At 36.0% G+C, this 144,179-nt stretch overlaps 1 protein-coding gene, 1 non-coding gene and 1 pseudogene across 5 annotated transcripts; all 3 read left to right on the top strand.

The window, feature by feature from the left end:
* Nucleotides 1–32,770: 32,770 nt before the first annotated feature.
* Nucleotides 32,771–127,595, top strand: Epc1 (enhancer of polycomb homolog 1). Of its 4 annotated transcripts, none has more exons than XM_046448229.2 (15): nucleotides 32,771–33,050; nucleotides 100,134–100,293; nucleotides 106,884–107,029; nucleotides 108,825–109,031; nucleotides 109,376–109,524; nucleotides 110,792–110,951; nucleotides 112,974–113,147; nucleotides 113,236–113,325; nucleotides 113,406–113,554; nucleotides 114,557–114,909; nucleotides 122,636–122,754; nucleotides 122,835–122,903; nucleotides 123,714–123,855; nucleotides 123,962–124,325; nucleotides 126,199–127,595. In XM_046448229.2, the coding sequence occupies exons 1-15, from the start codon at nucleotides 33,048–33,050 to the stop codon at nucleotides 126,269–126,271; spliced, it is 2,358 nt and encodes a 785-aa protein (XP_046304185.1). In that variant the 5' UTR covers nucleotides 32,771–33,047; the 3' UTR covers nucleotides 126,272–127,595. The 4 variants fall into 4 exon arrangements, with proteins under 4 accessions (XP_046304185.1, XP_046304186.1, XP_046304183.1 ...); XM_046448227.2 differs by lacking the exon at nucleotides 32,771–33,050 and adding an exon at nucleotides 61,488–61,958; XM_046448228.2 differs by lacking the exons at nucleotides 32,771–33,050; nucleotides 122,835–122,903 and adding an exon at nucleotides 61,491–61,958.
* LOC124095126 (phosphopantothenate--cysteine ligase-like) lies at nucleotides 107,036–108,818 on the top strand (annotated as a pseudogene).
* A 2,260-nt stretch (nucleotides 127,596–129,855) lies between the features above and the next one.
* On the top strand, nucleotides 129,856–129,962 carry LOC124095232 (U6 spliceosomal RNA). The gene has a single exon (XR_006852439.1). It is a non-coding gene; the product is annotated as a U6 spliceosomal RNA (small nuclear RNA).
* Nucleotides 129,963–144,179: the final 14,217 nt, after the last annotated feature.

Below are 144,179 nucleotides of genomic sequence, written 5' to 3'. Positions count from 1 at the left end.
AGGAAATACAATATCAATAAGGGTAGAGAAGTCTGGAACAATACCAGAAACCAATTTGACCTAATGGACACACTTCATCCAATAATACAAAAATGCATGTCTTTTTCAAGTTCACATGGACCACTTACCAGGATGGATCATATTCCATGCCGCATAACAAGTGTCAGTACATTTATAAGGGTTCAAGCCATACAAAGTTGTTTTCATACTTTAAATACATGATATTAGCAAATAGTAACATAAAGATACCTGGGGCACGGGGGATATGTGAGGGAGGTGGAGAACTGAAACGGGTCTTGAAAAAAATCAAAAGGGAAAATATATTTTGAGTTGAATGAAATCAACAATATACAAAATTTTGTGAAATGCAAGCAAACCAGGAAAAAAACAGTACTAAATGCCTATATTAGAAAAGGAGATCTTAAATCAATGATTTCAATTTCTATCATTAAAAAAAACAAAAAAAATCCAATATTAAAAATTAATAGAGAGAAATGACAATAATCAGACAGAAAGCAATGATCTAACAAACCAACATATAGTGAAAATTAATAAACCCAGAAGCTGGTTCTTTGAGGGGACAATAAAAATGAACGATTATTTAGCCATACTGATCAGAAAGAGAGAAGACACAATTTACTAAAATTAAAAATGAGAGATGAAAATATGCCCTTTTTATATAAGTAAAAAGATGATTTGGAGCTATTCTCTAAAAAAGAAAAAGAAGAAGAAGAAGGAGAAGGAGGAAGAGGAGGAGGAGGAGGAGGAGAGGAGACATCAATACAGACTTCAGAGAAAATAAAAGAATCATAAGGAAATTGTATAATCATTTTTATGTCCATAAATTCAACAGTTTGTATGGAGTAGATAAATTCTTGAAAAACACAAACTACCAAACCTCATTCAAGAAGACATCTTAAAAATAAATAATACCAATTTTTTTCAACCTTATCTAGAAAACTTTGGACTCCTTCTTTCAGGCAGCATTTCTCTTTTACCAAAATCAAGTAAGAAAAGTGAAGATGGTAAAATGAAGCAAACCTCTGTGGTCCAGCCATCTGACCTCTGGGACCCAGGTAGGTGCCCAGGAAACCAAGCATGTCACTTGGACCATGGAAAGGCTCCTTATCACACAGGAAGAACATTTTCCTGACATTAAGGTGCATTTATATTCATCTCAATACAAAATGCTGAGCATGGCAGGTATCTCTATGTTGTCTTCTAGAATAGGTAGTCCTGCTTAAAGACTGCTTTATCCAGCCACTGTCCCAGTTGAAATGTAGATATTTTGCTACACATTACCTCCAAGGTTTGGAATGGAAAAGGCTGCTTTTTCTTTTGCTCCACCTTTCATATTCAACACAGAGAGCAGCCCTTAGGGTGCAATTATCCTGCTGACCTGTTCAAGAAGAAAAAAGCAACAAACAGGTGGCTTCTGCTGCAATTTGATTAATTATCAAGAAACTGTTTTGCAAGCTGAAGGCTGATGTTTACTTTGAAACAGATGCTTAGGTCATAGTGTTTGTGCATTCTTTGCCTTTTGTTCCAAACAAGAAGACTAAATAAATGGCAAGTACAGATGACTTCAGGGTTTTGTTTGTTTGTTTGTTTGTTTTTTAATCTCTTCCAGTTTGGGCCACTATTATAATAAGCACATTTGAGACTGCAGTAGTAAATTACAAGTATTGTTGTAATTTGAAGAAAAAGATGTTGGGGCTGGGGTTGTGGCTCAGCAGTAGAGCACTCTCCCAGCAAGTGCAAGGCCCTGGGTTCGATCCTCAGCACCACATAAAAATAAATAAATAAAATAAAGGTATTGTGTCTAACTACAACTAAAAAATAAATATTTTTTTAAAAAGAAAAGAAAGATGTTAAAAAGTTACATATATCTGTAAATTTTGGTTCATCTTGAGGCATAGATTTATTTGACATAAACAAAGGTCCAATTTTGTAGTTAACCCTTGATATGGTAAAGAAGCAGAAAGAGAAGATCCCCAGATTGATTTCATATCTGAATAGACCATCAGAGTTTCTTGTTAGAGTCTGTAAACAAGTCAAGATGGCGCCTGGCATTTTGCAGAGGGAGTGGTTTGTGAAGTAACGCCAGCGAGCCATTAAGTGTGGAGATTCCTTATTGGTTGACTGCTGTATCTAGTTTATGTTAAGATAAGCTGTGTGGAATGTATATATACCCCTCTTGTCCTACAATAAAGGGCTCCCACTCCTGCTGTATCAATCTACACAAGTTGCTCGTCACCTCCCTGGTTAGTTTGCTGCAGCCGCACTGCGGCAGTTTCTGTTCAAATACACATTTTTACATGGGCAAATATATATATATATATTTTTTTTTTTTTTTTTTTTTTTTTTTTTTTGGATGAAAGGAGGAATTTTTCTCCTGGAGAAGGAAATCTGTTGTTGAATTTTTCAAAATTTTTTTTTTACTATTTTTAACTTTTTTTCATTCTACAGAAGGATCCGATTATGCAGCAGCTAACCCTGTGAAAGCATGCTTACCTTTAGTTGAAAGAATGATAAAAGCAATCAACACAGTTTGAGTTCACTGATGGAACCCTATACACCTCCCTAAGATGAGAGGCTGTGGTGTTACATTTTAGTCATCTTTTTTTGTGGAGTCATATGGCATATAAGACATTGTTGTCCATGTGGCCAAGGCTGGAAGACAAGTAGTATGAGTGGGTTTTTAGTTAAAAAGATGTGATGGACCCTATAGTACAATCTGCCTTCAAATTCAGACAGAGATAACTGGAAGGAAAAACATGAGAAGTTTCCATGTAACTTCTTTCTCCTAAGAAACAGAAATGTCTTATGTTGCTCCATCTGACTTTTTGGAATCTTATAAAACATAGTTCCACTTTTTTTTTTTTTAATAAAAACATAACTCTTTCTATCAACCAAGATGGTTACTTGGAACAATGTTCCCAATCCTGTGGTTGGGTCATAGCAAATTTAGAAGAAATTCAGGATCTTAAAAGAAAGAAAGAGGTTTTGGGGGGTTTTTGTTTGTTTGTTTTTATTTTTGCTACTAGGGATTGAGCCTGGGGTGCTTAACCACTAAGCCACATCTCCAGCCCTTCTAATTTTTTTTTTTGAGGTTGGGTCTTACTAAGTTGGTTAGGGCTTTCCTTAATTACTGAGGCTCACTAATTTGCTGAGGCTGGCCTCAAACTTGCAATCCTCCTGCCTCAGCCTCATGAGTCCCTCAGATTAAAACACATGAACGAACGACTAAATCTGTCCTTTTTTTTTTTCTTTAACAATTACATTATATGATGAACAAATTGTAGTGGAACACTGTCCTTGCTTCCAAATAAACAGAAGACCATTGTATGAGATGTCATGCCTTTCCTAAGCAGCATGAAACTTTTGTTTATGATGTTTAGTAGAGAAATAATTTTAAACTTATTAGATGAAATTAAGAACAGATAGTATTAAATCATCCCTGTTTTCTGGAATTTTTCCCCAGGGCCATGGGTTCTATGATGCTGGGAATATAGAGCAGATTTACCAAAAATTAAGAGTGAAAGAAATGGCCAAAAATGGGAAATACTTAGCATTCTTATGATTAGATTAATGAGCCACTATGATTTGGAATAAAAGAGGCTTTTTCTAAAAAAAAAAAGATATTATGATGAAATAAACTTACATATTAATATTTCTCATGAATTTATGTGCAAACATACTAAACAAATTGTAGCAAATTAGATCAATGTTATATTTAGAAGGATAATTTATCATGAAGAAAAAGATTGTCCCACAAATGCAAAATTTGTTTAACATTCAAAAATCAATTAATGATTATATAATTTAAAATAGCCAGAAGAGAGGACTTCAAAAGGTTCTCATGACACAGGAATGATAAATGTTTTAGATAATGTATAACTTAAGTATCCTTAAGCAATCAATACACAGTGAAAAAATGTACCAAGACATCACATTTACCCCACAAAGATAGGCAATTATTTTCTATCAATAAAAAAAGGTCAGCCTTGGGGCTGGGATTGTGGCTCAGTGGTAGAGAGCTTGCCTTGCAAGTATGAGGCACTGGGTTTGATTCTCAGCACCACATGAAAAAAATAAAAACAGAACAAAGGTATTGTGCCCATCTTTAAAAAAAAAAAAAAAAAAAAGTCAGCCCTGAGAATTCTTTGTCCTTTTCCCCAACAATATCTCAAACCTGTGAATGAGGCCAGAAGTTGTTTTTAAAAGAGAAAAAAAATTAACTCCAAAATTAAAAATAAAACCATAATGGTATGTCGTGAGATTAATAAGTTTACTTAAACTGACCCAATAGTCAGTCACATAGACTAAGACTTTCTTCCACTGTCCCCACTTGAAAAGTAGCTGTGGAGAAGCTGAGAGATGTGAGGGAAACTGGTGGGTACTTCCAGAAGCTGCAAAGCAGAGAAGGAGTGCTAACAAGTGGTTCAGGAAGACCAGATCGAGCACAACCGAGAAATATGCACATACGTTATATACACTTCAAAAGCTTGACTACAGCCAGCTCCTCGTCTGATATTTTATTTTATTTCTATGTAGGCAGCAACCATCTTTCTCACTTCAGATTTGCCTGCCTTCTGAGCTGGAAAGTGAAACTATCCTTGAGATTGTGCTTGAGGAAGGAGAAGGCGAGGGAAGAGGGGAATCTAATTTCTAACTTCCCGTAGGAATTGTGAACTGGACATTTGCTAATTGATTTAACTAATTCCTATTCAAATTATAATTATCTGACTCCTCAATAAAGGATAATATTCCTTGTTGAGAAGTCAATTAATGTGATTCATCATACTAAATAAAGAAAAACATATCATATTAATCAATGTAGAAAAGAATTGAACAAAATGTTTTTAAAAAAAGAAGAAGAAAATGTCTTGGCAAGATAGTAATAAAATGGAACTTTTCTTAACCTAATACAAGCTGTCAATAAGAAATCTACTCTTACATTCTAAAATACCATTTACAAGAACATCATGAATATGTTCTAGTGATAAATCTAACAAAACGTGTGCTAGTCCAATACACGGAAAACCACATTAGCTGAGATAAATTAAAGAAGACCTCTTAAAAATAGACAGATACATTCCATTTATGGATGAGAGACTCACTATGGTTAAGATGCCCATGATCAAAAAGTTGATGTATTGGCTTAATGCAATATCAATTGAAATTCAAGAAGGATCTTTTGTGGGAGCAATATGCTGATGCTAAAATTCATATGGAAATACAAGAATTTAGAATAGCCAGAAAATTTTCGAAAAAGAAGAACAAAGTTGAAGAATTCCCACTACCTGACTTCAGAACTTCCTGTAAAGCTATACTAATCATGAAAGTGTGACAATGGTCCAAAACCGGATAGATCAATGAAACAGCAGAATCTAAAAATGAACCCATATATACAGGGGCAATTGATTTTTAACAGTTTTGAAAACAAATCTGTAGACAGAAGTCTTACAAACTGTCTTATCAAAATGGCATTCATATGCCCATGTAACTTTGTCCACGCCCCCATCATATAAAAATAACTCCAAGTGGATAAAATATTTAATGTAAAACCTAAAACTATAAGCATGGAATAACATCTATGTAACCTTGGGTTATGTAAAGATTTTGTAGACACTACACCAAAACCATAATCCATAAAGTAAAAATATTGGTCAACCGGACTCATCAAAATTTAGTCCTCCTTCTCTTGGGTAGATAGTATTTTAAAAGATGAAAAGAGGCACAGAACAAGAGAAAATATTTGCAAGTCATGTGCCTGATAAGGGTATATATCCAGAAGACATAAAAACTCTCAAAACACAATAATAAAAACCAGATAATCTACCAAAAAAATGAGCAAAAGATTTGAACGTTAAGTGTCCTCAAAGCCTTTACACAACATCGTAGGTCATTAAGGAAATGCCAACTAAAACCAAAATGAGATACCACTACATTTAGAAGATCTCAAATCAAAAAGACTATACCAAGTGTGGTTGTGGATGCAGAATAACTGGAACATTCATATATTGCCGGTGGAGAAATAAAATGGTTAAACTAGTTCTTGGCAGTTTCTTAAAAAGTTAAATATGCATATCGTATGATCCAGCCATTCTACTCCTAGGTATATACCCAAGAGAATTGGAAGCATATGTTCATGCAAAGACATATACATGAATATTCATAGTAACTTAATTTCCAAATGCTGTGTGAAATAAATCAGACTAAAAATAGCACATACTGTAGAATCCAATTTATATAAAATTCTAGAAAATGGAAGCCAATATATAGTTACAGAAAGCAGATTAGTTATTGCCCAGAATAGGGGGGAAGCAGGAAGGAGAGAAAGAATACTCCAAAGGGGCACAGAATACTTTTGGGGTGATCCATGTGTGTATATACGTGTGTGTGTATTGGAGTGTGTGTGTGAGCGTGTTTATGTGTATATTAAAATTTACTTACAAATCATGGGGCTCAGTGGTAGAATACTTGCCTTCAGACATGAGGCCCTGGGTCTGTTCCCCAAGATCAAAAAAATAATAATAACAATAGTGTAAAATTATATACTTTAGGGAAAGTTATTATATTTCAATTATGCCTCAATAAATGTGTTTTTAAAAATGAGTAAAAACAAAATCCATGAGCATTATTAAAAATCCAAGTAAAAAACAATTTTTTTTGTTGATAATGCTAGTTACTCCTGAGGAATATATAATTAGTAGAGTCCTGGCCCTTAATCATGTATTACAACCAAAATATTTACAAGGAAGCATGTATTGGGTATCAAACACAAATACTAATAATTAACTTTCATTGGAGTTAACTATATGTTATAGTTAAAACTATACATATACACATAGATTTAAGATATGGATAGATATAAACATTCCTGCATAACAGAGAAATTACAAGGACATTCATTCCCATTTTAGAGTTCACTACAGTTCTTTTAAGTAAAGATTTTTCCCATGTATTCAAATTCTATAACCATAAAGAAATTTGCAAACATTTCAGAAATCTACCTCTCAAATAAATAAATAAATTCATCACCTTGTAAATATCATTATATACAGCAAAGCTTTTAAATCAGAGAAAGTTCCCTGAAATAGGTAAGCTTTAGCTGAATTTTTAAAGACTATTAAGACTAGAATGTAGAGGAGGACTTGGATAAATTATTCCAGATGAATAAAATGGAAAGCAAAGATACAATAGAGAGTTTGGCTTGAAGGCCATCAATTTAAAAATTTGTTTAAATAAGTTATTTTTTAAAACTTGCACACCTTACTTGGAGAAGCCATGGCTAAGAATCATTGGATCTATTTCCACAAGAAATGTTGACCACCATTTGAGGAATTCACACTATAGGGTATTGATTTAACATTGGAGCACCATCTTATAAGCTTCACTTTCCTGTACTCCCTCTTACCGGAACTCTCCCCACCCCCATTAGTGACCTACCCCATGGTACCATAACCCTAAGCCAATCCAGAAGGACACGATCCCTTGACTTGGAAAGCTTCATGGTGCCATTGACCTAAGCCAATCCCATGCTCTTCCCCCACCTACCTCGCTCTGATGCAAGCACCCCCAGCCTATCCCACAGTGCCACAACTACAATTCCAAACCCTGCCCCACAAAAGCTGAATGCCTGAATACCTCCAGCGCCTCTCTTCACTCTGTAGAGGGATGGCCTTTACTTGTCAACTTTGACAAATAAACCTTTGTATGGATCTCTGCCTGCTCTCCATCCTTCATTTCTCCCTTGCCCATCTCTCTCTTCCTCACTTTGCTTTCACACCCCAGCATCTCCCCCTCTGCCTGGCTCTTTCTCTCCCAGGGGCCTCACCTCCACCCCAGGGGCATTTCCTCCTGACGCTGAAGGAGAAAAGAAAAATGTCCAAGAGCTGACCAAGGGGAGAGTGGTAGTTGCACTACGTTTAATCTGGGAAAGTATTTCCTTCTAGCCACCAAGATGGCCTTCTGCCCACGTTCAAGGGGTCTGCTCGGGGAAGTTCACAGTGCATCTGCATTCAGTGAAGGTCTTGGAGGAGACCCAAATCACCACATTCGGCAGAGTTCCAGGAACTCCGAGAGGATGTACGTTCCAAACAGAGAGAAAGAACACAGAAATCAAGGCTTGAAGTGGAGCCCAGAAAGGAATCTAGTAACAGGAGGCATGAGTGGGGAAAATGAGCATTTTAAATTCAAGTTGCTTGGGAATTGTCAGAAACAAGATAGTCTACATGGTTAAAGTTTGTGAAGTGAGCTTTTTACAGCATTCCTTTTTGTTCATTAAATATTTGACTGTGACTCCGAACAAGAGTGCTGACGGAGTTTTGCCTATGGAGGAGAACCCTGGCTGATTCAGGGTAATACATAGTCCCATGTGTATATATACCAAAGTGGAATATTCAGAAGGAACATAATATTACCAACTAGAGGCTGCTTTCTAAGCACATATGTCACTTTAAAGTTACCACAATAACAATATGCAGCAATAAGGGACATCATTATTTTTCAACATGTGGTGAAATGAAAAATGAAAAGAAAGCTCATCTTTAAAAAGTGAAGTCCACCAGGGAAATTCCAATACACTGCAATACGGATGTACCTTGAGGACATTATTCTAAGGGAAATAAGGCAGCCATAAAAAAGATAAATTTTGTGTGATTCCACTAAAATAAGGTATCTAGAGACAGAAAGTAAAATGGTGGTTACCAGGACCAGATGGGAAGAGGGGTTGGGGCATTGTTTAATGATCCGGAGCTTCAGTTTTGCCAGTTAGAAAATTTCTAAAGAGTAACTACATAGCAATGTGAATAAACTTAATGCCAAAATACACACTTTAAATTTGCTAAATTGTAAATTTTATGTTACATTATCTTATCATTTTTTTAAAAAAAATTCTATAGAGGGGATGGGGAGTAAGTTTGTAAAGTAACCACACTAATCTGAAAAGCAGTTGCAGAAAGACTAAAGCAAACTTGAAAATCTGTGAGACTGGGGGTGTAGCCGAGCAGTAGCTCACCCTGTTATATTCTTTTATGTGTGTTATTGTTTCAAATTCTCAAAGTAACCCTGAACATAGATACTCTTTTCCTGACTTTTAAAATGAGAAAATTTAGGGGCAGAGAGGACAGCTATGTAGCCTGAGTTCTCACAGTTGATCAACACAGAGGGAAACAACTGATTGCCTCTTTCTAGAAAATAAGAGATGCTTACAATGAAAGTTTGGAGCATTAAGGGAATAAGAGAGGAAAGATCTTCTGCCCTCCCTATTTTCACTTTTCTTTCTAACTTAACTGAATGCTGAAAAGAAATATAAAAACTAAGTCTAGCATTTATGGAGAAAATTGCAGGAAAAAAAAAAAAAACTTTGTTCCTTCATCAGCATAGGATTTAAGAACCTGACCAAAAAAGAATCTCCTGAAAATGGTGTCATGAGCCTGAACATGGAAAAAATTAGCCTCCATCAAGGAAAAAAAAATGATTAAGGTTGGCAGCCAGGCTTCACTTACATATGTTTGAATTTTCTTTTAATACGGAGTGTTTTAGACAGAATGCCAGATTAAATTGATTTCTGCCACTTAATAAATACTTTTTATATAATTTAACCAAGAAAATTGCATCAGTCAAGGACACAGGGGGAAATGGATAAAATGGTCAAACTGAAGAATTTGTAGAACATTTAATAAAGGGCTCTTTTTGACTGTGTAAGCAGGGTAGAAGGAAACCATCAAGGATAGGTTAGTTCCTGGGGGCTAGTGACCCCAGGGCTTAACCACTCCAAAATAATAACAAAGGGAGTGAGCTACTAAAACTCAGAAAGAGGACTGCCTGATACTGTGGCTTTGGGCCATGGAATGAAGCCAGTTTCCAGTGACCCAGCAGGATGAGAGCCCAGAAACTGAATCTCCCAACCCTGGTCTCCTTTCTTTCTCTTTCCAGTCTCCCATCAGTGCTCCCCATAGACCAATTCCTACTTCAAGGTTCCTAAGGCACAGAGCAAGGTGGAAAAGAGTGGAGAGTGAATCTAACAGGGCAAACAGAAAGTGTCCAGTTATAGAGACTGGCTAAAATTTAACAGGTCATATGTAAAAATAATTTTAAGAATCAATTAACACCTGAAGCAAATCCTCTATTTTTTTTTATAAAAATATATTAGACCTAGGCAGGTGGCACACATCTGTAATCCCAGTGACTTGGGAGGCTGAGGCAGGAGGATCACAAGTTCCAAACCAGCCTTAGCAACTTTAGTGTCCCAAAATAAAAACTAAAAGGGGCTGGGAATGTAGCTAGGTGGTAGAACACCCCTGGGTTCTATCTGCATTACAGCAAATTTAAAAAAGAAAGAAAGAAGGAAAGCAAAAGATACTGCTAAATGTTGAGAAATGTTGTATTGGTCAGGTTTTGCTGTAATAATGCTGCATCACAAAGTTGATCCCCAGTTGATCTAAAATGTTCACTCTTAAACTCTGCTTAGGATACACTTAACTAATCTGAGTGTAGCCTCAATCTGAAGGATAGGTTCATGTGAGCTTCACATTCTAGAATTCAGGTTAAATGATCACTGATTACTTTGAGCGTGCATTTGATAGGAGCACAAGGGGAAACACAGAACCCATAACATTTTGAAAACCTCTACCCGAAATTGGCATGCTCTCACTTCCACCCTATTCCAATGGGCCAAGGGAAGCCCTTTGACCAAGCTTATTTATCAATGGAGTAGAAAAGTCAACAGAGGGAGAGGGTATTAGAATAAATATTTTCTTTCTTTTTTTTTTTAGAATAAATATTTTCTGAACAATTATTTACCTATTAATCTTAGTAAAACTGCTTCTGGAAATAAATTTTACATAGAAGCACCCAATTATTGTCACTACAAGCAGATTTTACCTCATTAACTATTTTTATGTATACATTTTTTTTCTTAATAGATCTGCCTATTATTATATGTCTTTGGCCAATCACATTTATCATTCACTAAAACGGAGGTTAGCACTGTCAACAGAAATATCAACCTGGACACTCATAGTTTTCTTCACATTCTGTTCTTTTGCCTCTCCAAATTACCCGGTGTAGAACAGGATCTAGCACCTAAAAAGCACTACAAGATTATATGTTGTCATCACTCAGTATTTCCACAATATTGCATCGTCTTTTCTAAATCATTAGCAGAAGAGATCAATTTTTAAAACATATTGATGATTTTCCAAGATTTTTATGTTCAATGTTTTCTCACTGCACATCTACAGTTAAAGTGTTTTTGCTCTACTAATTGATGCAAGAGAAAAATCACACACAAAAAAAAATCTTAGAAAGGATTTAAGCAATTACTAAACTTCTTACCTTGTTTAGGAATTCTTCTGCAGTGTGCCTGACAAAGGGTTGTCTCACCTCTGTAGATAGCTCTGGTGGCAGACACTAACCATGGAAGAGAGTCTCTTTGGGAGGCTCTGTTTGATGGATTATTACAATCTGCTGTTTTGGGTTTTTTTCCCCAGTTGATCTAAAATGTTCTCTTCTGTTCCCTCTAATTGTTCTTAGGAATTTTCTTGAGAGTAATCGAATGGACTTCCCCTTCTGGGTGAAAGGTGCTCAGTATTTTTACAGCAGTCAGAATGTGCGTGACCCTTCCTGATCCTGCATTCTAGACTTTGTCCCAGGGCTCTCAAAGAGCCCATAATTCAAGGAAGCAGAGCTGGGTGGTCTTTCTAGTTATAAAATGTTTCCTGGAAAAAAAAATGAAGTTTAAGGTGAATTTAAAGAAAAACAAGTGTCCCGGATTGATGGAGGAGTGGGGGGAGGAGTGGGGGGAGGGCTGGGGGGAGGGCCCGGGGCAGACTCCTGAGCTCGCAGCAGCGTATGATCTAGAAAGCTGGAGACAGGTAGCAGTTCACTAACAGGCATCTCCTTCCTAGGCACATGCTTCAGGCTACAGCTGCCAAGCTCCCCTTCCCGTTAGGCAGCTCACCTGCTGGTGACCAAGTTCTCACCAGGGGGATGCGAGCATAGGTGTTGGCCACCACTTCTGAGCTTCTGTCCCACGGATTCCAACCAGATCAGGCTGTGACCCGGCCACAGCAATGCAGATGGCAGCAAGATCGCAGGCGTTGGAGCCACAGTTTGAGAGGAGGCTCAGTCCCTTGGGAGTGTCCAGCTTTCCTTGAAAGAGTCAGTTGCTCATACACACCCCACCCCACCCCCTTGCCCGCCACCACAATTTTTGTGTGACTTGTCTTTCAGCAGCATGGAACAAGAGTTGTGTTTTGTGTTGGTTTTGTTTGCTTTAAAGGGCAGAATGGGTGGAATTGGTCAGTGATGACAGGTTGCAAGAAAGTATAATCGGGTCTGGAGAGTAAATTCCAGAGAGGTGTATGTGTCCCATTTATGAAAAATTTTTTAGAAGTATGTATATGTATAAATATATTTATATGTAAATCTAAGAATACAAAAAAAAAGTGCATTAGGCCATATACAAACCTGTGAACAGGGTGGAGGTAGAGAGTTTTGTACAAGAAGAGAAACAGGAACAGGGGAGATCAGTGAGATATATTTTTGAAAAAGAAGAACACTAAAAATCAACATTGCCCATGAGAGACAAAGACTGGACTTGGCTAAATTGGTTGCATAGGGGCTCAAAGTTGTTATATTTTAAAAATAAAAGGAATGTGACCTTATTTTGTAGCCACAGGCTTGTGAGGTCTGGAAATATCCATGTTATAAAATGAACCTATGATTTAAAGCCTATGTACCAACTGGGGTAGGGGGAATGACGGTAAGTCCTCTATGGCAGAAAGCAATGACAGGTTGTCTCGAGCTATTCTAGAGGACACCATAGCAGTGTCTGATCCTTAAGAACAAGGAAAGGAAATGCTAACCAAAGCAGCTTTGATCAGAGCTGCTTTTTGGAACAAAGCGGGTAGCCTATAGTAACTTCACTTTCTGACTAAAGACTTCTCCACCTCAGGTACTACACTTGTAATAATACGATGCATATGAACACTTTACTTATCATTTGTATGATAACAAATGATGAAGCTGAGCCTTGAGAAATTTCAGCAACTCTCCTGAGATCACCCTCTCTGAATTTGGGCCTGTTATATAATTTCAGAGCCTGTGTTCTTCTCTCTATAGCATGATACGTCTATACTAGGAATGTGAGATTCACGTCTTGCATTTGTCCTGACAATGACATCTGTCTCATGCTCTATGGTAGTGCCGCCTACATTTTATCTCGCTTTGTCTTAATTCAATGGGTCTCTGAGTTTCTTGCTCCAATTTAGAGATTCTTAATTAAATCTTTTTTTCAGGTTCTGTGAACCTACATAATCTAGTCACACTCCATCTCTCTTGACCTCCTTTCTTTTCTCACTCCATTCCAGCCAATCTGGCCTGCTGGTTGTTTCTCAAAAATGACAATCATGCTCCTCTCCTGCCCCAGGGCCTTTGCACATGCTTGTTCCTCTGCCTGGGATATTCTTCCATCAGCTATCTACTGCCTTTGTTTTCCTCTTTCACAGTGAACCCTTTCCAGACCAACTTATTTAAAATTGCAATCTCCATAGATGATCTGACTTTCTAACCTTCTACCTGTTTCATTTTCCTCTGTGCCAAACATTATTTAATGTTTTATATTTATTTATTTTATATGATTCCACCTGAAAGGAATTTAAACTTTACAGAGCAATAATTTTCTCCTTGTTTGTTAGTATGTTCCAAGTACCTAAAATAAGTAGCTGAAATACAGTAAGTTCTCAGTGTTTACCTGTGGAACAAATGGAAAAATACACTGCTATTCTCCTTCCCAATCTTTTAGATCTGATGTTAATCGTTCATAAGTCTTTTAATTCCAGTTGTGCATCTCATTCTACTATTCCTATAACTTCTAGAGATTGAAAATGGAGGAGAGGGGTTGCAGGCGAAAAAAGTGATTCATTAACATTGTTGAAGAAAGTGTTATTGTATAAATTTAAAATATAAATTTAACCTACGCTCAAACCCACACAAAAATGAATAGCTAATATATATAGCATATTTTTAAGTGGTGCAAAGCCACAGAAAATTGAATTTTGTCTTGTCACTAGAGGAGCACTATATAATGTCTGTATTGTAAAAATAAATCAAACAAATTTACAAGAAGGTAGATTTTAATAGACAAGTTTTGGGGATGTAGTTCTGTTAGAGCTTAGAGTGCCTGCCTAGTTTGCATGAGACCCTCAGTTCAACCTCCACTACCACACATCACATATGTATACACACACACACACACATTTTAGTAGACAAATGGGCAATGTGTGAATGGCCAATATAGATAATGGGTATACAATTTGTAAACAAATACAGAAGAACTCTTCAAGTTAACAGAAAATGTAAGTGAAAGCAATAATATGGTGTTATTGTTTTGACAACTACGTAACAATATGTATAATGGTCATAAAAATGTTAAATGAAAAAGTCAAAATTGAGCATTATATCTCATGTTTATGAATACACGGGCAGACATGAACAGGAAGAGAACTTACAAGTTGAATATAATTTGATCTGCTAGGTTTGTTTGCATATTAAAATTTAAAGTTCACTTTATTGTCATCCCTACCTTGAATCTTAGTATTTTGACATCGGAGATCAACACTCACCTGACCAGTTTTGGTTTTGTTGGTGTTGGTGTAAACTGAGAAACATTATTTTTTGTGTGTGTCTGTCACACGATGTTTTTAAAATTTTTTTTTAGTTGTAGATGAACCCAGGGCCTCACACATGGGAGGCAAACGCTCTACCACTGAGCTACAACCTCAGCCCATACACACAATATTTTTTTCCCAAGGCATTAAGCTTTACAATTTTGAAAAGCAGAATAGCACTGAATAATGCTAGCTATTGCTAGTTAATTATTTCTCTTTCTCCTTCTCTCTCTCTCCTTCAGTATTCAGCTTGAAGTCCTCTTGATCAGGTTGAGTCTCTTTCCAAACATCCTTTCAACCTTACCAGGAAGCACAGGTCACTTATCAGGACTCCACCATTTTTAAATTATAGAAAATGTTCAGGGAATCAAAATCTGATCTCCAACACCACCTTGGAGGCTGTCTAACCACAGAACACAACCAGGTAAGTCACCGTTTCTCCCAGTAGCAGAGCAGACTGTTAAGAGGTGGGATCTGGAACTAAACCACCAACTCTAGGGGGCAGGCAATGGAAGAACAGCCCTCACCCTAAATGCCAGGAAATTGAGTCAAAATATTAATTGAACACTGTCCTGTTCTAGGTATTATACTAAGCCTAGAACCAGAGTAGTAAATAAGACAAGTTATTGCTTTCAGAAGCTTCAAGGCAAAGACAAACATCAAATAATAACAAGTGCTGCTAAGAACCCAGCGTCCCGCGGGAGTTGACCGCCTGGCGAGCCTGTATTCTGATGACACGGTCAAAGTCAGCAGATCACAGGGCTGTTCAGCCAGGCCTGTGGGATGGGTGGCAACACTGGCCACAGGGAACACAGAGCAGGCCTTAGGTGCACACTCAGGTGTGCAGGGACTCTTCATCCAAGTACTCTGCCCCTGCACTACCTCTAGTGCAGGGGATACTAAGAGTAAGACAGCATGCCACATCCGTAGGGGAGGGGCAGGAGATATGCCATGTTCTACAATTGCAAATGTTTCAGCATCACTAGACCCTAGAGTGGTTGAAGTTAGAGAGGCAAACTGGGACTAGAACTTGAAAACAAGTACATGCCACATGGTGGGCATGAGCCAGTAATGCCTGATGTCTGTGAAGAGCTTCTCTCGCCCCTTTCTACCAGACCTGAGCCTCAGCAAGCAGCCCAAACCCACACTCAGAAGGACTTATAACCATTTTAACCTTTGTCTTTATATTTCAGTGTTCTAACAAGAATAACCCTCGATATCCTTCCCTCCCTCCCTCTCTCTCTCTCTTTCTCTCTCTCTCTCTTTCCCTGCCTTTTAAGTTCAAACTCCAATAATAACATCTTTTCTATTGAATAAACATCTTAATATTTATTAACCTTCTCCCCCACCATGTTGAAAGGGAATGACAATATGATAAATACAGGGAGGAAAGGAGGAAGAAATGCAAATAGTTTCATCTTAAGGCTGCTTGAACGTACATTTTAAAAAACTAAGAGCTTAATCAGAGGCAAGAGTTCCATCCTGCTACCACATGCCAGGTAGGAAAAGAAACGGAGGGTCTGGTCAGTATTCAGCTGTGTATGCCTCTTGCAGTACCTCAGACTTTCTGTTCAGTAACAGGCAGGCGCTGAGTCCTGTAGAGGTGTTTCCATGGACTCTGGTTGGGGATGAGCATACTGCTGGCCAGTGTGACAGAGGCACCCCATTTGTGTGCCACAGTTTTATTTCTCCAGTTCACACTCCCAGGCTCATCCAGGATCAGCCATTTTGCCAGGATAGCTGTGTTAAAAAGAGCCCCTTCCACAGTGCCCAACTAACTACTGCTTCCCCACGGAAGCATTTATATTCAAATTTCAGACACTTAGGGAACAAATATAAAGGCAAAAATATAATAAATGAGTTATCAGGACTTCTTTCCTCTAGAAAAGTTCTGGTACTCTTTTTTTTTTTTTTAGTTGTCAATGAAGATTCATTCATTCATTCATTCATTCATTCATATGTGGTGCTGAGAATTGAACCCAGTGCCTCATACATGCTAGGCAAGTGCTCCATTCAACAGAATTTCAAAACATGAATAATATTCTTCACTGTCTCTTAGGGACGTCTTAGCAAACTCTAATGATAATGTGAATCCCTCTTTAGATAGCAACCTATTCTTTATATAAGTCCATTATCTATGTGGTACTAAACTTCCTCAACAACATTGCATCCAAGATAAACTTTAGAAATACTCCAGTCCCAAAGCCAGTGTTTTGGACCAACTCTCTCTAAACACGGGATTAAAATGACTCCCAACTGTCCACTAACAGAACAGATAAATAAGTTGTGGGATATCCAAAGGTTAAATACTATACAAAACAATGAGTGTGAATGCAACATGAATGAATCTCATGAACAGAATGTTAACACATCCAAATATGGACAAAACCAATGTGTAAGAAGTCAGAGCAGTAGATACCTCAATTGGAAGAGGGCACAAAGGAGATTTCTAGTATTCTGATACTATTCTGTCTTTTGACCTGGATCCTATACATTTTGGAAAATTTCATCAAGCTGTACACTTGTGATTTGCACAATTTTTGAGACAGGGTCTTGCCATTTTGTCTAGGCTAGTTTCAAACTTGGGATCCTCCTGCTTCAGCGCCCTGACTAGCTGGCACTATAGGTACAGACCACCATACCCACTTTGATTTAAATATGCACTTTCTGTGGTAGTCAGTTTTCCATTAGTGCAATAAATATCTAAAATAAATAAACCTTAAACGAAAAAGGGTTTGTTTTGGCTCACAGTTTTATAGGTTTTAGTCCATGGTCAGTTGACCCCAGTGTCTCTGGGGCTATAGCAAGACATCACATCACAGTGGGAAATCATGGTAGAGGAAGCCCATTCAACTCATGACCTGAATGAAAGAGAGAGGAAAGGGCAGGGTCCCACGATCCCCTTTAAGGTCATACCCCCAATGACATAAGACTTCCCACTAAGACCCATCTCTTAAAGTTTCCACCAACTCCCAATAGCACCATTCTCAGGGACAAGTCTTTGGAGCCTTATGACTTTTACATGGGTCTTACAGGGGAAATTCTGGATCCAAATTATAGCAGTATTAATTAGGTTAAATAAGTATGCCTCAAAAGATTTCTCAAATGAAAGTACCATTGATTCTTAAGGATATCCAGAAATTTTCAGGTTATAAAAAAAAAATACGTTCACAAGGTCACTTTTCAACATACTCAGTGAAGGGCCGAATTCTGCATATCGCCTGGCCACAGCTGTAGTTTGTTCCTCTTTCCCAATTCCAGCTTACCCCAGCTAGCCTTAACTCTGTGTCTTTGAACCAGCTGTCTCCTAGACCATGCAGGCACCATCCTGTGGCTAGAGAAGTTTTGGAGATGAGGGAGCACCCTTCCTTATACCAATATTTCAGAGAAAGCTGACTCTTACCCGGTAGAACTTGCTAATATGTGATTGAGAGCCTACTCATCATCAAAGCACCTTTAAGACCTGAAAATATTGGTGTCTAATCATGATGTATAGACACCTCCAGAAGGAAGGAAGATTCAGCCATCCTCTTTGAAAATTTTTAATTTAAGCCAGAGGCTCTGGAGGCTGAGGAAGGAACTTGGCTAGTTTAAGGCCAACCTCAGTAATTTAGGGAGGACCCACGCAATTTAGAAAGATACTTTCTCAAAATATAAAAGGGCTGGGGATGTGGCTTAGTAAGTAAGCTTTCCTGGGTTCACTCCTTAGTACCAAATCTGAAATCTTAGTTTAAGATTAAACTCAATCATGCAGAATTGCTAAGGTTTTATTCCATCTTTTCATCTAAAGGATCAGATCTTTTTGAAAGCCCCATGACCTAGAAATTCTGACCCTTCACAATAATGTCAGCCTATAACAACTGGTTATATGGTACCTCGTACAACTGGTTAAATTGGCAAGGGAAAACTGTGGTGCTTTGAAAAGAGAAAGAAGAGAAATAAAATTTATTCATCTCTTCTTTCCCCATAAGATTTTTTAAAATGTTAATCACATACAAGTTTTTAAACCCTCATTTGGTTTCCTAGGGAATAATTTAATTCTAAGGTAATAAACACTTAGCTATTTCCTAGATCCATATTTAACAAAGGTATACAGCTACTTGAATATATTCATGTAGCATTTCTCTGTAATAGAGTTCAAGGTTGCTGGGCATCATGCTACACATCTATAGCCCCAGCTACTCAGGAAGTTGAAGCAGGAAGATCACAAGTTTAAGCCAACCTGGGAACTTATCAAGACCCTCTCTCAAAATAAATTTTTTTAAAAAAAGGCTATTTACACCTCATGTCTTCCTCAACTGATTTAAAGAAACATTCTTTTTTCCCATTTCTAATATTGTCATCTTTGGAGCTTTTCACTTTTACCTATATAAACACTTCTTATTCTCAGCCCAGTTAATTGATTATTATATTATAATATCTAATCATTTATTTTCATTTTTGCTGCATATATTTCTTCTAAAATAAACCACAACTTGCCTCATGCCTAAACCAAGCTAGGTTCTTTCATCATTGGCAGCTGAACCATTGATACAATGTCTCTGGCAATCATTCTTGGGTCATTTATAGTCTCCAGTTACTTCCTGAAATTGGGACAGGAGATCTCTCCTCTTTTCCTTACAGATAATGGACTATAATGAAAGTACAAAATAGTTTTAAGGCATTCCCAATGGGAAACTTATGGCACAGAAATTTATGTTGTTTGCACACTGCTCTTGTGTTTGGAAAGACTTTAATAGATTCATCTTATCATTGTATTTGGCCTTAATATTATCTTCAATTAATAGTGACCCTGTCTTTCTATTATTGTAGCAGTAAAATAAAATCTCCCTTTAAAATAATATATTTAAAGAAAAATTGTCATTAAAGAAAATTTAAGTAAATAATAGTGAAGATATCGTGAGGAAGTGATAAAAATTCTGATAATCAAATGACAAAATTTGAAAAGCATCACTATTTGGGAAAGACTAAAGACTGGTGTAAATCAGCAACAAGAAAATTGAAATTCAAGAGTCATTGATTCTGCTCTCTGGTATTTATGGATACTTTTCCTGTGCTTTGGTTATGGTTCAGACATTGGGTGTCCCCCAAATGCTCCCGTGTTGATGCAGGAATGTTTGGAGGTGAAAATACTGGATTGCAAGAGCGGTAACCTAATCAGTCCATCCTAGTTTGTGCTAGGTAGTAACTTTAAACAGGTAGAACATGGCTGGAGAAAGTGGGTCACTGGGGGCTGCCCTGGAAGGGTTTATTTTCCCTGCCACTCCTTCCCCTTTCTTTCTACTTCCTGCCCACTAGGAGCTAAGTAGTTTTCCTTTTCTACTGCCTTTCTGACATGGTGCTCCACCTTTCCCAGGTCCATAGCAATGGAGTCAGCCCACTATGAAATGAACCTCTGAAACCATGAGCCCAAATCAGTTTTTCCTCTTCTAAGCTATTCTTGTCAGGGGTTTTGGTCTAGTAAAGAAAAGATGACTAACAAATACAGCCTCTTAAACACAGGAGATCACAATGGCAAGGGCCAAACCCACGCTTTCTTCTCTCCTTCACTCCAGTCAGTAGCTCACTTCACCTCCCCCTCCACTGACTAGCCGTTGAAAGAGGAATCCTATCCCAGGGCTGGACTAGCCAGGGACTATGCTGACAGAAGCAATCTGAGCTTCCAGTCTTGTAAATACCATAAAACTGAACCAAACAAAGAAACAGACAAGCTGGCCAGGAATAGAGAGAATGGTAAAGTTTGCTCTTGGCAAAGTGAAGAGGAAAAGCTCATTTGGTGGATGGGGATTCCTGGGGCATGGGAAATACAAAGATCTGGCCCTCGAGGCTTAATAATAGGGCAGAATTTAGAAGAAGAAATTCATACTTTTGCTTAAGAACCATTGTTTAAACCAGAAATTGGAACAATATTGTAATGACCTTCATCTGAAAATGAGGACAGAATAACTGACCTAACCAACACTAATTTATGTGCAGATTGCATGATAGAACATACATAAAACACCAAGTCACACTAGGTACTCGATAATGTACATGAAGCAGATTATAAGGATTTGAAACAATGAAAAAGTACACATAAAATTTCAGACACCAGGGAAATTATAAATTAGAGTAGAAAAATAAGACCAGAAAAGAAAAGTCTAATGTGAATATCCAGGCCAATAAGTCCTACACAAGTACTAATGTGTACTAAAGTATAAAATTAGCTCTGGGCTTCCTGGCAACTTAAAAGGAATGTGGAAAATATTCAGTAACAAAATATTCATTCATTCTCCATGAGGGAAAAAAATACTAAATGCTCTTGGCAAATATATGGTTTTGAGGGCATATCATTTCAACTGTTTAAGCTTTAATCACCCCACCTTTATACTGGCTTTCAGGGTAGATGTTGGAGTTTAAATGGAATAATGAATATGAAAATATATCTCATAAACTTACTGTGCTATGTAAATGTTACTTAATATTCTATATATCCTTAATTTACACAATAGAGCAGTCTTCTCAAATTTATGGGTATTTGTATAAATTACTGAGCTACATTATTTTACCATTAAAATACTGAGCATGCCAAGGCTGTGTATTTTGGACCTGGAATATATCCCCAAGTTCCACGTGTTAAAAACTTGATCCCCAGGATGGTGCTTTTGGGCAATAATGGAATCATTAAGAGGTGGGGACTAGTGAGAGGCCTTTGTGTCACTGGGAGCATGCCCTTGAAGGGGAATGGAACTCCAGTCCTCTCCTTTTCTATTATTTTTTTATGCTTCCTGGCCACAAAGAAAGTGGTCTTGCTCCACCATGATGTGCTAATCATAGGCTCAAAAACATCAACCAATCATGGATAAAACCTCTTAAACTGAGCCAAAACAAATATTTTCTCCTTACGAGTTGATTATCTCCCATATTTATTGCAGTGATAGAAAGCTAACTCACCAGCACTATTCTAATAATTAACGTATTCAACTATTACCCTCAATAGGTACTATCATCTTCATTCTGATGAAGAAATGGGAAACAAAGAGCTTAGGTAATATTCCCAAGATCACTCAGCTAAGAGCTGGAGGAGCTAACATTGATATCCAGGAAATGTAGCCCTGTGCCCATGCTCTTTAACCATCCCTGTGAACACATTCAACCAGGTATAAACTTCTTATGCTTATAGTACTTGCATAGCTATGAAAAATGCAAATCTATAAATTGGAATTAAGCCTAGCAATAAAACCAATAAATTTCTATTAAAAGCACTAATTTTATGTGGCATACAATATTGTTGCTTCATCAGTAATTATAGCATGAATCGGATACAGTTACAGTCAGGTTACTACCAGATACTATGAGAGGATAATTTCCCACCACTTTTTTCCACTTAAATTGTTGTAAACTATTTGTTCATACAGCTTGTTGTGATATTATGTGGCCTCTGCTTAGGATAAATGGGTCATTTACATATTAGGTCTCTGATTCTTTTCTCATTGGATCTCTGATTAAAGTAGAAATGCACTGTGCTAACTCAATTAGAAACACAAACACAAGCCTAAAATCTCCTGGGGGCTCTTGCTTATTCAGAGGTCATCTAGATGATTAAGGATACACTTATATTGTTTTTTAAATTAGTATTAAAATGAAAATATAAATTCTCACATAAAGCTCACAGACACCATATCTCTAGTTTGAGAAATCCACCACAATATAGTCCTACAAAGGGAATAACCAGATAACCTCTCTTTAAAAAATGTTTTTTTGCAGTGCTGATGACAGTACCCAGGGCTTCATACATGCTTGGCAAGCAATCTACCAATGAGCTATAATCCCAGTCATCTCTCTGAAATGTAATAGGCAATGCTTTCCCAATCTATTGCCAAAGAGGAAGTACTAGAGCTCTCTGCTCCTGCTAGTGACAGCAAAAAGACTCCAGGTACTGTCTGTGCTCCCTCAAGGTTCTCTCCATTCTTACCATGTCACCCAGGGTTCTTTGGTAATCTTGAGATAGGGAGTCTAGCTAGTCTGTGTCCTATTTTGATACTGACCACTGGGGAAAGAAGAACATTGGGAGGGAATTTGGCTATAATAAATCTGTTCTGATGGTACCAAGTATCACATGCTAGTCCAAAAACCCTCAGAATGGCAGGATGGTCTTTCTAAGGAGTTCTTTGGCCAACAGCTAAGTCCCAGCTCCCACCTCTTAAAGGTTGCCGCTCTCAGTGAACAATTAGTTCAGCCCTATGCATCAACTTCCCAGCGTGAAATTTGGCCTGTTTCCCTGTAAATACCCCCTAAATTATGGTTTGCAAATTGAGGTTTGATGTATTTGTTTTACAAATTTGTACAACAGACACAGAAAAAAAAAACTATATTTTAAGACTTCAGTGATGACACTGAATATATTGCAACAAAGAGACCAAAGTGTCCAGCATTTTAGCTTAAAATGAACCACCGTTGACACAGATCTTGTTAGCAGTTCTGAGAGTGAAGTCTGGACCCTAAAATAGAGTGAAGCTAACTCATTTTCAGGATGACCAAAACCTGATCAGGGCCTCATTAACAATGTACCCTAACTCCTAGATAAGCAATCTCTTAAAGAACCCTCAACAAGGATCAATAGTGTCCATTGGCATTTACTGTTGCTAGCCAAAAGTAATAAGAAGTAAATGGTGGCAAGACAAAAATTAAGTTTGGTAATATTTAAAAATCATCAAGTAATATGGAAAAGTATCCACAACGTCTATAGACTTGTTATTAAAAAGTGGATTGAAGGGAACCAGATTTCATGATATTCCCTGTATGTTAAGTCACTGATTTCCCTGATTTTTAAAACCCATTGTCCCAGGAAAGGTATTGAAATGTTTGAGGGTTTTTTGTTAGTTTTGTTTTGTTTTGCAGTGCAAGTTCTGAACCCAAGTATCATGCAGGATAGGCAAGCACTGTAATGCTGAGCTACACCACTAGCCTGGTATAATTATTAAGAATGCCATTTTCACTCTTGAAAATATCCTGGATTTTACTGTAAATTATCTGATGTCATTAAATGTGGCACCACCCCTGTTCCACCTGTTTTTTCTGATACTTTATCTCCGTCATTCATTAGGAATTCCATATCTGCATTTTTACCCATTATGTATCTTTCCCTATGTGCCAAGTGTTTCATGCTCCAGATTATTCAACATTCACCCCTGTGTCACTCCATTTATTCAGCTCAGATGACCTTGGAAGCCAGAAAGCAAACTTATTATTCCACTTAAAGTTGTCTATATGTGTGCTAAGATTTTACAAATATTTTGAAACTGCAGAGTGGGACAGTTTTATAATGCCACTTGCAAAATATCTGCCCTTTATCAAAGTTGAGTGCAATTGTGTTAATTATGTAATCACTCCTGTCTGAGTTATTTTTGTGGCTGCTATTATATATACTTGTTCAGTTACATAATAGGGATTGCTGACTTGGCACCCTTTATTCTGAAAGTTTGCCAACCCAAAATAAGTACAGGAAAAAATATTAGAAAGAGATCCAGAATAATGCAATTACAAATAATTAGTATACTCTTTATTGCATATTTCCTTATTATCCAAATATCTGGTGATGAGTTTATTTCACTGTAAGTATCTGGAAAAATGAATATAATAGAAGAGAATAATATGTAAAAAAAAAAGTAAGTCATTTAGACTCGGGAACTGCTTCCCTATTACTAGCTAACCTTACTGGCAATATAAAGGCCATGCTTTCCAGTGTGTGGCCCTGTAAGCTGTTAACCTAGCCAGACAGGAAAGCCTTAAAAAAACCACAGTTCTGTTAGGTATGCTGCTTCTCTGCACCACGTACTCTGAGCACCAAAATTTTGATTGCAATTGTCAGTTGAGGGCTGTTCAGTCTCAAAATCTAGGTTAAAACAATGCTGAAAGTGTTCTTTTAGTGCAATACAGTACAATAACAATAGGGTTTGTTAAGAATAACTGACTAAATATTAAGAGCACAATAGACCACCTGTGTAGATTCTGACATCAACATCAATCTCATCTCCCTTCTCCCACTGAGGAATTATAAGAACCCTTAGCTAAATAGAGCAAAGGAAATTATTTATGATTTGATCCTATTAAACTCTTTTGCCTTTGTCATCCTAGGCCTGAATCACTTGCTGACTATCTTTTTGTTCCAATAATGATTTGCATTCAGTAACAGTAAACCATCTTTCTTGTATGGAAGCTTTCATGATACCTTACAGAAAAATTTTCAGTTTCCTTTTCTGTAATTGTTTAAGGCTCATAATTTAAGCAAGGGTCTTTACCAACAGTAGCTCTTCTAACTCCTCTTACTTCATAAATCCATGCAATGATAAAATTTCAAGGTAAGGTTTGTCAATTTTTTGCAGTTTTAATAGGTGCATTATAGTTGTACATGATGATGGGACTTTTTGTTGCATATCCCATCACGTGCACACAATCCTCCCACCCCTAACCCCAAATCCCTTTCCTATGCAGATCTCTCCTTGATTTTCATAAAGTCCACCCCCCCACCTTTCTTTCCCTTTTTCCTCTCCAGCTTCCTCATATAAGGGAAAACATAGGACACTTGACCTCTTAAGTTTTATTTATTTCATTTAATATAATGATCTTTAGTTCCATCCATTTTCCTGCAAATGATATAATTTCAGTTTTCTTTATGACTAAATAAAACTCCATTGTGTATATCTTGTGTATTTTTTTTATCCATCGATCCATTGATGGATACCTAGGCTGGTTCTATAGCTTGGCTCTTGGGAATTGTGCTGCTGTAAACATGTGTGCAAGTATCACTGTAATATGATGACTTTAATTCTTCAGGATAAATGCCAAGGAAAGGTTTAGTTGAGGCATATGGTGGTTCTATTCCTAGACTTTTGAGGAAACTCCATACTGATTTCCATAGCAGTTGTACTATTTTACAGTTCCACCAACAGTGTAACAATGTTCTTTTTCTCCACTTCCTCTCCAGTATTTATTATTATTTGTATTATTTTTTTTAATTTTTACTCCTTTTAGTTAAACATGACAGTAGAGTACAATTTGATTTATCTACACAAACATGGAGCACATCTTATTAGGATCTCAATCTTGTGGTTTTACTTGGTGTAGAGATTCACTGTGGTGTATTCATATATGTATATATGAAAGGTATGTCAGACTCATTCCACTGTCTTTCCTATTCTTGTGCCCTCTCACTTCCCTTCATTCCACTTTGTCTAATGCACTGAACTTTATTCTTCCCCTCCCCCACCCTTTTGTGTGTTAGCATCCGCATATGAGACAGAACATTCGACCTTTGGTTTTGGGGGATTAGTTTATTTTGCTTAGCATAGTAATCACTAGATCCATCCATGTTTCCAGAAAATGTCATAAAAATCATTCTTTTTTATAGCTAATTAATCATCCATTGTTTATATGTATTCTTGAAGACTTCCATTCTGACTGGTGTGAGATGAAATCTCAGTGAAGTTTTGGTTCGCTTTTCCCTAATTGCTAAAGATGTTGAACATTTTAAAATATACTTGTTGGCTCTTTGTATTTCTTCTTTTGAGACATGTCTATTTAATTTATTTTCCCATTTATTCATTGGATTATTTGAATTTTTTGGTGTAAAGTTTTTTGAGTTCTTCAAATATTCTAAATATTAATCCTCTGTCAGAAGAATAGCTAGCAAAGATTTTCTACCGTTCCATAGGTGAAGAGAGAACCTGTATTGAGAAAGTTGTTGCCTTTAATCTGGAATGTTGACCCTATATTTTCTTCTAGAAGTTGCAGAGTTTCTGGTCTAATTCCTAGGTTTTTGATTCATTTTGAGTTGATTTCTGTGCAGGTGAGAGACAAGAGTCTAGTTTTTTTTTTTTTTTTTAACATATGAATAACCAGTTTCCCTAGCACCATTTATTTAAAAGACTATCTTTTAGGTGGAAGCAGCAAGAGGAAGGAGTTCTATGTAGTCTTGATTTGTTTTATACAAAGAGAATAGACTGCTTATTGAGTACTAGGTGCAGAATTCTCCCTTGTGTTTTTACTGATACTGTCTGTCTAGTACTTCAGGAAAACACCAACCTAGAGTTTTGCTGCTTTAATCACTGGACATCCACTAGTTTCACAACAGATCAGTTACCACACAGCCTAGAATTCCAATAAACCAGACCAGTGTGACTAACTTGAGTGACAGCTGAGGTCACCCAAGATATAGGATTCCTACAGTGACGTAGATGACTGCTGCCAAGGAAGGCACATGGATAGTGTAAAATAAGAACATAAGGAGAAGAACATGGAGAGGGAGCACAGTAATGTAACATGCATTTCTAGTCCAGTGAGTGGCAGCTACAGGATTACAGGGAAACACAAAAATACAGAAGCGCCACATTTTTTGTGGAAAAAGTGGGTAGTCATCCTAGGTTCTGTACATAACAGAGCACTTAGAAGAAAGAGAATTTAGAATATTTTTAAAAAGAATTCTTTTACAATGTCTTTGTTCAAATTATCAAATCCTATCATTCTCTGTGTATATTTAGATAGCTTTAAGAGATAATGTATTTACAATAAAGTGCAATAATCTTTATGTTCATAAATAATCTTTATGTTTAATAATCTTTATTTACAATAAAGTAAATAATAAAGTGCAATCATCTATGTTCAGTTCAATAATTCTCACATATGATATGTGTATATCATGACATATATTTACATATACACATATGAAACCACAACCCAGATCAAGACCCAGAAGATTTTGTGTGTGTGTGTGAAATTCTTTTTTTTTTTATTTGTCAATGGGCCTTTATTTTATTTATTTATATGTGGTGCTAAGAGTCAAAGTGCTCCACCACTGAGCTACAACCCCAGCCCCCCAGAAGATTTCTTATTTCCAATAAGGTTCCCCCATTCCCCTTCTAAGTCTAATACTACTCAGCAATTAAAATGTAGCAGACTGAGGTGGGAGTGTAGTTTAGAGGTAGAGTGTTTTCCTAGCATTTTTGCAAGGCCTTTGGTTCAATCCTCAGTATTGCCAAGAAAAAGGGGGGAAAAAAGATAGTTCCTAATTTTTACAGAGAAAATAAAGATTTACTCACACTGATTTTATTAGGAATTACTTTTAGCTATGAAGAATAGACGCCACTGGGCTGGGGTGTAGCTCACTGGTAGAGCGCCTGCCTTGCACGTGTGAGGCATTGGGTTCAATCCTCAGTACCACATAAAAATAAACAAAGTAAAATATAAGGAAAAAAAAAAAAAGAACAGACTCCATAAGAGAATGTGTTAAACAAATTAGTCGTTTTTCTTTACTCTCATGTAAGAAAAACCTAGAGGTGAGCCATGGCAGGCTGTCAGGGATGCTCCACATTTTTGCTTCTCCCCTTAGCCATGAACTCTCCCCTGGGTTGTCACAGTATAGCACCTGGCTCCACCCAGGTGTAGGATCCCTGCCCTCTGAGAGCCGGAAGAAAGGTGAGGAAAGAAAGGCAGGGCCTGATGAGTCAGCCCTCCCTAATGCAGGCTTGGAAGTCCCACCAAATGATTCGTGCTCCATCTCACTGGTTAAAATTGTGTCATATGACACAGTTTTGGGTGGTGAAACTAAAATAAAATGGACAAGAAAGAAAGGGAGGAAGGATATTGGTTAGTCAGCAGGCAGTCTTGGCCACACCAATGATCACAAACTGCTCCATGAATGACCTTTCTTGGAAATGCCACCTTGCTTGGAATGTATCAACCTTACAATGAATAAATGCAATCTAAACCCATCCCACAACAGATAATGAGTTCAGTAAAAAAAAAAAAAAAAAAAATACACTGACCATCTCTGATAAAGACACTAAAACATTTAGAAAATAATGAAATATTAAAGTATAACTTTTTATTCTTAAGAAGGAAAATATGGGGAAAGTAATAAAGGGTAAAATTAATAGGACTTGCCTAAGACCGTGGAAAATTTAACAATACATAATTCCTTAGGGCCCACAAGTAAAAAGTTGGCCATTTCTAAATTGTAATTGTTCAGAATCATCGGGATTATGAACTTTGATTTAAGCTAAGAATATTTTTTTTTCTAGAATCATCTGAATGGAACTAAAATCTACAGATCCACAATCCCTTATCCACAATTATGAATACCAAAAATCTTTAAAAACTGAAAGTGTTTTGGCAAGTTTCAGTAGTCTGTTTAGTGGCAAAAGCCTACTTGAATTGATAGAGGTGGGGCAATTATAAACTTTAATATAATTGGTCATATGTATTTCAAAGCAAAAACATTAATAAATTTGATTGTGGAGTCTGTATACTATTACTTTTTAAAAAATAAAAAAAAAAATTTGATTAAAAATATTACATTTTATACATGATGAACAAAGTTCAACATTTTAAAGGTAGAATTTAACATAATTAATTGGAGTAAAAACTTTTTTTTGCTCTTTAGAAAAAAGTTGTTCTGAACTACAAATATCTTCTCTCACTTCACAATTCTGTGAGATTAAAGATCTTCTGAACTAAACTAATTTGTTCACAATTTGATGTATTTGGAGATTCCTGTTACTATCAAAGTTCATTTGTGGAATATATGTCATTGATTTGACCTAAATTTCAATTTTTTTCTATCTTAAATCTAAGAAACTGAACATGTTGTTTCTGCCCATGTACACACAGAATTTGGTTTGCTAAAAGCCAGATACCAAATTGAAAAAGGGAGGAAAAAGCTTTTATTACAATTATGTTAAATTCTAGTTTTAATAATATCTTACATCATTTATAAAAATTTTGAGCTTTGTTCAACATGTCAAAAATATAAGAATTTTTAATTAAAATATACCAAAATCAGCACTATTAAACGGAAGCAGAAAATTGAGGCAAATAGCTGTCTGAATTCCTCCTTTTCTTTTCTCTAGTAATATAGATGGTCTTTGAGATTTGTTTCTCATCCATAGTTTTTATGAACTGAGTCATAACAGTTGGCTATGTGGGAGAAATGTGGATTTTGAAAATCCAAAACTCTGTGATGTCACTCTGTAAATTAAAAAATCAGCATTGATTTTTTTTTCTCTCTCTCTTTCTCTACTTTGCCACAGTTTCCCTGGACATTATCATCAGGAAAACCTTTGAAATCTCCAATTCTAATGTTTTACTCTATAATTCACTTGCTCAGATAGGGGCTCCTTTCTGTGGCTTGCAATCCTTTTCACAGTCTCACTCCTATCTACATTTCTGCCTTCATCTGATGCAATTTTCCTTTTTTTCTTGACATGCTGTGGCCACATTGGCCTCATTTCTTTTCCTGGACAAAGCCAATCTCCACCTGCCTCAGGGCCTTAACACACATTGCAAATTTTTCCCAGTCTCGTGTTTATCAGGTATTTTTCAAGTTCGGTTCTTTTACACGCTTAGAGTTAAGTATTCGTGTCACCTGCTTAGAGGCAACTTCCTTACCTTCTTATTTAGAATTTCTCTCCTTGATATATTCTAAAATTGCCCTGTTTCCTTAGTAGTACTCAGCATAATTTTTCAATTATACTTGCTATTTGTCTCCCCTCTAGATTATAAATTCCATGAGGAAGGAGATAAATCATCTGCTTGTTCATTAGAATATATGTAGCACCAAGCCCTATGTATGCATGGTACAATACTAAGTTTTGAAGAACTGTGTGAATAAATGACACAAAATCATTTCTCCTGTGTCTTTCTATGATAGTTTTTCTAAAACATTTCACTCTACATTGTATCTTTTCAAAAACAAAAAAAAAATTTAAATAAAATCAAATCATGTGTATCATAAATATGGTCTCAAAAACGTCAAAGAAATTATCCCATAGGAAAGTATATCATTAGAAATATACATATTGTGGGGCTGGGGTTATGGCTCAGCGGAAGAGCGCTTACCTTGCACATGAAAGGCCCTGGGTTCTATCCTCAGCACCCCATAAAAATAAATAAATAAATAATATAAAGTTATTTTTTAAAAAAGAAATATACATATTGCTCAAAGTGTACAGGATGATCTAATCTGTGGATAATAAAAGTATGTATAAATATATGAATATATGTATCTAGATGTTTTGCTTACTATTACTGTTCATCAAATATAACTGAATCCAAGTCTACTTGTGTTATCTACCTTGGTTGACAGCAGATCAAGCACAGAAGATAGAGCCAGAAAGGGGGTGAGTTCTCATTCTGACGTGGCTTGGGCCCCATGGCTGTGGGTGACATCTCTCTAAATACAAACTGATTTCTACTTTCTGGTTTACCATGGATGGGCCCTGTTTATTATAGTCATTCTACAATTAATAACATGCCCCCCTTTCACTCTCAAAGTATCCTGTTGAACATGATAAATTGTGTAAATTATATAGCCACCCCGGCTTTAAGAATGCTACTTACCAATTAAATGCTAGGCAGGAATATCAGACAAATTGTGTGTGTGTGGGGTGGGGAGAGGGGCGGGCAGAAAAGTCCTGAAGAATGAAACCCCCTCTTTTTTTTTTTCTCAAGTCTTTGGTATTTTTTTTTTTGTTTTGTTTTGTTTGACATCAGGGATTGAACCCAGGGGCACCTAACCACTGAGTCACATCCCCAGCCCTTTTTCCTTTCCTTCTTTCTTTCTCTCTCTCTCTCTCTCTTTTTTTTTTTTTTTTTTTTTTTTTTGGTAATAGAGCTTGAATTCAGAGGTACTGGACCCCTGAGCCACATCCCCAGCACTATTTTGTTTTATTTAGAGACAGGGTCTCACTGAGTTGCTTAATGCCTTGCCTTATCTGAGGCTGGCTTTGAACTCACGATCCTCCTGCCTCAGCCTCCCTGGCTGCTGGGATTACTGGCATGCACCCCCACTTCCTGGACCTTTTTCATTTTGAGACATGGTCAAGTCTGTGCTCATTAGAAATTTGGTTGGCAAAAAAGTTTATGCAGAATGTGTTCAATTAATACACATATGCAGTACTTGACACATTTTGATATTTTCTGACTTTTGTGACTTTACATTTACAATCAATCATAATGTTGTATTCGTTTAACATTAATTTCTTTTAGACTTTGCCTTTATTTAAAAGGCCAGTTGCAGCCTCCAAATACCTGACTCTGCTCACGACCAGAGACACAGCATCAAATTTCCCAGCCCACTTAATTTGAAAGCCTGCCAAGATAGGTGAAAGACCTTATAAATATGTAAAGCAGGAAGTTCAAATTACAGTCAAGTAAATCTCTAGTGATTGATCTTCTTTTCAAAACAATAAAAAAAATAAAAAGGAAAAGAAAAAGAAACTAATAAAAAGCAGCAAACCCCCCTACCAAAGATTTGCCCCGAGTTCAGAGTCGACAATGTACTTTTAGTACTGTATTTATTTTGGAATTTTACCACTTCCTGGAGGCCGGGAGGAGGCACAGTGGGAGGATCCAAAAAAACTCAGTACCACAGCCATTTTGTTTGTAAGGCAGAGTGGTAGAATTCTGTCAGCCAGAAAAGGTTTTTGAAACACAAATTATAAGCGCGGGGAGAGAGGGAGTATGCCTATTGTTTCTAATTTAACCATTAAAGTCATTATGTTTATTTACTTTTTGTACAAATGGTAACTATTATGGCTTACAAATCTTTTTTTTTTTTTTTCCAAATTATTAAAGCTCTCAGGAAGGAGCTGAAGGAGTGATGAATTTGGTGCGAGGATGACTGGCCTCTTTACATACCTGGGTGTCCAATCAAACCTATTTTGATGGGAAGAGTTGCTAAATGGCCATGTTTGTATCCAGATTATACATTTTTTTTTTTTAAATGATCCAACAATTTGCTTAAGACCAACTATTCTTTTCCATCCAAACCCACATTACAATCCAGACGAGAGTGTTCCTGGAGATGTGCAGAGGAGGGCATTTTCCTGAGCTAACAGGCAGTCATGGGGGCTATTGTTTTGCAGTGTCACTTAATAGCGAGCTTCGACTTTTGTCATTCGGGTGGCTGTGCTTTTAAAAGCCCAGTGTAAAATGGCACACACACTGCATTTTTTTCCGAGCTGCAGGAGGCGGGGGCCGCGGGGGATAGTGCAGACTGTAGGGACACTGCCCTCCCAGCCAATCAGCGCGCGCCTGCTTGCCATCGCAAAGTTGTTAACCCCAGAGTCTTCTGGCTGCCGCTGCCTCCTCGGCTTTTAATCTTCTGTGGATATTTCTTCGATTTTTCCCAAACGCCCACAGATCCTGGGGGAAGCCACCCCATTCAGCCACCGACCATGGAAGAAAGTCTGACTTTTTATTTACCAAATATTTTAAAGATGTTTGAAGATCCATATGCTGCCTGGAAGCTGTTTTTTCTAGAGACCCAAGTCTCCTGCCTATATTGTTACAATTTTTTTTCAAGAACTGGTTTCTTCTTTGCCTCCACTAATGGTAAGTTTGTAATTTTAAACATTTCTGGGATTAAATCTTTGAAGGAGCCACCAGATAAAAAGGATTTTCATTGTGTTTCTTCTCCCCAAACCAATCTTTGTATTTTTCTTTAGCTTTGATCTCTGCACGTTCTACCTAATCTTGTGTGGTTAATTTTTACCAAAAGAAAAAAAATAGTTTTTTTTTTATTGTTAAAGCTAAATATGTATAATGGAAATTATACTTTAATTGCTGTGAACTATAGGGGAACTCAAATATTTCAAAATGGACTTGTTTTGTGCCAGCAATGTTGGTAATGCCAAATATGTGCATATCCTCTTTATAAAAATTATGTATTACCTAATTTGTCCAGAACTATATTATCAGCAGGCAAACTGTGGATGTAGTTTAAAAAAAAATAGGCCTATTTTGGTTCTCCTGATGGATTACTTGAATGCAAACTACAGAAAAGCTGCCCTTGGTTTAATGAAGGTGGAGATTGACATAACCGGGTTTATATTAAGTTATGGCTGTTACTAAATAGTGGATCTTTTATTTGCTGATCAGATCGAAACTTGTAGTCTATGATGTTATTTCTTGGAAGCTCTTCATTAGGAAATCTTTGGAAATCTATCTTGTTTTCTTCCAAAAAAGGTACATTTGGGAGACATTTTGTGATTTGGGGCATTTTTCTAATTTTTTTTTTTTTTCTTTTTGCACACGGTGGGAGATCTTTTTTGTTTTGCATTGATCTGTGTTGGTGGCGCTGTAGTGCTCCTTAACAATTTATGTCAGTTTCACTAAAAGAAAAAAGGAAGGAAAAAAAGAGGTGGGGCAAGATTTTATCTATTATCTTATCCCTTTATTTTCTTAAAGAAAGTTCAGTTTGGTCAGTGGATCTATTTGGTTATGTTATTTAAATGTTTTCTGTGAACTGTGAACTAGGGTGAGAGCAGACATGTCGTCACAACCAGTCCAGGGGACATGAGGGACGGCATGCAGTTTGCAGTTGTGTTTTATCTGATCTTATTGATTATCTCTATATCAGCTTCTTCAATAATAAACTGTCAGTTTATCCTCTCTCCCCTCAGGAACATTTTTATATTTTCCTTGTATTATAAAATTATACGTGTCTTTTCATGTAACAGAATGTTTGAGTTTTAGTTCCCTGAACATTGTAAAAGTTGAATTTCGTTTTGAACCGAGGAATTTCTCAAATAACTATTCTGAGTCTCTCCTGAGGATTTTCTAGCAGTTTGCCATGTAATAATGCTGACATTGTTGCTTATTTGCTTGATTTTGAAATGATACTTCAATTGAATTTACGTAAACCCTTGTTTTAAAAAGAGCAAATGTTTTGGAGTGATTTTTTTAAAGGATATGTGCACAACGATTTTTAACTTTAAAAATATTCCTGTTCCCATGTCTAAATTCAGGATAATATCTTTTCCATCTTTGTTCTTATTGGGAGTTATCTCATTAGAAAAATGTGGCACTTAGGCCCAAAGCCTCCCAAGAACAAAAATCTGTTACAGTATGACATAGATTTTACTGGTCTCAGTAAACATTTTAGTTGTTTATGAAGATAGTAAGTATGTCCTTAGTTCAAAAAGAAAGTGGGGGAATACGTGATTATACCTTGAACCATATTATTTTGCCAAATAAAATAAAAACAACTGAAATAGTACTCTAGATCACCTTCTCCATATGACTGAACAGATTATTTCTTCAAAGAATGCAAATTTGAGGAACTAAATGGCTTTATTCATATTTGAAACAGTATACATGCTCTTCTCATTATTTAATCATTTAACAGTTTGAAGTAAAAGTATGTTTAAAAGACTAGAAATAGTATTTCTTATCATCTGTGTACCTCTTTCCTTGAACTTCAAAAATAATTATGTTATGCCTCTATTTTGTTTATACTCTGCTATAAAGATTTGAAAATGTTCCCTGTTACATTTTATCTCTTTATAGAATGTAAATGCCACTTCAAGACCGGTTTTTGAAAATTATAGATTCTTGATAGGATGAAATATTTCAGGTGTAAATATATTATCTAACCTGGTTAAGCTGGAGAGTTTAGTTCCCTGAAGTTGATCTACTGAATAAAATATACTTTCCTACACATTTATTGCTAAAATACTCTGTTATTCAGAATGGTCATGTTTTTTCATTTTATTTAATCTCTGAAAACTAAAAATGCTTACATGAGGCAGCCCCCCTTTTAAAAAACAAACTGATACCATGAAGTCCATATGCTCTTTGTTCTCCTACATCATTGACTATTACATCATTGATTATGAAGTAACCATTATAGTGAAACCTTCACTTTAAAAAATCAACCATAGTTATATATATTAAAGATAATCTTCATATGTGACTTTTACATCACTATGCAAGTAAGGAGGCTTAAATCTAGAAGGCAAAAACAATGCATTATTTTATATTATTCTCCATTTTAAAATCCACCTGTGCTTCATTTTAGCTCTTGATTCTTTGGAACATTAATTCTTTTTTTTTAATTGGTAACATTTAGATAGACATTTAGTCCATGAGTTTAGTGTGATTTTGATTAGAATTATAATAACCAATTGCATTTTTAGTCATTAAAAAACCCCTTTATTAATTAAATTGAGTCTATAGAGAACCAACTCAATCTTTCAGTAGCAGTTGCTAGACCATGGATAATAAAAAATATATATATTTTAAAAAATCCTCAAATGTCATTTTGGTCAACAAGTATTCACTTATTTATTTCTTGTACAACGTTTTATCAGTCATAGTAGCAAGTAGCAGAATTGACTATATTGAAATGTCATGTCATTTTTTTCATCCTGCCCAACCCTCTGCTGGAGGGAGGGGTTGATGAGGAGTGGAGTGGCCAAAAAACAGGTTGCAGAAAGAAAAAAGAAATGACGCCAAAGAATTTTGAAATCGAATTCTAATCAATAAACCTCAGAAAAATGAACTTCAAATTAGGTAGCTTGGTCAGTAATAAAAAATAAACTGAAAATTATATTAAGACTTAACGTAATGAACAATATAATTTCCTATTTTATATACCTATATTCATGAGTATTGCTAAATATTAAGGAAATTTCAGGTTAGCCAGACCTATTAGGTAACAGGTAATGGTGGGATGAGGTAACAAAGAAAAAAACACTTAAGAGACATTAAGATGATTTAACACAAAATGCTGAAAATGTGAGCCAGGCAGGACTGATCTAATCTTACCTTGGCATGAACTTTTTCAGTAGAAGGAAAAATAAAAAATTTTACCCTTTCAAAAACAAGTTAAATACAGATCCGAAATTGTATTTGCTTTCCATTTTATTCATTTCTTGTGTGTATTTCCCACTTCTCTGCTCTTTCCTGGACACATTGTTGTTTTCCATAAGACTATGCAGATATCCTAGAATCCCCAGCCTGGTTTTGCAAAGGAAGAGGAAAATAACATACAAAATGGTGTTTGTGCTATGATTTTCTTGTTGATCTTTCCAAAATGATTCTCAAAGGGAGAATCTAAAGGGAAAGTTAAGCAAAGATGATGATTTCATTCTGAGAAAAATAAAAACATGCTTTATACTTTATTTGTTCGACATTTATCTTTATTTGGGTGTTTGTTCTAGATCTACTCCTCCCCCTACCTATTGTGTGATGTTTTAAGATGCTGGGTTACAAGATTAAGGGAAAAAAAGAGAGAAGGGTCCCTGCCCACAGGCAGTTCATAACCCAGTATGGTTCAAAGTTCTAAAGATACTTTAAATCTAAGGGCTTAGATGTGTTGGGCTCCCATAAAGGAATAAAGGCCAGATAAGATTTCTATAGAGGAAAGATTGTTTTAAATTTAAATTTGTTTACATAGGGTTTCACCAGTGTCCTTCCATTGAAGGACCTAATTTGTGCACCTAATAGTCACAAACTGGGTTGGGGAGGGGAGAGTTCTCATGTTTAATTCACAGTCCAAATAGACACTACATAAATAAATGGTCACCTAATGCAAATTGCTATTGCAAAATGAATATTGGCTTATTGGAAAAATTTCGAGGATCACTCTGGCAGTAGGAGTTTGGGGCATATCTCTCTGAGGTCCATTTGATGAACATTATTTAATTTTTATTTATTTATTTATTTATTTATTTATGTACTGGCACTCAAACCCAGAACCTTGTATATGCTAAGGATATGCTCTACCAGTGAACTATACCCTCAGTCCTTTCTTTGATGTTCATTTTGTTCAGCTTGCCATACAATAAGCATCAAAGTAAATATAAACTATGAAGATAAAACAGGGAAATACAATTAGTATTGAAAGATTATATTAGAAATAAAATATTTTTATTTTGAAATATTCTGTAATAATTTGTAATTATATATACATAACAGAAACTTTTAAGATGAATTTTTAAGAAGTAATTTATTAAATCAATAGACATTTAACTAATGGTTAATTAGTTCAGCATATCAGGTATGGAGCAGGAAATCAAGACCATTATTTCTATAAAGAAGAATTGAAGGAGAAGAAACTATTTTTTAAGGATTCTATATGTGTGATTTAAGATGACTTCAGGAATAAAGTCCCAGGTTGTTATGTGTTATATGTTTAGTTTGTTTTCATACTAACATAAAATTCATTGATAGTTGATATAAAAAGTAAAGACATTTTTTATTTAAACTAAAGTAGTAATTAGGAGGCAAGCCAGTTCTAGATTTATCTTAGTAGCTCAACAATTATGAAGTTCCTCATTAGATTCCATTATTTAACATCATGTCAGTGATATCTTTCCTCATAGTCACAAAATGGCTGCTGCAAATCCAGGCATCATATAGTTATATTGTAATTTTAGAAATGAGGAGTTTCTCTTATTCATCTCTTTTTAAGGGAAGAACTCTTTTCCAAAAACCCTACAACATAATGGTGTTTTAGAACTCATTGACCAGATTCATAGGACATGCTCAAATCTAAACCAATCACCGTAAGGAAAATGAAATTACCATGATTGGTTTGGCTAAGGAAGAACACTTGGAAAGGTGGAACACCTGCTGGATATCTAATGTTCAATATGGTTAGCTCTTATTTACTTTGTATAAACTTTAACAGCTTTGTATAAACATTCTTGCCTGATGAAACATTAAGATGTATTTTCATAGTGATCAGACTAGTCACAGGTTGGGTAATGTAAAAAGCAACAAAACAACAACATTTAATTAGAGCTTACTATGTTTTAGTCTGTGGTCTAAATGCCACCTCTATTTGTTTCTTAAATTCTCACACACAGGAAAAGGGATAGGACAATTATTCCCATTTTACAGATAAGGGAACAGAGACTGGCACAACTGAGCCTTGGCCCACGTTACATAGTAGATGAAAAACCTGGTGTTTGAACCTGGGAAGTCTGAGGTCAGATCTTGTATTCTTACCTCCTCTTCTCACTGTCACATGAGGTACTTACAAATTTGTATTTTGTAAATTGATGCATTTTAAATGCGCCATATGATATTACTTCTAAATCCTCCAGTGAATTTATTCATTATTTTATAAATCTAATAATCTTTTCATAGAATGAGTAATGGTCCTCCTGGTTTATCTGTGTTTGCATCTGAAATTTTGCAGGTTGAGTTGACTTAAGTATACATGTACTTCATCTCATCTGTTCAGGAACAACTCAGGAAATTCAGAAGCTAGATTTTTACAAATTATAAATTTCTGAAATTAAATGCAAAAGTATCTAACAGGTTCGTCAAATCCTTGTTGAAGTAGGTTAAATTCATGATTCATAACATTAGATCCAAATAGAATATTGACTTGCACTTCATAATTTATAAGGCCAATTTTGTGTTTCAGTCTTTATCAACTTTGGGATTTGCAGGAGCTTTTCCCTCTGGGCATTCTTGGGGGTCTTACTACACTCTAGATCAGTGGATCTCAAATTTTAGCGTGCATGGGAATTGCCTGGAGACCTTATTAAAACACAGGTTGCTGAGCCCCTGGTCCTAGAGTTCCTGGTTCAGAACGTCTGTGGGGACAGGTGAGAATTTGCATTTTTAAGAGTTGCATAGGCCATTGTGCATATTGCTGCAAATCATATCATGTTAAGTGAAATAGGCCTAACTCAGAAAGACAAATTTTATGTTTTCTCTCATGTGTAGAATTTAGGGAATAATGATTTTAAAAGGACATAAAAGTAGAAGGGGAACTAATGAGGAAGGGTAATGGGGGCATAAATATGATCAAAGTACATTTTATGCACTATGTAAATATCACACAGAAAGCCATAATTTTTTTTGCAATTAATTTGCACCAATAATTGATAATAAATAGTGTTTTTAAAAATTATTTATTTATTTTTGCATTACAATTCTTAATACATCATTATACCATAATTTATCATTTAAGTGAAGTTCACAGATACTGCTAGTCCAAGGCCCGCTCTTGGAGAATATATAGCTCTAGAGAATCAGATGGTATCTGCCATGATAAATATGTTTCAGTATTCATACCACATTTGAGATTTATTTGCCAACAATTCATGTAAGTTTGTGTTTTTAACTTAAAAAAAAAAAGCAATGGCCGGTGGGATTCTGAACCATTTTGGGTCTGGAATGCTGCCTGGTTCTAGAAGCTTTATTTATTTATTTATTTTGTATAACTGGGGATTGAACCCAGGACTTTGTACATGCGAGGCAAGTACTCTACAGTCCCCAGCCCTAGAGACTTTTTCTTGGCCTCGTAAAGTCTTTTAAGTTGAAAAAATGAAAATTATAAAGCAATCCATAATTTACAAGTTATTTTTAAAAGTAAGTAAACATATGATTTAGTTTTGCTAAATAGAAGCTCCATCTGAAAAGCACTTCTGTATCTGAGTCATTTGCTGTTTTTTTTTTTCCCTCGAGATTTTATCCCACCAACTACTGATGTCCCACATTCATCAACAGGACATGGCTCTGATGAGACTGAGGAAGGGAGGCTGCCATGCCCATGACCTATATTTAGCTTTGAAACATGGGCCACTGCCACAGCCCACTGGAAACTCTCCATCTTTCAAGACAGATCACAACCCTCAATTGAAAAACACTAGAATATGCCAAGGAGTGAAGAGGGCTCTTTCCAAGAGTGTAATTGCTTCTCTGCTCCATTATTAACCTGTGAGACTTAAATATTTTTAGTTCTGAAGGGCCTTTGCTCATTCTTCAGTAAATAAGTTGTCAACATGAATGAGGGAAAACCCAGCAAATTCACTGTTCTTATGTTTCTCTAGAAGCCAATACAAGCTTCAAGCTATATTTCCACACTACTGGAGTTCTTGTCAAGAAACTGGTATGTACCCCAAAGAGGCATGAGTAGCAAGTTTGGGCTGGTGCAGTCTGCACCTATTTAATAACAAAAGAATCAGTCAGCACCTATTTAATAATAGACTCATATAAAGTGGCCTAAAATTCCAAAACTTTTGTTTTCCAGTGCGTAGCCACTTGCCACATGTGGCTGTATGTTTTTATATTTGAATTCATTTAAAATTTAGAGTTCAGTTTCTCAGTCTCACTCACTACCTTTCACCAGGCTGGTGGCTACCATACTGAACAGCACAGGATTATGTGTCTGTGATTGCAGAAAGTTCTATTGGGTAGCATTCACCTAGAATGGCCCTGGGTCCTTCTGAAGGTGGTAGGCTCACATTCTTGCACCAGTGGTTCTCATCTCTGCCTGTGTATATGTATGAATTTATTCATGTTTTTGTGGTGCTGGAACTCAGACCCACAGCCTAATGCATGATAGGCAAACACTCTACTACTGACCACACCCGCTCCTTCTGCCTGCACATGTTGAGAGCCACAGTTTAGTGTGTGTGGGGGGGTGAGGTTCTTTGCCTCACCTCTGTTGGCCCCCAAATTTTAGACCATCACAAGCAGAAGGGAGGAGGATGCAAAATGCCACGGCACCAAGCCAAATGACGGCTCTTTTTGGAAAAATTGCACCACCGATGACACCATCAGCAAAGATACCCCAGCACTACCACAATTCGCTGTACCAACAGATAGTTCACAATGCATGCAAGTGATACATAGTCCAGGCAAGTTCTGCAAACAGTTCAAAGCAGAGAAATCTATTAATATGTCCATTTCCTCTCAAAGTAAATCGACTCCTTGATTGAGCATCGCTTGCTGAGTTATTATTCATTGATGCATCAGTTTATACAGTTTGTTGTGATAGCTATCGCAGAAGCTGTAGTTTGGTTTTATCTTTGTCTTCACCGGCACTGGGATGAAGATAGGAATTCTGGCAATGATGGCTAAAAAAAATTATGTAACATTCCAGCAGGCACTAAAAGAAAGCAATTTTCTAAACAATTTACATTATCCTGAACAGAATTATTAAATATAATGAAAAGGAAAGGTAAAAGTAAACAAACAGATCTGTTAACCTCCTTTTTTGTTCACATATTAAAACAATCCTCAACAGCTATTTACCCAATTTAAATTAAACCATTTAAATCACGTGAATAAAAAAAAAAATTCGGATCCATTTTTTCATGAGCACTCCTCATATATATGGACATATGCACATACAGACATACAACACAAAACAGAAGTGTGCACACATAACATACAACACATAAGACAATAGTAAAGGCCTTGTAGCTTTACACAGGTGAAATCTCCATTGCAATGTTTAAAAACTCCACAGTCTGATCAGAAAAACATTAACCTAGGTCTGTATGAGCTCAAAAAATAAAATAGAACTTCGTGATGTGGGAAAAGGCAATAATAAAATAGATGTTGAAAAAAAGCATCCTGGTTACCACCTAGGTTTGATTCTTCTTTTGATATTCCATCCTTCTTCCTGTAACTTGCATAATGGGTCTGAAGGTATTCCCACAAGCAAGCCCCAAGGTTTCTTAAATTTGAAATAGGCCTTAGTGGTGTTCATTATTCATTAGCCTCCGGGTGTGGGAGAATCACTGTTGCAGATGTAAGAATAGCCAAACTGGAGTTCTGAATATGAGCTGTTATGGATTTGAGCCAAATCATCTTCTTTTTGGTCTGTAGAAATCGCTTTAGTTAATCTCTCTGGAATCCAAATCGGCTGCTGTTCTCCCTGTGGAAACACACAAACAGACCCCCTACTCCAGACAATCACTGGGTCAGGACCTTTCCATTGTCCTGTTAGAATATCCTTCCAAAGTACCTTGGGCTTATGTACATTTTTTGGACACATATGCCTTTCTGCAGCACTAAGCCCTGATGAATCCAAATTTTAAAAGTTTAGAGTAAAAAGAGTTATTTTAAGTTTATCTTTGGGGGATATATACCCCTTTCCAATTCCCTCTTTTTGCTTTAATAATTACATTTTAATAGTTTGATGAGCTCTTTCAACTATGTAAGTAAAACATTAACTGATTTTTCTTCAGGGATGATGTTCCAAAATATCCTATATGCATCCTTTTAATTTTTTGATGTGGTTTTAAACCAATTTTCTTTTAGTTTAACGTTTTCTAAATTGGCTCTTGTCTATAAATTTTAACACCCTCATCCAAGACTTCTAATTTCTGCACCACCAGAAATTAAAGTTGATGGGCTTTTTGGAAAAATTACTAATAATCTTCTTGTTCTTCTATTTTATCCAATATTTGACTTTAAACTTCTCTCTTCTACCTTTTTCTATCTTGAATGTCTGTATCTAATAGTTGTCTCAGCTTTTTGTATTTTTTATCTGAAATACCTTTATTTGACATTTTTAACCATTTTTTTATCTTGTTTCTATCTTCTAGTTTTCTTCCAAGGTTTGTACATTCACCCTTAGTTGCTTTTTTTTCTCCTAGTTTTTTTTTTTTTTTTTGCTTCTTATTTTGTGGGTTTAAAATTTTTGTCTTTCTACATCTTTTCTATCTTCCTACATCTTCTCTATCTTTTTTTTACCTTTCTGTACTTCTGTCTTTAAAATTTTCCACTTCAAATTTTTAATCTTCTTTATCCAAATTGCTTTTATCCTATTATCTTCTCATTTTTATGGGTTTTTTTTTTTAAAGTAATGCTTTTAAGATTAACTAGGCTTCGAATGACGCAATCTTTCCTCCGCCATGAAGGCATCTTAACCACCTTCAATTTAACCTTTTAAAGCCTTTTGCAACTTACTTAGACATTTTACAACTTTTTACTTTACCACACAAAGATTATTTCATCTAGAAACATTTCTTTTTTTTAGCCTTTCATATTAAAATATATTTCCACATCTTGAATCTTTTTATATCTCTTTTTTAGCCATTAACCCTTTTTAAAAATTCACATTCTGAAACAACCCTTATAAAATTTCTGAATTTAGACAAATTACTCCACTTTAATAAGATGAAATATTTTTATGTTTTTTATGGTACTATAATACTATAATTGAAACCCAACTGAAACTTCTTATACTCTTTGTATATAAATTACACCTGATAGAATCTTAACTCTTAGTAACCTTGTTTCAGCAAAGACACAGACACAAAGCAATATTAAACTTTTTTTTCCATTTACCAATTTATGAAAACACACATAATGTTTAAATATATTACCTTATGTAACTTAATAAGTAAAGAGTACTTGATTTTATATTTAGTGGTTGATGTTTCAACACTTTAGCTTTGTAAATTAATCAGATGTCTGTAAAAACCAAGATCTTAGACAAGTATAGTAAACAGAACTAGCCATCTCTTTCTTGTTGAAGAAAAATCCTTCTACAGGATACCATGATGGTTCCATTGTGATATATTCAACAACTCCTCTTTAAAAAGCCATGGGCTACATTTTTGTATTGTATCAACATATGCCCTAACTGTTCTTGGTCTTACTGGGGTGCCTCCTTCCTCTAACAATTTCTCTTCCTCAGGGGCGAACAACTTCAAACTTTGAGTCAACCATTTTTCCGAGTTTGCCTGAGAAAGTTCTAGGGACAGGCAACTTGAAATAAAAACAAGAATACATTGTTTTTTGAAATGGTCACCCATTCTTTCGCTCTCCTTCAGGGGCGAGCAATTTTACTTACCTCTAAGCTTCAGGCGTTCCCCGTATGGGCCACCAAATGCCGCAGTCTGGCTGGGCACAAAATAACCAAGCTGCCACAAAGCCTTGTACGTTCAAACAGCAACTCTTTATTCCTGAACTCTCACCGGCACTCTACACACACTTCCCAGGAACACACTCCCTCCATCGGGCTCCGCGCCAATTCTCCTGGAACCCCAAGAGAACTCCAGGGGAACTCCAAAGTAGCTGGAGCTGAGGCAGCAGGATCCGCCCTAATCCCCAGAGCTGCCCTATTCCCGGAGCAGGGTCACCTTTCAACCATTCCCTCTAGCAAAATGCCAGGCGTCATTCTGACTAAACTGTGGCTCTCAACATGCACATAGAATCACCCAGAAACTTAAAAACAAAATGCCTGTGCTCCACCCCAAGAGATTCTGATATAAGTGGTCTGGATGGTTCTTGGCATAAGTATTTTTAAAACGCTGTCCTTGAAATTCTAATCTGCAGCTAGAGCTAAGAGTAGCTAAATGATACAATAGATTAATGACAATTGAAGCTAAGTATTAGTACAAATTTGGGGAAAGAGGGTCAGTAGACTAGTGCTTCTATTTCTCATCCCCATCTTTCAAAAGCTGCAATTCATCTCCTAGGAAGTGAGTGAGGTTCAAACCTAAATAGAGAATAACTGGCTGGGCACAGTGTGGCACATACCTGTAATCCCAGAAGCTCAGGAGGCTGACATAGGAGGATCCCAAGTTCAAGGACAGCCTCAGCAATTTAGCAAGGACCTAAGCAATTTTGTGAGACACTGTCTCAAATTAAAAAATAAAATTTGGGCCGGAGTTGTGGCTCAGTGGCCGGAGTTGTGGCTCAGTGACACTGAGTTCAATCCCCGGCACCACATAAAAATAAACAAATAAAATAAAGGTATTGAAGGTATTGTGTCCATCTACAACTAAAAAAAAAAAAAAATTAAAAAATAATAATAAAAAATAAAAGGTCTGGAGATGTAGCTCAATGTAAATTGCCCCTGGGTTAAATCTCTAGTACCCACCCGCCCTCAAAGAGAGAGAGAGAGAATATAACTGGACAATCAAAACCAGTTGGTAGAGTGAAGCAATAAAAGAAATGCCTAATAATGAAAGAAAAACAATCCTATAACTTCTGTTTGATTATAAGTTATTTGATGCCCCCTACAGTGAGTTTTGAGCTGGGGATATAGCTCAGTTGATAGATTGCTTGCCTCACACGCACAACCTCCAGCACCACAAAAAAAAAAAAATGAGTCTTATATATTGAAGGACTACTCTAAAGTTAATTTGAGGTTTTTTGTTTTGTGTGGTGCTGGGGATCGAATCCAGGGCTTTGTGCATGCAAGACAGGCACTCTACCAACTGAGCTATATCCCTATCCCTAATTTGAGTTTTCGAAGAAATAATATAATTTAAAAAAATTTTTCATATTCAAAGGCATTGTATTTTTAAATTTAGTGTCTGACTCTTGCCATATTTCTAAATCTTGCAAGTTTTAGAAGCCATAGTCTTTTAAATAATAATGTGGTCTCATTGATAGCATTACTTAATAAAACACTTCCCAACTTTTTATACTGAATTCATAAATTTACTTTATACAGTTGCCTTCTTTGGTACTTAGGAAAATTTTTCAAGAAATTAAGAAAATTTTACATATCTAAGAAATTTAACTTGTACACATGATGATGATTCCTGGGTTCTCTTTAATGTTCCAATATCATGCATAAACTTAATTAGAAGGTCTACTTAAAAGTCTCATAGGCTGACCTCTGACTCCACTCAATCAAGTGTTCTTAAACAGTACAGTTACTTACGTTTGCTTTAAAAAGTATTTACTGTGCTTTCTACTGTACATTTCAAATCCTGCTGAAATTAAAGTATACTTACATGTTAGGAAAACAGTTTTGTCCTCTCAAACAATTTGGGTGCTCCCTCCCCAAAGTGAATTTTTTGGTGTGCCTTCTCATCTTAATAAGCAACCAGGTCCTTGTCTCAGATACTGCTGAGATGTGCTGAGACTTATTTTTATTCATTGTATTTTTTGTTTAAAAGGTATTCTCAAGGTCTATTTGACTTAAATATTAAGTCGTACCTTTACCTATTTTCAAGTCAGGTTAGAATCAACATTCAGCCACACAGGTGAGTAGAGTAAATAACAAATATCTGGATTTTTCACTTTTTAATCTTTTAGAATATGTAACTTTTTTTTTAAAGTTTAAATGTGAAGAACTTTGAACTTGGCAAAACGCTGTATTCCTTCCCATTTGGTCTTGTGGGAAGATCAGCTCTTAAAGATGCTAGATGGCCTCTGATCTCCCTCTTGGCCTTGTGTGACTATGTGGTCACAATTTTGAAGCTTCCTCTGTTGGAGAAAGTTTTTTAGCTTCTAGAAACTAAAAAACAGAAGTCCCTCCATACACACTCCCATTGGAGACATTATGAGGACACTTCAGGTTCACAGCTTTGGAACAACTTCCTTGTTCTCCTCTTTACTCCTTGTATAACTTTGGGCCGGTTACTTAATTGTCAAGACCCTCAGTTTCCAAAAAAAGGTGATATTACTTACCTCACATGACTATTTTGAGAATATAGTAAGTTAATATATTTCAACATATGCTTTAAATTAATTTTTTCATAGATACTCCTGACTTCAGAAATCACAATACACCTTATACAGTGTGAAATAGGTTAGCTTTCTGACACTATAACAAATACCTGAGATAATTAACTTACAAAGAGAAAAGGTTTGTTTGGGCTAACAGTTTTGGAGATTCTAGTTGATGATTAGGTGGACCCATTGCTTTTAGGCTTCTGGTGGAGGTGCTGATGGCATTGGCAGGGAGCACATAGCAGAGCAAAGCTGCTTACCTATGGCCAGGAAGCAAAACAGAATGAAGAAAGGGCTAGAGTTCCACAATCCCTCTCTAGGGCATGCCCCTAGTGTCCTTAGAGCACCTACTAGGTCCCACCTCTTGAAGACTCTACCACCTCCCAATAGTGCCAGGCTGGGGAGCAAAGCTTTAACGCATGAACCTCAGTGGCCACTTAAGATTCAAACTATAGCACATGGCAATTAAAAGATCACCCCAGGCCTGGGGATGGAGGTTGGGGTAGAGTACTTGCCTAGCTAGCATTAATGACACATGGGTTTAATCCTAGTACCATCCAAAAAAAAAAAAAAAAAATCAGCCATTCAGGTATATGCATTTTGTAGTATTAAAGAGGTTTCCTAGACTGGTTCATTCTTTTCTCCATTTATTGACTCTATTAAAAGTCAATAACTCAGATAACCTTTCTTTATTATCTCCTTTTCACTCGTTAAAAAAAAAAATCTTTATTGAACTTATACCACATAAAAACAAAACATGCTGAGCCTTAAAGGATTCATTAAAGTGAACAGAGAAGAGGAGGTTTTGGGAAGGAGGATAACTTTCATAGAGGAGGCAAATTTTGACTGGAGCCTTGGAGGATGGGTGGACTTTCCACATATAGGACTTCAGAAAAGATATCCCAAGTAGAGAAAGCAGCGTGAGAAAAGGCGAGGAGGGGAAAACAGGAGACATTTGGAGACAGCTGGCACTCCAGTGTGAGCAGAGTAAGCAGGGATGTGAACCAGAACGGGGAGGGTTTGGAATCTCAAGTCAGGGAATCTGGAAGTCACTCAGCATTCCTAGAACAAGAGCTCAAACGCTTGGGCTACCTGGCCAGAAAATTCTGGAAGGACAACTAGGAAGGAACTGCCTCTTTCTGATATTTATCTGTCAACCCATTGGCCTCTTAGAGGAAAACTCCTGCGTTCTGAATCTCTGGCCAGGTAGGTTTTGATGGGGAGAATAAAGAAGTAGAAAAGTTAAGTTTAGGACAACTTTCTGTAAGTGTGGACATTGGACAGCAGGGGGCAGCACGAGGGCACCAAAAACTTCAAACAGTGTAAATTTGCTTCTGTAACATTTCTTGACAACTATTTGTTTACATTTATAAAGCAGCTTATATTAATAACAGTATTTTTTCCCAAAAAAATGAATATAAATTAATAGAGAAAATAAAAATAACAGCTACACTGTTATTAGATTAACTAGTGGCAGAAGGCTTTGCTATTTATTTGAAAGAATAGAAATAGTTGTGTATTTATTATTTTCTTTCAAACGAACAGGAATTCAGAGTTCAATACAAAAGCCTACATTTCTATGGAAAACATAGCTTTATATGATTCTGAAATTTGGCATTTCTTAAAAGTACACTTGATCAGCTATATTATGTTAAAGGGACTAGTGAAAAAATGGGGAACTCTTTAAAATAAAATTGTAGTTAAATACTGAATTAGAATTTCAATTTACACTTTATTTGACATGGAAAATTCATGGAATTTAAAATTTAGGGATTGTGATTATGAAATCCTTTGGACTTTCAAATGAAAAAAAAATATTAGTTTCTAAATTCAAAGCTAGCTACACTACATTTAATCAGATTTTTTTTTTCTGGTAAAATTCACCTCCCCCTAAACTTTGTTTAGGTGTTTGAATGCTTAGTGATATTAAAAGTGGAAAACCAGAAGTTTTCACATAGATTTTTATTTAAGCTCTAGAACTGCCCATTGTAAACGCTACATTAAACCCACTTGAAATCTCACTCTTCCTGTCTCCCTCTCTTTCCCTCTCTTTCATTTTCACTCTTTCCCTCTCGCTCGCTCTCTCTCAGAAAATGTCATCATACAGCTTCATACTCTGCACCATTAGGAAAAAAAAATATCTATTTGGCTTCATGATTCTCTCAGTGACCATCATACATGTTCTGCAGTTTGTGATCAGTGTGATTGGCCTTTGTGTGCTGGTCTCTGTTACCGTGTTTCACTTTATAGAAAGACTTCCATCTGTGTATATTGATACACTTCATACTTGTCACTCTAACGAGGAAATAAACTGATGACTATTCCATGATTATTGAATATTGACTCAATTATTAATCTGAAAATATTGATCTGAAACAATAAGTTTTTTTTGTTGTTGTTGTTGTTTTTAAGACATGACAGTGGATTGTATTTTGGCAGAATATACATACAAAAAGTATAACTTATTCTGTTAGGTTCCCACTCTTGTGGTTGTCCATCATGTGGATCAGTTTTTGACTTGAGCTAGTTAACATGAAAATGAGTTCTTCAGTATCATCAAAAGAGATGAAAATAAATTACTCTGTAAATTTGTGAAACATTTTATTTTAATAACTATATTGATAATTTTGAGAATATAGAGATATCAAATTATACCTTTCAGACCACGGTATACAAAGAGCATGCTCCCTGTTTGTGTTTATGGGAACTAAGTTTATTAAGGTCAATAACATCTTTTTCTTTTGTATGATTCATAATATGATTCTTGCACAGAGGTGAGAGCTAATAAACAAAAGAAGGTTAGGAAAACTTATAAAAGCATGTGAAACATAATCAAATTTTTAAAATTTAGATTTAAATGGACTCTTCATATGTCTGTCACATGTTTTAAATTACTAAATTGGTTAAAGTGTTACTATTGTTGTTGTTGCTTTTTGGCATTTTTCCTCAGTGCCTAAACAATACTATGGTGTTGATTATTTTCTAAATTTATTATATGGACATTCCCTGTATGTTTCCAGGGAGAATATCACACTAATTGAAGATATTTTATTTCTAAACAATTATTTTGATCATTTTGACTTCAGCCTTTATTTTGAAGTTTGGCTCTTTCTTGTTTTCCAGTTTTAATGATCTATTTACAAGCTACATGGATTTCTCAGACCACAATTGACCATACTTAGGGTAAACCTACTTACTAACCGTCCTTTAAGGGCCTTTTGGTGGGGTGGGGTTGAGGGGTATAGCTTACTGGTAAAGTGGGTACTTAGTTGTAGAACCCCCCAAAAGAATCTTTCAAGTGTTAAGTGTTACTAATTACCAATGGATCATTATCTCTTTGACTCAGGCATTGAAATTACACTCCCTAGGACATATCTCCCAAGATTTTATTTGCTCTTAAGTGTTCCCTATACTACGTAAATGTATATAGTTAGGAAATACTAAAGGCATAGTTTCTTTAGAAATCATATATTTCAAAGTAAATGATTTTTTCCTCAGTTTTTTACATTTAAAAAACTTCATTTATCTCCATTTTTTTTTCTACCAACTGGGGGAAAATAAATATAACAATAAAGTTGTAGAATTGAGGGGCTGGGAGTGTGTAACTCAGTGATAGAGCACTTGGCCTAGCATGTGTGAAGCACTAGGTTTAATCCTCAGCACCACATAAAAATAAATAAAAATAAAATGAAGGTATTGTCTCCATCTACAACTTAAAAAAAATTAAAGTTGCAGAGTTGAAAAGAGTTGGAAAGCAGCAAGTTTTAGTCTTTTTTTTTTTTTTCTAAATTGAAGAGATGGAGGCCAAGATTAAGATAATGCAGTTGGTTGGTGATAGATCCAGGATAGGAACCTTCATCTTTTAAAATTAAAAGATGCTTGTGAATTACTCTTTCACATAGGTAAGTTAGCCCAGCATAGATTTTTTTTTAGATCATTGATGACTTTATTATAAAATCATCACATATCACATGACTTAGAAAGCTTTCTGCTTTTTAAAAATTATCTTTAAAACCAACATGAGGAGGAAATACCTAAAACTAGACACTATAAAATTGTTTTTATTCCTACTGAGAATTGGTAGAATTTTAAGAAAGATCATTATACAAAGCCTAGCTCAAAATTAATGCGGAAGAGCCATTGTTTTTTGAGCAGACCACGAAGAATGTTTAGTTTATTTGCAAAAGCACAGATATCAGAACAACTCAAAAAAAAAAAAAAAAAAAAGGCAAAGGGAGTTTTGTTAAGATAGAGGAGAAACTAGATGTGGGAAGAACACATGTAAAGCCTGGTGTGAAGAAGGGAGTGCAGATGTGTGTGTGCACTGAGACTTTTCTGAATGGAAGCGATTTGAGAAATTAGTAAAGAAGGGACACTTGCTAGGGATGTAGCTTAGTTGTAGAGAGCTTGCTTAGCCTATGAGACCCTGGGTTCCCTTCCTAGCACCAAGATTAAAGAGTGAGGGAAGGAAAAAGAGAAAAAAGAGAAAGAGAGGAGAGCAGAGGAGGGGAGGAAGGAAGGGGCAAAGAACACTTTGTAAATTTAGAATATTAGTTTTTGTTTTGAAGGTTTGAGTTTTAAATGTTTTCTTCAAGGGAAAGAAGGACTGAACAGCCAATGTAAACCCAGTTTGGCATGTATGTTAACATGAAGGTACTTAGGAACTGGTTTAGCTGTCTTCCACCCTTCTCTCCTTAATCTTTAAGAAAAATATTCAGCTTTGGAGGGATTAATAATAATAATGATTTATAATACTTACTGAAATCTTACTATGACAGATACTGCCGATATCTTAAAAGACCTGATATATTTAATGAGATAATATGTGTAAAGCACCTACTCCAAAGTAATATCTCAGTAAGTTCGGTTATATGATGATTTATCTCTACTCCAAATTATACCTGGAAATAATATTATCTCCTTGTTACAGGGGAGGAAGCTAAAACTCAGAGATGCTAAGAATTTTCTTCAAATTTACAGTGGTAGAAGGGAGTTGAGATTCACACCCATAGCATATTTTACTTCAGAGCCAAACTTTTAGCTACTACATTACACTATATCTTTTGGCCATTTATTTTCTTAAGACTGCTGCATATCATCTGCTAGCAACATTTACTGCTGCTTTAGAAATGGGAGACATTGTCAGCAGAGAAAATTCAGAAAGAAAATGTTTTTATTTATTTTTCTGTTCTACAGTCAGTGATAAAGGCTTCTTGTTGAAACATTTTTATTAGTAAAAAATTATAATTCTGGTAAATTTATTCCAAAATAAGGCAAATTTTTCACAGATTCCCTGACCTTTACACTGTACAGAACATTCTCTGAAGTATATTAAAGAAATGTGGCAAAATGCATCAAAAGGAATGAAAAACATGACTATTAAAAAGTAAATAAAATGAATGAATTTTGGTTTTGTCTCAGAGATACCTATGTAAGGAAATGTGTGGAGGGCCCTACTCTAGCAATCAAATCTTCTTTGATGTACTACATGAGTGGAACAGGGGCATGGATTTTGTTTCAGTGTGTTATTTTGGAGGATGTGTGACCTTCCCTACCTCTGTAGTGAAACTGAAATAAACTATTCTTCCTTAGTAATGGCCCTTTGGAAATTCCAAAGATTTTCCACCATTATATCTCCTCTGTTCTTCCATAAGGCCTGAGAGGAAAGAGAACAAGGGTTCTTTACATAGTATATAGTTAAGGCCCAGAAAGTGAACCATTTCTATAGGGTCATACTGCTGGTAAAGGGTAGATGTCAGATTGGGATCCAGATCTTCAAAGTTGGAAGCCAGTGTTCCACGCAGTACCTCTTACCACTCTCGCTACACTGTGTGGCTGCTTTGAATGCAAATTGTTACTTAACATCTGACTGTTTTTATTCAAAGCACTCACCCTGAGGCAAACAATAGCAACCTGGGCCAAGAGGCCCTAAACTCCTGGGGAGCTTGCTTGACCAGATCTGGAGATGGAGCAGAGCAGTCATTGAACGCCCATTTGATGATAATAATCATTTGCTAATGAAGTGAAAAGAGGCAATAGAGTTCCTTGTGGATGTAAACATACAGATGTTACAAAACTAAATGGAAATCAAAATATTTTGAAGATGAATAATATATTTTTATGTTAGTTTTATAAAATCTTTCAGGTCCTTGGTTTCATTTGAGGATTTCTCTTTTTCCTTAGCTAAAAGTTTTTGAAGCATTTACAAACAATATTATGCTTTATACCCTACATACATAAAAAAAAAAAAAAAAGAAATGCTCAAGACTAGGGATGTAGCTGAGTGGTAGGACATTTCTCTTGCATGCATGGGATCCAGGGCTCAGTTCCTAGAGCTATAAGAAAAACAAAAACAAGTAGCAAAAAATAAAGCTCAGAAAACAAAAGTGATCTGTTGAAAGGAATAAAGTACAAATAACATTAAGAAATAGCTTGTTTTTATTGAGCATGACTTTTTAAATCAGGCCCTTTCATGCTCTATGCATTAATTATTTCATTGAGTCCTTGTAACAACTTAGCAGATTCTTACCATTCTTAAGAATGGGGAAACTACAGCTCCAAGAACTTTAATTAGAGTCAAAACATCTTTAATCAAAGTTCAACATGTTCTTTTCATTAGAGAAATTTTGGGAATGAAATAAGGTTAAATATTTTTAGATAATTTGGTGTTAACAGGAAATATATTGCCAAGGTTTAGCAATCTGCTCAATGCTAGGTGCCCCTCAGAATTCAGTTCAGTTTTATATTTAAATGTCTCTTTCACATTGTTTTTTTAGCAGGGTAAAAATCTTAATGGCAATAAATATAGTACTCTACATTTGTTAAATCTTTAGACTTCTTCAAGTTTTAGATAAACAACTTGATTAGAAAAATCTTCTGTTTTCTTAAATTCTTTTGACTAGAATTTCCCAAAATGTGCTCTTATAGAATGAAAAGTATTAATTAATGATCCATATAAAGGGGCTCCATTTTTAAATAAATTTGAAAAAATAATGTGCTAAGCATCAGTAAATGGCAGGACTTCTCTGAGCCAATACCTATCTTCATGAGCTTATACTTATCTTAAGAAAAAAGATATCATAGGCAGTATTTCCCTAACTTATTAGATTGATTGATTAGTTGACTGATTGATGTAGTGTGGGAGATCAAACCCAGGGCCTTGTATCTGCTGGACAAGCACTCTACCACCAACCTACATCCCCAGTCTTTACTAGTTTTATATATTACTCTTTATATAATTCCCATTTCAGTGTTATATGAAATATACTTATGGGAAATGCTAAATGAATATCAGGAAGAAATACTCATTTTTAAAACCTAGGTTTTTGCCAGTTACTCAGATGGATAATAAAATTGTCAATCTTTATTTGTATAGATTTGACACAATCATTATTCAAAGAACAGGTAAAACACGTGTCTTAAACCATGAAAATTTAAATCATTTTTATTTTTAAAATTATATCAAAATTATATGTGTGGTTTATAATAAAAGTCACTATTCCTTAAGAGAACAATGTGTAAGTAAATTATGGTACATACACAGGAGAATATCTGTCAAAAAAATATTCTTAGGGCTGGGGTTGTGGCTCAGTGGTAGAGCACTCGCCTAGCATGCATGAGGCACTGGGTTTGATCCTCAGCACCACATAAAGATAAAAAATAAAGATATTTTGTCCACCTAAAACTAAAAAATAAATGTTTAAAAAATATTCTTAGAAGAATATTTAATTAGATAGGAACATTGTCAAATGATATTGAGAAGTAAAGGCCACAAAACAGAATATATGGTATTTATTCTGGTATTATAAAATAAGCACATTTTAAAAAAGCAAAAATAAAAGTTAAGAAAGCCAGAAAACACTGACAGAAATGAAAATATCAAAATGTAAACCCAATGAATGAATCAGTTAAAACCAAAATGTATCATCACATCCAAACACAGTCTTCTTGTTTTGGTTTTTGGCTTTATGAGTTTCATGTTTGGGAACTTTCATTCAGAAGAAATGTTAAGACCTGAATGAGGCTCATACCTTTGTCAGTAACTCAGAGACACAACAGCGGTCTTTGGTGCATTAGCTTATGCAGCTATAAATATACAAGTATGTTTTACTGTATCACCAGGATGATGGAGAGACTCATGAATTACTGAAATGTATTCTCATTTAATGTGGGAGGTGCTGATGAGAGTAGCCACTCTGCCTCCCCAGCTGGGTCCTGAAGCTAAACTGATCTTTAGCCTCAAGGTAGTCTTACTTCTCTAAGCAAGCATCTACAGAATTACCATGGGAGGTTACTGAAAATCACTTCAAATTTGTACTTGACATTGATGTGCCAGGTAAACGATTGACTCCTCCAGTTCGCCTCTGGACGCTTCAATCTATCTTCTGCCCTATGTAATCTATCTTACATCCTATGTAAATGTTGCTTGCTATGATCTTCAAGGACCTCATTCTTTTTGCTTCTCCTTGTTGGTCCTTGAAATGCTGACCTCCCTTGGCTTGTGTCCAGGCTTCCGCAGCCTCTTTTCTCTCCGCTGTCTCCAGGATGTGAGAGCTCACTGGGCTCTGTTCTCCATGCCCTCCTCCTCTCACTGCTTGAGTCATTTTCACACCTATAATCTCACTCCATGGTTTGAAGTGATCACTTTCTCTTCCCTGCTCTGCAAGGAAGAACCAGATTGGGAGTGCTCAACTAAGCAGTGGATACAGTGTTACTCAAAGGATCAGTGAAAATAAACACAGTGAGAGGAAACATTTTATTTCACCAATACTGGCTTATTTGATGGTAAGAAAGATAATTCTGTGTCCCAAGTTTCTTTGCCCCAAGCAAAGCTAGAAATAATTTCCTTCCTTGGGACATAGAAGCAATAGTTCAGTATAATCTTTCCATCAATCTTCCTTTGTCTGCCACCCATTGATAAATTTGACTTAAATCTTTTAACTTAAAGTTTTGTTATTACCAGGTTTTTTTTTCTTGTTCCTAAATTTCATTCCTTCACCCCTTATGTACCATTTATACAATATAGGTTCATATATGTATGTCTTAGTAAAACTAATGTTCAAGTAGCATGTTCCATCTACTCACAATGACTAGGCATCTAAAGGTTATTCTGTGATTTGCTTTCTTCTCATCTTCTCTCCCTTCCTGCCTTCCTCCCATCCTCCCTCTGTTTTTATCCTTTTGCTCCTCAGAACCTTTTACATGCATTTGATCTATATCCAGCAGTGCCAGTCAGTGGTTTAATGGGTTAACAGTAATTTCATATAATTCAATTTTAAAAGCACACTATCAAATATTTTAAAAATATGTATGGTTTAATTCTTAAATTTCTAATTTTTCTAAGATGGACTTTTGTTCTTCTGGCAAATTATTGTGATGTATGACATTAAGAGACAACAAAATAATTTCTGCATTATTAGCTACCCATTATTATTGTTCAAGGTCAAGTTCCCAGTGGGTTTCTAATTATTCTGCCCACCACTCTTCAATTGTATCTGGTTGTACCCTCATTAAAATGCCATCACTTCAGGGGTCTCAATTATCTACCTGCATGATGAGGAAAAGAACAGATGATTTATAAGGATTAAAGGAGTCAAGTCTTAAAAATAGTCAAACTTAGCCAATTACCCTTTGGGATTGGAAGGTTATTCTAAATTTTGGCAAAATCCTTACTGTCCTCAGAGTAAATTTTCTTCAACTTTAGGGTTTACATCACACAATGAGATGTACTATACATCACTCTCTCTCTCTTTTTTAATTCCAATATTGCTGAAACCATTTTATAGATTTTTAAAAATTCATTCTCAAAGTTTAAGTCATATATTTCTTTCTCTTTTCCCGCTTTCATTTATTTATTGTTTGGTTAATATTTATATTGAAGATGAAGTTAAACTGAAATAACTTTGAATCCTTGCCCATTATTCTTTTAAGTTAGAGACAGATTGTTTTAACATATATATTGAATTATTATATTTTATATCAAATGTCATTCCTAAATATCATGTACACTAATCCATCTATAAATCACAGTGTAAAGAAATCAGTATCAGTTGTGCAAATACTGTTTTTGTTAAATATATTGCCATGCAAATTGTAATATTTTGTTAGATGAAAAAAAAATACAATAAAGGGCTCCCAGTTTCCTAGCTGTTATGTTGCAAGAATTATTTACTGTCATTTCTTTATGTAACTTATTATGAATATAAAAAATATAGAAAAAAATGATTACTTTGAGTGAAATGTACTAATTAGTATTACTACTTTTTGACCAGTGCTTTCAATTCTAGCATTCTACCACTTTTTATTGATGAGATTGTTCTGTAGTCATGTTTTAAAGACATTAATTTCACATTTTCCCAATTAAATATAAACACAGTATATTCCTCTGTGAGCTTGAAGGTATCATGTCTTATTGTTTCTCTGAGGTTGCATAATTCTGAATAAACATTGAGTAAATATTTCTTGAATGCTTAAAGGAATGAGGAACCTAGATTCCAGCTACCAAAACCGGTATTATGGTTTTTAATCTTGTAGTCTCATCAAAGGAAACTTAACTCTGAGCAACCCTATCTATTCTTGCCCTCATTCCTTCTTGCCTTATAGGAAAAGGGTCCTAAAGTTAATCCATTAAAATGGTTTTTTTGCTTTTACTACAAACATGCCCACATCACTTCCACCTTCAAAAACCACAAAGAATTTGACCCAGATAACCACCCTTTGTCTGTCACCATCTCTCTGTACTCCCTTCTTTGACAAGCCCTCAAAATCTCTCTCTCTTCTCATGTTATGTTCGGTCTTCTGACTTCACTTTAATCAGGTTTCTTAGGCTCCCTCTGGATTCTCAACTCAGCAATGCCCTTCCTCAGTTTCCTGAATATAGGCAGATCACACAACCTCTCTAAACCCAACAAGACATACATAATTGGGCTGGCATCAAAATAAATGAAATAAGGCAAAGTCCTTCTGCATCTCCTAGCATGTAGTAAGTGCTCAAGGAATAGTAGGTATTACTCTTACTGATCGAAAATTTAGTAATCAGATATCAGCGATGAGAAAGTTTCTTGTAGGTTTGGGACTTATTTTGAATTCATCTAATTGTTCCCTTGTTCTTCAGATTAGGGAATTAGAGCCCAGGCAAATTAAATAGTATTTCATTAAAGAGGTAATACCTGGGTTGGATTTTGAAGGATAATAACAGTAGCTTACATCTACTGAGTACTCACTGTGGGCAGGAACCATTCTAAATGCCTCTCATGGATTGTTTTATTTAATCTTCAAGACATTCCTGTAAAATAGGAGTTCAGTAGCTAGAAGTAGATGTGTTATAGTCTACTATAACAGAGGAGAGAAAAGAAAGAATAAAAATCTGGAAGCAGGGAAGATGTGTTGATTTCTGAAGATGTTGATGAGATGAACTGAACATCTAAAGACTTAAGCAATAAAGAGAGATGATGTTGGAGAGAGTAAGGCAAAATTATAGGAGGACTTTAATTTGAATTTGGCTTTACTGATAGGAAAAAAATAAATAACAGTTATAATATATGCTTGGGGAAGGGGAGATACTGAATAAAAGTAGGGTTTTAGGTATATTTGGTGACATGCACTATGAAGCCCTGCTAAGGGCTGTGTACTGTGTTCTTCATATAAAAACAAATCACATTTCATTAGGATAACATGGTACATAATTATTATTACCATTAAGACTTATGTCTCTACTTTCTAATCCTACTCTGTCCACTCAAATTCTTACCTGTTTCATCATACAACAGGATTTTTGTTGGAGTATCCTACTGAACTCTGGCCATCTAAACTTCCCTATCCTCAGCACCACCTGGCAGTTGCTCCTCCCTCCAGCTGGAACATACAATTGTGTTTTCTCACATGAATACCTTTTCTCCTACCATTTCATTCCTGTTACTAGCTGGAATCTTTGCCATCTTTCAGAACCAAATTCCATGCTACCTTCTCTATGATGTCTGATCAACTCAGCTGGAACTTCCAGAGCACTGCATTTCACTACATTGCTTGTCATTTGATTAACTGGCTATCCATTTACCAGTACCTTATTTGTGTCCCCTGCAATGACAGTACTGTGTACCTCGCTGATTATACGATTGTGACATGAACTGAAACTGTTTAAACATTGCAAATCCCTTTTTATGTGTGTTTCCCTTTGAGGAAAGGTTAGTATATTTGGGGGTTAACCCTAGTATACATTCTTGCAGCATTGAGAATATTAAGTCACTATTGTTGGGACACTTAGAAAAAAGGGAACTTTAAGTTGGAAATAGAAAGGAAAGTTAAAAATAGGGCAGGATTAACTATTTTTTTCAAGGAATGTTTGGGTTATATAAAGAAAGTTGAAGAAAATTAAATATGAACCTTTATAGCTATACTCCTGCCCTTTAGGATGGAAAGACGTGTACTGGATATAGGACAGACTTGGGGCTCAAGCCTCTGGGTCCTTGGGAACTCAGAAGGAACTAGGAATAGGAAATCTAGAGCAATGAGTAGCTAGGTAGAAATTTAAGGGGAAAGAGAATGTCCCTTTGATAGTGTATGATCTGCAAAAGATCTACTGAATTTGTAAGCAAATCTGTGAACTTACCACAGAGGATGATTTGAGAATTTCTAGAAAACAAGGAATTTATTTGTAGAGTGTCCATTATTAACAATTGTTCAAAAGTTATGTTTTCCCACAAATACCTTTTCTTCTACCATTTCATTCCCATTACTAGCTGGATTCTTAGCCATCTTTCAGAATCAAACGTGGAAACGGTTTTCTGCATGCTGTTGTTATTTTAGTGAAGTTTAAAAAAAAATCACTTCCTTGGTTTACTCATGACTTAAGACCCTGTTTTGTCCTATAAAATCCAAGTTCCTCAATCATAAATTCCACTACTAGGATTTTCAGGAATCTAATATTGTAGGCTGGGGAGGACTGTTATTATATTGTTATAATCAGCCAGTATTTTCAGAATGGTTAAATCTGGCTAAATAGGTGTCATATTCCACAGTAAAGCTGGGCTATTCGTAAGGTTCCCAGAATGTGACATGCGCTCTCTGCTCTGAGGTCCATGCTACTGTCCTTGCCTAAGATATCTTTCTTCCCTTCATATTTTGCTACGTTAACCCATACTTATCCCACATAATTTGACTGAGATATCATCTCCTCCAAAAAGCCTTCCCTGAATACTTCATTAGAGTCACTTCCCTGGGTTGGACGCCACTCCAGTCTATTCATCAAAATGCCCCTCTGCTTGTGGCATTTAGAATTCACCTGTATTGCTCCACACTGTGTGAGCTCCTCCAGGAGTCCTTTGGTTGACAAGTCAGCAGCAACACACTAAGAAGTCTATAAGGACTCTATAAATGTTTGCTCATTGAGTGAATAAATAAATGCATGGTCTCCATATAGGAAAGGCAGGTTTAAGCTCCTCTGCCTCATAGAGGTGAGTTTTCAATATTGGAATTTTAAAATAATCTTGGAGAACAGCAATCTACCTCTTTGTCATCTCCCCACCTGGTGAAGTGTAGTAAAGTATGCTAGAATTTCCCCAAGTGTGCTGTTATAGCACACTTGGTAATAAAGGTGATAATTAATGGCATCTAGAAACCAACCTGGAAGATAGCAGTTTGTCTGTATGACCTAAGCTAATAACACCTCATATAAAAAACAGTATTTAACGATTATTCTTACTACGTAGCCCCTAGCAGGAAAAGCAGACAATTTTTTTTTCTGGGTGAACATTTGAAATTTTGCTGCCAAACTTATTAAACCCACTAGAAGGAGATCTCTGGATACCCATTTTCATGTGTAATATGAACCAAATAAATGTTAGTAATCTATCATATCATTTAATCTCTCCTAATAATTCAGCCTTTCTTTTGTGGGGAGTGGGGGGATTGGCGAGTGCATTACAGGTTTTATATGATTAAATTTTATCAAGCTGTTCAGAGAACAGATGACAAGTGTGAATCCGTGGCCAGGTCGAAACAGCATTTGCTTCCAATATAAACACCAAGTAGATATAAAGAACTCGGTCTAGAATTGAAGGCCTTGCTTCAAATGTTTTCTCTAAAGATTACATCGTATCCTTTGCATCAGTTACAATAAAATAGTATACACGAATAGTTAAAATGTAAAACTGGAGGGGAAAAAATTACTTTGGATCGGAATAGAATAGCATTTATAATGAGCGGGGTGGGTGGGAACCTGACCAATGATCAAATATCATGGATACTTAAATGATACTTTGAAATGATCCAAAGTTTCATGACATAGAAATAATTGCTGCTAAAAAGTTTACCCAGAGTAACGTTTTGCCCCTGATTTCGTTTGCATTTTTATTTTAAAGTCCTAAATTGCCGCGATCAGTAGGATGTGGGCAGCGCCTCCGGAGCGCCCCTCGGACGCCCGGCGACCGCGGCCTCGACCCCTCGAAGCACCAGGCAGGGATGACACCGGTGCCCGAGCCCGGGACTCCGGGGCAAAAGCACCGCCGAACAGCTCTCCCCCGCTGCCGTTCGACAAGCCGGCGTGCGGGTGCAGACAGTTTTCCGGCACCTTCGCCCGTCAGAAAACGGCGCTGGGAGGGAGCGAGCGAGAGCGAGCAGCTGGAGCGCTGGAGGGCGAGCAGTCCCCGCCGGCCGGCTCCCGGCGTCCGAGCGCCCGCCAGCGCCGCTGCCCCCTAGGCCTGCCGCCGCCCCCCGGCCGGCGGAGGGCGGGGGCCGCGGCAGCCCGGCGCGGGGAGCTAGGTGGCGGGCGCCGGGGGTTGGCGGGACGCGCGCTCCGTGCCGGCGCCGGCCTCGAGCCCGCGCTCCCCCCCCTCCGCGTGCCCGCGCCGCTGCGCGATGCAGTGTGGGGAATGGCTGGGGTTGGCTGAAGAGCGCACAGTGGAGTTTTAATGTCCGCCATGTTGGCCATGGCGTATTGAAGAGAGCGAGCGAGAGAGGAGCGGAGCGGCACAGCCTCCCACCCTCCCGGCTGGTGTTAGTGCCCGGACGGCGGGTTTTGTGCTCCGCCCCTCAAGTCCCCGGCAGCGGTAGGCGAGTGGGGACCGAACCCCCGGTTCTCCATGATCCCGCTGGCCGGGGCCGTTTCCCCAGAGCGGAGAGGTATCTGCTGCGCCTGAGATGAGTAAACTGTCGTTTCGGGCGCGGGCGCTAGACGCCTCGAAGCCGCTGCCGGTTTTCCGCTGTGAGGATCTGCCCGACCTGCACGAATACGCCTCGATAAACCGGGCCGTGCCGCAGATGCCCACCGGAATGGAGAAGGAAGAGGAGTCGGTACGTGTTAACTCCCCTGTCCGACCCACCGCCAGGCCCCGCTCCTCTGCTGCCTGCGGCGGCGGCGGAGCACCAGACCCACACAAAATGGCCGCCATCTTCTCTTCGCCGCCGACTCTCGGTCGCCGGCCGGGCCTTTACCCTGCCTTCCCCGGCCTAGACCCCCGGCCGTCGCGGCCCGGCGGGCCCTCCTCGAAGGCCACCCGCCGACCCCGGTCACTTGTACCCGGGCCCCGCGGAGTTCGGGGGCCCGAAAGGCACAAAGGGGTCACGTGACAAGGCTGCCGGCAGCCATTTTGTGGTCTCAGTTCTTGGGTTGGGCCTTGTGCATCCGGAGAGGGGAACAGGCTGGGTGGCGGTGGGGGTGCGGCGAGCCGGGAGCCGCGGACCCGCCTGCAGCTTTTCCGCGGGCCGCTGGGCGGCGCTCTAGGGCCATCGCGGCCTCCGCGCCGCCGCCGGCGCCGAGGAGCGCAGGTTCTGCGCACAGGCGGGGAGTTTCACTTCCAGGAGGCCTGGACAGCGTGCCGGGCTCAGTGCAACCCCACGTGGAGCCTCCGAGGGCCGGGCCAGGCGGACTGCAGGCATTTGAGGCTGGTGTCCTCCTCTCCCTGCAATGAAATGTCGGGATGCTCCGTGTTTGCCCATACGACTTAACATTCATAGAAAACTTACTATTTGCAGTATCCTCTTTCTGGAACGTGTGCATGCATCCCCTGTGCCAGTTAGTCGGAGGATAGTAAACGACTATCCCTGACTTTTTCTTTGATCCTGAAAAATGTGTTGCAGATTTGTTTGGACTACGTGGCTCTTCCAAAGCCCTGCAACTTTATTATTCATTTATCTGTAAAATAAATTTAATTTCGCCTGCTTTCAGGTCTCTCAAAGGGAGGGAAAGGTCTGATTTAAGTAAATGTCAAAGACCAAAGAGGGTCCTTTTTAATTCATAACGGGACTTAAGTGAATTCCTTCAGAGATCTTAACATTGAGATGTCTAAATTGGGTGGGTTTTAATATTTAAATGATTTATAGCTAATTGACAGTCATTGCTGTGGCTTTACCTTGTTGTGGAAGTTGGGTTCAGACACAAGGATAATAGAATCTTCCTCTCATTTCCCCCAGATCCTTGACAGTATAACTTGATGACTTCTAATTCTAAGGAATTGCATACCTTGGTTTTCAGGTACAGCCATTTAAACAGGGTGCAGTGTATTGACAGTTCAAGGAAGTCAAGGATTCGCGTGGACTTGTGTGCTACAAATTTGTTGTGGAAAATTGTACTGTAATACTTCTATTGGTATTGTAAGAATTTTTAATGTAGAAACTATGCTCTGTAATGTTGTCTTTGAAAATAAAACTCTTTAAACTCTTTGGGTTGGTTAACCTTTTAAAATAAAATAGTTGTGACAGTCGAATGTTACTTTTTGAGAGTAGCATCCAACTTTACAGATAAGTTAAGTGTATGTAGTAGTTGAGATTGTCTAGTGTAGTACTGACTTTCAGCACATCACCTATGAGAATCGTACCTTTTATTTTTACTTGTATGATCTTAGAGTAGAATGGTGCCATTTGTTTATTTTTAAATAAGTGATTTGTTTTTTTTTTTTTTAATTAAAGTACTTGTGACTGCAGAATCTTGTCTTTTGGTTTTATTTTTGTTTCTCTTTATAATTTTAACAGATAATAACTTTCAAGTTAGGAGTTGGTGTTACCCTGCCCTGGAAATTAATTTGTAGTTCTTGTTTTGCAGCCAAGGAATGGGAGAACCTGATTAAAGCAAGACGGCAATACAGAATGCTTTAGAACTTTAGTTAAGTCTTGCTTCTATGAATATTTTGGACAGTCCCAAGAGCTACAACCTAAAATGAGAGCAGAGTTAAACTGAAGTATCATGCATGTTAAATTTTGCAGGTAATTTTTGCTCACTGAAGTACAGTAGCTATCACTAGGTCATAGCATGTGGATCCCCTATTTTTGATGGACATAGGGATTTTTTCTTCTTTCATGCTGCCTTTTTCCATCACCTGTTTTAAAAGTTTTCACTTCACAACCAACCAACCAAAACTGTATGATCAGTGAAGCTGAATAAGTACTAAACTTAATACAAGAATGTAAAAAGTTCCTGGTAATCCTGTGGTTGCATGTCCTTAGTGGTAGGTCATATAAATCACAATTTTGAAAGAAGCATGTTATGCATTGTTGAAAATATATAGTAAACATAAAGGTAATTGAATTCTAAGTAAACCTTAGAAAAAACAAAACTGTACATAGTTTGCTGGAAGTACTTCTTATTTAAAGAGGAAAAGTTAATTAAAACAGACTTCTGTTTTTGACATATTGATTATGCCTTCTATTAGCTCCCCATAGTCTAGAACCTGAATTGACTGGCTAGCTTAGCAAAAGTACATATTCTTATTTTGGGGGCAGATTTAGATGAGGATAGTTTTTTTTTTTTTTTTTTTAATATTTATTTATTTTGTTTTAGGTGGACATAGTATCTTTATTTTTTTTTATGTGGTGCTGAGAATCGAACCCAGTGCCTCACGTATGCTAGGCGAGCACGCTACCACTTGAGCCACATCCCCAGCTCCGAGGATAGTTTTTTACATACCACTTTATTAATAAAAAGCATTTAATGATTGGAATACATCTGCAAAATTGTCATGTGAAATATACCTAATAATTATTATATTTGTGGTAAATTTAGTACAAATCTTTAACATATGAAAAGAATTTAATAACATACTCGCATTTAGCTTATTTTAATCAAAGCTGACAACACTGGTCTAAATAGTCATGCTTGTTAATTTTAAAGAAAACAGTTTTAAGTAAAATCCCTCATCCATCTTCCCTGCCCCTGGTCTTTTGGAAATGAAAAACATTACTCAACTTTAGAACTTAGTTATTTTATTATTGTAGTAGAATTGAAAAATAATATATAAATATAATCGATTGAAAAATAATATATAAATATAATCGATTGAAGGACTTATCTGGATCCTGATGTTAGGGAGCAAATATTTAAATTCATTCAATGAAGTAAGTTGCAAGTTGGTAATGCAAAAGATAACTTGATGAAAACCTGGTATTAATGAATTACAGATATAAATTTTAAATGATTGAGAAACAGTGGACCATCATCACCTCTATGAAATAAATGAGTCCCTTTGAGTATTGAACAAAAAGTTAAGTTGGAGGCAGATGTCCCATTATAATTTATCATTTCTAACTTCATAAAGTCAATTTTATTATCTTTATGCTATTTATTGCCACAGTTTTACATTTATTTGAAACGATGTACATTACCAAAAAGATTAGTCCTATGAGATTTTGTTTTGTTTTGCTTTGTTTTTTGGTACTGGTACTTGAATCCAGAGGAGCGTTACCAATGAGATACATCCCCAACCCATTTCATTTTTTATTTTGAGACAGGTTCTCACGAAGTTGCTTAGGGCCTAAGTTGCTGAGGCTGGTCTTGAACTTGCCTTCCTCCTGCCTTAACCACCTGAGTCACTAGGAGCACAGATGTGCACAACTATGCCCAGCTTCAGATTTTTTAAATTGACTTACGTTGATTAAAATTGGAGTTTTAAGTTAAATCCTCCATTTTGGTAATACCACTTTGGGATACATCTTAAAAAGTTCTTTTTAAAGTGTTGTTTAACAAGTTGGAGTGACTTATCCTCCATATAACATTTTTCATGGGGTTGTATTGGTGTATGTTTCCATTTGTGAGGAATAGAGACTTATGATATTTGATGTATTTGGGATGTGAAGTATGATATCAACCAATTCAGAAGCAGGGTCTAGCTATCATACTGTGACAGCTTATCTTTATAAGGTTCTACCTGGACAAGATAGTCTTACACTCCTACCTTTTGTCTCCTTCATTATTGGCCCAGTATACAGTGTTATTGAGTCCAAGTTAAAGACTTTATTATAAAGTTGATAGGAGGTTTCTTTTTGTTTTGCTTTAATGAGGGCTAAAGTGGCAATGTGCACATATTCCGAAATTTTTTAAATTTTTATGAGTTTAATAGAAGTTTCATAGAAGCAAGTTTCATAGAAGCAAGTTTAAATCGCTTTAAGTGATAAGCTTGAAAGTTTGATTTCTGATTTTTTAAATAAATCTTTTTGTTTTTAACCTTTAATATTCTAAACCGCAGTTTTTAGCTCTTCCATCTGGAGCTATAAAGATCAGTCCAGATTTCTCTGTTCTGTCCACTCTCTTGGAAGTGAAGAGAAATATCTGAAATCTCAGTTATATTAGAAGGAAAGTTTAACAAAGAACCTACAGATAGTTTGGATTAGAAAGGAATTGAGAGTATTTAGGATTTTTGCTTTAAAGAATAAACAATCCAGATAAAGCCAAAGATAACAGAAATGACAATCTGATTTCAACTTTTTACTTGTCTAAGACATTTTTGAGTAGAAGTTCCTAGGTTCTGAGGGTTATGGGGACAATAGTTCTGGAAGTTGGTGGATTCGCACAAAGTGCATATAAAATTTTGTGATGTATTTTTCTAGAGGGAACGTTCATACTTGTCCCTCAAGTAAATAGTAATGGGCCAGGTCAGAAAGCTCAAGAGTTAAGATAGTCTGTCCTGGAGTTCTTTTGGTTTTGTCCAATCTGATAGTAACTAGAAACAGGATAATTGAAATATTTTAAAAAGTGTAGGCAACCCAGGAAGACACTGAAGACTTAACTATAAAAGGGACCTCTTGAGAATCTAAGTGTCTAGGTACCTAAAGTATTAGTATTAACTTCCATTTCAGTATATAATTTAATATTTCAAATTATTTAGGCTTTGTTTTCTTAGCAATAATAAAAACTAATGGGGTTATGTATTTAAAGGTGTTTTGTGGGTGCTTCATGATCACTAGAGGAATTTTTACTTAATTTTCTTTCACCTCAATAAAATTTAAAAGCATTATTTATTATACAGAGTAGTAAGCAAAGGATAAAAAGCTGTGTTTAAAGGTTCATGATTGTGGGGCAGAATTAAATAGTCTACCAACCAATCTTATTATTTTATTAAACACAGACTGGGCTTGTGTTTTACGTTTTTAATTTTACTATGTCCTGATATTTAAGTAGTAAACAGATACAGAAGTCATAAAGACACACATATGACAGTGTTTTTTAAGTACTTACTAAGAGTTCAAGAGTCCTGTTTGTATATATTAAATGTGGATCCTGACTACATTTATTACTCAATTCCTTGGAAAATTAAGGGAATTTAATTGTCAACATCATTTTAAAGGGAACAATAATATGGAATAATTGTATAGTTTGTGATTCTACCTTTTAGAAATAGAGAACCCATAAGGTAATGATAATTTTATATTGTACTTCTGGAATAAAATGAATTGTGAGGGACTGGGAATGTAGCTCAGTGGTAAGAGTGCTTGCCTAGCATGCATACAAGGCCTGGGTTAAGTCCCCAGTATTGAAAGGAAAAAAAAAAAGTTTCTAAATACAAAAGTGGTACGAAAACATGAAATATTTTAAAGACAGAACTACAAATTTTAGGGAACTCAATAAGAACTCAATGTTTTAAACAATTTGATAGTAGTGCTTAATGTGTTTATAAATTGTTGATCGAGTTTCCTAACTTAAAACCAATGATTTCTATAGACATTGTCTTTTGAGTTATTACAGTATTTTAAACTTAGTGGACATCCAACTTTAAATGCATTTAATAAATTTCATCCACCAGCCCTACTGTTGTAGATAGATGAAAAACAAATTTGGTGACCTTAATAAGTCTTTGACACATTATCTGCATCTTAGCTTTGGTGAATGCAGAAATGATGAGTTATTTTGAAGACATAATGAAGGTTATCTTTTAAATGTTTGGTGTTTGATTCAGCTGGGCGTTTTGGCACACACTGTAACCCCAGCAATTCCAGAGGCTGCAGCAGGAAGATCTCCAGTTCAAGGCCAGCTCCGGCAATTGAGCAAGACCCTGTCTCAGATTTAAAAAGAAAATTGGTTCGATTTTGATGCATTCTTCCATAGCTTGCTGAATTTTGCAATGAATTTAAAAAATTTTTTTGTTTCATTTGTTTGCAACAAATTATCAAAGCAAATTATTTTAATTGAATTCCCTTCAGCATTAGCAAGTACCAGCTGAATAAATAACATGTGGCCTTAGAGTAAATCCAGGGACAAAGATAACCCAAAGTTTCAACTGTCATATGGATGACATATAGTTGTTTTACATTATAGCTATATTATATATGTAAAAGAAAAAACTCTTTAATTTAAGCAATTACTAATTGAAAAAAAACATCAAACTGGGATTTATGAGACATATGTCCTAGTCTAACCTCTCATGCTGTGTAGGTATACATACATGTTTCCTCAAACCCAAATTTTCTTCATTCAAAAATGAAGAAATGGTTTTATTTCTATTGTGTTGATATTGTCTTTTCAAATGTGTGTTACGTGCTTACAAAATAAGTCTTTAAATCTTCAGTGACTTCCCTTGCATGTTATATGAACATAATTTACAAAGAAGTAAAGATAGTCTAGGTGCATGGGTAATTGGTTCCAATTTAGTCTTTGGAAGCTCTGGGATTTACAAGTGGATGCTATAGCAGTATTGTAAAGATTTTGAGTTTAGAGATGGAACTCTGTAGTGATGGTTACAGATTGATGGTTTACCTGTAAGATAATAGTGTGTGGAGGTGAAGTAAAATATAAATATAGCTAGTTGAAGACTAAAACAAAAATTTCATCATTATTCTAATAACTGAGTGGAGAGATTTGAGTGAGGTACGTTGTGTAAGAAACACATAAATACATTTTTTATTGATTCTTGTAGCAAATGTTTATTGCTTATTTGCTATGAGCCAGATACTGTTAAAAGCCCTGTGGATACAACAGTGAATAAACAGGGATTGTTTCATGGATTTTACATTATAGACTCTGGGCTCAGAAGGTAGAAATTTTTTTAATCTACTTTGTTAACTGATGTTTTCAGCACCTGAAATAACGCCTGGTACATAGTAAGTGTTCAATATTTGTTTAGTTGAATAACTGAATTCTAATGGAAGAATGTAGACCAAAAAGGAAAAAAAAAAAAAAAAGATAAAGAAATGGATAAAAGTATGTGGCAGCAGAACAAGAAGTACATAATTTCAGATAGATGAAAGAGGAGGATTTATTTTGCATTGGTGGTAAAGGCACATTTGACCTGAGACTCTAATGTTGGGAATAAGCCCAACATTAATACCTATTAACATCTGGATGGAGAAAGTTCTAGGCAGAGAGCCTGAAGTAGGAACAAAAGGAAGTCCAAAGGAGTAGAGCAAAGTGAGGAAGGGGATGGTTATTATGCCATGAGGACCCACAGGCATTCAGGGGATACCAATCAGATAAGGAATTGTAGGCTACCATAACAAGCTTACATTGCTTGGAAATGAAGTAAGCCATTAGTTTGAGGTAAAGGAGTGACAGGTTCTAACATTTTTTAAAAGATCACTCTACCATGTGGGAAATGAGTCATATTAGATAAGAATGATGGCCTTAAGAAGGGTGGTAAAGGTACAAATTAAGAGAATTAGATAGTTTGAGATCCTTTTGATGGTACAACCAACAGAACTTGCTGATGGATTTGGATATACTGATGTGTTCAGAGATGGAGAGAAAGAATCAAGGATGAATCTCTGAGATTTAACTTGAGCAAATTAAATGAAAATTAGAGGAGGGATGGTATACAAAGGGTGGAAGAATCTAGTTTGAAGACTTTTACTTGTTCAAATGTAACTCGAGTTGTGAGAATGGTGTACATTAGAGCAATTTGTGCTCAAGTGTATGATTTGGAAGTCGTTAACGTATGGTTGGTAATTTACGCTGTGCTCAGGTAGAGGAGGAAAATGAGGCTAAAAGTGTCTCAAGAAAGAAGGACATTGGTTAGCCGTGTCCACTGAGAAGATGAGTACTGGAAAGTGGTTGTTTAATTTGATATGCCATTGGCCTGTAACAGTGGAATGGTGGAAATTTCCCTCAGTCTGGCTGATGGCTGATCTGAGCCTATGTGGAAACTTAACAGGTCTCTGAAAGGGAGAAAGGAGTGGTGGGGTTGGGGAGGACAGTTCTGACAGGTCACAGGGCTGGAAATGTTACATCCCCGCTTTCCAGAATGGAAAGGGTTGTTATTACACAGAGCATCAAATGAGAGTCCTCAGAAGGGTTATTCTCTGAGTAGTAGAGTCAAATTAATGCTAAACTAAATACTTCTGGACTTCTCTTAATAAAGATTGAACAGGAAACTCAACACAATCTAAATTTCAAACAACTTGTGTCCCAGAACAAATACCAAAACTGTTTGAAGGAATAAAGATTCTACAGTTTAAAAGAGTTTGGCCTTCAGTCAAAATTATCAGGCATGCAAAAGAAGCAGAAGAATACGACCCATAATTAGAAAAAAATGAATCAACCAAAAAAAAAAATGCCTAGCAATAAGCCTTATAACAGAATTAGTAAATTAAAATGTTAAAGGGTTAAAAAGAATGTACTATAACTAGTGTAAAAGAACAGAACTAGTATAATAGAACCATTTAAAAGGATGAAATAATTCCATCCCCTCTCTGATTCAAGGACTTTGTTCTAATAACTATTTCCTGTCTCTCCTGGATCAGTCTTATGGAGGGATCTAATTAGGGAAGAAATACTTTTTTCCCCTCTTGAAAAGAAGGAAGTTTTATGAGAAAAAAAATGCACAGTAGTTTGGTGGAGTTGGTAATGAGAGGACAGAATGGTTTATCCTATGATTCTACTTCTCTATGAAGTAGGAGGTGAGGTCATCACCTGAGAGTGAGAAAGGAACCTTAAGAGAGAGGAAGGTAGGTGTGGGAAAGCTAACTTATTAGAGAAAGGAGTAGAATTGATGAATTTGTTGAAGGTGTAGTATTTGTGATTATTTAGAAATCAGACCAGTCAGCTTATTTGGGCAGTTGAATGGAGATCAGGAGTTCAACTTGATTTCCAGCACAAAGTAGGGTTCATCTAGGGTTGAGCAAGTACAAAGGAGGAATCCAAGGATGAAGACAAAAGTATTTATGAGGTAGATTATTGTGATGGACCATGGAATCTAAACTGGGTAAGCAGGGAAAGAAGGCATCATGGAGATAATGAGTAGTAGAAGATTGACGTAGGACTTTCAGGATTAGAAGGCTCAGGGGAGTCATTCCTTAGAGTAAGGGTGTTAGAATAAGCTAGACAAGTCAGGAGGGTGGGTGGTGGTTACATGCTTGAGTTAAGATTTCAGAGGTGGTAATAGTTATTAGTGAAGGCAAGATTTAGAGTATAACACAGGAGTGGTGGCAGAGATGGAATAGAAGAGATCAATGTGGGTGTGAAGGTCATGATATTAGATGATTATTCAAATGGATATTATTGTAAAGAATGGATACCAGGGGGGCTGGAGTGTTAGCTCAATGGTAGAGTGCTTGCCTAGCATGTGCAAGGCACTGGGTTCAATCCTCAGCACCATATAAAAATAAATAAAGGCATTGTCCATATACAACTTTAAAAAAATAAAAAGATACCAGAAGTGTGGGGTTTGAGAATATGGTGAGCTAGTGACTGTGACCAAGAGACTGCATATGACAACTTGGGAAAAAAGTGATGGTATTGGTTTATAAGGGGTTATAATTTTTTTTTCCAATGACAATGGAAGAAATTATATAGAACCAGCAGTGGGAAGCAAGGAAGATGAATGCTTGACCCATCTGTTAGTTTGGAGGATATAGGAAGAAAAAAGCTATGAGGAGACTCATAGTGTTTGTGGGAGACTACCAGCCTTTAGGTAGAGTAAAAAGATGGGAAAATATTGAAAGCAGTGATGTTTCTGTTTCACAGAACAGAGTGTAAGAGTTTGGGAGTGGGGAAGAGTAAAAGATAGAGATCAGATTGGTGATAAGAGCCAGGGCAATCCTGTTACATCTCAGAATGGTAATGAATATGAAGAATGAACTCTGAGCTGTAAGAAATAATCCTGTAGCTTGAGATGGTGTGAAATTCTGAAGGGAGGGCAGGTCCACTGGGGAGAAACTGGTGGTCCTTTGAACTCTAGGGAATATCTGCCCTGCTGCTCAGTTGATTAAATATTGTTACAAAAATGAATTTGTGTATAGCACACCTATTTTACCGCTTGGGAAATGGATTTAAAGGTTGTTTGGAACACCAGAGACCTTTGCTTATTTCTCTACAGTGGTTCTTATTGAGAGCTATATACTGTTCTTCCACTCTGGAAACATTCTGGAAATTTGTGAGGGCACTTTTGATTTTCATAAGTATTGAAGGATGTCAGTGGCAAGTAGCAGGAAAGGGCTTATAGTTATACATGTCCCACTGTGCAAAAAACAGTTCCACAAAAGGAAAAATTGCCAGTGTGACTTCTCACTGTCCCGCAAAATATTCCAGTAGATGAAATTCCATTTATAAATTAATTGAGTCTAAGACCTAATTTCATTTTTACATATGATTTTTTTTAGGTTGTACATGCACTAAAATTTTCAGGAATGCATCTAGTACATAGTAAGAGAATAATGTACTTTTTTTGTTCAGAACTTCGCAGGAGTTATTTCATCAACAACACCACCATTTGTGATGTTTAAATAGCCATAGTACATATCTGTAAAACATGTTATTTTTAGCTGTTAAGTTCCCAGTGAATTCTCTTGTAAGCATCTGTGAGAACCTCATTTTGTCTTCTTGGGTCGCCCAAGAATTTAAATTAAAATACATATTATGTTACTTTCCCATTTTTTTCCTTCTCTATTTGATAAGTAGGTCCTTGAATTTATTATTTGAACAATGCTTGTATAGGTAGGATAATGAAGGATTTGAAAAGAGTGAGCAAATGGAGTCTGAAAGGTCTGAGAATAGCTGCTTTATTGGGTTCAAAACATGAGCTATGGAGTTAGGCTCCGTTAAAATTCTGGTTGTGCTACTTACCATAAGTAAAAAAAGTATGGTGCTCATGTTGTAAGTGCTCAGATCTTTTAAACTTATTTTAATTTTGCTTTTAATCCTTAAAGGATTGAACTTTATTGGTAGGTTGGTAGGTTCTTTTGGTACTGGGGATTGAACCCAGGGGAGCTTAACTACTGAGCCACATCCCCAGCCCTATTTATTTATTTGGAGCAGGATTTTGCTAAGTTGCTTAGGGCCTTGCTAAGTTGCTGAGGCTGGCTTTGAACTTGCGAAATTCCTGCCTCAGCTTCCTGAGCCATTGGGATTACAGGTGTGCACCATCACACCCAGCTTAAACTGTTTTTTTTTTTTTTTTTTTTTTTTTTTAATATTTTACTTTTTAGTTGTAGTTGGACACAATACCTTTATTTTATTTATTTTTATGTGGTGCTGAAGATCGAACCCAGGGTCTCGCACGTGCTAGGTGAGTGCTCTACCGCTGAGCCACAACCCCAGCCCCTGGAACTGTTTTTTAAAAAGGTTAAATTTCAACACATTTTCATCATAACATGATATTGACTATAGAGTGTCTGAATATGAGTAGATACTGATTTTTGTATCCTAGTTTTATTTATCATTTAGTGGGATATAAGGTATCTAAAAACATGGCCTTATATGGACAAGAGAGTTGGTTCATATGGATTGTTTTCTCAGATATACACTTGGTTTCCAGTGGGATGCATAGGATATAGAAAATGTTTTGAAGACTGTTAGCTGCAGGTGTGTATGTGTCGTGTATGGGGTGGGGGGCGTTCTACACCTTTTAGTAAGGGCTGAACATTTGAGTAAGGGATGTACGTTTGTGTAATTTTTAAGTTTTTGAGTTTGCTCTGCCGCTTAATATATTTAAATCTAAGAATTCCTATTCAAGTGTTAGAATACCCTCTTAAGAAGGTTTATCATTGCTTATTTTGTTTTCCTATTTTTAGTTTTCACAACTCCAACCCCTTCCAATTTTTCAGGATGATCTTTCTGAAATAAATTTAGTTGTTACGTTGATATATGAAATCCTTAAATTGTTTATTTTTTTCTCATAGGTTAAAATACAGAAACTCCTTAATAGGATTTACTGGGCCCTGCATGATGTGGTTTCTGTCTCCATTTTCAGTGTTTTCCCTTTTTTCTGTGTAAGCCTGTTTTAGTTATTAGCTCTACATAACATTATCCCCAAATTTAGTAGCTAAACCAGCAAATACTGTTTCACGGTTTCTGAAAGCTAGGAATCTGAGTGACTTATCTTTGTGATACTGGCCCAGAGTCTTTCACTCTTGCCTAGGGTTGCAGTCTTCTAAAGGCTTAACTGGGTTTGGAGAAGGCGCTTCCAGGTTCATTCACTTGGTGCAAGCCTCAATTCCTTGTTGGCCAAAGTCCTCTGTTCATCATTACATGGGCTTTTCCACTGGTTGTCATGATGTCCTTATATCACGGCAGCTGGCTTCCTCCAGAACAACAGATCCAAAAAAAAAAAAAAAGAGGAAAAACAGACAAATAAGTTCCTTGGTTGAGTCTCAGTTCCTAGGAATAATTCATGCATAGCTCTCAGCTTTGCCTTTTGGGCTTTTGGTTCTGACTTCTGACACCCCCCCTTAGCCCCCCCCAAAAAAAAAAGTATCACATGTTTGCAACTGAGTGCTTTTCTTAACTTGCTTCTGTCCCAAATTTGGGGCTCATTTTTATTTTCTGCTGGCTCTTGTTTTTTGAGTTCAGTATACTATAATTCTTCTAAAATTTTTGTTCATTTTCTGTGAATTTTTAGAGGTCTATCCATTAGTTGAAACCATATGTATAAATTCTTTTACTTGTGTCTTTTACTAAGCTTTGCTGAGAGAACACTCTTAAACTTCCCCAACCCCCTATTATTTGGTTAAGAGAATCTGTGAAGCAGGCTGTTTGTCTAACAGTACTGTGAGGCGCCCTTTTTTTTTTTTTTTTTAATCTTTCTGAGGTCTTAAAAAAATTTAACAGTTGCAGCTGGTCATGGTGGCACAAGCCTGTAATCCTGGCAGCTCCGGAGGATTGCAGCTTCAAAGCCAGCCTTAGCAACTCATAAAGGCCCCAAGAACTTAGCAAGATCCTGTCTGAAAATAAAAAATAAAAAAGGGCTGTGGATGTGGTCTAGTGGCTAAATGCCCCTGGATTCAGTCCCTAGAACCAAAAACAAAACAAAAAGATTGTACAGTTACTCCCTTGACTTAGTTTATGCACGGTGTTTTTGGGGCCTTGGATTTTATCTTGACTCAGGGTCAATTTCTAAATTTTAGCATATTTTGTAGTCTAGAGAGACTGTAAATTTTCCTTAAGAGTTCTTTTTTTTTTTTTAATTTTTTTTTTTTTAAGTTATTGGCGGACACAACATCTTTGTTTGTATGTGGTGCTGAGGATCGAACCCGGGCCGCACGCATGCCAGGGGAGCGTGCTACCGCTTGAGCCACATCCCCAGCCCTTTAAGAGTTCTTGATTTAGCTTATTTTCATTTTTCACTGTATATAGCAGAAAAAACAAGGCAGCACTTGTAATTGTGGTTGAAAATTCTCCTTAGTCACCCAGTTCATTAGGTAAAGTTTCCACTTTTCACATAACTTAATGGTATCAGTGTTATTAAATTAAATCCCATTCCTAACGGGATTTGCCTTCCTCCAATTCACTTTCTATCCCTACCTCAGCCATATGGAACACCATGAGGTTTTATTAGGAGCTTCTTCATCAATGCCCATCGTTCTGGTTCCAAGGCCATTCTCATATTTTAGTTTTTGTTATGGTTCCAAGGCCATTCTCATATTTTAGTTTTTGTTATGACGATGGGGACTCACTATCAACATATGTACAGTTACACAACTATCCAAAATTTAGCATCTCAAAACAACTGTATTCTCAGTTTTTGAGGATCAGCAATTCAGGAGCAGCTTATTATTGGATAGCTCTGGCGTAGGTTCAGAAATGCTCTTCAGGGTTGCCAACCCTGCTTCTACATTCTCCTTTCAGGCTTACTCTCAATGTTGGCTGGAGGCTTCTGTTCTCATCACACAGGCCTCACAACATCTGGCTTTCCCAAGAGCAAGTGATGGAAGAAAGGAGTAAGAGCATGCCCAAGACAAAAGCTGCAATCTTTATAACCTAATCTTTGAAGAGACATACCTTCGCTTCTGCCTTAGGCTATTCATCATGGCCCAACCAATGGTACAGCGCATAGGGAAACTACCTGAAAGTATGAATATCAAAAGGCATTTGTCACTGGGTACTGCCTTGGAGACTGGCTACCACAGACCCTGTCAGTGAACTGAACTATTGCTATACTTGATGTTTTTGTTGTTGTTGTTGAGCATGCTCTTTCTCATCTCTGTCTTTGCTTACACTGTCCCTCTTTACCCCTGTTGCTTTTTCTTTTTCCTTTTTTATATTCACTCAGCAAGCCGCTTTACTGTCAACTCTTCCCAAGCCCCATTACAGCTCCTGAACTTTAGAAAACAAGTTGATTTTTATGGTTATTATATAAGCCCTTTGGAAATAAAAGCATGCTCTTTCTTAAAAGTTTAATATTGTAGTGACACAAATGTTTCTGTAAACATCAGGCATTTAGTGATGACTGTGTCTTCTAAAATGGTAATCAAATACCTGTTTTGTTTATCCTTGAGTTTTTGGAGTGAAGCTAATGAAATAGGATTTAAACCATGTCTTATGGGAAGGAAATGAGTTGGTATTAATAAACTAGAATTTTTAGCCATTGAAAATTTCATGACCTTTTCCCAAAAGTACCTGTTGAATATTGTGTTAATGTATGAGATGACTCATACATGAAATATTTGTAAACTTAAATTTTCAAATTATAATGCTGACTTTCCCTATGTACTGTGGGGTCTACAAACATATCTTTTCCTTCAGGCGGTTTATAATTCAGATGGCAAATAAAGACTGTCTGAGGTTTTTTGTTTTGTTTTTTAACTGTTGTAAAGATCAAAAATATTTATTTTCACTTTGAATAGTTTGTATGTTACCACTTAGTCTAATAAAAATGTGTAAGCCAACTACTAATAATTAGTGCCTGAAAAGTAATCTTTTTTTTTAACCATTTAAATATAAGTACAATAAATCAGGTAAAATAAAAATCAGTTATATTACTCTTAATTTGTTTTCTATGTTAATGTTCTTTTTCTCTGATCTGACAGGTTTGAAAATGAAAATTTTGGTTGCAGTTACCTTATTACCTTCTTTGAAGTTTCATTTTCATCTATCATAGTGGCACATGAGAATTCTGTATAAATTTTCCTTTTGTAAATTTTTTCTTTGAAATACAATTCCTCTAAAATATAAGGTTTGTTTTCTTAATTTTCTGTGTGCCAGGGAATTTTATAGAATTAACTCTCTAAATATATATAGTCCTTGATTCATTTGTCTTGGATTTTTCTGTACACTAATACTAATGTAAAATATCCATGAATATTTTTTTATTTTTTGATATCAGGGATTGAATCCTGGGGTGCTTAGACCTTTGAGCCACATCCCTACCCCATTTTATTTTGAGACAGGGGTCTCACTAAATTCCTGGGATTGACCTTGAATTTGCAATCCTCCTGACTCAGCCTCACAAAGTATTTGGGATTACAGGCATCATATGCCACCATGCCCAGCTAAATCCATGGAGTTTTATTTCATCTTTTGCTTGAACTTTTATGCTGTGATTTGTACAGTAGACATGACTTCAGAAATTCCTTATAATTTTTGTAGTGCTGAAATAAACAGTTTTCACTAAGCCTTATCAATTGGGAAATAATGGAATGTAATCTAATGTTTATTAAAAGAAATGGCATAAAACAAGATGACCACTCATTCTTAATATACATATGTCTTCTAAAAGGCTTGCTGGGGCTAGGTGGTAGTAGTACACACTTTTAATCCCAATAATTGAGGAGAGTGAAGCAGGAGGATTATAAATTTCTATGCATTGAAGCATTGCTCCCCTATAGGTTATGTTATTAATGAATCTCCCAGGAATCCTTCATTTCCCAGCATTAGATCACTTAGTTGTCCATTCATTATGAAAACTGGGCAACTTATATTCTCTCTGAAAAAGTAAAAAAGGTTGGGAATGTAGTTTAGTGGTAGAGCAACCTTGTGTTTAATCTCCAGTGCCACAAAAAATAAAAGTAAAAGGATTGCTGGGGTTTTTGATTTCTTTTTTCTTTCTTTCTTTTTTTTTTAATATATGAGGGGATTGAACTCAGGGGCACTCAACCACTGAGCCATATCTCCAGCCCTGTTTGTATTTTATTTAGAGACAGTCTCACTGAGTTGATTAGCACCTTGCTTTTGATGAGGTTGGCTTGAACTCATGATTCTCTTGCCTCAGCCTCCCAAGCCACTAGGATTACAGGCATGCACTATCTTGCCTCGCCTGCTGGGGCTTTTTAGAGATGTTGTGATAAAAATTCTGTTCATAATGTATTCAGATTTACTGTATATCCCAGTGAAAAAGAAAACTAGGATGAAATTTTAGATAGGCTGGTAAAAGTTTAAAATAAATAAAAGTTAAAATTGCAGTATAATGGTATTTTTATTTGCTATGTATTTCATGTTATTATCTCCATTACTACTTTGCTAATTTGAGGTACTATCATCTCTTGCCTAAATTTTAAATAATCCTTGCAAGAATGCAGCTGCTACCTCCCCAGTATTAACACAACCAGTGGTCCTTTGAAAACAAATCTATTGTGTCATTCTTGCTAAAACCTTTTCCCTTTGTTTTCAAGTGGGAAGTATACTGGGCTTTCTGTGATCTGTCCTCTGCCTGTTTCCCTCCCTACCTCTTTTTATTTCCTCCAAAGCCTTCAAGTTTCCTTCAGCCTTAGGATCAATTCTTATTTATTTTTGTGTATTAAAAACTGATCCCCTGAGTTAATTTAGTAATCTCCCAGGAGTCCTTCAGATCCTAGCTCAGGATCACTCCTTTAGTTGTCCATTATTAGTTGTCTATTGTAGATTCTCGTAATCTAATCTTTCATAGAATTTAGTGTTGTAAATTTCATTTTTTTTTAGGTGGTTGTTTGATTATAGTCTTTTACTGTAGAACTCTAAGCTCCAAGTATTCTAGCATTGAAATTAAATGCCTCTCTTACCAAATGAATGACTGGATTGGCCTATTGTCAATTTGTTCACCTAACTCAGTGCTGTCTTTAGAGATTAAGAGCATTATTCCTATTGTAATTTAGGATTACATGAAGATAATGATTCTGTCATGTGGTTACTGTGTGATTGGACAACTCTCTTAATCACTTAGCCTTCCTTTTATATCACTTACCCTCATTTTTATCACTTAACAGAGGGAATTTGAACTAGGCAATCTGTAACCTTGCCTCTGGCTTGAATGTTCAGTGGGTTTAAGGGTTTCCTTGAATGTGTTGGAAAGGTCAGACTGTAAACGTATAATCCCCCAATCTTAGTAACTCTGTGGCAGATGTATTTCTGGTACTACATTCCCCTTTAGGTTGACTTGGGGGTTGGGTTCTGTTCTACATGGTCTCACCCCCGCCAGGATTCATATTGACAGGGCAGCCTCCATCCTGAACATTGCCATAGTAGAGGAAAGACAGTCCTGGTAAATCTCCTATCATGTGTCAGCTATTAAAATGCTCTGGTCTTGGGGCTGGAGTTGTAGCTCAGCAGTAGAGCATTTGCCTCATACATGTGAGCCACTGGGTTCAATTCCTAGCACCAGATATAAATAAGCAAATAAAATAAAGATCTGTCAACAACTAAAAAATATTTTTTAAAAAATGCTCTGGTCAGAATTTCACTAGAAAAAGTTCCACCTAATTGTAGAGGTACCAAGAGGTACAGTCCTAGTATATGACGAAAAGGCAGAAACAAAAATACTTGGCAAACAATACTAATGACATATCTGTCTTTCTGGTCGACCAAAGACTTGGCTTACCCTTCTCATAAACAAAATACACTCCTCTCCTCCCCGGTGAAATCAACTCAAAATCTCAATTATGACAGCATCAAACTTGAAGTCTCAGGATTTCCAGGTGATACATATTATTCTGTATATCAGATCTGGATGTGTTGCCTTTTGATCCAGAAATCTATGAATGAAAATATTATCTACAACTCCTCTACCCCAGTATACACTGGAATATTAGGAATAGGATAACTACAATAAATACTTTCATCTGTATAAAGGAAGATTGAGAGATGCATTGATCGATAACAATTCAAAAGGCCACCAAGCTGCCATTACAAGGGCCCCCACCCCTGGGTATGGGGAATATTCTTGTTTAGGCATTAAGTCTGCCCTCCTGGAGAGGCTACCCAGTCCCAGTGTGTTTGGGGGGGGGGGCTGGGGGGCACTATTGGTAGTAATATCTAGATCTTCCTTTTTCCATCATCTCTGAGCCTAATCTGAAGTAGACTGTGGAAAATGTGCCCTTTTGGGAAGCTAAAACACTTTATAACCTGCTTCTTGCCTATAAAAAATTGGAGACAGGGCTGGGGATGTGGCTCAAGCGGTAGCGCGCTCGCCTGGCATGCGTGCGGCCTGGGTTCGATCCTCAGCACCACATACAAACAAAGATGTTGTGTCCGCCAATAACTAAAAAATAAATATTAAAATTCTCTCTCTCTCACACTCTTTAAAAAGTTGGGGACATAAACATACTATTTAAATCAATCAAGATTTTGGTGTTTGGTTTGTTCGTTGGCAGCATAGCTTAGACTTCTAATGTGCTAATGATTCAGCTCAGTGTGCTAGTATTGTTTTGTCTTTTCTCCTAATGCTGTTACTGTGAACCCACTGAACTTTTGCTGGAAGAGCTAGGTGCTTAGTGTCTGTGTCTCTGTCCTCCCTTTCTTGTAATATCAAACTCAGAACACCAATTCATCATTTTAATGTTCAGGTTTTTTTTTTTGTTTTTTTTTTTACCTCCTTCCCTAGGGCTACAGATTTTTAAAAGTTATAATAACTGACTTTTACCAAATAATTTGCACTGCATGGCGTGGTTTGCTATCCTTCTTAGCTTCTGAAAGGGTTCCTTGTGTCCTGATCTTCAAACCAATGGCCTATATTTTAGTTATTCATTTTTTAGTTTGTTTTCTTGTTATGAAAGTACCCCACTTCTGAATACTAATTTTTATTTATTAGCCGAAGCCAGATTATGCTGGGATAAAAAATAGACTCAAAGTCTTCAGTGGGGTATTATTAATATCAGAAGTTTTTTTTCTTGTTCATGTCACATTTGGGTTCATCATCATGGGTCAGCTGGGGAACCAGGCTTATACCACAGTTAACATCTCCAAAGTGATGACTCATAATTTTGAGGGCTTTGAAAGATTTCACATCTTTCACCAGCAATTAAATTCTATGGTCCACATGTAATATGGGTCACTTTGATTTAATTCATTGACCAGAATCAGTCTTATAGCTTCACCAAACCACAGGCGAGCCAGAAAGTAGAATTGTTCCAGAAATATTTGAATGCACTTTCAGTATTCATCTTTGTGTATTGGGGTAGGAAAGATGAGATGTTGTAGATTTTATGCTATAATTCCTTGCATTTTTGGCTGTGTCTAACTGTCCTCTTGTTTTTAGAGAGCCTTTGTGAAGAGAAATTAGAAGTGTATCTTTTCTTTTTCTTTTGTACTGGGGAATGAACCCAGAGGTGCTTTATACACTGAGTTATATACCCAGCAATTTTCATTATTTATTATTTAGAGACACGGTCTCTAAATTGCTGAGGCTGGTCTCAAACTTGTGATCCTCCTGTCTCAGTCTCCCAAGTCACAGGAATTGCATGTATCTACCAGTGCACCCGACTCTCAGCAGTATATTTTAAGTAGGCCATGTATTATCTGTTTATGTTTTTAATCTCTTCTGTCCTATATAATGTATTCTGACCGTGATTTGATTAGGTTTTAATATAAGTTTCAATAACCATTTCCTTACTAGCAGGCATGCTGGGTTGATAAATATCACACTGAAATAAACTCCTAATTCAGTACTGGTGTTGTAACTACAGTCCTCTGCTACCATTTATTATTGGAAAATTCATTTGCCCTCAAAGAGTTAAAAAAGAAAATTGGCACTGTCTGCCACAAGTTGTTTCTTTGAGATGAAATCAGATGTGATTACTTGTTTCTTGTTTAGACCTGAAGATTCATTCTGACCAAATTTAAGGTAGCTCCTAAGATGATTCAGACTTAACATGATTTCCTTAATATTTTTGTGAGAAACTTGTCTTAAATATTATCTGGAAATCTTTATTTATTTGAGGTAGTTCATCTCTTTTTTCCCATACCCAGGGAAGGAATTTTTGTGATGTCTGTATGAATCTAAGGACCTTTGCAAGAAGAAATGTAATTGCCCTTTTATGGCTTTAAATACCAACTAAAGAGATAGTGATTTAAATGTATTAGGACTAGATCTGCAACTACTGTAGGTATGTTGTTCAAGTTTTGCAAACATTCACCTCTTCCTCTCCTGATTGAAATCATTACGTATTTTGTTCTGTTTCCTTGGGGAAGAGGTTCAGGATTTATTTTAGAAGCAAAGTTTCTAAATGTTTCTGAGTTATCTCATCCATTTGGGATGACTTGTAGGGTATAACAACACTGACATGAATTGCTGATATTAACTTCCAACTTGATCAGGAAAGATTCGAGGACAAGACCTCCTGATGGTTTTTATGCATTTTTTTTCTCTTTTTGTTTTATGTTTTAAAGTGAGTAGAAAGAGCTCATTCTCATGTAAAACCTAATGTGACTACTGTAGTCTCTAAATAACCTGGATTTGTCTCATAAAATTCTTAAATTCTGTAGTGGGATTTGATAATTTTTAGAGGTTGACAGTTATTTTATTCAGTGATAGTCTGCTAATAAAAAGTTCTTAAATTTATTATATGTTTTGTACATATATAATTATATATAAATTTCAAGTATATTAGTTCTTCAAATATTAGGTATTGTGCTGAGCTGTATGTATATTTCTTATCTCATTCTGTCCTTACAATGACAATTAACTGTACATAATTAGTAAATGGCAGAATTGGGATTCCAATGCAGGTTTCTGATCAGAGTGTGTGATGTTACATAGGATACTTTTATATGCCTTTCTGTTTTATAGAGCATTCAAATATAGTATCAGAAACCTTTCTGTGCATCATGTTTATATTTTTAAAAAAGAATTTATGTTACCAAATAATATTAAGCAAATTAGAATAATTTGAAATTATGATTTGAAAACAAATCATCTACTGTGTTAATTAGTAGAAGAGAGGATGAGTTTGAGCAAATGAAGAAACATAATTGAATAACAAAGTTTTTGAGAATATCAGAGCCCATTTTATGATCACTATATAAAGATATACTTCTATTACAAATACCCCAGGGTTTCATGGTTTTATTGAAACCAGGAAACTTAATGAAAGTTAAGAAAGGAAAAAAAATTATGTAAGGTTATTTTCAGTTGTATTCTGAATTTAATAAGTATGCTGTGTGAACTACCACTTTTTCCTATATTACAGTTTTCCACTCGTCTTAAACCTGCACTAATCTTAGCATTCATACAAACCTTAATGGTTTGGTTTTAGTTGGATAAAACAAAGTATGTAATAAAATAATTGTTACAATAGCTAAATCATGCTTGTACCATTGATTGGAAAACAAAATAGATAAATTTGGGGGTTTTTGTTTGTTTGTTTTTTGGGTTTTTGATAGAACAGGGCACGTTCAAATTTAGTCTATTTTGACACTGTATTTCAACTTAGTTTATCACATAAGTCCTTACATATAACTGGACTGGCTTTCTTGTGACATAATTTTCCCAGTGTTGTCCTTCATATCCAGCATGCCTGGACTTTACCAGCAGTTGAGCCTTATGAGTTCTAATCAAGTAGAAGTACTCCAAAGAGAATCCTGACATGAGTTAGCAAATCCACTCTTTTTTCCATAAGTTGACTATAGCTTCCCAGTGGTCCTTGTACCATGATACTGTTGATCACCTCTTCAGCTGTTTAAAGTCCTTTTTGCTTCTCTCTTAGTATTCTGTACCAACCAGAACTCAGCCCTAGATGGGGAAAGCAAAAGAAGACAAGAAGGAGGAATTAAACCACAGTAGAAAGACCATGGGGTTCTGGAGTCAGACCTCAAACCAAATCCTACTTCTACCACCTCGGGCAAGTGACTTAATCTTACTGAGCTCCACTTTCCCTTACTAAATATATTCAGGGTGAAGATTAAGTATTTTAATGTAGGGTTAAATATAATGATAAAATTTTTAACTAATAAATGGCATTTCTTTTACATAAGAATCAGGTAGTAAATATTTTAGGCCTTACGGTCTCTGTCAGAACTACTCAATTTTAGCTCTTTCTGGCATAGAGCAAAAGCAGTTGTGGAAATATTTAAGCAATTGAACATAGCTATGCTCCTGTAAAATTATTTACAAAAACAGATAATAGGCTGGATTTGAACCCCAGGGTATAGTTCGCCAACCTCCAATTTAAATTCTTGCCCATAAAAGTTATTTGCAGTGTGAGTCAAAACAGACCCCCCTTTTGAAAAAACTGTAAAATATGTCATTATGAGTTCAACAGTATAAGGGGTCACAAGGTTGTGTTTCTCAAAATTGATAAAAGTCTGTGGAAGAGAATGCTTACCATAATTTTTACTCCTCTAAATTAAAAACTGGAACTCATGAAACATTTAAAAATATCACACAGTGATCTAATAAATGGTTAAGAAATATGATTTTTGTGTGTGAGAGCATGTGTGCTGGGTTGCCGCAGTCTGGCTGGGCACAATCAGGAGCCACTTGTCAAAAGAAACTAACTTTATTTTTAGAACCACACACGACAAAGAAAATAGTCTCTCAGGAAAAACCCTCAGAGCCTCAACTGCCACCACCGGCTTTCCCCAAGCCTCTCTCTCCCCCACAAGCTTCTCCCCACCTCCCACAATCCTCCTGCTCTTGAGGCCGATTGGCTGGGTCACGTGGGCGGAGCCAAAAAAGTCCCCCAATGAGCAGCTCCGTGGTCTGAAAGGGCAGGGAAACAGTCCAATGAGCATCACCACAGAGGAGCCAATCAGCTAGATGTTGCTGGGGCCGAGGAGCCAATCAGCTAGATGTTGCTGGGGCTGCTGTGAGCCAATCATCAGCCGGCAGCTGGAAGTTTGCTGGCAGCTGGAAGTTTGCTGGGGCCCCTCAGGCTGTGGCTCTCAACATCTCCCCCTCTCTGTTTAAACAACAAGCCTGTGGCTTAGGGACCGTGCCTGTTAGGCAGTCCAATTCAACATATGGTCCTTACCCGTCATCGGATGAACTGACCTCTAGGCGTCAGCCTCCTGTCTTAGGTTGGTACCACTGCAATTGGATCATACCCGTCACTGACTACCGGTCCAGCATACAGCCATACTTGTGGATAGGCCTTTGCACCTGTGGGGGGGTGAGGTTCTTTGCCTCACCTCTGTTGGCCCCCAAATTTTAGACCATCACTAGTAGAGGAGGATGCAAAATGCCATGACATTAAGCCAATTGAGGGCTCCTTTGAAAAATTGTACCACCGGTGACATCATCAGCAAAAATACCCCAACACTACCGTAAGTCGCTGCACCAACAGATAGTTCACAATGCATACAGGTGAGCTCACAATGTGTCCAGGCAAGTTCTGCAAGCAGTTCAGTGATGGCTATTGTAGAAGCTGTAGATTGGTTTTATCTTTCACTTCACCAGCACTGGGATGAAGATAGGAATTCTGGCAATAATGGCTAAAGAAAAAATTATGTAACATTCCAGAAGGCACTAAAAGAAAACAATTTTCTTAACAATTTACATTGTCTTCACCGGCACTGGGATGAAGATAGGAATTCTGGCAATAATGGCTAAAGAAAAAATTATGTAACACTACAGAAGGCACTAAAAGAAAACAATTTTCTTAACAATTTACATTGTCTTCACCGGCACTGGGATGAAGATAGGAATTCTGGCAATAATGGCTAAAGAAAAAATTATGTAACATTACAGAAGGCACTAAAAGAAAACAATTTTCTTAACAATTTACATTGTCTTTAAGAGAATTATTAAATATAATGAAAAGGAAAGGTGAAAGTAAACAAACAGATCTGTTAACCTTCTTTTTTGTTTACATATTAAAACAATCCTCAACAGTTGTTTACCCAATTTAAATTAAACCATATAAATCACGTGAAAAAAAAAATATTTGGATCCATTTTATCATGAGCGCTCATCATATATGATATATGGACATACGTACATTCAAACATATAACACAAAACACAAGTGTGCACACATAATATAATACATACAACACATAACATTATAGTAAAGGCCTTATAACTTTTTACAGGTGAAATCTCCATTGCAATGCTTAAAAACTCTATAGTCAAAAAATAGAACTGATCAGCAAAACATTAACCTAGGTCTGTATGAGCTCAAAAAACAAAATAGAACTTCATGATATGGCAAAGGGCAATAATAAAATAGATATTGAAAAAAGCATCCTGGTTCTGTTGCAGATGTAAGAATAGCCAAACTGGAGTTTTGGATATCAGTTGTTATGGATTTGAGCCAAATCATCTTCTTTTTGGTCTGTAGAAATCGCTTTAGTTAATCTTTCTGGAATCCAGATCGGCTGCTGTTCTCCCTGTGGAAACACATAAACAGACCCCCGACTCCAGACAATCACTGGGTGAGGACCTTGGTTAATCTCTCTGGAATCCAAATTGGCTGCTGTTCTCCCTGTGGAAACACACAAACAGACCCCCGACTCCAGACAATTACTGGGTCAGGACCTTTCCATTGTCCTGTTAGAATATCCTTCCAAAGTACCTTGGGCTTATGTACATTTTTTGGACACATATGCCTTTCCGCAGCACTAAGTCCTGATGAATCCAAATTTAAAAAGTTTAGAGTAAAAAGGGTTATTTTAAGTTTATCTTTGGGGAATATATACCCCTTCCCAATTCCTTCTTTTTGCTTTAATAAGTACATTTTAATAGTTTGATGAGCTCTTTCAACTATGCCTTGTCCCTGTGGATTGTATGGGATTCCTGTTATATGAGTAATGCCAAATGTTGAGCAAAATTGTTTAAAAGAGGTAGAAGTATAACCAGGGGCATTATCTGTTTTTAACTGTTTTGGAACACCCACAGTGGCAAAATTTTGTAAGCAATGAGCTATAACATCTTTAGTTTTTTCTCCGGCATGAAGGGAGCCCATCAAAAATCCAGAAGAAGTATCAACTGTAACATGCAAATATTTTAATTTTCCAAATTCTGGCAAGTGTGTGACGTCCATCTGCCAAATATGGTTAGGTATCAATCCTCTAGGATTGACTCCAAGATTAACTTGTGGTAAAAAGGTCACACAATTTTGACATTGTTTTATTATTTGTCTAGCTTGTTCCTTAGTTATTTTAAAACGCTTTTGTAAAGTATTAGCATTGACATGGAACTTTTTATGAAAATTTATAGCTTCTTCTAGTGTAGAGAAAATATGTATGTCATGTGTAGTTTTATCTGCTAAATCATTGCCCAAACTAAGGGCTCCAGGCAATCCTGTATGTGCCCTGATATGTCCTATAAAGAATGGATCTTTTCTGTCCCAGATTAGACTTTGTATAGTGGAAAGCAAAGAGAAAACAGTAGAAGAAGGGGAAATCCTACCAGCATCTTCAAGAGATACTATAGCATTAACTACATACTGACTATCAGAAAATAAATTAAATACAGAATCTTTAAACATCACAAAAGCTTGTAAAACTGCATTAAGCTCTACCTTTTGAGCTGATTGTTTGGGTACTAAAAATGTAAAAGTTTGATCAGGGGTAACTACTGCTGCTGTACCATTATTTGACCCATCAGTGAATATATTTGGAGCATTCATGATAGGTGTTTTTCTTGTCATTTTTGGAAAAATTACAGGATGCAATGACCAAAAAGACAATAAAGGATTAGATGGTAAGTGGTTATCAAATGAAACATTAGATTTGCACATGATTATTGCCCAAGTATTTAACTCATTAGCTAACTCATCAATTTGATTCATAGTATATGGAGTAATAATTTTATTGGGAGAAATTCCAAACACTCCCTTTGCTGCTTTTATTCCTTTGAGTATTAATTGTCCTACAGCCTCAGGATACCTAGTAAGAATAGTGTTAGGAGAATAAGATAAATGTATCCATAATAATGGACCTTCTTGCCAAAATACTCCTGTAGGAATATTTTTTGTTGGTAGTACAATAAATAATAAAGGCAAACTTATATCAATTCTATCCAAATGCATATTTTCCATATATGTTTCAATGATTTTTAATGCCTTTCTTGATTCAGGCGTTAACATTCGGGGTGAATTTGGATCTGATGGACCTTTTAGGATATCAAATAAAGGTCCCAACTCTCCTGTTGGTATACCTAAATAAGGCCTTATCCAATTTATGTCTCCTAATAACTTTTGAAAGTCATTAAGTGATTTGAGTTGATCTACTCGTATTTGAATTTTTGGTGGACGGACCATGGTTGAGGATAATAGAACTCCTAAATAATTAATTGGAAAATTTAATTGTACTTTATCTATTGCTATCTCTAGATTATAATTTTTTAATAAGTTTGTAAGTGTGGCATAACATTCTAGCAATGTGTTTTTATCTTTGTGTGCTAATAATACATCATCCATATAGTGAAATATTTGTAGTTCAGGATTTTGATTTCTAAGTGGCTGGATTACTTTGTTAACATAAATTTGACACATAGTTGGGCTGTTAGCCATCCCTTGAGGGAGTACTTTCCATTCATATCTCTGATCAGGACCTTCATGATTCAGTGCAGGGATAGTAAATGCAAAACGTGGACTATCCTCAGGATGAATTGGAATTGAAAAAAAACAATCTTTAATATCTATAACTAAAACATACCAGGTTTTTGGCAAAGCAGACAACTGAGGAATCCCTGATTGAGCAGGTCCCATAATAACCATCTCATTATTAATGGCTCTTAAATCTTGCAATAATCTCCATTTACCAGATTTCTTTTTGATGACAAAAATGGGAGTATTATGGGGAGATACAGAAGGTTGTATATGTCCTTCTGCTAATTGTTGTTTGACCAGGTCATGGGCTGCTTGTATCTTTTCTTTAGTCAGGGGCCACTGAGGAACCCATACTGGTCTTTCTGATTTCCAAGTAATTTTTATTGTCTCAGTGGCCCTTTCTGAAAATCCAACCCATGTCTGTCTGTTCCTTGATCTATTTGTATTGGTGCTGCTATACCTTGTTCTTGTTTTTCTAATCTTTTTCCTTTCCTAAAACCTTGTCTAGTCATAATAGTGGGTGCATTTTGGTTGATGTTATTTGTTAATGTCAAACCTAATTGATCTAGGACATCTCGTCCCCATAAATTTACGGGAAGATGATCCAATACATATGGCTGTATAGTTCCTTCACATCCTTCAGGATCCTTCCAATCTAATACCATTGCACTTCTATGGGGATTAGTCGCCACTCCTAGGCCTCGAAGCGTTTGAGTGGCTTGTTGTAATGGCCAATGTTTTGGCCATTCTTGACGAGAGATGATGCTAAGGTCTGCACCTGTATCCAGTAGCCCATTAAATTCATGTCCTTGAATATTTAGTTTTAGCATGGGGCGAGAATCTAAATTTAAAGAAAGCATAGCCCAATCTACACCTGTGGAGCCTAATCCCTTGGAACCTCTTTCTACAGTACGACTGGAAAATTTATCATGTAGGCTGGGTATTATTAGTAACTGTGCTATTCTATCTCCTGGTGAAATTACTGATATACCCTTTGGAGAACTGGCTATAATTTTTATTTCACCTTCATAATCGGGATCAATTACCCCAGGACTTATCATAAGTCCTTTTAGAGTAGAAGAGCTGCGTCCCAATAATAAGCCTACTGTTCCTTTGGGAAGAGGTCCTTTCACCCCTGTGGGAATGATTTGAACTCCCATCTCTGGAGTTAGTACTGCTCTGGCGGAGGCGCAGATGTCCAACCCTGCGCTCCCTCTGGTTTGTCTGATGAGGGATCTGATGGACAATGTGTCCTGGGCACTACCCTGATGGGGTTGCTGGGTTCCTCCAGTGCTCTGTATATTTGTGGTTTTGGGCCCCGGAGCATTGGGCCCCCCTGTCCGTTTTTTGGCAATGGAGCCCGATGCCTTTCTCCACGATATTGTGGATAAACACCTGGTCCTTGTTCGTTTTTTGATAATGGAGTACCCTCTATGGTGGTTTGAGAACGGCATTCATTAGCCCAATGTCTCCCTCTACGGCATCGTGGGCAAATACCTGGTATTCTACTCCTTTGATACCTAGTTTTGTTAAACCCTCCTCCAATGGGGCAATTCCTTTTAAAATGTCCTGTTTGTTCACAATTGTAGCATGTTCTTGGCCTGGCATCTAAAGCCTGTTTTACTGCAGCTGCCACAATTTGCCCTTGTTCATTAATGTCTCTGGCATCTAAAGCCTGTTTTACTGCAGCTGCCACGACTTGCTCTTGTTCATTAATGTCTCTACATAATTTAATATATGTGTTTAAATCTTCATGTTTCCATGGTCTAATGATATCTCTGCACCAACGATTCGCTTGCTCATAAGCCAGGTGTTTTAGTAATGGCATTGCTTGTTCTGTATTCCCAAAAACTCTGGTAGCTGTTTGAATAAGCCTATCTACAAATTCAGCATAAGGTTCATTAGCTCCTTGTATTACCTTAGATAATTGACCTTGTAAACCTCCATGTCCTTGTAAAGTCTTCCATGCCTTAATTGCATCTGCAGCAATTTGTGCGTATACGCCAGGATCATATGCAATTTGTTGCTGCTGATCCTCATAAGGTCCCTTTCCTAACAACATATCTAGATTTCTCTGAGGATAACCAGAGAAATGGGTATTGAACCTGGAAGCTCTTTACCATTGAGCTATAGCCCCCAGACCTTTTCTTTTTATTTGGAGACAGGTTCTCACCAATTTCCCAAGGCTGGCCTTGAACTCATAATTCTCCTGCCTCAGCCTAGTGAATTTTGGTGTAATGTAAAATATATGAGGATTGTTCTATAAAGAAATTATTCAGTGTTGAGAGCCACAGCCCAGTCAGAATGATGCCTGGCATTTGCCAGATGGAATGGTTGAAAGGTGACAATTGTGTTGTTTATCCCTGTATTTGTGCATTTGCCAAAATTGTTTAAGCACAGAAATTCCCATATAACCTAATGTCTCTGAAACTACTGTTCAGAAGATGCTGTTCTGAAACTATCTAGTTTAGATAGGGTCAGAAATATTCACTGATATGAAGATCATGCAGTTATTTGGAAACAATTATTTAAAAAGTACTTGTATTTCTTACCTGTGGAATCTATTGTTTTTTTTTTTCTTTTTGCTCTTGGCTCGTGAAAAAAGAAACTTGTTTTTGTGGTTTTTTTTTTTTTTTCAATTTCAGAAAATTTTAAAGAAAAGGAATACTATACAGAACACTGAACACCCTTTACCAAGATACACCTATTTTGAACTCTTTTCCCCGTTTGCTTTATTGCTCTCTTTCCCTTCTTCTTCCTTCCTGCCTTCCCCACCCCAATTTGGTCCCCTCTCACATACACTCATTCTTTTTCTCTCTTCCTTTGTGTGTGTCACACACACACACACACACACACACACACCCTTTTTTTTTTTAAACCATTTGAGAGTACATAACCTAAAGGGTTGCTGCCTATATCGTATCATCATGGCCTGTACCTGTAAATATTTATTTCAAGGGATGGTTAGTCTTTTTATCATGTGTATTAAAGAATACATTTTTTTAATAGAGTGTGATTCTGTGTTAGCTTTGACTTGGCCATATTCTTAAAATAGAAAAATGACAAATTATAGCTCTGCCAGGACTACATTTGTTCTAACCCAGAGAATATGTTTTTAAGTGTCTGAAGGACTCTGCCACAGGAATCTTGATAGCACCAGCCAAGATATCTTACACAAAGTATTGTTCAATTTTTTTCAGTATAGTTACTGTTTTCCCCTTACAACAAATAAGCAATCTATGGTCAGTCTATGTGTTTTGAGATTTAAAATAGGAAACCTGTTAAGAGCTCTTGCTCTGGAGTAATGCTTAGGTTTAAATCCAGCTAACGTTAAGAACCTGGGCAAGTTTACTAATTTGTGAAATGTGGTTGATAGTTGCTATATCTTAAGGTTGCTATGAACTTTAAATGAAAAAATGAAATAAGGTATGTGATACTCAGATCTGGCATATAATAAATGGTCGGTATTGTTAGCTATTACTATTTTAGTTCTGGGAATATGGATAATAGACTTAACAAACTCTGCGGGTTCGCAAATCAAAGCTGACAGAGAATTCACAAAATCATTTCCTCCAAGTTGATTAATATTTGCCCAAGGTGATTGACTTTCCTTTAAAAAAAAAAAATCTTGTTATTAAACTTGGTCTGTCTTGTCTTTTCTTTCTATACCTGTTATTCCTGCCCTTCCTGAAATGTGTGAGGCATGTAGTTTGGGAGTATGAAATCACTATCACCGAATTTTTTTCTGGATTCTGACTTGGCTTAATTTTTTACTTCATAAAGAGTTCAACTGAATACGAATGTAGATGTTTTTAAACTCACCTCTGCTTCTGTGTTACCACTGTGATAGTACTCCATAATAGTTGAATATTTTTTAAAAGAAGGGTATGTACTTGAGTCAAATTATAAAGAATAGAGAAGGGTGTAGATTAAATTAAAGACAGGGAGTACACAGGTGGGGTTTTGAAGTTTAGGGTAGAAAGTGGTAAAGTATTTACTAGAAGAATGAGATAGAGATAGATCATAAAGGGCCCTGTTTGTTGTGCCAAGAAAGCTTGAATTTCAACAGGAAAGCAATAGAGAGCCAGGGATTAAGTATGAGGGTAATGTGTTCAAACTGTTTTAGAAAGATAGCAGTAGCTATAAAGATAGCTGTAGAGGGTAGTAGCTATAGAGGGAGGCCTACTTGGGAGGCCCAGAAGTCAGTCACATGAGGATTACAACAATAACAACAAAACAGCTTTTTGGGCCTTTTTAAAGTTGATTTTTAAATTTAATTTTAGGGAAACATTCCATTTGGATTGTAACTTTTCCAAAAATAAAATGAGACTATTATTTTACTCTCTTTTTCTTGACTAGCCAAATATCAAATGAGCATGTAGGTGCTTAATAAGCACAGCACAAACAACCCTCTAGAGGGATGTAAGGACTATAAAAAGGGTCATAAGAAGGCAAGAATCAAAATTAAACTTAATTTTGCTTAGGGCTGTTCTGGAATGTGCTACTTAGTAACTAATAAGTCCTGATTATTTCACAAAGAAAGTAGCAAATTGAAAAATAGGTTACCCTAAAATGAAATTTTAAAACTGGACTGTTTTAGGTCTGGGGTTGTAGCTCAGTGGAAGAGCACTTGCCTGGTACATGAGGCACTGGGTTCAATCCTCAGCACCACATAAAAATAAATAAAATAAAGATATTGTGTCAATCTACAACTAAAAATTAAAACTGAACTATTTTATCTGTACCTTAGCAAAGTTCTTCCTTTATTATTTCATATTCTAAAAAATAATTTCAGAATATTGGGCTTTCAGTGGGAGGATAGATAGCAATATTAGAGGTTTTCTTATCATTTATTTCTTGTGGAAAATAATATTAAATTGCTATAATTGCCAAGTGTTCTGTCTATTCAGCTATTTTGACTGTTCACCCTGAGTTTTTTCAGTGTAAAAGCAAAGTATTTTTATTTATTTGTTTCAAGCTCCTGACTTCATGAATTTTATACTGTGATGAAAGGAAACTGATTATAAATGAAAAACCAAGTGGTCTATAAGGAGGTGATAGGTCCTATAGAGGAAAATAAAGCAGGATAATGGAACAGGGTGTTCTGGGATTGAGAGGATCCTTTCTTTTTTCTTTTTCTTTTCTTTTTTTTTTTTTTTTTTTAAGACTTTATTATAAAAATTGTCAGATGTTCAGTAAAGTTTCAGGAATTTTGTAGTGACCTCCCACACATACTACTCCACTATCTAGATTCTACTATTATTAACATTTTATTATGTTTGTCCTATCACCCATCTCTCCATCTCTCAGTTTATCTTATTTTTAAAATGCATTTTCAAGTAATTGCAAACATCAGCTCAAGTTTCCCTAAGTACTACATATGCATATCATCAAGAAGAGTTTAGTATTTGTTTACCGATTTTACCCTTTTTGAGGTCAGCAATTAAATTCACAAATAGTATATGTTAGCTGAATTTTAGCAAAATCATATATTTGTATAATCCAGACCCCCATCAAGATACAGAACATTATCATTATTCCAGAAAACTCCTTCATTCCACTTTTTAGTCATTTCCATCTCTGTTCCCCAGAGGCATCTACTATTATGAATTATTTCCACCATAGATTAATTTGGGTGTTTTAGAACATCACATAAATGGACTTAAGTATATACTTTTGTGTGCAACTATTTGTACACATTGTAATTTAAAAAAAAAATTAGGTGTTGCATGTATAAGTAGTTTGTTCCTCTTATTGATGGAGGACTCTTGACTATCCCATTGATGGACATTTGAATGTGTGCAGTTTGAGGCTATTTTGAATAAAACTTTATACATCCTTACCCCCAGATATTTTTGTGAGCTTGTGTTTTCATTTCTCTTGGGTAAATGCTTAAGAATAAAATTGTTGGGATATATGGATTATATATGTTTGGTTTTATAAAATCTGCTTTGTCTTTTTCTCATTGACAGTGTATTGTGTTCTAGTTATTCCAAATCCTCACTGTCATTTGATATTGTCGGCCTTTTCTGTTTTAACCATTCTAGTGAGTGTATAGTGGAAGGATTTTAAAAGACTGACTTTTGACCAAAAAGTTTAAGGGAAAAGCTATTTCTTTCACAGTTGACAAACAGCAAGGATTCCTGTATGAATAGAGCAGAGTGAGTGAAGAGCAGAATAGTAAAGGAACACAGGGAGATAGCAATGAAAAGGGAATTGTAAATCATGTGGAACCTTAAGGACTTTGGCATTTATTCTGAGTGAAATGGGAAATAATTGGAAGATTCTGAGTAAAGGAATGACATGATCTAACTTGTAATTAACAGAACTAATCTAACTAGAGAAAGGGACTAATTAGGAGGTTATTATAATGAGCCAGGCAAGAGTTCATTATATAGATGAAGAACAACTAGGGAGCACTTGCCAAAACAATGTTCCTTTCCTGAATAGAGTTAATGTTTTAGTTCTTGGAAATATCATTTGAAAACAACCCAGAAGAGAAAATGATTCAGCTCAGACCTCTTCATTGTTAGCAGTGGAGTCTAGCTCAATATGTACAAACAATCAGATTTAAACCTCTTAAATCTTAAATAGCTTTTTTAATGGAATTAGTCATCACTTATTATTTATGCACAAGGATTATATTATTACTGCTTGTAATAAGCTGTTTTTAACTTGGTGACTAAAAAAAGGTCTAAATGTCTAATTGTCATAATGGCTATGTTAAAGTCGTTATTCACTTTAAAAATTTAACAAATTAGTATAATTGTTTTGGAAACTGTGTTATAATCTTGAATAGCTCATTTTAGTTTTGTAATATTTAATACTGAACAAGTAGAAATGACTTTTTTATGTGCTTTTATTTAGGTTGGTCCTTCTTATCTTTCTTTAGTGATGTTTTATAAGATATTAAGCACTGGCAATAAGCCAAAATATTATACTAGATGCTGAGTAGATTACAAAGATATTCTTATTTAGTCCTCAAATATTTACATTAAGAGAATACATTTTTGAAGGAAAAGATAGAAGAGTTAGACATAACTTCTAATTTTAAAAAGCTCACATTTTAGAGATCAGTGAATAATTATCACAATCTTTTAAGTATAAAATACATTACTGTAGCAGCACGAATCAGGGAGAGATCCTACCTCAGATAATTTTAAGATTGACTTGGAAGAAGAGTAGGAATTAACCCATGGTGGGTGAAAGCAAGAATGATGTTTTAGGATTTCCCAAATATTAGTGATAACGCCTCTTTAAAGCCAGTTAATAACTCTTTTGCAATTACTACTCCTGCCTTTAATAGACCATAAAAAGCTACCTGAAAAGGCAGTGTGGTTTCCTGGGGTAAGCAAAAATAACAGAGGGGAATAAAAGAAAAAAGAAAAAGGTATAAGAAAAACTACATTTATTATGCACATAATAAAAATACATGGCAGGTAATTTGCTGGGGTTGGAGTAAGATAAGGAATCTAAATCTAAAATGCATACTTGGTTCTTTGCCTCTAAAGCCTAAATTGCCATTGCATTAGGCAGACTGAAGGAACAAAAGTGAGTATGTTTGGTCAGCTCCATAGTAGCAAGGTTCATGGAGATTGACAGTGTGCCTCTGAACTTCTCAAGGTCATTGCTTAGTCATTTCTGATGTGCTTTTTATTTTTTTAAATTATAGGCTTTTAAAAAATTTGTTAAATCATAAATTGTTTCTCTAATTCCATTCTTAAAGTTTGTATGTTAAAGAATTCCTTAAATGATTTTATTTGCTTTGTTCTGTAAAATCAGGCTGGTTTGAGAGATTATACTTGTTATTTTATGAAAAATTGAAGTTGATCATAGTATCTTGGTAATTAACTCTGGAAGTACAGCTGAACCTAATTACTGAAAATATTGTATAATATAAAGAAACTACCCCTAAGTTATCATAAACTAATAAATGTTTTTCAAACCGCTCTTCCCTTTTCTTAAAACAATTTTTTACCTAATTCTTATTCCCACAAACGTTAGCCTGCATGTCATGTTCTTCACTAGTGAAAGGTATACCAGTCCCAAATCTATTTCCTATAGATTTTCCTATTTCCATAATGCATTATTCTTTTCCTTCGTAGCACTTTAATTTTTACACTTTACCTCCCTACTGCAGTGTAAACATGTAAGGCATATTTATTTTACTTACCATGTGTCCCCAGTCACCAAGTTAGCACACTGAATAAACATATACTGTTAATTAATAAACAAAGTTAAGCCCAGATGTTCTGTTTTATATCTCTAGCTTTCTTTCTATACCATCACTTCTTAACTGTATTATAAAAGTTTTGTATGAGCTATTAATGAATAATTCTTTTTAGAAAAGTTGTTCTGTTTTCATGGATATAGACTACTAAAACCTTTATTAGACTATCTGTTGATAATTTGAAATGAGTATCCCAGGGAACAAAGTTTGGGGATGCTAGCCTATTCAGAGCAGAAAATAGATTGCTTTAAAACTTTCACTGATAGGTACTATGTTCAAGGAACTTCTGAACTTTTTATAACTGTACTTTAGAGTTGTGTCATCTTAGGTATTTGATCAAGGCATTCAGTAAATAATTGAGTATAGAGCATATATTCTAATTGATTTGTTACTTGGCTTTGTAATTTACATCTCCCTGCTCAAAGCAAAAGCAATCCCGTTTTTCACTTAAAATTGAATGCTATTTCATGGAAATAAATGTATATAGATTTAGATTTTTGAAATACTTTCTTTACCTGAAAAGCTACACATACAACGAATGTAAAGTATATCATTTAGAAATTATCATTTAGAAAATCATTTAGTGTAATAAATTCATATTTTTATGTGTAAAAAAAAAAAAAGTAGTGCAAGAATCTTTTAGAAAATATGAGAAATAAAAGTATGAAAGAGTAAGTTTCAAAAGTGTGCCACCCAGAGGTACACTGTTAATCTTTTGGTATTATACTTTGAAATTATATGTGTATGTATGCATGTATATTTATGTGGGTGTACATACACCCGTGCATGCATCATTTAAGCACCATGCTCTGTTCTGGCACCATTTCAGAATAGTGATATTATAGCAGAAAGCAAAATAGACAAAAATTTCTGCTTTCATGATGCTTAGATTGGAAGTAAGGGAACAGGTAGGTGATGACAGTAAACACACCAACTATACAGCATATTATAAGATTAAGTGCAATGAAAAAAATAAAGCAAAGAAGGGAATAAAAGTTAAAAAGTTGATTAGTTTATGTATGTATATGCTTTTAGACCTTTTTCTACATATTAGATATGTTCAATTGTGTCTTTAAAATATTAAATTTCCTTAACATACAATTTTCAGATTAGCCCTTTTACTCTATTATCAATGTCATTAAATATTGTACTTCTTAATGTGTATGTGTGTGAGGAAATCCTTTACATGACCCCTAAGAGTGCATGATCTGGCACATAAACCCCATGTACATGCAGTTGTCAACTATCCCACCTCACTATTCTCCAGGTACCCTGATATATTTGGTCTCCTCCCTTTCTCATAAACTTAGTACTTTGGGAGGAAATAAATATAAATTGTATAGGGTAATAGTTACCCCAGTTGTTGAGACTTTTAAAAAATAGAATAACTTAACCATTTTTGCTGTGTATTATATACATCTAGGACCCTTAGAATTAGAACCCTCTTCTTTGTTTTTTCATTGTAAATTTTCTCAAATTTTTATAAAAGTTAACAATACAATGAACATCTCCATACTACCCACCTAGATTCTACAATGGTTAATATTTTGCAGTTTTTTTCATCTATGAATCCTGAATGTTTTATGGAACTGTAGAAAGTATGTTGTATACATTATGACATCTTTCCACTATATACCATATATAAAGGGGAAGTATTTTCTTGACTGTTGAAGATATGAGCAAGTTATTTATGTGAGATGTACTATACAACATAAAACACATATAAGATTTTTAAAGCATTGAGTATTCACTGTAATATTGATAAGCAAAAGTTTTATTTCATAGTTGTGAAAAATGGATATAAACGTAAATAAGTGATTTTTTACAGAATATTATTCATACGCAATGTCATAAATGATAACTAAACCTATGTAAAACTTTTATTTCATTAATAGGGGAAAGATAGCCATCATCTACCAGGTATTGGGTACTTATTATATCTTAGGCATTTTTTCTTAACCACAATCCCATATGGTAGGCATATAATGTACATTTACAGATAATAAAACTATCCTGGGAGATAATAATTTTTCACAAGTCCCAAAGTCATTGACCTAGTAGACTGTGGAACCATTTTTTGAATCCAGGGTATTATTTACAGAAGTCATGTTCTTAACTACATAAAAATAAAAACACTATTACTCTTTAATAGGATCATACATATATTCATACACATATATTTTCGAAGAATATATGCATTCTTAACTGGGACTACCTAAGAAGACTGAAACTTTTCATACTGTTGGAATGTTTTTCACTAGTGATACATTTATGTAATACACAGGTACCTATAATTGTTTAATAAAGTATATGCCAAAATTCAGTGTTGATAACTGGGTGAGAACAATATTTTTATGGCAGCTGGTACTAGTATCAAACTAATAAAACCTTCCTGGATGGTAACAACCAAAATTTAAGCATCTGTTATACTAAATATTTTACTCACATTTATCTTACTTAAAATCTCCAACCAACTCTGTAGATTGCATTTATCTCTTACTGGAGGAAACAGTTTTAGAAGACTAAAGCTTCTTGCCAGGAGTCAGTTTGTTTCAGTGTTGGAGTTAGATTCTAATCCATGCGGCCTGAGTCTAGGTCTAGGGCACAATTCTGCTGCTGTCCAGGAAAGGCTCTGGTAGTTGATAGGAAAGACAAATGACCAGGATTTTAATCTGTGTCAATTTCATAAACTAAAAATGGAGAAGATAATAATTTCTACCCGTCTTTGTAAAGATTCTATCAGTTGATTTGTTTAAAAGAAAATTCTAGATTTACAAAGTACTGTATGAATAGATTTGAATCAATAAAATAATTTTTATACACAGTTTGCTTTCTTCATGTAGTAAGTTCAGATATTTTCTTTCATCTCAGTTTTAGTAAACTTAAAATCTTTATAACTCCATTTGGTGTAGTACCTTTTAAGTAAAGGTGCAGAAAAACTGAGGAGTCAAGTGTTTGTAGCAAAATCTTCTCATTTCTACTTAAAATGTTTACACCATTAGTTGTATTGTTAACACCATGCTTTCAAGACCTACTACTAAAATATAGCTGTTTTAAAAACAAATGAGCAAAAACCTCTGCATGACTATATTTTCTATTTGCTGCTCCTTAAATACATAAACTTACATTATTTCCCCCTCTTTTTAGGAACATCATCTTCAGCGGGCTATTTCAGCACAGCAGGTATATGGCGAGAAGAGGGATAACATGGTTATACCAGTTCCAGAGGCAGAGAGTAATATTGCTTACTATGAATCTATATATCCTGGGGAATTTAAGATGCCAAAGCAGCTCATTCACATACAGCGTAAGTAGTTACTTTTTTTAATGATTGTTATTTTTTCATATTTATATAACCTCACAGATACCTGCTGACTAACATCAACTTGAGAGTTATTAGACCACATTTTCTCCTTCTAAAATGGTTTTTGAGATATCTGACCAAAAATTATTAGCATTTTTCATCATAGACTTTCAGTTTTATTCCACTATGGGATCTTAGGCTGCTTTAGACAAATAGGATAAAGAATATGCCTCAGAATGGAAATAGTTTTCTTTCTTTTCAGAATTAATAATATTAAAAGTATTAACTCTTAAGTCAAATTTAGCAAATTTTTCCTGTAAAGAATCAGATAAAAAAATATTTTAGACTTGGGGTATCATTCATTCTCTGGCACAACTATTCTGCTATTGTAGTATCAAAGCAGCTGTAGAGAATACATAAACAAATCAACATGTCTGTGTTTTGATAAAACTTTATTCATAAAAATAGGTGGCAGGCCAGAGTAGGCCTATGGGCCATAGTTTGCTAAGCCCTGGTGTGTTTTTTTCTGCTAGCAGAGTGATATGCTAGTTTTTAAAACTTTAATGTTCTACTTGGGAATTTGTTTCACTTGGTATTGTTAGTTTTTTTCCAGTAGAAATGGTCCTTTAATATCTACCATATTTGGTGATAATGAACAGAGTTTGTAGCCTTAGTATTAATATGTCTTAATATATTACTATATCTTTATTTTTAGGGTTTTTTATTTTTATTTTTTCTAATCCATGTAAGCACATTGAGAACCAGTTTTAACTAATTCTTAACTCATTAGCTAGTTTTCTGCTTCTTTTAACCCTTTCCCTATATGATTCATTTTTTTCTGTCCCAGATTATAAACACTGATTTCACAGTTTTTAAATATAAAAGCCAAAAGTGTAGTCCATTTTGGCTTTTATATATTGACATTCTGATATTTTTTTAACTTGTGATTTTTTTTTTCATCATTAACTCTTTGGCCTAATAGTATTCATTTCCTTTAAAAGAAGAATTTCTCCAATTCACTAGGGGTTTCTTTATAGTAAACCACAAGCAGTTTGTTTTAGTTGTACACTCTTGTTTAATTACATTTAAGACATAGACACAGGGTCTGGCATGTACCTGTAGTCCCAGATACTCAGGAGGACGAAGAAGGAGGTAACTTGAGCCCAGGAATTCACAGCTTGAGTAACACAGTGAGACCCTGTTTCATAACAGATCACAACAACAAAATGAAAAAAGAGACAACATATTAAATTCTGACTGTATAATTATGAATTATCTTGGGAGTCTTTTAGAGCTCCCCTGCTTTTTTCCTTAGTTGCATGCCTTTAATTTCTTTTCTTGTCTTATTATAATGGCAGGCACTTTAGTACTATGTGAGTAATGAGAGTGATGAGAGCTAAAAAATAAGAGTGGCAAGATAACTAATATCTTTGCCTCATTTCTACTATTAGAAGGGAATAATTCAATGTCATTAATAAATATGAAGTTAGCTCTAGTTTTTTCTTTTTAAAAAATTTGTTCTAATCAGTTATACATGATAGTAGAATGTATTTTGACACATTCGTTATACACAAATGGAGCACAACTTCTCATTCCTCTGGCTGTACATGGTACAGAGAGCTGTAGGGTTTATTTATTTATTTATTTTTATGTGATGCTGCGGTTTGAACCCAGTGCCTCATACGTGCTAGACAAGTGCTCTATCACTGAGCCACAACCCCAGACCCTGTAGATTTTTTTCATGTGGTTTCTTATGAGGTTGAAGTTCCCCCTAGTTCTCATACTGAGAATTTTTATCATGAATGGATGTTGAATTTTTTCTGCATGCTCTTTTAGCAACAATTGATATCCTGTGGTTTTTTCTTTTTCTTCTTCCTCAGCCTGTTAATATGGTAGGTTACACTTATTGATTTTCAAATATTGGACTACACTTCCATATTTGGAATATATCATTTTTATGATTTTTTTTTAGTTGTAGATGGACATAATACTTTTATTTATTTTTATGTGGTGCTGAGGATTGAACCTAGTGCCTCACACGTACAAGGCAAGCAGCGCTCTACCACTGAGCCACAATCCCAGCCCCTCAGACATTTTTTCTCATACATTGGATAGAATTTTTGCTAACCAAGGATTTTTGCATCTCAGTTTATGAAAGGTCTCAGTATCTATCTTGTCTGGTTTCAGTATCAGTAATACTGGCATCATAGATGGACCTGGAAAGTGTTCTTTCTCTTTTGTTTTCTAGAAGAAATTGAATAAAAATGATGTTAATTTTTAAAAATTGGTATTAGTTTTTGTTTTTTTAATTTTTAGTTGTAGATAGATATAATGCCCTTTTTTGGTTTATTTTTATGTGATGCCGAGGATCAAACCAGTGCCCCACACGAGCTAGGCAAGCCTTCTGCCACTGAGGCTACAACCCCAGCCCTGTATTAGTTTTTAATATACTAAAATAAGGAAAAGCTATAGTGCAAATTTTTACAAAGGTAAAATTAAATACAGGCTGCTAGGTGATCTAGTAAGTTGTTCTTGAATTCTTTAGGAATTCTATAATTATATGTATAGTGTATATGTATAATTCTTTAGGAACTTTACCTAAACAAATGAACTGGTTCATTTCAAGTACCCCAATTTCCAGTTTGCTCCTAAACTAATGTTATGCAAGCTTGGAGTTTTTAAATAGATAATTTGTATTCCCTGAAAAGACTATGATTAAATATGTTTGGGAATTTGCATATTTTGTTCCCCTCCCCCAACACCCAGAGTCATATGCATATTAGTGCTGTTTTATAGGCTCTTACAGTCTTGAGATATTCAATTTATTTAACTTTTAATCCATCATTTTTCAGATCTCTTTATTACATGTTATGTATCAACATTTCATCAAACATTAGTTGGCAAATTTTACCCCTATTATTGACTTTACCAATAATGTTTGCATCAAAACTGGTGTGAGAAATTCCTCCTCAGCGTCAGGGATTATATTCTGTCCCTAATCCATATTTTGTGCTATTTTTTGAACCCAGATATCCTTTCACTATTTGTGTCTTGCATTTTCAGAATGCTATTTAGAGTTATGGACATATCCACCCAATGTACTCTTAGTTTGACCCATGAAAGGCACTGTTAATAGACATTCATATCATTGCACCTCTATTATTAGACTCTAAATATAGTAACTCCTCCTTATTTATAAAGTTTCAGTTACTCATGATCACCCATGATCTGAAAATATTGAGTGGGAAATTCCAGAAATAAACAATTCATGAGTTTTAAATTATAGTTCATCCTTCCTGAGACATAAAGTGTTCCTTTTTCTAACGTATCCACACTGTGTATACTACCCCTTCATTAGCCATTCATAGGTAACTAGGTTATCAAAACAGGTGTCACAGCATCTGTGCTTTTGTTCAAGTAACCTTAATTTTATTTGATAAAAGCCCCAAAGGACAAAAGCAGTGATGCCAAAGAGAAGATATAAAGTCCTTCCTTTAAGTGAAAAGGTGAAAGTTCTCAACTTAAAAAAAAATCACATGCTGTGGTTGCTAAAATGTATGATAAGAATGAATGTCCTGTCTGCAAAATTATGAAGAAGGAAGAAGAAATTCATACTAGCTTTGCTATTGCATCTCACACTGCAAAAGTTAGGGCCACAGTACTTGATAAGTACTTAGTTAAGTTGGAAAAGACATTAATTATATGTTTTTTTTACTGTCCAAGGTTTTAGGCATCCCCTAGGGGCCATCGTCCACATTTTATTTCCTCATAAAAATATCTAACCGATTTTTATGTATTTTGTGTTCTTTTCCCTTAGACTTATATAAAAGATTTACATCTGTGAATCACATCTAATACTGGTTGGTTTTGCTTTTGCTTTGTGGTTTTAGGGATTGAATGAGGAACTAGTAGGTACATGCTAGCCAAGGACTCTACCATTAAGCCACAACACCCTCAGCATGTTGTTGTTGTTGTTGTTTTTAATTATACATAAATCTGGGTTTATCGGTATTTTAAAGAGTCATTTCTATTATTTAACAACAACTGACTAGGTAGGTCTCATTTTAATTGACAGAACCTAATTAGGTTTTTATCATCCCTTTCTTTTCATTAACGAGTCCAGAAAGTCTACAGCAATACTATTTCTAAGGCAATGGTAAATATTGCTGCATCTTTATCAGCTCAGGTTGAGCTGTAGTTGGAAGCTGCAGGTTCACCTAACGCTAAATTATACATTAATATCATCCTAAAGTAAATTTTTTTATGAGAACTTTGTATAGTCTAAAGTAGATCTTTACATGTTAGCTTTGCTATAGGATTTTAATATTCTCTAACAAGTAGCGTCGTGTTTATTATTTTAGAAAATCCTCTTACAAAGGTAAGAGGACTTTGTCATATCCTTTCAATGGAAAAGACATTGAGCTCCCTGATAGATGTGATAGAAATCTTACTTTCTAGTCTTGCTTCAGTTGCCTGATATGTTGAATGTGATTTGTCATTGATAATACAATTTATACCAGAAGTATGTTGTTGTTGTTTGATGTAAAAATAAAGGTGATACTAAATAAGCTTTTTCAGTTTTCATGAATAGTTAAATTTTGTGATTGTGATTTGATCTAAAGAAAAGTAAATTTTATGTGGAGGATACCAAAGTATATTGTATAGATGAGATCCTAAAAATATTCAAAATACAAATGTTGGAAGGCAGAACATTGGTAGTTAGTCTCTGTGAATTTGGCTTTCTGGAATATCTGAATTAGCCCTCTTTAGTAGAACTTTTCATAATGACAGACATAATCTTTGGTGTTTAGTACAGAATATCCACTAGGCACATTAGATATTTAGCACTAAATTTTACATAATTAATACAAATGCAATTAGCTACATATAGCTTAGGGTTACCATATGGGACAACACAGATCAGAATTAATTTGGTTAGGAACAAAAAGAATCAAGTGTTTTTAATCTAACAGTTTCAGTCTCCTTAAAGATTTCCAAAAGCGTGTTTATGTATAGTTGCAAACAAAATGAAATTATGGAAAATCATTCAGAGAGACTAATATCTAGAGATTTTTATAGGGTCTGAATATCTACTTACTTAAATCAGGAATGTTAAGTAAGTGGTATAGGTCAAAGCAGAAAATAAAATAGTTTAATAGTACATTTAATTCTTCATGTATATACTGGATTCCTCTGGGTCAGTTACTATGTTAAGCTTGAAGCATGATGGCTGGTATTTGGTAGCCAAATATTTTCCTCTTAATCTATCACAGACTTTACTAATGGATGACTGGTTTTTCATAACATTAGAATACTATTAATTTTCAAGCAGAGATGACATACAAGAGGAAATATGTTACTTTATTTCCACTTGGAGATGTGGAGATAAAAAGAACACATATGCTTCCCCTTAAAAGAGATCATGGGGAGGTACATGCTTAACAAGTAGATTATAAAGTATATACAGAAAATGGTATGATAGAAAGAAAGTAATCTGGAGCAGATTTTTTTAACCTGCGTGCCATAACTTTTAGGTACATGTCTGAATTGCCTGTAATTTATATAACATAGTGTACACTTTTATACAACCTATTTTTCTGGCATGAGGCTTCCTAGTTTCTACTAAGGAAAGTTAGGAATCACTTATTGGGTGAGGGACAGTCAAGAAAGGATTCCAAAGGAGTGATATTTGACTGAATGTTAAAAACATTAAATAGGCATTGGCGTATTTTGTGGGTAGTCAGAAAACAGCTAATAGCACACTCTATGAAATATATAAAGTTTAACATTGCTGGTTCATAAAGTACAGATGACATTAGAGAGACTAGGTAAAAAGATCCTCATACCATTTTAGTGTATGAGTATTTAGACTCTAAGGGAGAAGGAATTAACCAAGAGAAGGGCAGGAAATATTTTTATATCAAACTATTTAATATTTTTGCTTATATCAATAACAACCTAGCTTAATTTGGATAAATAATTGAATGGCAAGTGATTCTTGATGACAGATCTGTGAAATAAACCTCACATTTCCATTGTCATGATAGTGATTCTCAAGGAGAATAAATCTCCTTGGCAGGAATGCACTCACTGACAGCTGTCACTGTTATTGGTAGTGGGTTTTAACACTTCATCTTTAACTACCAGTCCCTAAGCTTTTGGTAAAGTAGTTTAATGATCTGTAAGATAGTACTTAAAAATAATGACATAAGGACCTTATCATTTTATATTATGGTAAACTATATGAAATTGCTAATATGTGATTTTTGAGCTACAAAAATGGCATTTCCACATGGTTCCACCAGACACATTTAATAATCCTTTGATGTTTTTAGTAAAGGACTTCTAGTTTATTTGCTTTTAGAGTGGGTGGAGGGTATCCTATTCATTGTCTTTTATCATTTTTATCTATTTGTAGTAAAGATGAATATGAATAATATATCTGTGAACTTAGATTGTTTGTGGCTCTGAAGCAAAATCTAAAAATCTTTTTTCCTTAGAAAATCCAGGTCTTGCTTTTATCCAGACATCTGTGAGAAGTTTTTGTTGATGAATTCACACAGCAAATGATTGTTTACGGTTTCTTATGTCAGCTTTTAGTTTGGATGCTGAACAGCCTGATTATGATTTGGATTCTGAAGATGAAGTATTTGTGAATAAATTAAAAAAGAAAATGGACATCTGTCCATTGCAATTTGAGGAAATGATTGACCGTCTAGAAAAAGGCAGTGGTCAGCAGGTACAATTCCATTTTCATATAATGTATGTATGTACTGTGTAAATGCCTATGTTTTATTGAAATTGCGTGATCCTGAAGGGAGCTAAGGGAGCAGGCTTTGATGTTTAAAAAGTACGAATTCAGGGGCGTGCGCAGGGAACTCCGGCACTGATGGAGGAAATGGACCTCGTCTCCGAGTTCCCCCAGCCTTGGGGTGCTGCTCGCTCTGCCGCGGTTATGGCTCGCTTCGCGGCCGGGCTAGGCGCACAGGGCCGGTGGGTGGTGTTGGTCACGTCAGGCGCCACCAAGGTCCCTCTAGAAGCGCAGCCAGTGCGCTTTCTGGACAACTTCAGCATCGCAGCGGCTCGGTGCAATTTCGGCCAAGGCCTTCCTGGCTGCAGGCTACGGGGTCCTGTTCTTGTACCGCGCTCGTTCCTCTTTCCTCTTTGCCCACCGCTTCCCACTTCAGACCTGGCTGTAGGTCCTGCGGCCTTCTGGCCCAACTAAGTCGGGCGTGCTGAGCCTGGAGGCCGAGGAGAATGCACTCCTGGGCTTCGCTGTGGCTTTGAGGAGCTACCAAGAAGCAGCGGCTGCCGGCACCTTCCTGTCTGTAGAGTTCTCCACTTTGGCAGACTATTTGCATCTGCTGAAGGCTGCTACCCAAGCGCTCAGTCCACTAGGGCCTTCTGCGATGTTTTACCTAGCTGCGGCCCTGTCAGATTTCTATGTTCCTGTCTCTGAAATGCCTGAACACAAGATCCAGTCATCTGGGGACCCACTGCAGATAACAATGAAGATGGTGCCAAAAATGCTTTATTCTTTGGTTAAAGATTGGACTCCCAAAGCCTTTATAATTTCCTTTAAGTTGGAGACCGACCCCTCTATCGTAATTAATCGTGCTCGGAATGCTTTGGAAGTTTATCAACATCAACTGGTGGTGGCTAATATCCTTGAGTCAATACATTCCTTTGTTATTATTGTTACCAAAGACTCAGAAACCAAGTTATTGCTATCAGAGGAAGATGTAGAAAAAGGTATAGAGATAGAAAAGAAGATAGTGGATAATCTTCAGTCTCGACATACAGCTTTTATATGTGACAAAAACTGAACTAAAAAAGTTTTATAGGATCAAAAATTGTTCAGTGGACCAGGGCTCTTATAAATGGAAAGAACAAAGAAAATAAAGGGAAGGTAAAAGTTGTGGTGTGCAGGCAATATGGGCTGGCTTTTTAAAGTGTGAAATCACTAATGTAATTTGGGAATTATATATTCTGCAAAATGTACATCAAAAGTAGCTGAACGCTGAATATCCACCTACTTCATACTGTAGAAGGGGGATTATGGTTGCATAAGTGGTCATGCTTTCAAGATCAAGTATTTGAGTGCCTACTCTGTGCCAGGCCCTGTGCTGAGCTATGAGGATTAAAATGATGAATAAATATGTTTTGCTGGGGAAATGGACATATAAAAAATTAAGTGCAATAAAATGTGTGCCCACAAACCAAAAAAAAAAGTATGAATTCATATCTCATCTCTGCCTATTATTAACCTGTATAATCTTGAGCAATATCTTTAAATTTCTCTGTGGCTCAGTTTCCTTGTCCATAATGTGGATGATAAATTTCATTGTATTATTGTGAAAATTAGATAAAATAATGAGTGTGCTTAGAGCACCTAGCTAAGTGTATAAGGTACAATATGTAAGTTTGCTATTGTATAATACTGTTGTAGTTTTGATTATTGTCATTTAAATTGAGAAATAACAATTTTGAACCCTATATATTATATGAAAATGACACAGTGTTTTTATATTTAGCCAGTCAGTCTGCAGGAAGCCAAACTACTGCTAAAAGAAGATGATGAACTAATTAGAGAAGTTTATGAATACTGGATTAAAAAGAGAAAAAACTGTCGAGGGCCATCTCTTATCCCATCAGTAAAACAAGAAAAGCGAGATGGTTCCAGCACAAATGATCCTTATGTGGCTTTTAGAAGACGCACTGAAAAAATGCAGACTCGAAAAGTAAGTGACTTTGGATTTTTTTTTTTCTTTAAATCTGTAAAAATTATTTATAGTAATTAATCTCAATTCTTTGATTTAATTTTTGTTAAATGTGTCTCTTTACAATTATAATGAAAGATATAATTGAAAATAAGTTGACCTTAAGATTTACTGTAGAGCTGGTACTGGTATATTTTAATGTTAATACTCTTAAAAATCTTATACAAAATTGATTTCCTGGTGATCCATACTCTCTTCTCTTAACCCTTCAAATGTATACATTCTTAAGTATCAGTAACTTGGCTCACAGTGCTACTAATTAGGAGTGCTTATTGACATTAAACAAGCAACTTTAATATTTGCAGAATCGCAAAAATGATGAAGCCTCTTATGAAAAAATGCTTAAGCTGCGTCGAGATCTAAGTCGGGCTGTTACTATTCTAGAAATGATAAAAAGAAGAGAAAAGAGTAAAAGGGAGCTATTGCACTTAACACTGGAAATTATGGAAAAGAGGTAAAGTATATTTTAATAGTATTAGGAAGTATGGTAGCAGTAGCATTTTGGTATATTGAGTTAATTTATTTCCTGAGCAATTATCTGTAATTACAGAATATATACTTTTAATAATAGAAACTGTTTAAATGTGTGATGTGATACTAAGCTTGTATAATTTTACATGTATTCCTGTCTTTATTTTCTTTAAAAGTGACTGGGCTCACTAACTGTGAAATGTATCAGATATTTCTTTCCATTTTGAAATCTCTTTCATTTGTTCTTACTTGTTGTGTATAGGGCTTTGAGAGAGAGAACATTTTTGTATTTTGTTTTGTTCACTTGATAGTACTAATTATTTATATGTATGTATACACACACTTTTTAAATAATTGGGTTTTGTTTGTTTTTGTGGTACTGGGGATTGAACCCAGAGCCTTGTGCATGCTAGACAAGTACTTTACCAACTGAGCTATTTCCCCAGCCCATTAAATAATTGGTGGTTTTAATAAAAAAAGTAAAGAAAAGAAGGGGGAATGGTAGTGAGGTACACAACAAAAACTTCAAGTCTGACTGCCATATTTCTCAGTAAGAAAATCACTGTTTAATTTTTCTGAAAGAAATCACAAGAAATTTGGGTTTTAGTACAGACAGTTACAATTAGTAGGAAATTTCTCAACACCATTTTATGCATTAATTTCTACTTTTCCACCAATCTTTCACCAAAATTGTTAAGGCAAGATTCCAAGTATTCTTTTTTCCCAGTGTCATTATGTGTCAAGAAAAAGCTATGAGACAAAAAAGTAGAAGGAAGAAACAAAAGGATTATTTAATCTTTAATTTTAATAGACATTCAGCAAATAGTTCAGGTTTAACTAGACTTAATTACCTTATGTCCAATTGATGTTTATAATTATATTTCAGTTATAAAATAGTCATAAGGATTTATACTTTCAAAAGTAACTTTTTTAAACTTTATTTTCCTCCCAGCTTTATTTAGGTATAATTGACAAGTAAAGATTGTACATTTTTGTATGTTGATCAGAAGGTATGAAGTTGTGGTCATAAAATGAATAAGTTTTGAAGACCTAATGTACAGAATAGTTAATAACAATGTATTGTATTCTTGAAATTTGCTTCAAGGAAATCAGACCCCCCTACATACTGTGAGGTGATAGATATGTTAATTAGCTTCATCATAGTAATCATTTCACAGTATGTATATTTATCAAAACATCACATGCTCTTTGTATATCATCGTTTTAAACTTCGTTTTTTATCATTTCAGGTATAATTTGGGTGACTACAATGGAGAGATCATGTCTGAGGTTATGGCACAGAGACAGCCAATGAAACCTACTTATGCCATCCCCATCATCCCTATTACTAATAGCAGTCAGTTTAAACATCAGGAAGTAATGGATGTGAAGGAGTTTAAAGTTAATAAGGTGATTAAACTTTTTTGTGATAATAGTATCAGATAATGGGATGATATTTTATCATTAGAATGAGAATAAAAAGTAAAAACACAGCTGGGCACACTGGTGCAAACCTGTAATCCCAGCACCTCAGGAGGCTGAGCCAGGAGGATCAGGAGTTCAAAGCCAGCCTCAACAAAAGCAAGGCACTAAGCAATTGAATGAGACCCTCTCTCTCAATAAATTAGGGTTGCGGATGTGGCTTACAGTCTAGTGCCCCTGAATTCAATCCCCATACCCCCCCACCTCCCGCCCTCCCAAAAAAGTAAAAGCACATAAAAAAGACCCTACCATGAAGTATGCTGCTTATTAAAAAAGCAGAAATTTGTAATTAAAACTTTATTTTGGTTATTTCCTTATAAAGGTAGAGTTTATTACTATATCTGATAAAAGGAGTATTTTACTAGTAGTAGGATTATCAGGTATTGAAGTAATACAAATGAAATATGAAGGGTTAGGGAGAAATAAGTGAAATTTATCTTTTGTGAACACATCTATATGTAAGCAAAATAAAAAGTATAAATAGTAATTCAGGTGTATCTCTTTAATAGTTTGTAATATAGATAGTACATCTAGAAAGTAAGGGTTATACAAGAATTTTTCCTTTTACTTATATAAAGATATGATCCATGGACATTAAAATTTTATACTTAATCTAAATTTTATGTTCCACTTTTATAATTTAACTATGCCTTTAAAATTGAATGGCTATTTTCCTACTTTTAGTATTTTAAATCTATGGTTCCCCTATCTGACTCTCCTGTGTGGTTTTCCCCTACCTGAATCCAGTGTTAGTTACCCTTCAGTTATATTTCCAGATTAAACTCTTATTTAATTCTGATATTACTTTTCTCTCTATGTGCCAGAAATATGAGCCCTCACACTTGCAGGTACTTTAAATTCCTCTAAATTAAGACAGAATTCTTAAAGGGACTGTTTCATTATATTGATCATTTTATTTTATGGTGTTTGGATCCCAAATTTTATTGAGTAAGATCAAGCTTTTTAATTATGTTTTAAAGAAAAATGGTAGCTAATAATGTAGCCATTACAGGAGACCATTTATAATAACTTTTGAATAATGTTTTGCTGTGCAATTAGCTTTCAATTCAAGTCTTTCTTCTCAGTACAACAGTAGAAATTGTAGAAAGATACTTTATAATTGAATAGTTAACTTTTCCCGGTAAACTATAATACCATAAATTACATAAGAATGAATATGAATTCTTAATATGTTTACATACCATAATTTTTGCCATGACCTTTTTCTTCTTAACAAATATGTTTGCCTCTAATTCTTCCTTACCTGTTGCCTACATGTCAAATTCATACTTATCCTAACTTTTGCCATCATCTAACATACATATTTCTAACACGCACTGTGTTCTGTCAACTTAGTCTTGCCTCTGTTTTATCCTGGTGTTTCCCTTATTTAATGATTTTTATATCTGTGTCTTCTGGCACTGCTCAAAATCTAACACTCCAGAAAGACTTGTTATTGTTTAGGTAGCAAGTCCTTACTATTTATGTTTATTACTCTTCAACATTATAATTTTATTTACTACCTTCTTGACAGTTATCTGTAGTTTGCTTTGTGTTTGAGTAAAGTTATTTTTATTATTATTTTTCCTATATTGATTTGTTATTGTTTGAGACTAAGGCCTACATATCACCCCCACTCTTCAGAATTTTCACAGAAAATAAACAGAAATTATGGGAGCCAGTGGCAAATACTGGAGAACTTCTGTTCTATCTTTATACTTTCTTTAAAACAAAATGATTTATAGAACTATGTTAGATTGTATAATATACTCATGCTTTCACAGAGATCAACTTCTTTACAACGTAAGATGACCAGACATAAAAGTCTTACCTTATGAATATGAATACCTTCATCATAGCAATAAGCTTCTTTTTTTTTTAATTTCAAAAAAACTGAAATTTTGTAAAACATGGTTTCTAGTATATAATTAATTCACATCTTTGTTGCAGCAAGATAAAACTGATCTTATCCGACCGAAACGGAAATACGAAAAGAAGCCCAAAGTCTTACCGTCGTCTGCTGCTGCTACTCCTCAACAGACGAGTCCTGCACTGCCAGTCTTTAATGCTAAAGATTTAAATCAGTATGACTTTCCCAGCTCAGATGAAGAACCTCTCTCCCAGGTAAAAATATGAGAATGTCTCTATTAACATAGGAGAGGAATGTAGAAAGTCACATGCTTAACCTGTTTCATTTATTTTGTATTTAAAGGTTTTGTCTGGCTCTTCGGAAGCTGAGGAAGAGAATGATCCTGATGGTCCTTTTGCTTTCCGTAGGAAAGCAGGCTGTCAGTACTATGCTGTAAGTTTCAGACCTTATTTGTAAATAACATTCTATTTGCATTTAACTGATGAAATAAAATAATTTGGACTTTCTTTTAGCCTCACTTAGACCAAACTGGCAACTGGCCTTGGACTAGTCCTAAGGATGGAGGATTAGGGGATGTGCGATACAGATACTGCTTGACTACTCTCACCGTACCCCAAAGGTGTATTGGATTTGCACGAAGACGGGTTGGGCGCGGTGGAAGGTAAGGTATTTCAGCATCCCGGTATAGAATATTTTAGACGGTAAAGTAATCAAATTCAGAGTTTAAAGTAAGACAGTCCTTCTAAACAGCTTACCAGTTACTGTTTGCTGTTCTTAACTGATTTGTTGACTGAAATATTTTTGCCTCTGCTATTCGTTTCATATACAACCATAGCTTACATAATGTATAACTATTAATGAATCCCAAATGAATTTCCTTTTCTTCCCAAGGTGGAATACCTCAGTTAAATTATCAAGGGATAGAATTCTAAGAAAAGGCAATGGATGAATGTAAATAAATCCTTATTGCACATACTGTATTAAGCTAAACAAGACTATAAAAAAATGTTGGGTTCTGGGAGAAGGGACTCAAATAGGCCCAAAACTGTCATGTTAACTAAAATAATGGTTTGTCTAACTTTTTAACTAAAAGAATCCATATGTGACCCAATCTTTACATCCCAGTTTGTCAGGATTTAATTTTTCTTCCTACATAGTCTAAAGACCTTTGTGAGTTGTTGGGGAAGGAAAGGAATTGCAGAGTCGCTGAAAACAAAGATAAATAAAATTTTTGGTTGACAACCAACTGAAAAATAGAACCTGTATCAAAAATTGAGATTTTTGAGCCTGACGTGGCTATAAACTCAGCGACTCTAGAGGTTGACGCAGGTAGCTTTAGCAACCTAATGAGGCCCTAAGCAACTTAGCAAGATCCTATCTCAAAATAAAAAATTTATAAAAGGTGGCGGGGGTATAGCTAAGGATGTGAGTCAGTAGTTTAGCTCCTCTGGTTTAGTCCACAGTGCCCCCCACCTCAAAAAAAAAAAGAAAAAAATGAGATTTTGGCCTAAAAGAGCCAAAAACTGAAATAATCAACTTTATCTTATGATTTTAAATACTTAGTACGCTTTTATTCCATTTTTTTAAGTTGAGATAGAAAAATCTTTTATATAATCTCTGAATTGCGATTTTAAGTAAACATTACATGTCTTATTTTTAATAGGGTCTTACTGGACAGAGCTCATTCAGAATATGACAGTATGTTTCGCCATCTGGATTTGGAAATGCTTTCCTCACCACAACATTCTCCAGTCAATCAGTTTGCCAATACCTCAGAAACAAATACCTCGGACAAATCTTTCTCTAAAGACCTCAGTCAGATACTAGTCAATATCAAATCATGTAGATGGCGGCATTTTAGGCCTCGGACACCATCCCTACATGACAGTGACAATGATGAACTCTCCAGTAGAAAATTATATAGGAGTATAAATCGAACAGGAACAGCACAACCTGGGACCCAGACATGCAGTACCTCCACGCAAAGTAAAAGTAGCAGTGGTTCAGCACACTTTGGTATGTTTATTTGTGATGTACATTTCTATAGACATAAAGTGTTGGGCTTGTCCAATTTGGGGGGGTATATGGTCTGTTGTAATAAGTACTTTTTTGAATCCTGTTCAGTCATACTATTGCTGTAGTCTCTAGGTGTGTGTCTTCATTTACCCACACATACAAAGGTGATTTGTTACTACTGAATGTGTGATATTTGTTCCTGAATGAAGTCTGTGAACCACAACATTCATCAGTCATTTTCAGTTAATATGAAAAGAAAATGGAGCCTACTTGTTAACTGTTTTATGCTTGAATACTTCTAGTCTTTTATTTTAGTCTGCTTAAATGTAATGATGAATAGACAATAGGTATGTATAACTTTCATGCTGACACAATAATAATTTAGAAAACTATGAGAAACAAACTACATTTTCAGAAAAAAAAATTAAGCTAAAGAGTTATTTTAGTATTTAATTTTTTTCCCATAATATTGACTTTATTATTATGCCTATATTGTGAAATGTACGTAAAATAAATGCTCTCTACTTAAAATATTCCTTTAATCTTAGCTTTCTATTTTATTATTATTTTTTAACTATTTTTATAGTTGTAGATGGACAGCATGCCTTTATTTTACTTGTTTACTTTTATGCGGTGCTGAGGATTAAACCCAGTGCCTCACATGTTTGAGGCAAGCACTCTGCCACTGAGCTACAGCCCCAGCCTCTATTATTATTTTTTAAAATATAGTTTAGTTGTAGGTGTCAATGAACCTTGTTAGCCAAGCACTCTACCACTGAGCTACATCCGAGCCCTTAGCTTTCTATTTACAGATTATAGAAATACACTGTTAAAAGCATGTCACTACAACTTTTTAAGGAATTTAAATACAGATTTTTGAAAGTATTAAAAAGGTCTTTATTCCCTAATCATCTGTTAAGGTTACACTTTATAAATATGAACATTTGCTCTTACTCTTGAAGTCCTCAAGAAAATGTTCCAAAAACTAATTTACTTCGGTTACAAAAAAGTACTTTCATGAAATGGGAGTCTTTCAGCTCATGAGAAAAATTATCACATTTCAGAAATCAACTAGAAAATAAACAGCTTTTCTGAGGCCTAACTTTATTTATAATTCCATTAATTTTAGTGTCTTTATCACAAAAAGCCAGGTTTTCTCTGCTGTATAGGCTTAAAAACAAAATGAAAAACTTCCAATATGAAGACTTACATACATTGTGAGTATGGAGATTTTAAAAGTCTAAACTTATAATAGTTTCTGATAATTAACCTTTTTGAGCTGTATAAAATCCTTTGAGACTTCTCAAATAACTGTTTCATCAATCCACATCTACTTTTCTCCCTAAAATAGAGAAATGAACTTATATATTCTAAAGATTTTATTATGATCCTTTTCATGTGGTTATTTTGGGTTCTACTTACATAGGCATATGAATGTCAGTTGTAAAACTTACTTGACATTTAAAATGTGAACATTACCAAAATGAGCTGAAAAAATTTTTTAGTAACCTCATAGTTGTTGTTCTTAATCATTTCTTTTCCCCTAGATATCTATTTTGTTTATTGAAAGATGGAGGTATCTTTTCCTGTTGGTACTTCTTTTCAATTTTCTCTTAAATTTTGCCAGATTTTTCTATATAGAATAGATGTCTACAGACTACTATAGGTTAACAATATTTATTCTTTCATATTTGTGAATATCCCAGAGACCTAAAGCTTTTCTTTTTTACACTCTAAATTACAATTAAGTTGTATCTAATGTGTATTTGAGATAAGTGAATTCCAACTATTGGCCCCTGGAGAAAAGAACTAAAATTTAGCAGTTTACATGTTATACCTACCTATAAAGCATTTCTGCTGAATGGGTTCTCCAAAGTGAGCCTAGAATGGGAGAAGAGAATCTATTTGCTGTTTTCTTACAGTGTTCCAATTTGCTACTTTATTCATAGATTAAAAATCTCTCCTCTTTTATATCATTGTAATTTTAAAAAAGAATGTTTTTCATACAGCATGGTCCCCAGACAGAAACCACATTTCTTCATTTGGGACTTAAAGAAACCCACAAAACCCTGATTTGATCTGATGCTAGAGAAAACACTGTGTTTAGTTTATTGAAAGAGAAGTTTGACATACTCCAAAGGAATTTTCAAGGCTTAATTTTGACTGTACTGACTTACCCATCATATCATATATTAATCCCTTAATATACTTCCCTGTTGCTTAAGCCAAATATGTGGATTATAATTTTAGTCATGTTTTGATTATCCAGTTATAAATATTAAGATTTATACTTATGTGATGACACTAGTGATGCCTTCTGGTCCGACTCCCTTTTAATCATGTTTGAGGTCTTCTTTACTCTCATTTAAAAATTTTTTTTTGGAGCAGGGGGTAGTTGCATATGGACAGAATGCCTTTATTTTTATCTGTTTATTTTTATGTGGTGCTAAGGATCAAACCCAGTGCCTCACACATGCTAGGCAAGCGCTTTGCTACTGAGCTACAGCCCCAGCCCATCTCATTTTTAAATAGAAAATTCTAATTTATCCAGTTATAAATATTAAGATTTATACTTATGTGATGACACTAGTGATGCCTTCTGGTCTTCTAGTGAAGTGCATAAATTTTAACACACCAACTTTTATAACCTCTGTTTCAGTTGCTCAGAATCTGTTTTGCTTTCTTCCCAGTCTTGGCCATTTTGCAGTTATGTAAGCAAAAAGATATGCTGATGACTCAGGTGTTAGGTAGCCTTCTAATTCAGGTGTTATTGAGTACTTGGTCCTCTGCATACTATGTAGCAGAATAGCACAGTGTTGAGGAAGTTAGAAAGACTTGAATGTATATTTAGAATTTCTGGGACTAGGTTTTCGTATTTAAATTGCTTTTTTTTAAAAATTATTTAATATGTTATTTGGAAAGTTTCCAGGTACAGTTATCTATTTTTTTTTTTTTAAATATACAGTAATACCTTTGAAAATTTAGTGTTTTTTCAGTGACTCAGTATTCATTTCTGTGTGTTTGAGTTTGGGAGATATCAAATAAAAACATTAATATATTTCATACGTAGAGGGAATTCTTACATACTCCTAATATAATTCAGAAAAACTGAAAAGAGAAGATGACATTTAAACCAGAATGATCACGTTCAGGATTTTAATTCCTAGTTTCCAATAAAATTTCAGCAGCACTGTAAATAATTTTTCTAAGCTCACATATCTATACTACAGATCTGATTTGTTTTCATAAGTGAAGAGAAGATCTATGACTAGAATCTTATTTTAAATCTCAGTAGGTATAACTTAACCACTTTAGTGTATAACAGATATTTAATCTTACTATGGAAAAGGAACTGTAGATTTGAGCACTAAATATTTTAATCACTATATTTTGTAACTCTGCAGGACCTTAATTGTTATACCAGTGTTTCAAAATTACGTATTTTTCACAGTAGAAAATAGATATAGTGCACAGCATAATGAGCAGAGTGAAGCAGAGCATGTAGTACAATGCACTAGTAGTTTTTCCACAGTTGTAAAGCAACATTAAAGAAATGTCACACTAAGAGCAATATTTACTACAAATAATTTTCATGTTCAGGTCAACCACAATCAAATGTGTTCTAGTCTATTCATAGTTTGCCACCAAATGAATGACAACAAACTTTGGGTTTCAAATTGGATTTCTAAAGGGCTGAAAAGGGCTCATGAACCTTATCAATTCAAGCTCATTAATTATGGAATCTTACTTTAGTAAACTACCTGGATTCATTTCACTTTGTATTTATTTCTTTTGAAGTTACCTTTTTCTTATATTGAAAGAATTTTCTGCCTGTGTACTGCTCAAAGAAATTTCTAATTCAGCAGTATCTTTTAAAATAGGTTTTGGGGGTTTTGTTTGTCTCTAACAAAATATACCTTTTGATAATCTAGACTCCGTCTTCCCTAACTGAATTTTGAAATTGTTTATTTCTTTCTTTTTTTAATTTTTTAAATATTTGTTTTAGTTGTAGGTGGACACAATAACCTTTATTTCATTTTTATGTGGTGCTGAGGATGAAATCCAGTGCCTCACGTGTGCTAATCAAGAGCTCTACTACTGAGCCACAACCCCAGCTCCTGAAATTGTTTGTTTCTTTCTAAGCACCTGTCACCCTGCCCACCTAACCCCTTTAGAGCATTTTAGTAGAGTTGCTCCAGTTATAGGAGTATGACTACTAAGCAACAGGTGCTGCTGGGCCACATCATGGTTTTGTAAAGTCGGGTGATTTCACACAAATTCCTTCCCAGAAAATTGGTTAGTTAGGAGGCTACAAAAAAAAGGGGGGGGGGGCTTCTATCTTTTGAATTTCTAATAAGGGAAAAATTCATCTTTCTAAATCAAATTATTTTAGGTTGAGTGATTTTGGTTAGAAAGTTTGTCCATATAGTGAACCAAAAGTTGTCTCCTTAAATTTAAACCTACAGGTTTGTGTTTTACCTGTGGAAGCATCTGAGTGAGTATGCTTACTCTCCAACATCATATTGCCCTTCGAATACGAAAGTCTTGGCATGCTTCCTTCCCTAGTCCTAATCCCCAGCTTTTAATTGTAGCCTGCACATGACTGTTCTCTCCTATATAGAGTCTTGTCAGGTGCTCTACATGTGATGATTTTTAAATTACTTGACTCATACTGTTGGTACATAAAAGTTTATTTCTTGAAAATGATATTAAACCTAAAGCAAAATTTTTGTCTATTTGTTTTTAAATTAAAACACTTGATTGATTTGATGGGAATTTTTTGTTTTTCTCTTCCCCTACTGAATATCTGTTTGATTGCAGAAATTTCTTGATCTCTAATATGAGATTATATGAGGAAATATTAAGAGTTTCTCCTGATCTCAGTCTTTTGTTTGTTTCTTTGTTTGATACTGTGAAAGTGTTCTATTTCTAGATTTGGTCTTATGTCCGTAATAACCCTATTTGTGTGAATTATATATTTGACCTCCACACCAATATCTGGAGGCAAGTGTGCAACAAAATTTTCTACTTCAGTGAGACTTAGGGCAGTATGGTCATTTTTGCTTTTCACTTAGCATTTAATTAGATGGGGGCGGGTTGGTACCAGGGATTGAACTCAGGAGCACTCAAACACTGAGCCATATCCTTAGCCCTATTTTGTATTTTATTTAGAGACAGAGTCTCACTGCGTTGCCTAGCATCTCGCTTTTGCTAAGGCTGGCTTTGAACTCTCGTTCCTCCTGCCTTAGCTTCCCAAGCTGCTGGGATTACAAGTGTGCGCCACCATGCACAGAACAATTAGATTTTTGAATTATAACAACTGAGCACTTATTGATTTTCTGTAGCTATAATAATATAAAACCCAGTTCAGATCATATTTGCCCAAATTTACTATTTTACCATTGTCCAGGTTTTTCTACTCATTCATATATCCTTCTTTTGGCTTGGAATTTTATTTTTCAGGAAAAAAAAAAAGTAAAATCTTAGTATTTCATATAGCTGGAAAGAACCTAATAATCTCCTAATATAATCTCTTTCACATTTAAATGAAGATACTGAGTCACAAAACAAATACCTTGCTCAAAAATACTCAGCCAATTATGGTGGAGCTAGGGGCTACAAATACCTAGGTATCTTGGCCCCTAAACCATTATTTTTTATTACCTTCCCTACCAGCCTCTGTGTTGCTGTTTCTTTTAGACCATTTAGCAAAAACATTAGTCAAAATTTTATAACTAGACTCTGTAAACAGTATAACAGTATCTAAGAAATAGACTAACAGTGATCTAAAATGTTGTGTAATTTGTGATTTAATTGTTGCTTGCATTTTTATTTCTAAACCCATATTAGGAGGAAGTTAACAGTTGTTTAAAAAATGAAATTCATCAAATTCTCAAGACTCATTAAAATGTTAATTTAAATAGAACAAAAATGTTTGGAATATTCTGTATTGATTTCCAAGTAATTATCACTAAAATTTTAATTAAAACACATTTTCAAGAATTTCAAGAATACTTTCTTTCATGTAAATGAAAGTTTATATGAAGGTTTTCAGTGAATACTAAATTACTGTTTTTCTAGATAAGTAATGACTTGATCTTCCAGAAATGTTTCAAAGCATAAGGATAAATACTATATAAATTACGAACATTCTTTCACGGCAGCATTAACGTGTGTAAAGTCTCTTCAAGTTTTGACCCTGTTATATGGAAATGGTTGGTCATGTTGATGAAAGTTACTTTTCTACCAGTATTCATCTAACATCAATAAATCTTATGTAGATTTCAGGTCTGTAGATTACAGTATAATAGGAAAGGAATTAATGAAAGGACAAATTTGTAACACAGACACAAAATAAGAAAACCAACAGTAGACTTTTTAGAACAAGAAATTACTTTTTTGCTCTTGTAGAACAAGAATTTAGTTCAGCTCATGTACAAAAGCCTGGTTAGACATGAATAACTTTTGAGTCTTCCTTGAATTCTATTTCATGATTTTCTGATCCATTCAAAATATTATGGAATTTGTTACCTAAACATTTTCTAGTTGTATCAGACAGAAACAATATCCTGGGATATAGCCAGAGATTCTTTGAGTTATAAGTAAAAACTATAAAACTTGATGAAGTGATATTCTAACTAAATTATTAGCAGTTAAACAACAAAGTAGGTGAAATATTTTGTAAACATCAAACTTTAGATTGAGGAAATTTGCATGATTTATAGATTCCCTCGTACCAGGGATGCATGATAACCTCTTTTTGTTTTGTTTACTCAGACATGACAGGCTTCTTAAAGAAGCCTTTAAAGTTAGGTATATTGTGATTGTATGTGCTTTTTTTTTCTTTCTTTTTTTTCTTTTTTTAATTGGCAAAAAAATTTAAAAAAGAAAAAGGTTTCCTTTTTAAAAACTGCACACACTTTTTGGGGGGGTAATAAATGAACATTTTTTTGTTTGTTTTTTTTAGAACTGAGCTCTCCATAGACAAACATAAGTAGCATAACACAGTGTCTTTCCTCAGACATCATTCTGTACAGTAAATCAACATAAACAACTCCGTTCTTATTGACTGGATTTTTTCCAGGTGGGTTAATTGGGTGGGGAAAATTAATTAACCTTAACATTGGAACCTCTTTTCTTCCTGTTAAACTTAAAAGAATGGGTTCTTTAAAAAAAAAAAAAAGAAATAAACCAAAACCTTACCTTTCATATAGAGGAAATCTTTGTAATGACTAAAATTAGAAAATATGTAGAAGTTAGTATTTATACACAAAACTATTAGGGATCATCTGAAAGCATTGGAAGGTAATGTGGATAAAATAGAAACCAAATGGTAATTAGATTTCTTTTCAATTTCAGTGCAAAGTTGAATTCCAAATCTATGGATTAAAAAAGCTGATATGACTTTTCTACACTGTCTAACACAAGCGTCACAGCTTTACAAAAATAATGGCGTTGAAACTTGGGAAGTGAGCAGTTCTCTTTCCTATGTTTATATCAGGAAGCTTAACTTTCTTTTTCTTTAAATAAAAGCCATTCTCATAAAATGTGGTAGCAAAAATGCTGAAATTTCCATTTGGAAGTGATCTTTAACAGGATCATGAGCCTTTATCAAATGCTTTAATTTTGCACAAAAACTTTTTTAACATTGGATTTATTTTAGTATTATAAGATGTATATAATACCTTGTACATTTTTGTAAAGTGTGTCCTCATTTTATGTTCAGCATTTACAGCCGAACAATACCAGCAACACCAACAGCAACTGGCACTAATGCAGAAACAGCAGCTTGCACAAATTCAGCAACAGCAAGCAAATAGTAATTCCTCCACCAACACTTCACAGGTGAGGGATTTGTCTGTCTTATGATTATCCCTCATTGTTTCCCACCAGAGTTCATCTCTAATTACCAACTGTTGTCATAGAACCTTGCATCTAACCAGCAGAAAAGTGGCTTTCGCCTGAATATACAGGGTTTAGAAAGAACATTTCAGGTGAGTATGGAAGCTATTGCCTCTGCTCCCTATTTAAAAAAGTAAAAAAGCATAGTTAAATGAAATGGAGAACAATGTCTACGAGTCTGACCTGTAGTCTATTAATGTGCCTCTTTGATATGTAACCCTACCCAGTTCATTTTCTTAGGCCTTTTAATTATTAAGACTTTAAATGTTATACCAAAATAACTTCTTTTACTCTTGAAAGAGATCACTCTGTGAAGCCTAAAGCATGATAAATATTTGCCATTTAGACACATTTAATGCTAAAAGGCCAAGATTTCAATCTCTTTAAGAATCTTTCAGGAAACTTTATTGTTAAAAATTCAACAAGCCTCTCAATTTTTAGGTTAAATAATGATGTCATCATTTCCTACCTCCATTTCTTAGGGGGTAGTTATCTTATAATCCCAAAGGTGCCTTTGGTTGTGTGTGGGAGTGTGTGTTAGCTGAAAAGATGTTTACATATTCATTCATTCATTATGTGTATTTGCAAATCACTGAAATGTTGTAGTGGCATATTTCTTGTCCAGCATTTTGGGTTGGAGTTTGGAAGTTTGCTATTCCCACATTATAAAAAGGCCTTTTTGGTAATTGACTTGTACATATGTATTATTGCATAAAATCAAAATTCATAACCCTTTAGTTAGACAGACTTTTCATTCCTTGAATGTATGACTATCAAAAGAGAAATTTAGTGGTTTGCCATTTTTGTTTAGAATCAAATGGATTTTGGTATACCTTTGTAGCTTTAATATTAATTTGAGACTAAGTTATACTGATTAGATTTCTTTTGCATTTTCTTTCTAGGGTTTTGTTTCTAAGACTTTGGATTCTGCTAGTGCTCAATTTGCTGCTTCTGCTTTGATGACATCAGAACAACTGATGGGATTCAAGATGAAGGATGATGTGGTGCTTGGAATTGGGGTGAATGGTGTCCTTCCAGCCTCAGGTAAGGATAAAGACATTTAAAAGTTGGCTTTGATTATATTTGTAACATTTGTAATACAAGCCACAAGTTGCATAATGTTTAGACACTTCTTTCTTTTTCTCTCCAGGAGTATACAAGGGCTTACACCTCAGTAGTACTACACCAACAGCACTTGTACATACAAGTTCATCAGCAGCAGGTTCAACTTTGTTACAGCCTTCAAATATTACACAGACTTCAGGTTCCCACAGTGCACTGAGTCATCAAGTAACTGCTGCCAATTCTGCAACAACTCAGGTTCTGATTGGGAACAAGATTCGATTAACTGTACCTTCATCAGTTGCCCCTGTAAACGCTATTGCCCCCATAAATGCACGACATATACCTAGGACTTTAAGTGCTGTTCCATCATCTGCCTTAAAGCTGGCTGCCGCAGCAAACTGTCAAGTTTCTAAGGTCCCATCTTCATCCTCTATAGATTCAGTTCCAAGGTGAGCAATTGTTTTAAGCCTAAAATTTTTACCTGTTTCTCTGTTTGTTCTTTGCCTTTTATATGTTATAAATGTATAGACGGGGGCTGGGGATATAGCTCCTTGCCTCTCATGCACAAGGCCCTGGGTTCAATCTGCAGCACCACAAAAAAAGGAAAAAAAAAAAAGTATAGATGAAGCAGGGCCTAGTGGTATACTCCTATAATCCCAACTAACTGGGAGACTGGGGAAGGAGGATCACAAGTTCAAGACCAGCCTCAGCAACTTAAAGAGCATCTGTCTCAAAATAAAAAATTAAAAGGGCTGGGGGGTAGCTCAGTGGTAAAGTGACCCTGGGTTCAGTCACTAGTAACCCCCCCCACCCCCCACCCCAAAATATAGATGATAATTGATTCAGGGACTAAGCAGATGAGTGTTGTAATTCAATATTAATGAAGAAATTGAACTGAATGGTATAGTGAATATTGCATATATGATTTGAATACCCCTTTCTTAGGATGACAATAGCTTATAATGCTCTCACTTTTCTTTATCCTTTTGATGTTCTCTTTAAAATGTTCCTCATGTTTGTGATTTATTTCCATAGCTTCTTGTGTAAATAGTTAGAATCAACAGAACCTACCACCACTAGAATACTAAACTGCTCTTAATGATGATTTAGAGAATATACTCCAGATCAGTTCTTAATCAAGCTATTATTTCCTGTGCTCATTTATTTTCTTGAGTTTCAATATTTGGGGATTTTTGCTCAAGTCTTTGTTTTAAATATTAATGGTAATTAAAATCTTATTGTTTATAAGGTTACTAGAGGAGAAACAAAAGAGACAAGAGTTTTTGGTTAGTTAAAAATAAGCTTTAAAGTTTGAAAAGTTAATGTACGAAAAATTGTCTACAGGTATCTTAAAGCATTCTGAGCTTATTAGGCATACAGATGATGGATATAATTTCAATACTAAGAGAAATCGTTTCACTCCAGGGGAGTTCTGGGAATGTCCTTCAAAGTATGATACTATATCAGGAAAGAAGAAAAAGCATTTCAGTTAGGTGGAATGGGAAATGAAAATACTAAGTTAGGAAAGTGTTTAGTGGTTAATAAGTAAACTCTCCCAGAGGTTTGGGAATGTTAGTGGTTGATGTTGGAATGGCAGGGAAAGGCTAGACTGTGGAGCATCTTGAATGCCAGGTGGACATTTGACTTCCTAGAGCAAAGTTTTGTAGCAACACGTTATAGTCTTTAGTTTATAAACTCACGTATATCTGTTCTAAATTAAAACAGTAGTCATTGCCTGTTGAATACCAATTCATTTTTACTGGGTCTAGTCAAAGCTAACCAATCAGTCAAGTATAGTTCACACACACACACGTATGTATGTATGGAGCTTTTTATATCCCTATCCCTTTGTTTAAAGGTAGGAAACAGATCTGGCAGATACTCGGCCATTGTAAAATTAGAAAACTAGTGTTCTGATTATTACTAGCTCAGTAGCTGTCCTGCTTAACAGCATGTATTAGGATGTTGACTTAAAGTCCTAACATGATAGTCATGTTTACTCCTACTTATAAAAGTTTTCATATAAGAGGAAAGTGAAACTATAGTCACCTAAACTTGGGAATTCTTTGTGTTATTAACATCTAGATTACTTGGGTGCTATGACAGTTTTATTGGTGACATAGTTGACCGTGGGATTTAAAGTTGACATCAGCCTGATTTCTGACTGTATATTCATGATAATAAACTAAAATGATTCATATTCCTTTCTCTGCTATCTTATCCCAATAATCATTTCTTCTTGTTATTAAAAATAAACTTTTTATTGGGAAGATAATCTTTATCAGTAGCAAATAAGTAATTGGTTGAACTTTATTTCAACAGGGAAAATCATGAATCAGAAAAGCCAGCATTGAACAACATAGCAGACAATACAGTGGCAATGGAGGTGACGTAGCTTCCTCAGGAGTGGAACTGCAGCCTGGGGACTTGATTAGGTGCTATGCATCAGTAGCATTTTGAATGCAAGGGATGATGGAATGCAGCACATGCGTTTCTGTGGCAGCTGTGGGGACTTAACAGCAATGCTCATCTCTCATGCTTCAATTTTTCTTTTCTTACTGTTAATAGGAAAAAAAATCAACATCTGTAAATTACGAATACAGCAATTATCTGTACAGTACTGCATATTTGTAATACCCTTGTATATATGTTACTTGAATACAGAAATGTTCATTTGTGATGCTTTGCACTTGGGGGTGGGGGGTGGGGGGGAAATAAATTGCAACAAAGAGTGTGAGATGTGAGATTGTATAGAGATGAAGTGTCATCACATCATGTGCATGGTGCGGAACCTGCTGTTTTATCTATTTATTGTGCCGTGTTTACAGTTTTTTGTACACTGTACCTTCATTGGTTCCTGTGCTGTAGTAAATGTGTTAGGTAGCTGTGGACTCCTTGGTATTTTGTAAATGGTATAACATAACTTGGTTCCCCTCTGGGTCCTTGAGTTTTCTGTGTATCATGTGAAAAAAATGGTGACATACATACAGAATTTTACAAAAAAAAGAAAAAAAGAAAAAAAAAAGGCATCAGTTTTTTAAAAACGGGGAATGTACTGTTAAATGGGGATCTTCCTGGTCTACTATCATTAGGACAAGTAACAAGCTAAAAATGAAGTCTCTTGAATCTTCCCATCCCCACTTGGCCCACAGAGCTGTGGGTGGTTTCTGGTACTTAAAGCACTAATGTTATGTTGCTGCTCTACAAACAGCCCAGTAGTCCCATTTCCTTCCACACCAAAAAGTGTTAAATCAAGTATGCAAATGGAGTCCTTGCAACTGGAGTTTATGTTGTCTTGCCCTTTTTTTAGCACACACAAAAAAAAAAATGTACTTTTTTATTGTCGAATTGTTTAAAAGACTTCATTCTTTACTTGTTCTTACAAAAAGGATATAAGGGAGAAGAATGCAGTAATTGCTGTACGTGTATCATCATTCCAGTTTCTAAAAACAGCCAGCCAGCTTTTTTCCTTTTAAGATTCTCCAGAAGGCTGCAAGGCCAGAACCACAAATATCGGGTGCCTTCCTTTGGAAATTTTTGACCTCTCTTCTGTGAAGAGATTGGTACTTAACAGACTACTACTAGTGCTTTGTCAGTACCGAAGTCTGAATGCCCAGTCCAATGGCATACATTATCCTTAAGGTTTTTAATCCCACCTGGAAAAATTGTGATAGAATTCTCACAAAATAAACCCAGGGCATTACATGTTGACAAACTAATGTGTAGTGGTCTTTTGCTTTTATTTTCAACCTGAGAACTTTTGTGTGACTTTGATTATAATCATTCAGTAGTTTGGGGGGTGTGTGGAAGTGGGGAGTGATAACTTCAAATCCACTCTTTTCAAAAATTATTTATTGAATGACTACTATGCCTAGGACTGTTGTAGGTTCAGTAAAAAGTGAAAAGAGAAAAAATCCCTGCCTTTGTGGAGCTTATAATTTAATTGGAGAACAGAAATTAATACAATGTAAGATGTATTATACTAAGTATTATCAAGTCCCCAGTAAAGCAAGGAAGAAAAAAAGCAGTGCTACATGAGCTAGAGGTTGCAGTCTTTCATACAGTGATCAAGAAAGAGCTCACAAGTGCTCTTGACCACAGACATGAAGATAAGGAAAAATGTTCCAGGCAGAGAGAAAAAAAAAGTACAAAGATCCAGAGGTAGGAGTGTGCCTTATATGCTAAAAGAACAGCAGTAGAGTCTCCATTAGATATCCAGATGCGTCTAGTAAGTAGTAGTACATGAAAGTATGGAGTTTGGAAGAAACGTTTACCTGGAGATAAAAATCTGAGAGTCATATTCACAGTTGAAGTTTATGGCCATGAATTTGGGTGAGATCACCCAAGAGAGGAGAATCAACTCTGAATTATAGCTGTCAATGATGGAGTGTTATAGAGTCGTTTTTACGTTTAAAAGAATCCCTGGCCAGAAAGGCATGGATTTCCAACATGGGTAACTAATTTTGCTTGTACTGCTCTACATTTTTAAAGAGAAAATATTAAAAGTTGCCATTCAGGCCTAGTAGCTAGTCAGTATGACAAAATATAAAGTGTAAACTGCTGGTTTTAATGTACTTAATAATAATTGAGATTAGGAGTAAATTTCTGAAGTGTGACACCCCACAGAGAGAATGAGGCTTGGATTCCCAGAGTGTATAGTGTTCCTGCTGTCCACAGGCAAGTTTACAAATAGATAAGGAACAAGAAAATGGTCCTCATTGGGATTGAGTGACAGGCAAGTGACAATAAGCATCCATGTATCTCCTACTCCAATTTGACTACACCAACTCAGATGCAGAGAAAATACAAATGAATATCATGTATATTTCAAAATAAGGAAATTTCCTCTATTTTTTCCATATATTTTGTTGCTATATACTTGACTACCAGTGTTATAACAGTCTGCAGTAAAGGGTTTAATACAAAAGAGCAATTTCAACACAAAAACCTTAGGGAAAGTAGGAAATAGATCATCAGGAAAACCTGATGCCTTGTTGAAACTACCATTTAGCATTTTTAATGTAACAAACCCTATACATAATCATCTCATTTAATCCTCATAGTAACCCACTTATCACCATATTACAGTTGAGACTCACACAAGGTCATATAGTGATTGACAGTCCAGGGTTTGAACTCATAACTGCTAGACTCCAAAGGCACTGCAGTTTTTCTACCATTACTTTGTGGATAGACAAATTGAACATAGCTTCCTTAGTAACCTTCTGTCTCATTGTGTTCATAACAAAATGGATACTAATTCCTTTACCCTGGCATTGTTATGTTTCTGTCCATTTCATGAGCAGAAAACTCAAAATCCTCCCCAAGGAGGATTTTTATACCTTTTATTTATACCTTTTACCTAGGTATAAATTTCATTTTTCCAAAAAGACTATTACATAAGCTTCTGAACTACAAATTTTTTACATGAGTGATGTGTAACATGTTAGTAATGCTTAGAAGAGCAGATCTACTTATATATCTATCATTCTATTTAAGAATTCTTTCAACAAAAGGGTTCTGCTATTTTTTTAAGTTTGAAAACAACAGCAATAGAGAGTGAACAGATATGGCATATTGATCCAACAAATGTATTTAACTGTGCCCAGGCAGTGTTGCAGGTATTGTGAACACAGTCGTGATCAAAATCCCTGCCTCCATGTAGCTTGCATATCTAGTAGGATATGTACTGAATGATAGGCTAGGCAAAACTAACATTAGATGAAATATCTAACTGAACCATCTCACTTGGGATTTTGAAAATAAATGTAACACTTGTTCAGCCTTGGAAATTATTTATGAAATGTATATTGAAAGAACTAGATGACAGTTCCAGTATATTTTGAACAAATAGTTGCAAAAGCTAAAAAAAATTAAATTTCTCAGAGGCTAATATGAAATGGTACATTTTTAAAAGAATCCAGTCTTAGAGAATGATCTGCCCTACCTTTGTAGTTTAAAAACCAAGGGGCAGGGGTAGTGCTCGCTTCGGCAGCATATGTACTGAAATTGGAACGATACAGAGAAGATTAGCATGGCCCTTGCGCAAGAATGACACGCAAATTTGTAAAGCATTCCAATGAATGAGGATGCTAACTCATAATGACAATGGGCGGGGAGAAGCATGGAAGGAATGGAGGAACTTTAGATATGGCAAAGGGAAGGGAGGGAGCATGGGGGTAGGAAAGATGGTGGAATGAATGAGACATTATTACCCTAAGTACATGTATGAAGATGCGAATGGTGTGGAAATACTTTGTGTACACAGACTTGAAAAATTGTGCCCTCTATGTGTAATATGAAATGAATTGCATTCTCTAAATAAAATACAAAATAGAACTGGGGATGTAGCTCAGTGGTTGAGTGCCCCTGAGTTCAATCCCTGGTACCAAAACAACCACCACCAACAACAAAAAACCACCAGGGGGCTCTTATTTAGGATCATTGATATTAGAGAACATTGATGTTTACGGAAGGCTTTATTTCTGACCACATATATTATTAGTTTCTGAGAGTCTTAAAACTACAGAAATATATTTTCTCACAGTTCTGGAAGCCATAAGTCCGGAGTCAATGTCACTAAATTGAAACAAAGTTGTTCCTCCCCTTTGGAGCTTCTAGGGGCAATTTGTTCCTTGCCTTTTCAGTTCCTGGTGGCTGCATGGTTATCCTTGTATATGAATGCATCTCTCAATCTCTGTCTTCACATTGCCTTCTCTGCATCTCAAAATTCCCTCTGCCTTTTCTCCTATGAAATATTGGATTGCATCCAGGACCCACCTAGAAAATCCCCTCTACTTTACTGCAGCCCTACTATCAGCTAAAGTTTATTGAAAACTTATTAATGCCAGTTCTGTCCACAGTTCTTTACATTATTTCCTATAACTCTCACAATCAAGGCTGTTGTGTATCATTGAATAGGTTATTCTACTGTGATCTATGTGGTCCCATGTAAATGATGCTCTTCTCTATAATTCACAAATGAAAAATCAGACTTAGAGGAATCAAGTCCATGGAAGTATCTGATGAAATATACGTTTGTTGGATCAATGTACTATTTGTCTATTCATTCCCCTATTTTTGTTGTTATTTTCAAAATATTTTTAAATGTAGAACCCCTTTTTGAAAGATTCATATACAGAACATCAGTATATTGAGTAGATAAAAGCAGATCTGCTCTACTAGGCATTAGTAAAGAGTATTACTTTCTCATCCGAACCAACTAAAAAACTGAATAATATGAAGGGAGGAAAACAAAACAATTTGTGTTAGCTTTTTGTCACTATAAGCAAAAGATTAACAAGAACAATTTAAAGGAGGAAAAGTTTGTTTTGGCTCCCAGTTCTTGGTCATTGGACTCCATACTTTGGGCCCAAGAAAAGGCAGAAAGAACCTAGGAGGAAACCTGTTCAGTTCATGAGAACCAGGAAGCAAAGAGAAAGTGTGCAAGGAGCCCAGAAAACTGTGATCCCCAAGGATACACCCCCCAGTGACCTCCTTCCTCCACCCTACCTACCTACAGTTACCACCCATTCATCCATTCAAATTATCAACCGATCAAATGGATCAAACCACTGATTAGTTATAGTTCCCACAATCTGATTATTTTACCTCTGCACATTCCTGCATTGTGTCACAGGAGCTTTCAGGGGACACCTTATATCTAACATTGCTAGGTTTTGAATGTGGCCCCTCCAAAATTCAGCTGTTAACAAAGTGATAGCATAACTGTATGATCTTTCACAGGTTATTAGGCCATGAAGGCTTGCTCCTCCCATGAGAATGTGGCTACTTTGTTCTGCCCTTCTACCATGTGAGGACATAGCATTCCTCTCAGCTAGAGGACGCAGCCCTCACTAGACAACTAAACCTGCCAGCATCTTAATCTTGACTTGCCAGTCTCCAGAACTGTGAAAAATAGATTTCTGTTCTTACATAAATTATCCAGTTTCAAGTATTTTGTGATAGTATCACGAAACAAACTAAGATGCCCATCCTAACGAAAAAAAAGATGAAAAAAGGATATGCCGTGTTAACACTAATCAAAATGGATATATTAGTATCAGACAAAGTAGATTTCAAAGCAAGGAACATTACTAGAGATTAAAGAAGGTCATTTCATAATGATAAAAGGATCATTTTATCAAGAAGACATAATGCTAAACAGTTATGTACCTAATTACACAAATTCAAAATATATGGGAAAAACAAAAGCCCTAATGGAATTGAAAGGAGAAACAGGAAAATCCACACAATTTCAAATTTTAATAAACTTAACAAATGGAGAGAAAATCATTGAGGACTCAACAGTATCAACCACTGTGTTTTGACATTTATAGAGCACCATCCAACAACTGCAGAATATACATTTGCTTCAAATGCACAAGACACAGTAACCAAGATATACTGTGGTACATAATACAAGTCTCAATGAATTTTAAAGGATTAAATCATACAGAGTATCTTCTCTGAACATAATGAAATTAAATTAGGATTATAAACAGAGGTCTAGAAAATCCCCAAATCTTTGGAGACAAAATACAGACTTCTAAATATCATATTAGTAAAAGAAATCAGTAAACATTTTTAATTAAATGTAAATTGAAGCACAAATATCAAAAGTTGTGAAATATAGCTAAAATAGTGCTCATAGAGAAATTTACAGAAAAAAGTAAAAATATAAAAATTAAGAAATCAATGATCTAGCTTTCTACCTCCTTAATAAGCTAAAATAAGAGGTGCAAATTAAATCTAAAGTAGTGAAAATAAGATCAAAATAAAAATCAGGGGAAAATTTAAATGAAATAACAGAGAAAATCAATGGAACCAAAAGGTAGTTTTCTCAGTAGATCATGAAGATTGATACACTTATAGCTGACTAATTAGAATAGAGTCTACTGAAATTAAAATAAGAAAATATTTAAAATATTGTAATGATAAATTTGACAAAAAAATTCTTCAAAGACACAAATTAATAATAATGCTCCATCCAGAAGAAATAGATTTTTAACTATAAGGGGAAAAAGAAAACAAACTACTCACCAATGTGACCATAAACATCAATACAAAGAAATCCAAAATTTTTAACAAACCAATTGCAATAATATATACTAAAAATAGTACATCATCACAAAATGAGAATCCCTTCCAAAATGACTGTGTGATATATCTAGATGACTAATGCCTGAGATATGTACCTAGCTTGCCTGTGACCCAGAAGTGGCAATGGAGGGGAGCCACAATTTTCCCTATGCTTCTAAGAATGTGCATACAGCCTAGATGGAGCCAGAACTGTAGAGATTCTTCATCCAAAGACAACACAGAACTGTATCAACAGTCAAAGATCAGACAGAGCAATGAATACTCCAGCATGTGCAATGTGTGATCAAATGACAACTGAGACCCAGGCATGTCTGGTTCAAATACTAGCTACCACTGACTATGTGGGGGTCTGCTTTTGCCTGAGTTAACCCTTCTAAACATTAGTATCTTCTCTAAAATGAGGAAAATCATAATACCTATATTGTTCATTATTGTGAGGGTTAAATAAAAATATGCAAGTAAAGAACTCACTCAGGCCAGTGTTAAAAAACAAAAAACAACCATAATGTCTTCCTCCATGAAAGGAATTTCATGTGGTGAGATAATGTTTGGATGGGGACCAAACACAGCTTAATATTTATTGTGTTTTTTGCCAAATAATTTGACATGGATGTATATATAGCCTTCGTTTCCTGTACTTTTATCACTATGAGAAATTAAGTGATTCTTCCAGTTTATTGAGGCTCAAGTTGTGGAAGGGCAATAGATGTGAAAAGTCCAACCAAAAGCATGCTGCAGCCTGTTCACCATGGCTCTTGAGAACAAATTGTTACATTTTCAGGAATTTTACAAATTGGTAAGCAATCGTTATTTTTTTCACTTTCTTAAATTTAAACATTTTTTAATTTGTTCTAATTAGTTATACATGACAGCAGAATGCATTTCAGTTGATTGTATACAAATGGAGCACAACTTTTCATTTATCTGGTTGTACATATCATTATTTTTTTTAAAGAAGTGAATTACATAAACTTAGTGTAAAATGAATTACTAGAAGTCCTAGTCAAAGTAATCTGGAAAGAAAAAAAAAACAGAGAGTGCCAGGGTTCCCACCAGAGATCCAGGCTGACTGATCCGCGCGGCCCGCCCCGCGGCTACAGAAGGCGGGGCACCACTGAGAAGCGACCAGCAAGCAGGAAGAAACATTGCTGCAGATTCTGTGGAATCCTGCTGGCTGAGCACCCACTGAGCCCCGGGATGAGTTCGGGATTTCAGACGGGGAAGGAAGCGGTACAGTTCTATCCCCCACAACGGAAACTCCACCAAAGAAACCAGCGGCCACCATCTTGGAGAGCTGAAGTAACCACCGCCACTCTCTGACAGATTGCAACAATAAAACAGGTGTGTGTTACTCAGCTCAGCTCCCATATAGCGGGGAATTCGCATAAAATCTCTCTTAGACTTTCCGGGGGAGGGATTATCAGAGCAAGCCTGCATAAAGACGCGAGGAAAACTAGACACACCTGACCTTCAATTCCCCCTCCCATCAGTGGCGAAAACGAAACCTGTATAGCCAGCGCTGGGGGAGGGGCAAGCGGAAAAAACCAAAACAGTAGAGTTCTGGGGTTCCCAATAGACACCCTCCACACCCAACAAACGGCAGGCCCAGAGTACAGTTTGAACTGCCGAGAGGCATCACTCAGGGGAAATCTGGTCTAGCAGGAGAAACCAGGGAACTAGAGGCCAGGCCCTCGTGACTGGGCAGCTGGAGACCGCACGCCCGCCGGCGACAGTCCACCCGCTCGCACGACTGGGCGGCTGGAGACCACATGCCCGCCGGCGACACCCCACCTGCTCGCATGACTGGGCGGCTAGAGATTGCCCGCTCGCCGGCGACAGCCCACCCGCTGCCCGCGCGACTGGGCGGCTGGAGACCGCCCGCCCGCAGGCGACAACCCACCTGCTGCCCCTGCGACTGGGCGGCTGGAGACCGCAGGCCCGCCAGCGACCGGGAGCTGAAACCAATCAGAGACAGTCCAGTCCCACCCCCCCATTCGGACACCCCGGCAAGGAGCCTGGGGCCAGCCATAGCAGAGAGGTGACGTCACTGGAGCTCGGCCGTCAGAATTCCTTCCCAGCAGATTCCACTTTAGCAGGCATAGTCTACCAACACAAAGGAGAGACAACAGAGATATACAAAACCAAAACAAATCTATATAGAAGAGAGCAGAAACACAGCAATCAAATAGAGCTGGAAAGTAACATGAACATCGTAAAAAACAACGGAAAAAAGGAGTACAAACAATGCAGGACAACTTAAATCTACAGGAGGACCTAGAAGCATCAGAAACATGGATAGGGAAAGAACTCAAGGCATACCTAACTCAGATGGAAAGGAATATTAGAGAAGACATGAGGCAGCAAGTCCAAGCAATGAAAGTATATTTTGAAAATGAATTAAACAAACAAATTCAAATGGCAAGGAACGAGCTTTACCAGGAGATAGAGATCTTAAAAAAAATCAAACAGTAATCCTAGAAATGCAGGAAACTATAAGCCAAATTAAAAACTCAAACGAGAATATTACAAATAGACTAGATCAAGTAGAAGTCAGAACATCAGATAATGAAGACAAAGTTTATCAACTTGAAAAGAATATAGTCAACACAGAAAAGATGCTTAAATCCCACAAGCAATCTATTCAAGAGATATGGGATGTCATAAAAAAACCAAATTTGAGAGTCATCGGGATAGAAGAAGGCATAGAGATTCAAACCAAAGGAATGGACAACATATTAAATGAAATAATTCTAGAAAACTTCCCAGAGATGAAAGATGGAATGGATTGCCAAATCCTGGAAGCCTACAGGACCCCAAACATTCAAAACCGTAATAGACCAACTCCAAGACATATAATTATGAAGATAGCCAACATACAGAACAAGGAGAGAATATTAAAAGCTACGAGGGAAAGGAGGCAGATTACATTCAGGGGTAAACCTAATTGGTTTACAGCTGATTTACAGGTTAACAGCTGATTTTTCATCACAGACGTTGAAAGCGAGAAGATCCTGGAACAATGTATTTCAAATGCTGAAAAATAATGGATTCCAACCAAGAATACTGTATCCAGCAAAATTAAGCTTCAGATTTGACAATGAAATTAAAATCTTTCACAATAAACAAAAGCTAAAAGAATTCGCAGCCAGAAAACCAGCACTGCAAAGCATTTTGAGCAAAATACTACAAGAAGAGGAATTGAAAAATAGTGCCCAAAACTAACAGCGGGAGGTATCTCAGTAAAGGGGGAGGAAAATAACCAAAAAGTAAAAACTAGCCAAACTAAAATAAATAAATAAATAAACATGACTGGAAGTACAAATCATATTTCAATTGTAACCTTAAATGATAATGGCCTAAACTCACCAATCAAGAGACATAGGCTATTAACCTGGATCAAAAAAACAAATCCAACAATATGCTGCCTTCAGGAGACTCATATGATAGGAAAAGACATATACAGGCTGAAGGTAAAAGGTTGGGAAAAATCATACCACTCACATGGCCCTCGGAAGCAAGTAGGAGTGGCCATACTCATATCGAATAAAATCAACTTCAAACCTAAGTTAATCAAAAGGGATAAAGAAGGACACTATGTACTGTTAAAAGGAACCATCCACCAACAAGACATAACAATTATCAATTTATATGCACCAAACAATGGAGCTGCAACGTTCATAAAACAAACTCTCCTCAAGTTCAAGAGTCAAATAGACTACAAAACAATAATTATGGGTGATTTCAACACACCGCTCTCACCATTAGACAGATCCTCTAGACAAAAACTGAACAAAGAAACTATAGAACTCAACAGCACAATCAATAACCTAGACTTAACTGACATATATAGAATATATCAACCATCATCAAGTGGATACACGTTCTTCTCAGCAGCACATGGATCCTACTCAAAGATAGACCATATATTATGCCATAGGGCAACTCTTAGTAAACATAAAGGCATGGAGATAATACCATGCACCATATCTGATCATAATGGAATGAAACTGGAAATCAATGATAAAAGAAGGAAGGAAAAATCCTACATTACATGGAAAATGAACAATATGATACTGAATGATCAATGGGTTACAGAAGACATAAAGGAGGAGATAAAAAAATTCTTAGAGACAAATGACAATACAGACACAACATACCAGAATCTGTGGGACACAATGAAAGCAGTTTTAAGAGGGAAATTCATTTCTTGGAGTTCTTTCCTCAAAAAAAGGAAAAACCAACAAATAAATGAACTCACAGTACACCTCAAAAACCTAGAAAAGGAAGAGCAAAACAACAGCAAATGTAGTAGAAGACAAGAAATAATTAAAATTAGAGCAGAAATCAACAAAATTGAAACAAAAAAAAAAACCATTGAAAAAATTGATAAAACTAAAAGTTGGTTCTTTGAAAAAATAAATAAGATCGACAGACCCTTAGCCATGCTAACGAAGAGAAGAAGAGAGAGAACTCAAATTACTAACATACGGGATGAAAAAGGCAATATCACAACAGACACTACAGAAATACAGAAGATAATTAGAAAGTATTTTGAAACCCTATATTCCAATAAAATAGAAGATAGTGAAGATATCGATAAATTTCTTAAGTCATACGATCTGCCCAGATTGAGTCAGGAAGACACACACAATTTAAACAGACCTGCCGCAGTCTGGCTGGGCACAATCAGGAGCCACTTGTCAAAAGAAACTAACTTTATTTTTAGAACCACACACACCAAACAAAACAGCCTCTCAGGAAAAACCCTCAGAGCCTCAACAGCCACCACCGGCTTTCCACAAGCCTCTCTCTCCCACCCAAGCTTCTCTCCACCTCCCACAATCCTCCTGCTCTTGAGGCCGATTGGCTGGGTCACGTGGGCGGAGCCAAAAAAGTCCCCCAATGAGCAGCTCCGTGGTCTGAAAGGGCAGGGAAACAGCCACAATGAGCATCACCGCAGAGGAGCCAATCAGCTAGATGTTGCTGGGGCCGCTGTGAGCCAATCATCAGCCGGCAACTGGAAGTTTGCTGGCAGCTGGAAGTTTGCTGGGGCCCCTTCGGCTGTGGCTCTCAACACAGACCAATAACAAAGGAAGAAATAGAAGAAGCCATCAAAAGACTTCCAACCAAAAAAGCCCTGGACCGGATGGGTATACAGCGGAGTTCTACAAAACCTTCAAAGAAGAATTAATACCAATACTTTTCAAGCTATTTCAAGAAATAGAAAAAGAAGGAGCTCTTCCAAATTCATTCTATGAGGCCAGTATCACCCTGATCCCGAAACCAGACAAAGACACTTCAAAGAAAGAAAACTACAGACCAATATCTCTAATGAACTTGGATGCAAAAATTCTCAATAAAATCCTGGCAAATCAAATACAAAGCATATCAAAAAAATTGTGTACCATGATCAAGTAGGATTCATCCCTGGGATGCAAGGCTGGTTCAATATACGGAAATCAATAAATGTAATCCACCACATCAATAGACTTAAAGACAAGAACCATATGATCATCTCGATAGATGCAGAAAAAGCATTCGACAAAGTACAGCATCCCTTTATGTTCAAAACACTAGAAAAATTAGGGATAACAGGAACTTACCTCAACATGGTAAAAGCTATATATGCTAAACCTCAGGCTAGCATCATCCTAAATGGAGAAAAACGGAAGGCATTCCCTCTAAAATCTGGAACAAGACAGGGATGCCCTCTCTCACCACTTCTATTCAATTTAGTTCTTGAAATACTATCCAGAGCAATTAGACAGACAAAAGAAATTAAAGGCATAAAAATAGGAAAAGAAGAACTTAAATTATCGCTATTTGCGGATGACATGATAATATATTTAACAGACCCAAAAGGGTCTACAAAGAAATTGCTAGAGTTAATAAATGAATTCAGCAAAGTGGCAGGATATAAAATCAACACGCATAAATCAAAGGCATTCCTGTATATCAGCAACAAAACTTCTGAAATGGAAATGAGGAAAACCACTCCATTCACAATATCCTCAAAGAAAATAAGATACTTGGGAATCAACCTAACAAAAGAGGTGAAAGATTTATATAATGAAAACTACAGAACCCTAAAGAGACAGATAGAAGAAGATCTTAGAAGATGGAAAAATGTACCCTGTTCATGGATAGGCAGAACTAACATCATCAAAATGGCGATATTACCCAAAGTTCTCTACAGGTTTAATGCGATGCCAATCAAAATCCCAACGGCATTTCTTGTAGAAATAAAGCAATCATGAAATTCATATGGAAAAACAAAAGACCCAGAATAGCAAAAGCAATTCTAAGCAGGAAGTGTGAATCTGGAGGTATAGCGATACCAGAGTTCAAACTGTACTACAAAGCAATAGTAACAAAAACAGCATTGTACTGGTACCAAAACAGGCAGGTGGACCAATGGTACAGAATAGAGGACACAGAAACCAATCCACAAAATTACAACTTTCTTATATTTGATAAGGGGGCCAAAAACATGCAATGGAGGAAGGATAGCATCTTCAACAAATGGTGCTGGGAAAACTGGAAATCCATATGCAACAAAATGAAACTGAATCCCTTTCTCTTGCCATGCACAAAAGTTAACTCAAAATGGATCAAGGAGCTTGATATCAAATCAGAGACTCTGCGTCTGATAGAAGAAAAAGTTGGCTACGATCTGCATACTGTGGGGTCGGGCTCCAAATTCCTTAATAGAACACCCATAGCCCAAGAGTTAATAACAAGAATCAACAAATGGGACTTACTTAAACTAAAAAGTTTTTTCTCAGCAAGAGAAACAATAAGAGAGGTAAATAGAGAGCCTACATCATGGGAACAAATTTTTACCCCTCACACTTCAGATAGAGCCCTAATATCCAGAGTATACAAATAACTCAAAAAATTAGACAATAATATAACAAATAACCCAATCAACAAATGGGCCAAGGACCTGAACAGACACTTCACAGAGGAGGACATACAATCAATCAACAAGTACATGAAAAAATGCTCACCATCTCTAGCAGTCAGAGAAATGCAAATCAAAACCACCCTAAGATACCATCTCACTCCAGTAAGATTGGCAGCCATTATGAAGTCAAACAACAATAAGTGTTGGCGAGGATGTGGGGAAAAGGGTACACTTGTACACTGCTGGTGGGACTGCAAATTGGTGCGGCCAATTTGGAAAGCAGTATGGAGATTCCTGGGAAAGCTGGGAATGGATCCACCATTTGACCCAGCTATCGCCCTTCTCGGACTATTCCCTGAGGATCTTAAAAGAGCTCACTATAGGGATACTGCCACATCAATGATCATAGCAGCACAATTCACAATAGCTAGACTGTGGAACCAACCTAGATGCCCTTCAATAGATGAATGGATAAAAAAAATGTGGCATCTATACACAATGGAGTATTACGCAGCACTAAAAAATGACAAAATCATAGAATTTGCAGGGAAATGGATGGCATTAGAGCAGATTATGCTAAGCGAAGCTAGCCAATCCTTAAAAACAAATGCCAAATGTCTTCTTTGATATAAAGAGAGCAACTAAGAACAGAACAGGGAGGAAGAGCATGAGGAAAAGATTAACATTAAACAAAGACGAGTGGGGGGAGAGAAAGGGAGAGAGAAGGGAAAGCATATGGAAATGGTAGGAGATCCTCAATGTTACACAAAATTACATATAAGAGGTTGTGAGGGGAAAGGGGGGGGGAACAAGGGAGAGAATTGAACAACAGCAGATGAGGTAGAGAGCGAAGATGGGAGGGGAGGGGAGGGTGGATAGTAGGGACTAGGAAAAATAGCAGAATACAACAGTCACTAATATGCCATTATGTAAAAATGTGAGTGTGTAACCGATGTGATTCTGCAATTTGTATTTGGGGTAAAAATGGGAGTTCATAACCCAATTGAGTCAAATGTATGAAAGATGATATATCATGAGCTTTGTAATGTTTTGAACAACCAATAAAAAAAAAAGAAAAAAAGAAAAAAAAAGGCATCCAATTTAGGAATAAAAAGGAAAATCATCTGTACTTGCCTATAACATGATTTTGTATATAGAAAACTTAAAAGATGCTTCGGGGGCGGGCAGGGAGCCAGCTAGCACGAATAAATTCAGCAAAGTTGCAAGATACAAAATCAACACACAGAAAAAAATCTGTTGTGTTTCTATAAACCAAGAATGGATAACATGAAAAGGGATTACAAACATAATACCATTTATAATAGCACCAAAAAAAAAAAAAAACTTAGGAATAAACTTAACCAAGGACATCATAGCATTATATACTAAAAACTATAAAACATTACCGGAAAAAAATTATTCAAATCACAAATAGAAAGACAAGTCTTGTTCATGAACAACAGGAATCACTGAATGACCTACTATCATTAAGATGTCAACACTATACAAAGTGATCCACAGCTTTAACACAAAACACCAATAACAACTTTTGCAGAAATAGAAATAAATCTCAAGGGGCCCTAAATAGCCAAAACAATCTTAACAAAGAACCCGTTTGGAAAACTCACATTTCTGATTTCAAAGCTTACTACAAAGTAACAATCATCAAAACAGTATAAAATATTATTTGTATATATAAATATATTCCATTATTACACTGTTCAGTTTTGTATATGAAAAGAACTCCAATTGGATCAAAGATCTAGATGTAAAACCCCAAACTATAAAACTCTAAGAAAAAAACATAAGAGGACAGTTTCTTTGATTTGGCACAATTTCCTAGAAATCAAATCAAAGGTGCAGGCAATAAAAGAAAAATAAATTGGACTAAATAAAAAAAATAAGTTTCCATGCATCAAAAGACATAATCAACAGCTAAAAGGCAACTAACAACATGGGAGAAGACATTTGTCTTAGGGTCAATATGTAAATATCTCATATATCTGATAAATAGTTAATATCCAGAAGTTATAAAGAACTCCTACAACTCAACATGATCATTCACAACAAAATAACCCAATTTTTAGGGGCTGGGGATGTGGCTCAAGCGGTAGCGCGCTCGCCTGGCAACACCACATACAAACGAAGATGTTGTGTCCGCTGAAAACCAAAAAATAAATATTAAAATTCTCTCTCTCTCTCTCTTAAAAAAAAAATAACCCAATTTTTTAAAAATGGGCAAAAGACCTTAATAGACATTTTCTCTAAAGAAGACATGTCAAAACATGTGAAAAGATGCTCAACATTCCTATCAATGGAGAAATACAAATCAAAGCCACCCACAATGAGATATTGCCTTGCACCCGTTAGAATTGCCACTACCTTTTTTTTTTTAAGCAGACATAAAGAAGATGAAATAAGTTTTAGTGGGGATGGAGAAAACTGGAAGACTTCCATACATTGGTGGGAATGTAAAATGGCATCACTGCTATGGAAAATGGTATGGCAGTCACTCAAAAACTTAAAAATATATTTATCATAAAAAACAGGCAAGTCCCCCTGCAGGTAGAAGGTGTCAGAGGCAGGGGCTGAGAAACAAGGTTCCTGGGGACACTGGGCTGCATGTTTGGCTGCCCCACTACTGGCAAAGGCAATGATTTTCAGACTCCTGTCCATGTTACCCTCCAGCCCTGCTCAGCCTGCCCATGGTCACCCCACAGCTCCACTGGGACTCAAGCAGAGCACTGTGAGCCAAAGGATCACCTAAAACTCTGGCCTCCAGCATCAATCCAGTGGCCACTTCTTGCAGGAGAACACCAATACCCACAAGGAAGTAGCTAGGGAGAGGTCTTTTTCCCCCCTGATCAAATGCCTAATGATATGGGAGCTGGAGAACGGTGGGTGGCAAACAGTGTCTACAAGATAGTTTTCCAAGGACATTATTACAGGTCGAAGCTCTAAACAAAACCTGTGACTTGGATCTAATCAAAAGTTTGAGCATTCCATTTGAAATACTTGAAGATTCTCTCAGCTGACCTTGGATTCACTGTCCCAGTGAAAATGTATGCAATCTGAACTTGATTCACCTCATGAACATGGGATTAATGACATCTGGTGGACTTCTGTACTTCTCTTTCCAGCTCAGCATTCAGTGACATCATGTTGATAGTGTGAAGGGAGTATTTACCCCTACACACACAGAAAAAAAAAAAATGCTTGTTTGTTTTGTAGAGTTGGTTGTTAAACATTCACCAGCACGCCACATAAATTTGAATTTGGGTCCTCTCTGCCACTGAACAATAAGCTACTCCCATCCCCCCCCCCAAGCACTTTTGATTTTCTGTTAACTGGCTTCTTTCAGAGCAAAAAGCTTGGAAGAAGGGAAGTGGATTGCCTTTTCATTGCTGTGACAAAATACCTGAGAAAAACAATGTAAAGGAAAAATATTATTTGGCTCCTGGTTTCAGTCCACAGTAAGCTGGATCCATTGCTTTAGGCCTGAGGTGAAGCAGAAGATCATGGTGGAAGGTCTTGGCAGAGGAAAGTTGCTTAGCTCATGGCATCCAGGAAGGAGAGAGAGAGTGAGACAGAGAGAGAGAGAGAAGAGAAGAGAGGAGAGAGGGGAGAGAAGAGAGGAGAGAGGAGAGAGGAGAGAGGAGAGAGGAGAGAGGAGAGAGGAGAGGGGAGAGAGGAGAGGGGAGAGGGGAGAGGGGGTAGGGGAGGGGAGAGGGGTCAGAGTTCCAGGGACAAGAGATACCCTTAAGTAGCATACCCCTACTTCCTCCAACTAGCCCCCACCTTCTATAGTTTCTAGCACCTCCTATGAAAACCATCAAATTATGAATCCATCAATGGATTTATCCACTGATGAGGTTAGAGCCCTCATGATCCAATCATTTCCCCAAAGCCCCACCTCTATACATTCTATGCTGAGGACCAAGCCTTCAACACATGAGTCTTTGGGGGGAATGTTCCAGATGCAAAAGATAAAAGGAAGTAAAAAGACACAAAGACCTAGTGGCGGAAGTGTGTCAAGCCTGCAGGTCTGTGTTGGAGTCTTGACCGAGGTGATGTGTTGCTCACAGAACGTCCTTTGCACCCAGGACAGCTCAGACCAAACCCCTTGTGCTGAAGTCCCCAGGTCTGGTCCCCACCTGCCCACCCTGCATCTCCAGGCAAACATTTCTCTTGAATAATTAACGATAGAAAAGTGGCCCCAAATTGGCAGCTCTGGAATTCATCCTAATCAGAGGGGGAAAGATCCAGATCTCTGAGGCCATAGGTGGTAAACGGG

This window comes from Marmota monax, unplaced genomic scaffold (genome assembly GCF_021218885.2).
Source record: "Marmota monax isolate L192 unplaced genomic scaffold, Marmota_monax_Labrador192_F-V1.1 WCK01_AAM20220418_F8-fsc00066, whole genome shotgun sequence".
NCBI classification, from domain to species: Eukaryota; Metazoa; Chordata; class Mammalia; order Rodentia; family Sciuridae; genus Marmota; species Marmota monax.
The sequence above is the reverse complement of the archived record's forward strand: the minus strand, read 5'-3'. Positions and strand labels throughout refer to the sequence as shown.

What these genes read in the sequence shown, in the direction of transcription:
- Epc1 (XM_046448227.2), top strand. Translation starts at nt 61,806, where the DNA reads ATGAGTAAACTGTCGTTTCGGGCGCGGGCGCTAGACGCCTCGAAGCCG. An exon ending in TGGAGAAGGAAGAGGAGTCG is followed by an intron (nt 61,959 to 100,133) that starts GTACGTGTTAAC and finishes CCCTCTTTTTAG; the next exon opens with GAACATCATCTTCAGCGGGC. An exon ending in CAGTGGTTCAGCACACTTTG is followed by an intron (nt 114,910 to 122,635) that starts GTATGTTTATTT and finishes TTTTATGTTCAG; the next exon opens with CATTTACAGCCGAACAATAC.